Source organism: Glycine soja, chromosome 20 (assembly GCF_004193775.1).
Source record: "Glycine soja cultivar W05 chromosome 20, ASM419377v2, whole genome shotgun sequence".
Classification (NCBI taxonomy): domain Eukaryota; kingdom Viridiplantae; phylum Streptophyta; class Magnoliopsida; order Fabales; family Fabaceae; genus Glycine; species Glycine soja.
In genome coordinates, this window is record NC_041021.1 from 45,418,480 (window position 1) to 45,562,658 (window position 144,179).

General features: G+C 31.2%; 9 protein-coding genes, 1 non-coding gene and 1 pseudogene across 16 annotated transcripts; 4 read left to right on the forward strand and 7 right to left on the reverse strand.

The window, feature by feature from the left end:
* Window positions 1-1,578: 1,578 nt before the first annotated feature.
* LOC114401237 (protein IDA) lies at window positions 1,579-2,264 on the reverse strand. The gene has a single exon (XM_028363702.1). The coding sequence runs from the start codon at window positions 2,094-2,096 to the stop codon at window positions 1,812-1,814; it is 285 nt and encodes a 94-aa protein (XP_028219503.1). The 5' UTR covers window positions 2,097-2,264; the 3' UTR covers window positions 1,579-1,811.
* Window positions 2,265-23,044: 20,780 nt separating this feature from the next.
* On the reverse strand, window positions 23,045-25,852 carry LOC114402599 (piriformospora indica-insensitive protein 2-like). The gene is made up of 2 exons (XM_028365241.1): window positions 24,994-25,852; window positions 23,045-24,422 (listed from the first exon to the last, which is right to left on the reverse strand). The coding sequence occupies exons 1-2, from the start codon at window positions 25,204-25,206 to the stop codon at window positions 23,202-23,204; spliced, it is 1,434 nt and encodes a 477-aa protein (XP_028221042.1). The 5' UTR covers window positions 25,207-25,852; the 3' UTR covers window positions 23,045-23,201.
* Window positions 25,853-32,883: 7,031 nt separating this feature from the next.
* On the reverse strand, window positions 32,884-38,125 carry LOC114402728 (annotated as a pseudogene).
* Window positions 38,126-40,702: 2,577 nt separating this feature from the next.
* LOC114403193 (protein CHUP1, chloroplastic-like) lies at window positions 40,703-48,445 on the forward strand. Its single transcript, XM_028365988.1, has 9 exons — window positions 40,703-41,429; window positions 41,591-41,679; window positions 41,822-42,556; window positions 43,146-44,498; window positions 44,586-44,717; window positions 44,991-45,172; window positions 46,247-46,358; window positions 47,127-47,270; window positions 48,051-48,445. Exons 1-9 carry the CDS (start codon window positions 41,345-41,347, stop codon window positions 48,156-48,158), a joined length of 2,940 nt encoding a protein of 979 aa, XP_028221789.1. The 5' UTR covers window positions 40,703-41,344; the 3' UTR covers window positions 48,159-48,445.
* A 35,406-nt stretch (window positions 48,446-83,851) lies between these two features.
* Window positions 83,852-87,323, forward strand: LOC114402310 (transcription factor bHLH30-like). Of its 2 annotated transcripts, XM_028364825.1 has the most exons (3): window positions 83,852-84,263; window positions 84,801-85,415; window positions 86,522-87,323. In XM_028364825.1, the coding sequence occupies exons 2-3, from the start codon at window positions 84,840-84,842 to the stop codon at window positions 86,987-86,989; spliced, it is 1,044 nt and encodes a 347-aa protein (XP_028220626.1). In that variant the 5' UTR covers window positions 83,852-84,263; window positions 84,801-84,839; the 3' UTR covers window positions 86,990-87,323. The 2 variants fall into 2 exon arrangements, with proteins under 2 accessions (XP_028220626.1, XP_028220625.1); XM_028364824.1 differs by lacking the exon at window positions 83,852-84,263 and having other exon boundaries at window positions 84,613-85,415.
* A 12,207-nt stretch (window positions 87,324-99,530) lies between these two features.
* On the forward strand, window positions 99,531-106,945 carry LOC114401163. 2 transcript variants are annotated; one of them, XM_028363589.1, is made up of 14 exons: window positions 99,531-99,953; window positions 100,345-100,435; window positions 100,541-100,625; window positions 100,770-100,839; window positions 101,215-101,284; window positions 102,873-102,942; window positions 103,997-104,042; window positions 104,131-104,383; window positions 104,491-104,696; window positions 104,831-104,905; window positions 105,319-105,379; window positions 105,530-105,610; window positions 105,802-105,881; window positions 106,401-106,945. In XM_028363589.1, the coding sequence occupies exons 1-14, from the start codon at window positions 99,817-99,819 to the stop codon at window positions 106,477-106,479; spliced, it is 1,404 nt and encodes a 467-aa protein (XP_028219390.1). In that variant the 5' UTR covers window positions 99,531-99,816; the 3' UTR covers window positions 106,480-106,945. The 2 variants fall into 2 exon arrangements, with proteins under 2 accessions (XP_028219390.1, XP_028219391.1); XM_028363590.1 differs by having other exon boundaries at window positions 99,817-99,953; window positions 106,331-106,442.
* Window positions 106,946-108,977: 2,032 nt separating this feature from the next.
* LOC114402606 (leucoanthocyanidin reductase-like) lies at window positions 108,978-111,575 on the reverse strand. Of its 2 annotated transcripts, XM_028365253.1 has the most exons (6): window positions 111,246-111,575; window positions 110,951-111,091; window positions 110,231-110,468; window positions 109,911-110,114; window positions 109,639-109,684; window positions 109,361-109,496 (listed from the first exon to the last, which is right to left on the reverse strand). In XM_028365253.1, the coding sequence occupies exons 1-5, from the start codon at window positions 111,450-111,452 to the stop codon at window positions 109,641-109,643; spliced, it is 834 nt and encodes a 277-aa protein (XP_028221054.1). In that variant the 5' UTR covers window positions 111,453-111,575; the 3' UTR covers window positions 109,361-109,496; window positions 109,639-109,640. The 2 variants fall into 2 exon arrangements, with proteins under 2 accessions (XP_028221053.1, XP_028221054.1); XM_028365252.1 differs by lacking the exon at window positions 109,639-109,684 and having other exon boundaries at window positions 108,978-109,496; window positions 111,246-111,545.
* Window positions 111,576-118,706: 7,131 nt separating this feature from the next.
* LOC114402410 (SUPPRESSOR OF GAMMA RESPONSE 1-like) lies at window positions 118,707-123,643 on the forward strand. 4 transcript variants are annotated; one of them, XM_028364970.1, is made up of 6 exons: window positions 118,707-118,835; window positions 119,809-119,944; window positions 121,334-121,520; window positions 121,604-122,088; window positions 122,772-123,167; window positions 123,270-123,643. In XM_028364970.1, exons 1-6 carry the CDS (start codon window positions 118,768-118,770, stop codon window positions 123,324-123,326), a joined length of 1,329 nt encoding a protein of 442 aa, XP_028220771.1. In that variant the 5' UTR covers window positions 118,707-118,767; the 3' UTR covers window positions 123,327-123,643. The 4 variants fall into 4 exon arrangements, with proteins under 4 accessions (XP_028220771.1, XP_028220772.1, XP_028220773.1 ...); XM_028364971.1 differs by having other exon boundaries at window positions 122,781-123,167; XM_028364972.1 differs by having other exon boundaries at window positions 122,805-123,167.
* Window positions 123,644-130,440: 6,797 nt separating this feature from the next.
* On the reverse strand, window positions 130,441-131,012 carry LOC114402774. The gene has a single exon (XM_028365439.1). It carries the CDS (start codon window positions 130,861-130,863, stop codon window positions 130,723-130,725), a length of 141 nt encoding a protein of 46 aa, XP_028221240.1. The 5' UTR covers window positions 130,864-131,012; the 3' UTR covers window positions 130,441-130,722.
* A 6,800-nt stretch (window positions 131,013-137,812) lies between these two features.
* TRNAD-GUC lies at window positions 137,813-137,884 on the reverse strand. The gene has a single exon. It is a non-coding gene; the product is annotated as a tRNA-Asp (tRNA).
* A 1,915-nt stretch (window positions 137,885-139,799) lies between these two features.
* Window positions 139,800-141,123, reverse strand: LOC114402368 (30S ribosomal protein S16-1, chloroplastic-like). The gene is made up of 4 exons (XM_028364908.1): window positions 140,928-141,123; window positions 140,681-140,726; window positions 140,194-140,342; window positions 139,800-140,111 (listed from the first exon to the last, which is right to left on the reverse strand). The coding sequence occupies exons 1-4, from the start codon at window positions 141,058-141,060 to the stop codon at window positions 140,068-140,070; spliced, it is 372 nt and encodes a 123-aa protein (XP_028220709.1). The 5' UTR covers window positions 141,061-141,123; the 3' UTR covers window positions 139,800-140,067.
* Window positions 141,124-144,179: the final 3,056 nt, after the last annotated feature.

Genomic DNA, 144,179 nt, shown 5'->3' on the forward strand with positions numbered 1-144,179 from the left:
AACGTGCAACCTTTATTATATTCTCAAGCATTGACTAGTGATACATCTTTTGCAATGTACATGCTGCAAATGCACTTAAAGTCAGCGTAAACTTTGCAAACATATCTTCAAACTAAAGATTTGCTATACTACTATGCTACATCTAATTAAATCAGGACATAGTTACCTGACAACAGATATGTTTGGCAAAAGGATGAAAATAAATGAAGAAGCACCCCCAACATTTTTTTTTCATTAGTTCATCGTTTTATGAACCTCTATATATCTTGTTCCCATTACGGTTGGGTTAAGGAGAAGTTTTCATGTAAGACAGTGTTAAAAAATTGTCATATTTTATGGAAGAACACTATTTGGAATTCTAACTGTATTGAGAAGTTTTAGAGGCAGAATTCCAGGCACTATTTAATTCAATGAGTAATTGTATATAGACATTAGACACCTCCACATTACAAATATTCTATTAACAGTTATAATTTTTCTTATATGTTCTTTTATTTTTTTTCTTTACAATGACAGTGGCGAGGATCAAACCTAAAGTCTCATACATAATACTAAAGTCTCCACCAATAGATCGATCCTAATGGGTTATCTCTTCTTATATCAATATCATACCTATTTCTTTTCTCTGTAATATATCTTTTTTCTCTGAGTGTCAATTAGTATAATGGTGTTGATACATCACTTTCCTAATTCAATTTATCCTTGTTTAATAAATGAAGCTGAGGGTTCTAAATTCCCCTATGCATATGGTCAAGATGACAAACATCACATTAACAGACAAAATTGAAATTAAATTGGTAATAAGGAAAAACGGTTGCACGCATTAACTTAACACTGGCTTATGTGCAGCCGTCGAAATTATGAACTTTATTCTAATAATTCCCTTGCCTTGAGGGATTTAGAGTCATTGAAATTCATACACAATTCCAACCATAGTTGGCCACCACGAAAGAATACACAAGATAGAGCCCTTAAAGAAAGTGGACTTTACCTAATACGGACCCAACATCAAGATCTCATCCATAACCATAGCTTGTCCCATTGGACTAATTCAATGGGTGCCGAATGGCAATAGGTACAACGTGCCAAATTTCTTCAATAACACAGCAAAAAGGCGTAGGTTATTTAAAGAAAGCAAGAAACAGAGTTTGGAAGAAAACAAAGTTTTCATTGAGTGGAAGTTTCACAAGTGTGTGTGTGTGTGTGTGGGCCAAGAGTCACACTCCTTTAGGCCTGAGTTTTCCAAACGGCCACTTGGAAGACTTTGTAATTGAGCGTTCTATTATTGCCTTTTGTCCTACAGTTCTGAGAAAAGATCCAAAACCTTGCTTTTTTATTTATGAACATTCACCTCAAGTCAATGTTACACGTAGACACGGAACAAGTGGGTGCATGGGGTAATGTACTATGTACTAGTTGAATGAAAATCAGCTGCACATGTTTCTGAATTCTGATTTGCTACATGAAAATAAAATTCAATTCAAGAGAAATCAATTTGGTTTGATTATTCATCATGATCACAAAGCACAAATCAATAGGAGGGGGAAAATGAATATATAATAAGATAACAAAAGCCTCTCAAACTGAAAATGAGTAAATATATTATTACTATATGCCATATCCCATATGTACAGTAAAATTTAGAATTACATAACCAAAAAATTTCAGACCTTCTAAGGATCTAATATAATATCATTGTGCTTGATCTATATCTGATTGCAAACCTTTCATCTCTCTTATCAATTAAAAACCCAACAATTAAAGAAGAAAAAAAATGGAGAAACTCGTGCAAAATGGGCATCATGTTCATCTCAATTCTGAGGAGTGGAAGCCACCAATGAGTTATGCCTCTTTGAAGGACCTGAAGGTGGTATTGGCACCCCTTTGGGGAAGAAGTTGAAAACAAGACCTTTGTATGGAAATCGTGGTTTTTGCTGCTTTGGCCGGAGAAGTTCTGAGCCTTCATTCAGCCTCATGGTTGCTCCTGTCCTTGTTGCAGTGCAAGAACCAACAAGAAGCAAGAAAGCAAGGAGAATAGCCAGAGAAAAGGCTTTGCATGGAAGATGCAAGGTTTTAGAATAATGAGAATTAGCCATGAAAATGGAAGGAATAAGCTAAGGTTGTTTTGCTTCAGCAGGATTTTAGCTTGTTAAGAATATGGAAGAGGTTTAAGGAATATGTTGATGAATTTATTGTGAAGAATTTTTTTACTTTGAAGGAACTAAGGAAGTGGTTTTATATATATGTGGTGGTTTGCATGGGGAATGAAAAATGTGGGCTATTTGGGTTTGTGATGAAGGGTAGGTAGGAAATATGAACAAGAAAATTGAGATGCACGCAATAGAGACTATTGAATTTTGGATGTCAACGTTTGTGAAAAAATATTGAATATTTTGGTACAAGTATTTGGCGCCGGCTATGCTTGGACTTGGACTTGGGGCACCAAGTTTATTACTAATTTACAGGTCAATAAGAACGATTTCCATAGAAAACATTCCAAAGCGTGTGATTGTGAAAAAATTGAAAACTTGAGCAGATGTTTCAAACCCCAAAAATTCAAAAAGGATTAATGGTCACCGTCACTATTTGGAAGAGCTGTTTAATTTCATTTTTCTCTCAATTTTATGAAGTTTGGGCTGATTAATTGTACCTAAAATCAGAATTAGAACTATATAATAAGGCATTTAAATGCAGACAGGAAAACCCTTATTGTCTTTCTTCCATCTTTCTAATTGCCATAAGGAATCTTAGATCATGTTTCACGCGCAGGAAGTTTTGGATTTAATAGCACGTACGGCGGCAAGCATGGCATTGTAGAAAATTAACGGGGTGTGATTAAAGTTTTGTAACCACTTAATTAGATGTACTCTATGATTTAACTCATCGGCATGACACAATTACACGTTCTAATGCATAAAATAACAATAAAATATTTGTTATTTCTAGAATAAAAGTACTTTAGCTCTCCCAATTTTAATCGAAATATATATGCTCGTGGTCATAGAAAAACCAAAATTGTTGAAGCGCATCTAGCACAACACAATGGTTGCCAAGCATTCCATTTTTGGCAACAAGGAAGAGAGGCTTTTCGTGACTGAATACTGAATAGCATTAATTATTGGCATTTTTTGTTGAGAAGCCACTTCATAATTCTTGAGTGCTAGCTGTCCATGAGATGCTATTTTTTTATTGCACTTATAACATCATTAATTGGGGTGTTTATTTGGAAAATGAAAATATGCCTGGGGCTTGTTCTTTCCGTAGAAAAGAAAACCAATAATTCTTGTGGGTATCTTTTGCGTGCAATGGTTTTGTAAGAAAACAACACTTTCTTGGGGTCCACTTATGCTTGTTGTACATTCGACTTGTCGACACTAATACTCAAGACTCGAGCTAATTCACTTTCTTTCTTTTTTTTTTACTTATCTCGTAGCCAGATACCAATTCAAGCCATATCTTGCTAAAATGTTCAATGGTTCTTAATTAATAATATCTAAAAACCATACTTTAAACTGCTTAATTTTTCGATTTGTTTACTGATATAGCAAGAATACTTGCATAACGTTTCGATTTGGAAACAATTACATTTTTCACAGGTCATTTATTAAATCAAATATAATAAATTATTTAATATCTCTTTTAATAAATAAAAAATTGCTTGTGTCTTTGACAACCTTAAAGGATGATGTTAACAAAACTATAGATTTCATCGTCATTTGAATTATCATTATAGCATGACAATGTGATTTGAAACTTAATTAAATCTTTTACAATGAAACTTGATAACAAGGACAACACACGAACGTGTCAACGTACCTCCGCAGATAACAGATTTTAAAATACGCGTGGCTATAGTTCAGTGAGATGTTGTAAAATATACATATGACGTGTAATTATTTTTCTGAATTTACAAAATACTAGTAATAATTCTCAAAATATTTTATTTAGCATTAAAAATATATTCATATAGCAAAAGTCGTTTTAGCTTAGTTTATCTAATATCTTTGTAACACCCATTTTTTTAAATAAATTTTAAAAATAAATAGAGTTTTAGAAAAATAATAAGATTTTTGTAATTAAATAAATAATGATAAATAATTTTATTAGTTAAAATAATAGTTTTAAGGTAAATAAAATAAATATATGTGCTTAAAAATAAATAAAAAATATTTTATTTATTCATTTGATAAGGAATAAAATAGAATTCTTTTTATAAAAAAATAAAATAAAAAATAGAATAAATAATAGGCTAAGAGTACCATAGATATAAATAGAGACATATTATGTCAGTTTTTATACTTACGATACATCTCTACACTATGTTTTTCTCTCAAATTCATTTTCCCTTCTCCCTCTTCCAAAACCCTATCTTTTTCCGACATATACCCAAATCAATCCCAGTAAAATTACAATCTCAGACTCGTTAACAGTTGGACCATTGTGAAATCTGAATACCAGGTTCAAAACTTATTTTCTCACAACCCCACCATAAGGATTTACGAAGTAATGTATGTGGAGAGATAAATCTCTCTCACACGAAGACAATCAAATGAACGCTTCAATCCCTTCTCTTTCTCTTTAACATTTGAAAACCCTAACAGAGCAACCAGAGAAAAAGCTTGAGAAATCTTAGGAAACCATTAGAGATGATGTTATCGTTGTCGAACTACACACGTGAACCTGCTTAGAGGTAAGAAATGAATTTATCGCAATTCGGGTTAGAATGAACATGTGTAGGGATCTTTAGAAGATCAAATTGGGGTTTATTTTAGGATGTTTACTGTATTGTAATTCTTCCTTTACGATTATAATTATGAGATTGTTGTGTTTGACAGACCAATTGATGTCATGATGTAAATTGGTTGATAAAATTGAGTGTTCTTGGTGTTTTTTTTTTGCGTTTTTGAACCTACGTTTTTAATTCCTTTGATTTTGATATGATTATATGAAATTATTTGAGGGGTTTTACTCCCCATGTTGTGAGAAGTATTTTTGTATAATTCTTTTGAATTTTGGACAAGATTTACTAGATTAGTGTGATAAATTTTTGTATTAGAATCATGAAATTGTGACTGAGATTTTGTGTAAATGATAAATTGAATATGTATTGAATTGTAAGATACATGTGTATTGAGATGTTGTGTGCATTGAGTTGTAAGCTATGAACCGTACAATCACACAACTTTAAGACCCTTTAAGGGAGACGATTTAATGCACGACGAGTATTGTGATGAGATCGACTGTGGAAACCCCACGAGTTTAATCACTTTTAGGCAGGATAAGTTAAATTTATTTTGAAAATAATTGAAGAGTCGTGTGTTTTGTATAATTCATAGATAAAGTCTGGATGCCCAACGAAGTTTTTTACTGACATGATACCATATTGCATATATGATTGAGTCTTAGTATATTTGTTGCATAACGCTTGTGTATTGATCGATATTGATTGGTTGAGTGGTATTGTGTTTTGATCCTTAGGTACATGAATGATGTGAAAATGTGTGAGACATGTAGTGTTGAGATATGATGTTACGCGATAAGTGGTGGAATGACTTGATTTATGTTTTAGTAAGTTGTATTTCATTTATATGATATTTATATCTATGTTATCTTATTTTTCTTTATTAGTTAGGAATGTGATAACGTACTCCTTATGTGTTGTTTGTGTTTGGATCATGTGATGATCTCAAACTTTGTGTTCATGGGAGCAAATGGTTAGATGGATGGCTATGAAGAACTTCATGCTAGAGGATATTGGAACGCAATGCTCTGATAGGATGTGACATTAGAGCATGAATTTCTGTATTAATTGCATGATGTTCTAGACAAGTAGTTTTTGTCATCTTGTTTCACATGTTGAGTCTTTAGTTCATTTTTTTTTAGTTTTGGACGACCTTATTTTGAATTGAAGATGTTTTCATACCCTTAATTGTTAAGTTTTTAATTTGGTGACTAACGTAAATGTAAACTTTTTATCCACGTGGACTTACTTACGATTTTATTAAATAAAATTGATTTAATTAGATTTCATATTTTATATGTTTTTTTTTTCATTTATATACATGTTGGGATAGAGGGTATCACAATCTTGAATTCAAATTTTAAATGTACACAATTGCATTGAATATTCAACAAGAATTTTGATCCATATTACACAACTTTTGAGTATATATTATTTTTATTTATTTCTCAACTATTTTTAACTAATATATATACATGAATATTTAAAATTTGGCTAAATTTTAATTTTAGTTCTCCTTTAATTCTTGTTCCTTAATTTTGATTTTTTATTTTGTTTTCATAATTTTGATTTAATCCTCAAGTTTACATATATTCATTTATTTGTTTTATTTTTTACATTTTGATTACATCCAGGATTTGAAATTAACATTTAATAATTAATAAATAAGTTAATTACTTAAAATGTCCAAAATAGAAGAATTAAAAATAGAAAAAAATTAAAAATTGAGCTAAAATTGTATATTTTTAAAAAATAAGGAAATCAAATCACGGATAAATAATTAAAAGGAGATTAAAATTGTAAATTAACCTTAAAAATCATTATGAATATTGATATGTATTCAAATACTACCTCCAGTCCTTAAAAGAAATAAGATTTATTATAAAACTTGTTTCTTATAAAAAAAAATCTAAGAGAGTAATTTTATATTTACATAAATAAAAATATATAATTATATTAAATATTTTTTATCTTTAGGAGGCGAAGACAATAGAAATTTTTTTACAATAATTCATTTATTTTATTTAACTAATTAAATTATATCTCTTATCAATTTATATTATATTGAATATAAAAATAATAATCTATGAGATAATAAATAAATTATATTGAAAAACCATCATGTTGCTTTGACGGTAGTTTTTATTCTTTGATACTTTCCAATATTGAGTTTTGAATATATCTTCATTAATGATGGACTAATTACAAAACCCAAAAAAGCAAAGCAAAGGAAGCACAACATTACTTTGTTTAATTTTTGCTCCTCACAGTATATGGGTGGCTGGTGGCTGAATTAATACAAGATGGAATCACTTATGATCACCACACCCTACTTTTACTCTCCAAAATTAGTAGAACCTGTGCCAGTTGAACTAGGACCTTGTTGATCCATCTATATAATGCTTCCGTAATATGTGGATTAGACTTCATGGACATTTACCGATGTACTAATTAAAATATTAGAGATTTCAGCTTTGAGAAACTGATAAATTTAGTTGGTAAGAAACTAGATTAACTAGTTTGATTACGCATGTATTTTCGTCAATCACTTTCTTCCCTTCAAAAAAAAAAAAAAATCAATCAGTTTCTCATAGTTATTTTCCTAAAAATTCATATGCTGCACTTGTTGCTGATCTACTCATTCAGACCTTGGTCCATGTTTAAAGGATTAAACATTGATTTCCACACGTGGAAAGCGAAGGGACGAAAACTAAGAGATTAATGCTTTTCATCATAATTGATATTTTTTTTAGGATTGATTAAGTTTTAATCCTCAAATTATGAGATTTTGAATTTTTGATCCTTAAACTATTTTTTTTTAAATTTGATTTCTAGAAAATTTTTCATTATTAAAAATAGTCATTACGGTTAATATTCTCGGTTAAATAATGAAATATCATACAATAAAGTAGATTAAATGTTACATATATGTCATATGTTACATTGAAGTTCTGAATGCATTTGAAATTATTTTGAAAGTTATTAATATATTACATTTTGTTTTTGAATTAAGTAATTATTCTTTTTTGTTTGATTTTATTTGACAAGAATATACTGAATTAGTCATTATAAAATAAAAAATTAACAAGTCACTCTTGAGTTGAAAAATAAAAATCAACTACATGATCATTTAAATAGACAACTCGGTATTTAACAGAGATTACTAACGGTGGAAATTATTTATAATAATGAAAAAAAATTAGGGATCAATTTAAAAAAAAAACAATAATTTAAGGACGAAAAATTTAAAATCTTCGTAATTTAAAGACTAGAAACTTAATTAGTATTTTTTTTTTATAATTTGAATAAGCTTAAATATCAATATGATTTCCCCGACCCACCATGTACGTTATCATATCGGACATATTATAGCCCAATGGCGACCCAAAACCATTATATTCTGGTCTTGGAAAATTGTAAGGCAGCCCAATTGTAGCCCATTATGTGTGTGAAAATTTCTGATATAATTAGGGTCCGTGTGAAAATTTCTGATTTGCTAAAATTTACATTAGATAAATATTTGAAAAAAAGATTACGAAAGAACACAAATTAATAGATCAAGTATTTCGAATTTATATTATTTAGTAGCAACAAAAATTTTATTATGTCATTTATTTTGAATTCACATTATTTATTAGATACATCAATCTTATCTTATCATATATTTTGAATTCATATTATCTATTGGTTATAACAATCTTATTTTTATCATGCTATATATTTTGAATTTATATTATCAACCAATTAGCTTACTTGTATATATTTTATATTTTGAATTCTCATAAATATAATAATAATGTAAATTATATTAAGATAATTAATATTAAAAAAAAAGATATTTGAAAAAATTTTATATTATTTTACTTATGTTGTCAATTGTTAATCAAACAATGCAAATAAAAAAAAGATCCTATAGCTTAAGTATTTTTGTCGCAATATAGGTCATGACGGGACGACAAAATAAAATTAGATAAATTATTTTCCAAAAAAAGAGAAATTTTTTTATATTATTTTATATTTGAAGAAAACGTCTAGAAAACAAAAAAGAATAAGAAATGATATACGGTTTGAGAAAAAAGAAGGATTCGGGAGTCGTTTACGCACGGAGAAGATGTTATCACCTCACGCACCCGTCATGAAGACAACAACCTTTAATTGAAGGTGCTAAAAATAAATTGATTTTTTAATTATTTATTTTCTCTTGAGAACATGAATTATGTTTGTTATATTTTTTTGTTTATTTAGAAGAAGAAAGAAATATTTTTTTAAGAGAAAAGAAAAAAAATTAATGTTTTTAGTTTTTTTACTTTTTAAGGTCAACAAGGTATTTGCCCTTACTCCTATGTATTCTCAGGTGCAATAAAAAAATCAGGCTTACGTAATTCTTTGTAGAAAAAAAACTTGTGTGTTGGGTTGATTTTTTTTTTATTTTGAAAGATTTTAGTTTTGTAATAAACTTTGTGAAGTCCAGCAAGTTGGAGACCCAACATGATATTCACAAAATTTTCTCACACATTATTGAAAACACTATCAAGCAAGTCGGAGGTCTTGCATGGAGTGCGTGGAACGTGAAAAAGGGGAATTGAATAATCATTTGTTTGAGAATTTTACCCTTTTTTAGAAAAGACTTTAGTTTTGTGGTAAACTTTGTGAACTCAAACAAATTGGAGACCTAGCATGACATTCACAAAATTTTACTCACATGTTATTAAAACACCACCAAACGAGTTAGAGACCCAACATGAGATGCACAGAACATAAGCATGTACTAAAGAATACTAATGCCGATTTGCAAAAATAAATAAATAATTGACATATTGTTACGAAATCAAATAAATAAAATGATAATAGAAAGAGGTAGAATAAAAGTGGGGAGTACACTTAGTAATTAAGGATGCAGGATTAAAACATGAAAAAAATAAGATAATAATGAAATATTTACAATACATTATTAATTAAACTAACTAACTAGGAAATGATAAAAAGAAAATCACATCCAAGGATAAAATAAACAATTGAGATAATAAAAAAATAAAATAAAATAAAGAGCTATCCACTAATATTTATAATTATTTTACTTTTTTTTGTTTCTCTTTTATCTTTTTTTGTCAAAATCAAAAGGTTGACTTTGATTTAGTTAAGACTGACGGAGTGCTAGTATGATAGAGCTAGTCACCAACCTAAGTGTCAGGATACATATATAAAGGAGGGGTGTAACTATCCATATTTATTTTATTTCAAAAATGAAAAAATGTGCATGTGTTAAGAAAGGGTGCATCTCCCTCCCTTCTCTGATGGTGATGTCAAGTATTATCTTTTCGTTGGTCAATTCTCCATCCTCGAGATTTGTGTTGCTTCTCATTTTTTTGCTCATTCATTTTCTCTTCCTTTTGGGTGGGGGGGAGAGAGATTATTAGGGTGTGAGAACTATTCTCTTTATCCTCTATGATAATGTGTAGCAAACTTTAAATTTTCATTTTTGTTTAAAGTTGGTAAGGAGTTTTTTCATCTTTAATAATTCAGTACTAAAAAAGCACACGGAACAAAATAATTGAATGTCAAAAATAAATTATAAAAAGATTATTTTATTTTTAATTTCGAAAAAGCCGTAAAAACTTGCTTTTATTTATAATTAATTTCAAAGGATTACGGAAAAGATATTAAATCGCTTTTATTTATTCTTTCAAATGATCACAGAAAAGATATTTATTTAGATCAACATGCCCTTCAAGGCTGTATTTTTTTTCCAGTGAGTCTTGGGTGATATTTAATTTATTTGTTTTTTGGTTTTTTTCTCGTTAAAAGAAACTAGATCAAACATATTTTCCGAAACTCTTAAAATTAAGTAATTTAATTTTTATAAAAGAAAAGGAAACAAAAGTATTTTCTAAAAAAAATGAAGGAGCATTTAGAGAAAACAAAACTTAATTTTCTTATCTTCATCTCTCTCTTTTGAAACATCAAGTTGAAAAAAAAATCAAATAACTTCTATTTCTTATTTTGCCTTTTGAGCCAGAAAAAAATAGACCAAACACGCTCTTAAAATATTTTAAAAAATAAAAAATAAAAATAGTTAATCTATTAATTGTTAACAACCAAAGAAAAAGGAGTTAACCGATAATTTACTTAATTATTGTTGGTCATGATTCATGAATGTGTTTAAAACTGTCAATACTCAGCGTTAACCAAATGTTCACGTTTTAAACTTTTGCTTCTCTAAACTGCCAAGGGTAAACATAATACGGAACACTTGAATTATCTAATATAAGATTATTTTATCTTAAATAGTAGTTTTAAATTTTAATCCTAATTATTCAGTAGTTATATCCGACTTGAGCACATAGTTTTTAATATGCAATGCATTAATAAGAGTTAAAAAAATGTGATTTGAACAGAATTACTTCTAAATTGTAGTCTCATGGAAAGAGAAGGGAATTGAAAAAAATGTGCATTTCTAACCCATTCGAACTAGATTTTGTTTTTCTACTAAATTGTTTTTCCTTTACATGGATAGTTCCACAAGCTGCATGTACCATGCTACTGGGCTTTCTGTTTGGTGTTTTGATGAGAGAAAACAGTAGCTGTTCGTTACAGACTGACTTAGAAGATCAGGAACTCAGAGAATGGTAGTGCCAATTAATATGGGTGTGGCATGGCAAGGTGAATTGGTGACTATTCAATTTTGAGCATGACTTAACCTATGGACCCTGCACATGCCCTTTGATACCTAACATTGCTCAATACAGGACAAGAAATTCCCAAGGATTTCAAGATGAATACGACCCATTAGATTTATTATACAGGAAAAGTCAATCATTATTCCATTGATAAATGGTCATCATTATTTTTTTGAATTTTTTTTCTTACCCTTCATTATTTCTTGTGGATGCTCATGTGGTGACAGTTCAACCATTGTCCAAAATGTTTGTATTTATTTTTAAGTACCACTTAGCACTGTGCGATTTGAGCTATTAATACAAGACGTAGTTGCTTAGTTATTATTATTTTTTTATTAAAAAAACGCATATTTCTATCCTTAAGATTTTTAATCTGAGAAAAAAAAATTCCTATGTTAATTTTACTGTTAAAATTTGACACAATTATATGACTAATACATGACTGATTTATTTTTTAAATTATTCCAAAAATGGTAAATTAACACCTCTTAAAGTTTGAATCATGTGTGTGGCTGGGTTTTTGATCTTTTAAAAGTGGATATTTCAATCCTTGACATTTTGAAAACGTGTAAATCATCCATTAAGTTTTCTATTAAAATTTGCTTACAGTCTCGTACAAGGTTAGACATGACTCAAAAGTCTAAATGTTAATTTTCTTATTTGAGTGTATATAAAATGGTGTTTGCTTTTGGTGTTTATTTTATTGCATGGCAGGCGATTATTGATGTTACAGAGCCAGAAATTAAAGAAGAGAGAAGGCATGCAGAAACAGAAACTATGGAGAGAAAAAGAAGAGAAGAAGGAGGCATGGTGACATTGAAACACAAGTTTCCTTGTAGGGAACAGGATTCCAACAAGAAAGACGAGGAACATTCAATACAATTTTGCTCGGTTACTGACACATGTACATTGTCTAATGCCCCAAGAACAATTTAGAAAACCAAGTTTGAAGAGGGAGTTGCTACGTGCACCCAGCATTATTGCTGGGGCACCCAGCAAACAGTGAAGTGGCGAAACTGCCCTTCAGCAATTATTCTTCCGGAAGAAGGTTCTTCCGGAAACTTTCCGGAAATAATTTTTCCGGAAAGTTTCCGGAAGAACCTTCTTCCGGAAGAATAATTTGTGTCTTCCGGAAATACTCACAGACAATTTCCGGAAGAACGTCATCCGGAATGTTTCCGGAAGAAGCTTCTTCCGGAAGAATTCCATTGTCTTCCGGAAGAAGCTTCTTCCGGAAGTTATTTTTTTTTTAATGCGTATGTAATGACCATTTTGCCCTTGTGTAAATTTCTTTAAATTAACGTCTTCAGGCTGTGTTTTACTGCGCTTTCTTTGTTTCTTCTTCCGTTTGCTTTCTTTCTTCTTCCGTTTGCTTTCTTTCTTCTTCCGTTTGCTGTTGTTTCGGTGGTGGTCCCTTCAGCAGTCTGTTGGTGGTCCCGTGAAGTGAAGTATTTGAAGATTTGGTGGTCCCGTGTTCCGTATTTGAAGTTTTATTAGTGGCTGTTGTTCCTATTTTGTCGGAGGTACGCGTTTATTTCGTTTTCCGGTTAGCTTTTAGAGAAGAAAAACAGTAAAAATGTATCCGGAAGAAATTTTAGGCACAGAAGGAGGAAGGTCCGGAATGACCACTTCCGGATGAAGGTCTTCCGGAAGTTACGAAGGCCAATTCCGGAAGAAGTTCTTCCGGAAACTACTTCCGGAAGCACTTCTTCCAGAATTGGCCTTCGTAACTTCCGGAAGACCTTCATCCGGAAGTGGTGAAGGCCAATTGCGGAAGAAGTTCTTCCGGAAACTACTTCCGGAAGCACTTCTTCCGGAATTGGCCTTCGTAACTTCCGGAAGACCTTCTTCCGGAATGTTAAATTATTACTAATTTATTTTAATTTCTGTTTTATAATTTTTTTAATTTCTGTTTTATATATATTTCTGTTAGTTAATAATGAATTATTGGTTTAATTAGGTATAATGATATATATTGTGGATTATAATTTTTTTTGTTTTATAATGGTATATATATATATATATATATATATATATATATATATATTTTTGTTTTATAATTTTTTTTTATTTCTGGTTTATATATGTTGTGGATTATTGATTTAATTAGGTATAATGGTATAATATTAAATGATTTAGGTAACTTAAATGTATAATGGTACAAAAATGTTTTATTAGTTGTTTATTATAGTGATAAGTTTAGTTTAAGTAAATAATGTAGTTATAAATTTAGAATATAGTGATAATTTTAATATAGTCGTGTATGATGCATATGTCCTATTAATATGTTTGTTATTTAAGGTGTAGTAAATTTTTGGATGTGGTTATATGATAATTTGAATGTACTTGTGTATGATGCATATGTCCTTAAGATGGACGAAGATCAATGGAGGTATGACTTTGCGATGTCACAAGAAGTTCATATGGATTATGATTATGATAATCAAGAAGAATGTGGAGTGAATGAACGACATGTCGATTGTTCAAATGCTTTTAATACATCTCAGGTAATCATAGATAATTTGAGTCATTGGTTGAATTGATGGTTTGTACGAAAATTAATGTGTTAGGGTTGCGTTGTAGGTATTCGCTACTCGAGATGATGTTTTGCAATGGGCTCGAACAGTTGCCCATGAAAATGGATTTGTTGCAGTGATTATGAGATCTGACACAGAGACCGGTAGCAGAGGAAGAAGTTCATTTGTGTTAATTGGGTGTGAAAGGAGTGGTACGTACAAGTGTAGAAATAAAGAATTCGTTAGAAAAGACACCGGGAGTAGGAAATGTGGTTGTCCCTTCAGGCTTCGTGGGAAACCAGTGCGTGGAGGGGAAGGTTGGATGGTGAAGTTGATCTGTGGGATTCATAATCATGAATTGGCGAAGTCCTTAGTTGGACATCCATACGCCGGGCGATTGACTAAGGAAGAAAAGAAAATTATTGCTGATATGACAAAGTCGATGGTGAAACCGAAAAACATCTTGCTAACGTTGAAGGAACACAATGCCGACAGTTACACCACGATAAAGCAAATTTACAATGCAAGAAGTGCATATCGTTCTTCAATAAGAGGAGCTGATACCGAAATGCAGCATCTGATGAAGCTTCTCGAACGTGATCAATACATTCATTGGCATAGATTGAAGGATGAAGTTGTGGTGCGTGATCTGTTTTGGTGTCACCCAGATGCAGTAAAGTTATGCAATGCATGTCATCTCGTGTTTTTTATAGACAGTACCTACAAAACAAACAGGTACAGACTCCCACTACTTGACTTTGTTGGAGTGACACCAACGGCGATGACATTCTCTGCTGGGTTTGCATATCTGGAGGCTGAGCGTGTTAATAATATTGTATGGGCTTTGGAACGATTTCGAGGCCTATTTTTAAGACACGATCGCCTCCCTCTTGTTATTGTCACTGACAGAGACCTAGCACTGATGAATGCAGTGAAAACTGTGTTTCCCGAGTCTACTAATTTGTTGTGCAGGTTTCATATCGATAAGAATGTGAAGGCGAAGTGCAAATCTTTAATCGGGGAAAAAAATGCGTGGGACTATGTAATGGATAACTGGGGTACTTTGGTTGATTGTCCGTCCGAATACGAGTTCCATGAGTCATATCAGAAGTTTCAAGTTGCTTGTTCGCCTTGGCCGATGTTCGTTGACTATGTTAACGACACATGGATTATCCCCCACAAGGAAAAATTTATTACAGCATGGACGAATAAGGTCATGCACCTAGGCAACACAACAACAAACAGGTATTAACAACTGATTTTATTTGTTAGTAACGATTAATATTAAATGGTATTTAATTGTTGTATATTTTCATGTTTGTTGTGTATTTTAAATGTAGGGTTGAATCAGCTCATTGGGCTCTCAAAAGAGTACTACAAAATAGCGTTGGAGACCTATGTAGTGTTTGGGATGCCATGAACAACATGATCACGCTGCAACACGTCGAAATTAAAGCATCCTTTGAAACCAGTACGCATGTGGTTGGCCATGTATATAAAAAAACCTTAAAACCTTAAAAACCTTAGTTACAGTTTGAGCGTGACAACACATTGGTTGACTTCAGTACACATTTTGAAACTAGCAGTCGCTCAACAACACATTGGTTGACTTGACTACACATTAGCGACAACACATTGGCTGACTTGACTACACATTTACGCGTGTCTATTTTTTTGTAAACAAAGTTAAACAAAGGCTCGGTCACAACCATCTATATATATGGCAGACTAGGCTACTAAATCACACATTATCTTGCTTTCAAATAATCTCCCAACTGATACACAAACTATGGCATTTCTAGGAGAAACTAGCAGTCAGACGATTGTCAACTCAAGGTTGGCTTTCATTTATCCAAATGGATCGATTATTCACAATGATACTGGGGTTTACTTCCAAACTTCAACTCCGGTGCCCATTCGAGTACCAAATAGGTGTGATTTTGCAAGCCTAAAAACCAGAATACACAATACCCTTCAGCTATCCGACAAACAATTTTTGGATGAAATTCACTACCGGAAGCCATTCACCGATACAGGTAACCAAATTCGCTTTGAGTGTATCAAATTGATAAATGATGACGATGTCAACACAATGTTAATGTGTAATGATCAATTTTCTTGTGTTGGTCCGATTGAGTTATTATGCACCGTTGGAAGAACACCAGATGGAATAATAAACTTACTTGAACGCACTATGCCTCGTATTCATGACGCGATCCTGTATTACAACGGCAAATGGAACATGCCACCGCAGAACAAATTTGTTGGTTGCGCGTTCACAGGAAAAAATCCTAAGAAATTTCAAATTCCTTCAACATGTACCATCGATGAACTGAAGAATTTAATCAAGCAAGTTGCACCTAAAGGGATCCCCCCTCTTGGAATTCACGAATCACAAACGGTAAGACGATTGTTTTTCCGCCAACCAGCTCGGTTTGAGTATTCAGATACGGTTATAAAATATGAAATAAATGAGCTGATCACCAACGAAGAACTGCTGAAAGTGTTAGTACAATCTAACTACTGGAAAAAATATGGACCAATAGAAATTTTAGCTGTCTTTACTAAATATGTTGAAGACGAGGTCAGTGGGACGTCGCTAAACAACTGAATGTCATGTTTAATTTTTTGTTTTTTTGTTGATGTAACCTTTATATGTTTACGGCGTGTTTAATTCCCATAATAAAGTTGAATGCGTTGTTTCAGTGGTCCAAAAATTTAATTGTTAAAAGGGTTCATTTCGTAGTTTTTTGGATTTTGAGGCTTTGTTTTGACGTGTTAGTTGACGGAACTGGGGAACGAGACTATTTTTTTTGGATTCTTTGACGTCCAAACATGAGAAATGGCCGCCCTCCATTGTCTCAGGGCACAGGCACACCCACGCAAAAAAATCCCAAACATGGGTACTTGAACATGGAAAAAGGGTTCATTTCCTATTTTTTTCGATTTTGAGGCTTTGTTTTGACGTGTTAGTTGACGGAACTGGGGAACGGGACTATTTTTTTTGGATTCTTTGACGTCCAAACATGAGAAATGGCCGCCCTCCATTGTCTCAGGGCACAGGCACACCCACGCAAAAAAATCCCAAACATGGGTACTTGAACATGGAAAAAGGGTTCATTTCCTATTTTTTTCGATTTTGAGGCTTTGTTTTGACGTGTTAGTTGACGGAACTGGGGAACGGGACTATTTTTTTTGGATTCTTTGACGTCCAAACATGAGAAATGACCGCCCTCCATTGTCTCAGGGCACAGGCACACCCATGCAAAAAAATCCCAAACATGGGTACTTGAACATGGAAAAAGGGTTCACTTATGAATTATTAATCATTTTAAAAACTTTTATTTTTTATGTAATTCTTACAAACAAAACTCATGATTCTAGGTTCCCTTTTTTTAAAAATAAATTTAAAACAACCGTAAACTTCGCTTAAGGACCACAAACAATCGGAATAACAAACTATATTATAAAATAATAAACTGTGCAAAACACGCCAACTATATTAAACAAAAACTGTAATAATTACAAATATTCATGTCAACTACAACACAACAAAATAAATACAATGATCAATGGTCCGTGCGGCGTCTCTGACGAGCCCTGACCGTCCCATCAGCACTGGGTCCCCCTCTCGCGATCGTCAGGCAGTCCTGCATAATGTCATATAACTCTGTGCCTGCAGTGACTATCCTAAGGTTGAGCACACGCTCCAACCTCTGTGCAATCGCCTCATATCCCTCGTAATCATCCTGTCAAAGTCAGTAAAAACATTTATTATGAAATTCAAAATAAACAACAACTCATAAAACATTAAACGCGCAAATAATCTTACCACATATGGAGGGGGGTCAAATGCCACTGGAACCTGGGGGCTGGGCGGCTGTATGTAGTCCTCAGGGTCTGCAGCTGGTGCATCCCTCTGCTGGTCAGCTGCCTGGGTCGGTGTCATGAAAGGGTGAGATATGCGGAAAAACCACTCAATGTAATCCGCAGATACCTGCCCAGGCACTAAACAAGGCTGACCCGCAGGTAGTAAGTGATCCGCAAACTCCATCCACCTGTCATCTATCTGATCCTGTGACAATCGTGCACTAACAGGCGGCGGAGGGATGCTCTGGATGTAACCGAACTGGCGTACCACCCTCTCCGGTCGAACTGCGACGATCATAGGACCCCATCTGAGCTGACCCTGAAACGATGAAATCTCCTGAAACGCCCTAACACCCCGATGCTCCGTGTACGGCAACCAGGACACATCTGTGACGGTCAAACCATCACAACGTGCCTTGTAGGGTGCTCCTGTGATGCCCTTCATGTGCGCCTTCGACGTCAACCACCGGGAAGCACGTGGGGACGTCTCCTGGTATGTGTCGTCAGTCACGCACTGATGCACACTAGGGAAGTGCTCATAGATCCAGCACTACACAATAATTGAGGTTAACATAACATAAAAACATGTTTAAATCATAATCGAACCTAACATATTAATAAACACAAAATTTACCTGAAATAGCGTCAAGTACCCCGCAAGCTGTCGGGTGGTGGTCCTACAAGCCTCATCTAACTGGTCGTACATATGAACCAGCGCGGCAACCCCCCAAGCGTAACCACCACTATGAGCGAGGTCCCGGAAAGCGTCAAGGTGGACCACATGCACGTATGTTGCACTCTTATTAGCAAAAAGAGTGCAACCGACAAGGTGCAGCAAATAAGCGCGAGCTGCGACAATCCACCGCCGGGCCTGACATCTGGTCTCATAAATGTCACGAACCCATCCTAATCGTACATATGCTCCACGTGTGAGTGCTGTCTCGGCTCTGGCCTCCTCCGCAGACACTTCCAGCAACTCCGTGAGCAAGAATCTGGCCTCCTCCGTAGAAAGAGCGTGGAAACTGTGCAAGGCGCCAGTGATGGGCAAATGTAGAATGGACGACACATCATCCAATGTGATCGTCAGCTCTCCTACTGGAAGGTGGAAGGTGCTAGTCTCACTGTGCCACCTCTCCACAAATGCGGATATAAGTCCAGGATCGCCAGTAATAACTGAACAATCTATCAGTGGACTTAATCCTGTGGCAGCCACCAGGCCTTCAATCTCAGGCACTGGCCTCCCAATCAGTGTCAGCTTCCTCCCATGTGACACTAACTTCAAATCAGGACGTTCCTGATTTGAAGTACAAATTATACAATTATTAAAAAAAATTAATCATAAACAAATAAATAAACAATGACAAATAATTAACAAATTAAAATACCTGTCCACTCCACACGGCATGTGCAACATGCTCGGCAAATGATGTGAGCACTGACGGGTCACGTGGACCACCAGGGAATCCCTCTGCAGCATCATCACCATCTGACCCCTCACCACTATCAGCATCCTGTGCGTCCGCACGCATCTCAGGTGCCTCCGTAGGCTGCTCAGGGACATCATCAGTCATGTCAGCGACGTCCTCAGCCATATCACGTCCCTCCGTAGTCATCTGATGAACGCGTAGCCTACGGGCTGAGGCAGTAGGCCTACGCCTCTCGGGAACATCGCCAGCATCCTCGTCAGCAGCTCTATCTCTGCCTACAACTCTACCTATGGCACGACCTAAACCTCGTGTTCTGGCCATGATCTGTAAATCATGTCGAACACGTATTTTTTTCGGTCAAAATATACACAATTTTCTTTATAAAAAATCAACTTTATTTATAAACAAATAAGACTAACTTAAATCAAATTATTTTCACACATACATGACCTAATTTTTAAAAAAAAATTAAACAACTTCATTTATATAAAAAAAAAACAACTAATGTAAAATAAAATTATTAATAAACATGCACAACTTAATTTTTTTAAAAAAAAATTAAACAACTTCATTTATAAAAAAAAAAAACACAACTAATATAAAAATAATTCATTACTAAACATCCACAACTTAATTTTTAAAAAAAAATAAACAACTTCATTTATAAAAAAAAACACAACTAATGTAAAAAAAATTAATTAGTAAACATCCACAAGTTAATTTTTTTAAAAAAAATTAAACAACTAATGTAAAAAAAAATTATTTAGTAAACATCCACAATTTTTTTAGTAAATAAAATACTTCATTTATAATAAAATAAACTAATTAATTATAAAAAATTAGTATTTTTATAAAACTTCCAAAACACACAACTTTAATTATAAAAATAGACAACTTCATTTTTTAAAAAAAAACACTAATTTAAAAAAAAACAATAAACAAAAACAAACACAACTACTTTTATAAAAAAAAATTAATTTACAAATTAATATTTAGTAAAAATACACAATTTAAATTATAAAAAAAAATATGACATCAAAAACCCAAACTTCATTTTTCATAAAATCTAAAAAACAAAATAACCAAAATAAATAAAATAATTCATTTAAAAAAAAACAAAACAATTTCTGTTTAAAAAAAATTTAAAAAAAAAACACAAAAAAAAAACAAAAAAACCACTTCCGGAAGAAGTGGTTCTTCCGGAAACATTCCGGAAGAAGGGGTTCTTCCGGAAAGGTCTTCCGGAACTTTGAAACTTCTTCCGGAAGTGCGCGTCTTCCGGAATTCTTCCGGATGAACCACTTCTTCCGGAAAGTTCCCGGAAGACGTTTTCCGGAAGTCTTCCGGAAGAAGTGTTCTTCCGGAAGACGTTTGGTTACTTCCGGAAGAACACTTCTTCCGGAAACTTTCCGGAAAAGGTTCTTCCGGAACTTCCGGAAGAACCCCTAACGGGTCTTCCGGAAGTCTCCGCCGTCAGCCTCTTTTCCCCATTTTTTCCGGCGTCCTCTCCTCTCGTTTTCTACCCTAAAGTTACTATCCTAAGGTAACTATCCTAAGGTTCCACTGCTACAAGCTATAACAATGTTGTATCAAAGGGGAGTTAGGGAGACTAACCTCGTTCGCGGAGAAGAAGAAGACGACGTTCGCGCTTGCCTTGCCGGAGAAGAAGAAGCAGTTCGCGGAGAAGAAGAAGCAGTTCGCGGAAGGAATGAGCAGCAGCGAAAAGTTTCTTCCGGAGAGGGGGGGGCTTTTTATAATTTTTTATTAAAGGGCAAAATTGTCCATTCATAAAAGTTGCTGGGTGCACCAGCAATATTGCTGGGTGCACCTAGCATCTCCCGTTTGAAGAAGAGAGCTAGCCCATGATCTGCAAGGCCAGAGCCTCTGAAATGGACCCAACCCCATCCATTTTACTACACAAGGTCCATTAAAAGCAGTACTGTACGGTCCATTTTCCACCACCCCCAACCTACGTACCCATCATCTCAAGTACATTGTTACACACACACATGACACATCCCTATACTATTGCCTACACCCTACATGCCTATTAACCTAACCCTCCAAACCTCACTTTCAATGTATTAAAGTCCTAACTGTCCTGCATTGGAAATCAAAAAGTAGAAATGCCAAACCCTCATGCCAAATTCTCTGTTTGCCATAGCCAGCAATGCACGATCTCTATTTAATACTAAGACCATAAAACTATTATATTACAGTTTTCTGTATTTTTCTCATATCTTTAATGTTTGATGTTTGACAAGATGTATCTCTAGTCATGAATATGAGATCTCTAAAGAGGATGAGTTCTTGTGAGAGAATTTTGGAAGTACTGGTTTTAAAAAATGATTTTTTTGATGTTTCTTTCACTGACAATTTTAAGAGAAAAAAAGCAAATAAAAAAACGGAAAGAAAAAACGATCCATTGTGAAGTCTCACGAAAAGTATTTTGAGGAATCTATCATTAGTAATAAAAAAAATCTTGTGAAACCCACTAGAAGTAACTTAAAATCCAAAAATAAAATCATGCTTTAAAAATGCTCTTATTGACGATACTAATGAAGTGGTCATTTGATAATTTGTACAAGTTTAATTCTACAAATTTCAAGTTGAAAATGAGATCTTAAAAATTAGTTGAAAATAAGAATATCTCCTAAAAATACTTCCACTTAATTATGGAAATTTAAATTTTGAATATAGAAATAGATAAATTTGAAATTAAAATATAAATATATTTGAAAGGAATAAACAACTCAATAAAGTAAAATTAGATGTTGAATACATTAGATAGGATAAGTGATGTGGTTTATTGAAAGAGAGGATAACTATTAAAAAAATTATCACATGAAAGTGTATTAAATATTTCTAACCAAAAAAACAAAAAAAAAAACAATATCATGTTAAGAAAAAACATGAAGTAAAAAATTATATTTTTAATTAGTATAAAAAAATATTTTTCATATAATTTCTTTTTTTATTTCATTATGTGTTCTACTCATTCACACAAATGGAGATAAATTTCTTTGCTTCTTTTTTTTTTCTTCCTATTTTTATCTATCCAGACAACACATCTTTTTCACTTTATTTCTTTTCTATTTCTATCACTCTTTTAGGATTTAATTCTGTCGTTCTTGTTTCTTTTCTTATTATTTCTTACATCTCTACTACACTGCTGAAGCATAAAAATATAAGTGAAATCTATTTAATATTCGCATTTTCTGATGCTTCTTCCTTTTAATTGCAAAATAATAATACTCACAGAAATTTTTAAGTGTAAAATAGAACTACTATCCAGAAAAGGCCTTAAAAACCAGCAGGGGGAAAATTAAGTAATATTATGATTCTTCTTGTATAGGTGAAGTTGAAGCTAAACCTAAACCTGGCCATATGTGGTAGCAGGCGCCAATCCTCAGCTGAAAGCTACCCCATTTTTGGATCATTATTAATTTGTTATGCAACCAAATTGTTGTTTAGCGTGCACAAATTGATTCAAATCAGGAATAAAATCAAGGACAGGCAACAAAACACTCCATGGTCAAAGTGATTCCATACGTAGTACAAACTTATTCAACTTACTGTCCAGTCCCTATTATGTATAATTTTTTTCCACCGGTACAATTGTACAGAATTCTCTGTGAAAAAGTTGTATAACCATGGCAAAGTCAGTATTTGCCTCCCAAAAATTGAGAATCAAAAATCTAGTAACATCAAAATATTATTAAAACAAAACAAAACAAAAACTTTGCAGCCTCTCCTGATGCAAGGACAAAAGGAAACTAGAAAGTGCAAATAATAAGTAAGCTGATTATGTAAGCTGGTATCCATGTTGAAATAACTAACTTGTAGGGCATTGACAAAGACTATCATATTATGTTAGAACAAAATACAAAAAACATACAAGTTGTTGCTGTAACACCTAAAAGGTTAAACGAAGCCTAACTTGAACTCTTTCTAGACTAATAAAGAGTTATTAAATAAGACTTAGAAATAAACCCATCATCAATATTTTTTCAAGAAAAGTCCACCAGAAGCCATTAGTAGCACAGCTAGAAAATCCCTTAGAGGCTATGAAATGGAAAGTCTCATTCATATCCCCATTGATCAGCTCAGTTTTTGAATCAGATTCTAACAAATTGACCTCTTTCTGGCATGGCTTTACCCCATATGGAACATGGCTTGATGACATTAGTCCAATTTGGTAGCAAAGGTTTGGGTTGTTCCAAGCCCCAAAACGCCTTCCCATTTTTCCAAAAAAGTCTTTAGAGAAGCTAAGCTCTCCCGTGAGATTGTTTCCACTAAGGTAAAGTGCATTGAGACAAGGCAGAGTTTCCAGCTTTGGTGACGGGTTCCCTGTGAGGTTGTTGTCACTAAGTCCCAAAAATCTCAACCTCTTTAATTCTGATAAAGACTCAGGAATTTCCCCTGTCAATCCCATGTTAGATAGTTCCAAAATGGCCAAATTCTTGAGGTTTTCCCACTTTAGGAATCTGACGTCTCCACCCAATGGATTGTTGGACAAAACCAATTCCTCTAAGGAGGACATCTCTTGCAAAGACAAGGTCAACCCTCCAGTGAACCTATTATTCCTAAGGTCCATAAGGGTCAGATTCTTAAGATTAGCAAATTGATTTAGAAGATTCCCTTCAAGGTGGTTGTTGCTCACATCAAGCTTCAATGCTGAAGTTAAGCTCCCAAGTGTCAAAGGCAAAGAGCCAGATAATGAATTGCTACTTAAGTCAAAGATTAATAACTCATTTAGCCCATCAAAAACATCTGGAATCCTACCAGTAAGATAGTTTCCAGCAAGAACAAGCTTCTTCAACTTGATGAGATTGCCAATGCTTGATGGTATTTCACCTGTTACACTATTTTCTAATATTACTAGTGATTGGAGGTTCTTGAGGACACCAAAACTTGAGGGGATGTTTCCGATGAGACCCGGGTTTGATCTAAACTCCAGTGATTCTAAGCTGCCTGCCAGTTTCTGCCAGTTTCCAGTGGGGATGGTTGCTGGAAACATGTATTGTGATTGAGAGCAATTGAAGAAGGATAGAGATTTCAGGTGCTTGAGCTCAAATAAATGTTGTCTAAATTCCAAATCTTGAGCACAACTCAGAGAATTGTCATGGACCGGTCCAATGTTCAAGGCAGTTACATACCAAAATCCATCAAACAGATCACAAGAGACCCCCTACAGAAGAAAACAAACACAGAAAACACAATTAAACAAATAATTAATCACCATGTTCTAGTTAAGTTACAATTTCAGTATTGAATTGCAAAGAGTTCTGATTACATGGTTGAAGGGGCAATAAAATTTCTTGTTAGAAAAAAAATAAAAAAGAGGGAGGAGGACAGCTACTGAGAAACAATTGATACACAAGGGATGAATGATCAACTGTAGAACTAAGCCAAGGGATTATACTTTTACCTTTCTGGCATCCAGCAGAATTTAAAAAGCTTAGGTTCACCTCAGAGTTCATTTATGAAATTGAGTGCAAAGTCTTATTTATATGGTCCTATTAACAATTAGCCAAAATCTTCAAGAGTAAAACAATGTTGTGTGTTCAGAGTTTCACTGTTGATTGTGAAAAAGTTTGTGCAAGTCATTAACCAAACAGGAACTATAACCTTGTAGCTATACTATTCCTACTGACACTCATCAAGAAACCATAGCCTTACAAAAACAAATTTGAACTGTCCAAACCTTATCTCTAGTACAGTACAAAGTAGTTGCTTGGACAAGTTGCAGTAAAAGGTACCTGAATTGGAGTCCAACCACAAGGATCTGGATATAGATCTGAGCCATTCCAGGAATCACCAACAAAGCCTTGAATGGTGGAGTATAGAGCTTCCTGCTCTGCTTTCTCCATAGGAGCTAATATATCAAGGTCTTCTTGTCCACAGCATCTTGCACTCAGAGAGAATATGAACATCACAAATATGGCATGACTAATAGCTTTGATTCTCTTCATGATGCTAATGAGTCAAAACAGGACTATCAGGCAGAGGAGAAATTCAAGATGGACGAAGCAAAATTGATTCAAACAACCACCACAAGTACTAGGAGGTGCTTGGCTTGAAACCTTGAATTCAAGTGCATCTTATGGTTGATGTATCACATATGCGTTTCTCATTTTAGAAGAGGAAAGAAAAAAAGAGAGGAAGAAAATCTTCAAGTAAATTATAACAAAAGATGCAAGATAAAGAAGGGTGAAAGTTGAAACAGATGACTGAATATCCCTCAGCAATGAAGTGGGTAGTATCTAGACAAATACCCCAACATGGGCCCTTACAGAAAACTACAGTTGTTTTTGGAAGAGCACGGGTTGTAGGATCAAGAAAGAAAGAACAAGATCCTGAATTTATGCTCAAACTTAGAAGGATAGTGGGAATGGAGGAAACACAAAAGCCGAGCAAGAAACCTGACCTCTTCCTTCCTTGTTGTGTTTATGGAAAAACTAAGGAAGTATATATATTTATAAAATATATAAGAGACAACAAGACAATGTCTTAGCACAGCTCTCGAAGCTCAAAGTCATAATAACAATGGCATTAATATATGATCAGAGCAGAAGCAAAGCCACTCCGAGGCCTATAAAACGGAAGCAAAAAAAGTTAGAAACAGTTTTTCCTTTTTTATGCAGCTATGCTATGCAAATTGCACACCCGATGTGATTGTCTTATTGAATACCATTATTAGACTAGTAATGTCTATGGTGGAAATTATGTAGTATGAAGTCTTAATTAGTAACAACTATTAAAAGTGTTATAGGTAGTTGGAGGCAATAAAGGGGTTAGAGTTGGAGGGATTAGTTGAAGCCTTGAAGGAGCGTTGAGTTGAGTTTGCGTAATACTAGTTGGGGACCATTGTCCATGCAAAAGGAAGAGGTGCATGTAAAAGCATGCAAGACAAATAAGGTTTTTTATCCGTTATTGCCTCGTTGTCTAGTGTTTTTTTCTTCTTTTTTTTTTTTGCTGGTGAGTTTTTTGACAGCACCATTGAAACTAAAAGGACAAGAGAGAGCACAGTGGCTAGCTTTCAAGAGTGTGCACTTAATCACATTGCTACATAATACAGTTAGCCCCAGAGTTGGACCATACCGCGTACCACTCGTTGAGTCTATTTTTCTCCTCAAAATTTGTAGCCATGTATGACAAATTCTCTTTTCTAACATTTTCTTGTTAACATGTATATTAACTCTGTTAGTCTAAGTTTATTTTAAATGTAAGTAGGTAAATAAACTTTTCCCTTTATTTAAAAGTGGATCGGCTCGTTAAAACTTGCGAGTAAATATGTTTGCACTTGCTAGAGAAAATTAAGAGTGGACACAGTTTGAAATGCAAAAGCGAAAAAGACAATCTCTTTTGTGAAACTTCTTTCAATGAAACCATCAATTGCTTGCAATTTAAGAAGATAAAGTTTTAACGTAGATTGGTTTCGTGTATGTTGCCACGGAATTCATAGTTGGCACAATAATTATCATAAACTATCGACTCTTTAAAAAGATGCTAGATGCTTGATGCTAATAGATTTTCCTGACAAAAATTGCTCAATATTTTTTATCAGTAAAATTTGCTCAATATGACAGTATTTTTTCTTTCATTTCGATGGAAAAAATGTTTCTTCTTCCAAATTTTAATTCGTAATTTGAAGGGAAAAAAATGTTCACGTGAAAAATATACAATGTTATATTTTACAAATTTTATATACCTGTTTTTGTATTTTATGAATTGAATAAACATATATTAGTCAAAAAGATTTAATTTAGTTGATTGAGAAGTGCTGTGTGAATTGTTATAAATCTTTTTATACTGATTTTTATTCTTACGCATAATAAAAAAACAAAAATTTAAGAAAATCATAGGTATATCAGAGTTGCTAAGAAAAGTTGAAGATAAATTAATTATAAGCAAATTTGTTCCTTTTGACTGGTTTTATATTAACTAACAGCGGGTTTTTTTTTTTTGTGTGATTGGAACGTATAGAGAAAGCTGGCTATATATGTATGAGCCAAAGCTGAATTGTTAAATAAACTGCAAATAGCCTAATCCATTAACAGGCTTTAATTAAAAGTTCTCAATATATTCATGGGGCTGTCGTAGCACCAATTGTTGGTAAGTGTAATTCCATGATAAGACATGAGATTGTTATATCATACTAAACCTAAATTTCCTGTGTTGCTATGGAGAAAATCAACTCCAAATGTCTATGTTCTAACCTATGTGAGCAGACGAATATATATAAAATTTAACCGATTTCAAAGTTTTTTGTGCTCATAACATTGGAGCAATGGTCTGAGATTACAAATTAAATATCCAACCAATACAATTAAATTACAAAGTTGAGGTAACAAGTTTATTTGCACTAGCAATTTGATTTTTATTTTTTTTAACTTTCTTAAGATTTTTAATATCTACTTTTATTTATTGTATATGAACTACAATAACTTAATTTCTATATATTATAAGTATAAAAAGTTTTATAGAGTCAATTAATAAAAAATATTGACAAATATTATGATTAATGTAATTGTCATATAAATCACCAAATTTACTATACATATCAAATTGTAACTGAATAATAATATAGAAATTCTTTAAAATATTTGTGCATCTAAAGGGGTAGACCCGAAAAGTGATAGAGATAGGAAGATCGTTCCTCTCAGTCCTAATGACAGTGAGATTGAACACCCATTAATCTTCATGCCTAAAGGATGAGAATAAGTTTGAAAAGGTTAAAGAAGAAATGAAGAGACTGAAACTTGCCTTGTTATATCATGTTAATTAGTAATTTGTGCAATTTTGTACATGGATTTTTTAGCCCCTTAAATATTTTGGGTTTTCCCATTTAATGGCATGTAGTAATGTTTGTACGTAAATTGCACACGACTTGTAATTTGTATGGGTAGCATTTCAAGAAGTACTGATGATCCACACTCAAAATAACCATGGTTTTAAGACCAAATAAATGACCATGATAGTGCATTGATCCATCAAACTCACCTAATCATCATCACCCTACCCGTGTAAAGGAAATTTGATGAGAATGGGAGAAGAAGATCAGGGGAACCGAACCACTTGTAAGTACCACTTATTGAGAAAAAAGAAGAGAAGATTCAAAAGAAAAAAGACCCATATGGATACTTAGTAGTAAGGACCACCCTATACTAGGGGATGGGGAAGGATAATGAAGTCATAAAAGGTTAAGCATGTGTAGCCAAAGGCAGCACAACTTTGTCACCTTTCATCGAGGGACTAATATAGCTTGATAAGTCTTTTTCCTGTCCTACTCTCTTTCCTACAAATTTTGTGGCTGCCCTTTGAGATATAACACTGCAGTCTATAGTTAATAATTACCCCCGATAAAAATGACGAAAAAACAATTAATTTGTGTGTGTTTGAATGTAATTTTGTTAAATTTCTTTTTGTTTTCCAATAACCTGATTTGTAGATTGCATCAATGGTCAATAAAAAAGAAGAGGGAATTACCTTATTTAGCCTCAGGTTACTCCACCTATAAGAGTTGCTCATTTAATCGGCTAATTATTAGCATAAACGTGTTTCAATTCAACCTTTATTCAAACCATGCTGCCAAAGCAACATATATACATATTTATTTTGTAGTTGGCAAGTTTCTTGGTCCAAATCTGCTATAATCATTCAAATTAAACTAGCTTGAATGCTACACGCTCCTCTTTTTTTTCAAGTTAAAAGTGTACGTTTCTGGTCAACTACTTCATACGTTCCATTTCCATTATAACTATGATTATCGTGGAATAGAAAACAATTATCTCTAAATAATTATTATTTTAGCTTTTCAATTTATAACTATGTTTCTTCACTTATAAGAAATTCTATTGTCCTGAAATAAGTACTAATTATGTTACGTTTTTTTAACACACGCATTTAAATTTCTTCATTGTTATAAGAAATTCCTAAACTATAAAAAATGAACATAGCATTAAATGCATTTTGAAAAAAAAAAGGTGAATGTTGACACGTTTGAACTTTTTCGACATTGATAACATGTGTTCACATCTTTCTTGAGTGGGTTTACAAATGTACTCTATGTCTCTATCATGATCTGCGGGTAGAATGTGTGAGATACATCCAATTTTACTACAAAATAGGCACGGATGTTGACAAAGTTAGTGATAATTTTTAATTATTATTACGTTAAATTAATTATTTTAAAATTTAAAATATTGACCAAAAGACTAATGTTATTAACAAAAAATGAGAAAAAAGATCAAAATAAATATTAAAAAATATAAATGATCAAAATGAAACATTTAAATTTTAATATAAAAAAATAAAGGATCAAAAGTAATATTTATCTTAATATAAAAGAATGTACATCGGATGGTTAGGATATTGATTAACATTTGTGGGTAAATATTATGTAATTTAATTGACATTATTAGAGGCATTAATACATAATTGAATTTGAAATACAATGTAATAAAATTTCAATAAAATGTAATATCCGTTAAGAGTATTATTCCCATAGTTACAAAATATTTTCTATGGGTAAAGCTAGTGTAGGCGGGAGACATGGCCCCAGTGCTTAAAAAACACTCCTTTAAAAAAAAAATTAAAGAACTTTTCAAGTTTTTCATTTGGTTTTTCAAAAAAATTAAAATTAATATTTAGTTCCCAACATATATACCACTAATTAGGGTTATTTTTTTGCACATATCGAGGCTCGAGGGCAAAATCTAGTGGTGTATGGGTTCTGTCGTTTTGCTTGGACGCTATCTTCTTTTCTGTTGTTGATGATCACATTCACATTCACATGCAAAGCTGAAGCATATCACCTTCAAAATTGATAAAGGCGCCTATAACTATAATTGGTTTTCTACTACCTAGTTATTTTATTCCAATCCAGTCCCTCTTCTCTCTTGCTCTAGTGTTTGCCATAATTAACCTAATAATATCTATATTCTTTCTGAATTTTATTGTTATCATATTTTAATGCTCCTGACCGTATTGATCTCGGCTATTAAGGTCCCTGTCTACATACGTGGCACAGATATATTTGTCAATTGCGGGATAACTATTTATGAGAATGGAGTAATTTTATCAAATTCATTATTAATTATCTTTATACTAGTTTTTTTTATTATCATAATATATGGAGGTGGAATATCTATTAATTTTATTAACAATTAATCTATGTTTTTTCAACCACATCTTAAACACAAAACTTTATTAATAAAATCTATCCAATTTTATTTGAATCAATAACATATTAGTATCTTTGTTCTAAACTACTAATTTTTTAATTAATAGTCATCAATAATGTATTTCACAAATTAAATTACATTCAACACTTTAGCACATTTCGATCTTAAATTTGGTTAGAAAAATGTGTCGAGATATAAGGATGAACATATATATGAATGGTAATGTTCTCAAAGAGTGTGTTTGATTGACTAAAACATAAAGGACCGAACAATACAAAAATATTTATTCAACAACATTTGATTTAAAAAATAACTAAAGAGCAATACAAAATAAAGAATGATGGACTAGATAATTATCATAAATAAACTTATAATTTATTAAATCCTTGTACAACTTTTTGTTCAGTATCTGACAAAGATAAATTAAAAATATAATATTATTTCTATTTTTTGACTTTTTATTATCTCACACTATTTTTTCTTTTTCATATTGTACCTTGGTCGTTGCCCAAAGTTGTATGGATTGTTGCTATTTCCTTTTTGCTTATTATTTCTTTCTTTTCCTTGTTAATTTATTCAAATGTTCACATCGTCATCTTCCTTCTTCTCGCTATGTTTTTTTTCTTTTGACCAACTCTAGTGAGATCACGACGTGCTACCATGTCGTCGCCACCATCACCGTGACCCGATGGCGTTAAGGGCCGTACCTCCTCTACATAAGTGCCTCTCCTTTGTTGCGCCGTCAAGGTGCTGTTAATGCACCAAGGATTTTATAGTAAATTTACATTATTTTGTCCAGTATATATCAAATAAAAATACAACACAAAAATACTTGTATTGTGCATTATTACAAAAAGTTATCATTTGACTTAACTACTTGTTTAGCATTATTCTATCTATTCTGTCTTTTTAGCAAATCAAACGCATCCTAAGAGTATAATACAATTTCAAAAAAATAACATACATAAATGTCTTTTCAAATAACCAATCGCATTGCATTTTTTCAGCTTTTTGCATCCTGAGTTTAGTATGCCTTCCTACACAAAGTTTGTTATTTAAGAATTATAAGAGACAAAGAGGGAAGAGAGACATCATGGATTCATGAGCTCCAGAATAGTGTTTGGTTAAAGAAAAATGTAGAGGAGAGAAGATTAATATTTTTCTGTAAACCTTTTTATTTGATTTAATTTTTAGGAGAGAAGAGGAAATCGGAGAAGAGTAAAATTCCTTCTCACCCAATTTTAGCTTCTCCACTATTGAATAAAATATCACTTGTTTTCCAAGAATCATACTCTGCATTAGAAGAAGCTTATGACAGATAGGATTTAAAGAATTTTCTGAAGATAACGAGTATAAGACGGCTACTAGTCAATTACCCTTAAATAAGAAAAAAAAATCAGAATCCCTAGAATGGAAATTAATAATCGCATGACCATGAAACATAACGTTCTAGTGTAAGAGGAAAGTGGGTCAGAGAGGTAATCAGATGAGAAAAACTTCCAGAGTTAGACACTTTTGCAATTTATTTTAGCCAAACACACAATGCAGCGTTTTATTTATTTATTTTTTTAAAAATATTGTCGGAAACACAAGTTGCACCTCAAAATTCTAGTAGGAGTGACAAGCAAGACATTAAGTCTAGAAAGAGAAAGGAGTTGTGACATAATATGGCTGGAGTTGCTTTGGAGTTTGGACAGCACAGATTACGGGTGAGCATTCTTGAGAAAAATATTTACACTGTATGCAAATTTGAAAAAAACAATAAATTTACTGGACTATGGAATCGGAAGATGGTAAAATGACTTCACAAAATTATTAGACATTTAAGAGAGTTTCACACAATTTTTCAATGAACAATTTACCAATTGAATTGAAATAATTGTTTCAGAAATCATTGAATTATTCTTATAAATTGTTGAATGAGATAAAAGTAATTTATATTTCATTCTTTATCACTACAAGACACTTTTATACCGAGAATTTAGCTTAATTTAACATTATGTATACTTAAATGGTAGAAAAGTAGAAAACTTCAACTAAGATATATTTTGTCATATATATTTTAAAATAAACAATTTCATTATAAATATAATATCATATACAAAATATTAACTGTTAAATAAAAAATTTAAATATAAACTATCACTGTGTGTAAAGATATAAATTATCAATTTATCACTAAAGGACACTTTTATACTGAGACCATTTTTGAAAGTCATGGCCTCTGTCATCAGATTGCTCTGGACTATGAACTGCCACAGAATCTTCCTGTGCTTTAACATCGGCATCCTCCTTAGTTGTTGCAACCTCCTTCAAGATAAAACGATTTATGAAAATTTGCATGGCCAATTACGGAATAGAACATTAGAGTATCTTTAAGAGTTAAGTTTTCTGGAGAGGACAAATTCTTCTTCCCTAATATACTCTATTTTAATATATTTTTTAAAATAAACAAAAATAAAGTGATAGATTAACATAATCTTTTATTTATTTTTATAAGCATTATAAAACTATCTTAATTTAAAAATAAAAGATTTGCCCTCCATTCCATTTCCCTCCAAAACTTAACTTCCAAACATAGCCTAGACTTCATAAGGCTACCACCACCAGTGTGTGGACTAATTAAGGATATCCTCACTCAATAATTAAGAAGTGGAAACTGTGACAATTATAATTGCTTTTATCATTCCCTATGCTTCATAGACACAAAAGAAAACTTATGCCAAGCACGAATTGGTGCAACTGGTTTTCAATTCCATATCTATGTGTACAGCCCATAACCCACAATTGGTCCAGGGTGTTCTCCTGCGTAGTCAATTATGTTTGCTTCCTGAGCTCCAGTTTGTCAAGTTTATCATGTTTCTACACCTGTTTTTCTTCTTTTTGCATTTGAATTACTCCCTTGGAGGATTTCTGAACACTACAAAATTGATAATTGTTGCACAAGCTAAATTTACTTTTTCTTTAAAAAAGAAAAATAATCAAGGCAAGTTATCTTTCACCCTTGCAGCAACATACTATAAGTAACTTGGCCATCTGAGCTTTATAGCCAAAGATATCAGCATTGACCTAATGACTTCGGGTAGAAAAGGCTTTAAACCGCACAGAAACTTATTTAGGAAATGAAGGCCAGAACCAAGTAAAAATGTTAATTTTTGTAGATGGGCCTGCTATGTTCCTGATCCCCACAGGTAAAGGCAAACATCGTGAATTAAGAATATTTCTCTGATATATAAGCCACTGAAATAAAAAAAAAAAAAATATGAGCACCAAAAGAAGGGAGATATCAAAAGATAAACTGAACTGGCCAAAAGTGTATACATTAGTTCCAGCTGTTAGGTCCACAACCTCCTCTGCCATCATGAAATCTGAGGCATCTCCACTGGGGTCTTCTTCTGCCTTGGTGGAAGCTAGTTTTACTGGCTCAATCCACAAATCACCAGAGTGATCTACAAGAAAGGAGTATAGATTTGCTTTAGAATAACTTTTTTGCCACATCAAAGAGTAAATGAAGAGCAATGCACTTAACCATTTCAAATTTGCCATGATAAGTTAAAGAAGTCATAGAAGCAATCTTGAGGATCATTTCTGGACTGCTTAAACAATAAGCACATCAATCTGGCAGAGAACAGCACAAAACAGTAATTAAAGGGTAAAACCTTTTGCACGGTTATATACAGCATCGTCTAGCCGTGAACGATACTTTCCATCTTCGTTGTTGAACTTCAACTTAATTTGACGGGGTGTTTTACCAGGGAAAAGCGGTTCAAGCAGAGAAAAAGCTGTGCCCATCGTTCTAACAACTTATGTCAAAATAATAAAAAAGGAATTAGGTAATTTGCTGTAATGTACAGCTCTTTCTGCCATCCCCCTTCTCTCAACTCCAAGAAAAAACAAAGTTACCATGTTAATAGTTGCGTTAAAGAGAAATAATAATGTCAGACATCTTGTGAGAGTTAAGCAAATACCTCATAAAACCGTTGAGTGTCTTGTTTTGACCATGTTGCCCTAGGTGCCTTTTTCATTAAAGACTGGTGATTGAATAAATGGGAAGTTGATGTAATCCCTTCATTGGCTTGATCATCATATGGGTCTCTACCATCTTCTGAACATGAGAACTCCTCTTCATCATAAGCACCAGCCTAATGAAGAGAAACTCCACCACTGCAGATAAATATTATGCAAACTGAAATTTATTTACTAGTCCACATGGCAATCAAAAGAGACGGTAAAAAGTAACAACAGCCAGTGTAAATGTAAACTCTTACTAAAGCAGAGTACCTTTGATTGGTGGAAGACATATAAAGTCATCGCCTCTTTTTTCTACATAGGAAAACAAATGGAAAGGTTGGTGAAAATTTAAGCCATAGTGTCATACTATGAGACTAACAATTGTTAGACATTGCAACACAAGGATTAGAATAGAGTATACACACCGCCAGCCGCTCCCTATGTTCTTCAAGTAAAATAGTATCCTTAATAGGTATTTGTCGTAGATCAAGTTCATCCTCAGGAATTTCCAGCAGAGCCTTGTCCACTATGAAAAAGAAAATCTTTTGCATAAGTATATAACCAAAGCTGAAAAATTAAACACAAATTTCTTCAGGAATTTCCAGCAGAGCCTTGTCTAGTAAGTTCTACCGCACCTTTTTCTTCATCGAGTTGAATGAGAGAACTTTTTGGGAGGTTCCTCAGACTTTTCTAAATCATCATTAGCCTTCTTACGCTTTCGAGATGTTTTTCCACTTTTAGCCACAAGTTTCTTCTGTGAACTTGTTGATACTCTTTTTTTCTTGGATGGATTATCGACTTCATAGTCATCGTCAAGGTCATTATTATCTTCAACATCCTCATTGAATGAACTGTTTGCAGGTTTACGAGTTGCTTGTTTTCTCAGCTACCTTGAGGTTTTACCACCTTTATCCTCCTCACCGGCAATAGAAGATATTATGTTCTTCCTTAGAGAAAATGATGTTGAGCCATCCTTTTTTCTCTTATTAGAATCCTGACAAGCATGGTTAATGACATGAAAAGTTATATACAATCAGATTCACAAGTCAGAAAAATGAAAAGAGAAAAAAGGAAGAGGAAAAGTCATAGTAACTGATATTTACTTCTTTTTCCCTCGTAACATCTGCATGCAAAGAATCAGCCAATGTGGGACTATCTGCAGCATTTGTCAACTCTTCATGCACTGGAATTCCATAAGTTGGATCTTCGCCAGATTTCATGGATTGATAATGAAAGACATCATCACCTGGGCGGGCAGGATTCAAGTCCACAATTTCCTGATACCAATAATAATCATGATCAACATTATTTAGCACTTGTAGAAAATTATCGTATCTTTGAAATCATATAATCTTCACCTCTGTTTCCGACCTATTGCTAGTGTGAGTATCATCCTCATTGAGGACTGCAGCTTCATTGAAGGTTAATGAATCTTGGGGGGTATGATACTTGGGTGGTATCACATTCCCCAAAAGAGTTAATAGAACTAAAAGCAGGTGAGACAAAATTTTCCTATGCACCCTTCTCATTGAAAGAATGAAGGGCTGGTTTTCCTACCCACAAAATTTTTCCAATCACCACCGAAGAAACCCATGGTCTCACATACTTACAAATTACAGTTGGTTGGGAGCCAGTCAACCATAACAATGAGATTTAAAGGCAGCAGCACAATAAAGTGATGCTCTCGAAAGCAAAAATGAAGATTTGAAGAGAGTTGATGTAATTTGGGAAATCACAAGGAATATAGTAACTCACTTGTATCAGTGGCAGCTTGGGTGAGAAAATCATTAAGAGATTCCAGCCCAGAAAATATGTCTGCAGCCTGTAAAGTACAAAATCCATCAATGCTTAGCAAATTAATGAAATAGAAAAACAACCATTAATTTTTCAATTACCTCTCCGGATGATCCAAAGCTAGAAGGCCAATCTCTAGTTCCATTATGAACTGCATCCTCTGAATACATAGCATTGGAATCCAGTTGGGAAGGAATTGTTGCTGCCAAGCTCTTATTCTTCAGAGAATGGAATACTTGAGCTAGTATCATCAAACTTATTGGGTAAATCAGTTTTCCTAAGAATCTCTGATGTTGGCAAAGGAAAACTGGTTGATTGGTTTAGCCCACCACTGCCATCACCACATGACTGAAAAGATTGAAAGTTGTTTGTGCAAGAAGTAGGCAACTCAACAGACTTTTCCATCATAACATTAGATGAAGCAGAAGCAATTGCAAGCGTATTGCCTACTCTAGGTTGTGGCTTAATCTTGGGTTTAAATTTATGAGCTACAATAAAAACCAAATACAGATAACTCATATTTTCAGTGATACGTAGCATATTTAATTATTTACAAAACCATCAATATCGCTAACCACACTAACCATTCCTAGCACCAGGATCACGGAGGATGTTGCCGAAAGGATCCAATTCAAATTCTGCAGATACTGCCTGAAAAGTATTCCCACCTTGATCACACCCATCTGAACCAGTAGAATTTAATGGAAAAAAGATAATAAAAAAAAATTAAAAAAAAATCCACTTGTTCTTTTCCAAAGTTTGACTTTGAATCAACATTGCTCTGAATCATTGCAACCTTATTATCTGAAGAACTTTTGAAGCCCAAATCCGTGCCAACTTGCAATGAATTGTCAATAAGTTCCAAACATTGGCTGCTATCAAGAAATGAACTTACCCCATTTTTATGTGCTTCTTTCATCCTATCTATGGTTGAGCAAGTTGCAGATGGAGCAGCCACATAATTCAATTAATTTTCTACAGCATTAGCAGGGTGAACTGGTGGTGTTGTGCCTAAACCGTGTGATAGATACGAAATGAATCAGATAAAATTTAATTCAAGTGATAACTCACATTGTGACACGTACAAGTCCAAGATGAAGAAAAGTGGTTTCATACAGACAAGCAAGGTGAACGCATAACTTACCATTATTGAGGTTGGCCTCAGGAACGAAATTAGTGACTGAGCCCCCCCTCAAAATCTAAATCTGCCTAAAATTGAAAAACAATTTAAGGAAAAATAGGTTACAAATACAACATATTAACATTGAAATCAATATAACCATCAACAAAAAAAGGAATTTACCTCAAACACTGGTTTTAAGAAGTTTGTAGAATTCTGATCAGCATCAACTTCAGATGCTGTGATTGTTGAATCATCCACCAAGGCTGCACTATCTCCTTTGGCAGTAACTTGTTCAGCACTTACTACGTGCAGCAGGGCCAGTGGTAGAAGATCATCAAAAGGATCCATTGAGGCAACTAATTAGGTGGAGTACAGTGTACAGTTGTATGCCACAAGCCCAAATCTGGAAACAACAGAAGAATTGTCCCGTAAATGCAAACTTGGAATTTAGATTATGATAGCAATTTGACATTCATAGCAGAGGTAGTTAAACTTAGAAAACAGTTTATTAATCATCTAAATAAAAATATGAAGGTCTTCATCAACAATATATGTTGATAGTTTATATAACAAATTTGGTACGCAGAAAGAGTATGAAACAACAATTTGGTTTTAGAAGAAATATCCATTACGTTCATTGCATCACAATATATATATATATACCATCATGGAGATTATTCCATTACTTTTATTGACGCGTTTCCTCCGGCGCTTAGTTCCATTATTGCTGAGGAAGCTCGCAGTGTTTCGTTGCCGCGCTTTGTAGCTCTTAGTTGTTTTGTTTCTCGACTTCTGTATCTAAACAGAAATTGATGAATCCGGTATTATATTTTTTAAATCATATTATAAATAAATGATAAATAATAAATAATTATATAATGATTTTTTTTTTCTAGACTAAGATATCCCCCACATTCAAAAACCACGATAAATATGTAAACATGCTTAAACAACTTAAGTCATCCACTAAATGTATTGAGCAAATAATTAATTCTTGCAATTTTATTATACTATTTTTTAAAAATCAATCAAATAAATCATTAAATCTTACGTGAATTTTGATTTTACATATGGCAATCAATTTATTAAATTTTATGGATTTTTATATAATGGATGATATTTTTTTAATTTAAATATTCAAACTTTCCCTTTTAAAAAGTATTGGTAGTATAAATAATTTATTCAACGAATAGCAGTCCTTACGACGCCCATTTATTGCGAGTAGCAGTAAAAAAAATTGACACGGAAGTTTATATTATTAGATTTTTATATATTAGTAAATAATAAGATAATTAAACGTATATTTAAGAATTAATGAGATAATAAATATTTCTCAATAATGGGTCAGAAAAAATAACAAAATATTTAATTTGCCGAATTATTAAAAGGTTGTTTTTTGTTTGATTAAAAAAGTTTATATCTATATTTATTTAGGTTAAATTTTTAAAGAATATATATAATATTAAAATACCATCTTATTAAATTTGTAAAAATAAGTTATGAGAAAATGTAAACGAAATTAATTTCAATAGTTAATTAATTCTTTGTTACGACTAATAATATTCTTATTTATTTGTGCTAACCGTTGTTATCTTATGCTATTCAATATTTTAATGCCAAAATTTGTTATATTATGTGATAAAAACTTTATCCGTATTGTCTATGCAAATAATATTATAAAATATTAATTCAAAATGGAATTTTGAGATCATAATTACTGTAGAAATCATAGGAATATGGGTTAATACTATTTTAAAAGGTGTAATTATTATTATCATTAAATACATTTCAAATCTTATTAATTCTATATTTAGCTCTTTTATGAGAATGTTTCAATTAATCAATTTATTTTTTGAAGTGTATGATATTGTCAAGTGTAGGTTTTCTTTTTTAATTTCAATTCAATTTATTGCTTAGAATGTTTTAGAAAGTGAGAATATCACATGTAAAGATTTCTTTTGTGTATAATATAACTATAGATATAGAAGAGATAGAAAAATAATTAAAGTTATTCTAAGAGTAACTTTAAACTTTAAAATTTAACGAGTTTAGATTCTTTCTATTTTTTCTCTATTTCTTTTATTATTGAGCTTTTGAAAAAATAAATTTTATTCCTCATAAAATATGCATCATTTTTATTTTATTTATTTTCCTAAAAGCGTATAAAAATAGAAAAAATGGAGGAGAAAAAAAGGGATCCATTTCCAAAGTGAACACCTAATAAGATGAACAAGTTCCGTATTAAAGCCAAAAAGAAGACTAGCATGTGATGTGTAGGAAAATAAAGTACCTGTTTTGCAAGCATTGAATTTCAGGCTTTACTTAATGATGTTTATCATCTATATCAACTTTGGCATTATTTCGTTTTTGTGGCAATCCTAATAGAGCTTGCCGTTGAGTAGACCCACTTGCTCCGAAAACTTCTACCCCAACAAATCAGACAAATTTAAAGCCCTTGATCTAAATATATTGTAGGTCCCTACCAAGAAAAAGAATCATACATTTTTTTTTACAGGATCATACAATGTTCCTGTTTTTATATTATTCTTTTCAAATGGCTATTTTATTTTTAATCCCTGGAAGCTTTATAATGCACTAAGGAAAAAGGTTCATTATTTAATTTACTTGCAATTATTGACGTGTCTGTATGTGTGATTAAGACAAATTTTATGCTAAAAATTCAAATAAGAGTTCTATTCTATATTCGATATAAAATGATTCTCGTAATATTATTCTCGTAAAGTAAGTTCAGATTGTACGTAAACTATGGCCTCTAATATAGATTTTAGACTGTGGATATGCTATCTTTTATTTCATAATAATTAAATGCATCAGAAGGGTGGGAAAGTCTGTGGTATAAGTCGTAGTTAGGTGTCTTGCTTAGTTGTATTCTTGTTGGTAGTTGAAAAAATGTCAAATGAAATCAGATGCAGAATTGAATATTAAAACATTATAATATCAAATCTCTAAATACTTTAAAGAAAAAATCAAGTGAGATGATTAAAATTCATGAAATAAAAGAAGTATCATTAATTCTTAAAAAAAGTATCATTAAGATCAAGTATTACATTTATCACTTAAAATAGCTTTGTAAAGAAAGGATAGAAAGATAAAAGGTAAAATATGTTTCTTTTTCAGCAGATACGATATATTCATTAATATTAAGATAATCTTTTTTTGATTTTATTCTTTTGAATTATTTTTTATTATATTTATTTTTAATTATTATTATTTCTATTATTATCACCTAGTAATAATATAATATCCATCTAATCACATCAAGTTATATTTTACTTTAAATGTTAGAAACATAATAAAGCTTGAATGGAAATAATCAAAAGAATGATTCTTTGAAAACAATAAGAAGAAAAAGAAGAACAAGATTGGTAAAGGCAAATGTGAAATTAGGAGAGGGAAACTAGAATGGGCAACGGGCAGAAACGGCTACATCAAATGAAAGTGAATGGGGGCATAAACTACCATTCCAACAACATCATAGTATTAACGTTAAAACGAGGAAGGAACAAAAACCATCGGAGAAACATGTCTGTGTTCTAGTTTCACTGTGGCAAAGTCCTTTCCTTTTTCAATCAATTTTGTTACTCTGCTTGTGTTTAAGTGTAACTTCATAATATTCTTGCCACTAGATCTTGGTTACATATTAGACCCACCCACTTGTGAATTTTGCTAATAAACACTTCGGGCCAAGATTGGTCAATGTGTCTCTTGGAATCAAAGTAGTGCAAGGAATTCTACTTGTCAAGGTTAACTTTTGTTTCTGTGAAGGGTGAAAGTTTGGAAATTGCATGTTTCCAAATCTGGGTCTTGCTTAATTCTTGTGCCTGGGTTTCTATCTGCTAAGTATCTTCTGTTCTGCCCCAGTTGTGGATTTCGGGCCTTTGATTTCCACTTTCAAACCTCCAATGGTTTGAACTGACTGTGATGGAGGTTAGGGGAAATGAGCATGGTTAGGACATTTATGTGGCCTATAGCTTCATGATAGTCAGGTTAGGACTCATAGTAGCTGCTTCCATTGCAGCCCTCACAGTTAAGCAGCTGAATGTGAATGACACAAGATCAGGTACTTTTGCTTATTCAATATTCATCACTTATTGTTATTATTATTTTGATCATTTCACTTTTTAACATGCAAAATGTTTCCACTTGCTTCATGTTGATGGCTATTCCTGTAAAATAATGTTCATCCTATATGTTGAACTTAATTGTCGTTGTGGCTCTCAGAACGCGGTGAAGCAAGGATTAGAAACGATCAAGATGAGGCTACAGAAGAGGCGCAGGTCAATTGTTCTATTGATGGTCACACCGAGAAGGTATTCAGCTGAAGTTATTGATTTTTTTTATGAGGGTTATGAGGATTTCTTTTGCATAATTGTTTTGCCTTTTTGTCCTCATATGAATGAAAAAAATGGGAATTTTTATTTATGTTTGCGACATGATTTGACACTGGTGCAGAGGGAAGAGGAAGAGCAAGAGGAGGTTAAGCTAATCAACAGCATAATCAATCAAACTGATGATTTTGAAGATGATATTCTACCAGAATTTGAAAAACTTCTATCTGGGGAGATTGATTTTCTATCACTTGATGAGAAGACTGATGAGGAGAAGAAAGGGGGAGTTTATGAAACTGAAATGGCTAACAATACCAGTGAATTAGAACGGTTACAGAATCTAGTGAAGGAATTGGAGGATAGGGAAGTGAAACTTGAAGGTGAATTGCTTGAGTACTATGGTTTGAAGGAGCAGGAAGCAGACTTTGTGGAGTTACAAAGGCAGTTGAAAATTAAGACTGTAGAAATTGATATGCTTAAAATGACCATTAATTCCTTGCAGGAAGAGAGGGAGAAGCTTCAAGAAGAGCTTGCACATGGAGCTTCAGCCAAGAGAGAACTTGAGGCGGCCAAAGGCAAGATCAAGGAACTGCAAAGGCAGATACAGCTTGAGGCTAACCAGGCAAAAACCCAGTTGTTGTTGCTCAAACAAAAAGTTTCTGGTCTAGTGTCGAAAGAAGAGGAGGCCGCCAAGAAAGATGTTGAAATTGGAAAGAAATTGAAAGCTCTGAATGACTTGGAGGTTGAAGTTGTGGAGCTTAAGAGAGAAAACAAAGAACTTCAACACGAAAAGCAAGAATTAACAGTTAAACTCAATGCTGCTGAATCTAGAATTACAGAACTCTCCAATGTGACAGAGGTCAGAGTCACCATAGAGTAGAAATATTTTACTTCAGATGCATGAAACCAATATTTAAGAATTGCTCATATTTGAACCAGTGAATGCTAAGTTTTCAGCTACCTAAAATGATCCTTTTTAAACAACGAATTAGCATCACTGGGTTCTCCATGTTTACCTTGTCAGTCAACTGAATACTTATCACACAATTATGAAATAATAGTTGAAAATACTGAAAAACCTCAATGTGTATCAATAATGTGATGCCAAATTAAACATTATCTAAATGGTGTTTATATTATTATATAAATATAAAACAAACTGAATCTCAAGTTTTTTGTCAACACCCATATGTTCTTTCTGCTGTGCTTTGGACTATGTTGATCTATGGTATGTTTAGTGGTTAATGGGGATGTAACAATTAGAAGCAAAGTCTTTTGAAGATCTACATAAATATCAACTATTTTATTAATTGGAAAATTATTTGAGAAAAATTATTGAAAAAGGTCATATACTTCTTTCATGGTAGTGATAAATTAATTATTAGATTTATATCTTTTACATGTAATGAGTACAATTTAATTTTGAGATGCTTTGCCTTGAACTGCAGAATGAAATGGTTGCCAAGACCAAAGAGGAGGTCAGTAGCCTAAGGCATGTGAATGAAGACTTGCTTAAGCAAGTGGAAGGACTCCAGATGAATAGGTTCAGTGAAGTTGAAGAGCTTGTATATCTTCGTTGGGTCAATGCATGCTTAAGGTATGAGCTCAAGAATTACCTGGCACCTCCAGGAAAATTATCAACCCATGATCTAAATACCAGTCTCAGCCCCAAATCACAAGAGAAGGCTAAGCAGTTAATGTTAGAATATGCTGGATCAGAGCATGGACAAGGTGACACAGATCTTGATTGCTACTTCTCTCATTCCTCTTCACCAGGCAGTGAAGATTTTGAGAATGCTTCTTCCTTTGATAGCTCTATGCATAAACATAGTGGTGTTAGCAAGAAAACTAGTTTAATCCAAAAGTTGAAGAAATGGGGCAAAAGCAAAGATGATTCAAGTGCTCTTTCATCAGCAGCCAGATATCTTTCAGGTGTCTCTCCTAGCAGGATGAGTATGAGTAATAGACCAAGGGATTCCCTGGAATCCTTGATGCAAAGGAATGCTGGTGATTCTGTAACCATCACTACCTCTGGACAGAAGGATCAGGAACCTACTGATTCTCCTGAAACTCTAGCTCTTCCTAACATAAGAAGAGTTTCATCTAGCGACTCCTTAAATTCTGTTGCAGCTTCATTTCAATTGATGTCTAATACAGTTGTTGCATATCTGGATGAAAAATATCCTGCATATAAAGACCGCCACAAATTGGCCTTACAGAGGGAGAAACAAATTAAGGAAAAGGCTGAGAAAGCAAGAGCGGAGAAGTTTGGTGGCAATTCAAATTTGAATATGACCAAGGCTGAAAGAGAGAGGACAACATCTTTGCTACCAAAACTCACCCAATTAAAGGAAAAGGCATATGTTTCTGGTAGTCCAAATGATCATCCTGACAATGTTAAGAATGTTGATAATCAAACCATTAGCAAGATGAAGCTAGCCCACATTGAGAAAAGGCCACCTAGGGTGCCTCAGCCACCTCCTAAACCATCTGATGGTGCTCCTGTTAGTGCAAATTCAAACCCTTCAAATGGAGTATCATGTGCTCCACCTCAGCCTCCGCCTCCACCCCCACCAGAACCACCAGGTGGATCACTTCCCACTCCCCTGGGAAACCTATCAAGAGGAGAGTTAGCTGGTGATAAAGTTCACCATGCTCCAGAGCTAGTTGAATTTTATCAAACATTGATGAAACTGGAGGCAAAGAAGGATACTTCATTAATATCATCAACAACTTATCCATTTGATGCTAGGAGCAACATAATTGGGGAGATTGAGAATAGATCATCATTCCTCTTAGCTGTACATTAAAATTTCCCTCCAGTTTTGTTATTTTTTCACATTGGCATTCTATCATTACAAATTTTATAACCTTTTTAATGGATCTAGGTGAAAGCCGATGTGGAAACACAGGGTGACTTTGTCATCTCCTTGGCAACTGAAGTTAGAGCAGCCTCGTTCTCTAAGATTGAAGATCTGGTGGCTTTTGTGAACTGGCTAGATGAGGAACTTTCCTTCTTGGTAAGTGTTAGTGTCATTTCTCCTCCATCATTAACAAGCTTCTAAAAACAAATTCATATAGATTGTAGATCTTGGGAGAAGGCATGGAAGTGTATCCTTTGTGCTGTTTTTCCTCATAAATTGCATTCCTTTTTATTCAAAATTAGGTCATTCACTTTGACCTCACATTCTCAGCTTTCATGCATATGAAAAAAAGGGCTAATTTCCTCCTTTGCAACTTTACATCCAATGGCTTCTGCATTTTATTCATCTCATTTTATTCCTTTATATAAGGTCGATGAACGAGCTGTTCTCAAGCACTTTGATTGGCCTGAAGGGAAAACAGATGCAATGAGGGAGGCGGCTTTTGAATATCTGGATCTGATGAAATTAGAGAAGCAAGTCTCCACCTTCACTGATGATCCCAAACTCCCATGTCAAACTGCTTTGCAGAAAATGTACTCGTTGCTTGAAAAGTAAGCATCATTGTTTATGTTAGTTTTATGTATCATAAATATATATTTTTTTTTATCGGAAAAAATAATTATATATATATAATAGAATTGGAGTACCAGAGGTACTTTGTACAAAGATAGGATTCCATAAACATGGTTCCTCAGTGAAACTGATATAGTTTGATTAGGAACCATATTGTGGCTACATATCTAATATACAGCTGCTAAATACCAATCAAAAACTACCCTCTACTGATACAAAAAGCCTTGTCGAATATGGCTTGACCAGTGATTAAAGTGCAGTGTGAAATCTTTCTCCAAGTTTCTAAGCCAAGTCCAAATTAAAAACATTGCATCCTCAACCAGCTTGTTGCCATTGAAAATTGCATTAGAGAATATAATTCTGTTGCGCATCTGCCAAATGGACCATACCACAGCCAGCCACCAACATTGCCATCTCTTTACCCTTATACCATCCACCTGAACAGATGAGTGTTGGAGGAAATGACATTTTGGGTTTAATGGAAGAGCACTTGTAATATTCATCCAAGACATGGTTTCCCACCAAATGGGCAGGATTTTTATGCAATGAATGAATAAATGGGATGCCTCCTCCTCCACACTACCACAGAAAGGACATGTTAAATCCCTGATCGGCACTTGTCTCCTCTGCAGATTTATCATAAATATTAGATTAGGAAGTCAACCCTTGGTGGATATTTTCTTGAGAACTCAATCTAGAATGACTTTTATCGAAATAGAATATAAACTATTTTCTGATGTCTACTTAAATGCTGTAGATTCAGACATTTCAAGTCACAAATATAGAATGCAACATACACTTGTTTAGTTTGATGTTTCTTGGTGTATGTGTTCCTTGCTATTGGAAATGGAATATAACCTATTTTCTGATGTCTACTTAAATGGTGTAGATTCAGACATTTCATGTTTTAAATATAGAATGCAGCATATACTTGTTTAGTTTGATTTTTCTTGGTGTATGCGTTCCTTGCTATTCTCTATAGATATAGCATGAACTCATGAAGCTTATTTATCAATTCATCTATTTCCATCTTGCTCTATTTTTACTTCCAGAGTGGAGCAAAGCATATATGCACTCTTACGGACAAGAGATATGGCTATTTCAAGGTACAAAGAGTTTGGAATACCAGTAACTTGGCTATTAGATACAGGACTTGTGGGCAAGGTATGCTTCTAAACTTAAAGAATCCATTTGGGTTCTAGTTAACACAAAGGACTTGTTCATTGAAGAAGGTGTTTTCTTTTTATACCTGTTGGGCTTGAAAATTTTGTATTTGGTTACAACTTGTTGATACCCCAGCCCCCTATACCGCATAAGCTTTTTCCCTTTAAAAGGCATAAGCTTCATTATGAAATCTTGTAACTGTATGTTTTTTCCCTTTGTACTTTTTCTCTCCCCCTAAACTTTTGCAATTTTATTTAGAACATCTCAAAAAAGACCTTCTTGGAAAATCCAATTCTATCATGCCTTCAATAGTAGCCTGTTTGCCAATATTACACAATTGTTTACGTATTGTAACAGACATGCATACTCTGAAAGTATAGGGATTCGATGGATAGGTAGGGAGAAAAATAATAGAATTTACTTAACTGATAGGACTTTGAATTGTTGTTTTGTTTTGTTTTGATGATATAGAACATTGAATACTTCTAGTGATACTGATATTCCAAGTATAGTTACAAGTGTATTTCATATAGTACAAGTCAAACGACTCAAACCCACTAACGATTCCCTTCAAGCTAAAATCAGCTAGTTACTCGTCTAATAGTAAGAATATCACAAGTAAACAAAATAGACAAAAAAGTAAACTTAAAAATATAATAACAAGGGCATGCCTTTGCTGTTATGACCTTGCATTGATGTCTGCTTCTGTTTGAAGCTAACAAATGGTCACTTAATTAGTAGTTGCTACTGGTAACTCTACCATTGCAGATCAAGCTTTCTTCTGTGCAACTGGCAAACATGTATATGAAACGTGTTGCATCTGAACTTGAAATATTATCTGGACCCAAGAAGGAACCGACCAGAGAGTTTTTGATTCTGCAAGGAGTGCATTTTGCTTTTCGTGTTCATCAGGTAATTTTAAGGCTCTTTGGTTATGATATCACTCTTCTACATCCCTCATAAACTAAAAATGATTTTGCATAGAAAAACTAGGCTAGCTGAAGTGTAGCAAAGTTTACTAATTATGGCTGAAAGAGCTATTTCCTCTTTAAAACCTGAGAAAAGCTCTTGCTCTAAATCATTATTGTTTCTTATTTTAATTATGTTTTTACTTTTTAATACTATAGCTAAAATGATATACATTAATGGTACAGCCAAGAGATTTATCTTGCTACAGGTGTTAAGATTTGCAATGCAATATAGAGAGGAACCATAGAGAACAACAAATACAAAGCAAGAAAAGTAGAAAACTAAACTATCCTAGAGTAATAAGGAAATATAGAGCTGTCAAAATTAGCCTAGCCCAATGAGCCAGCAGGCCAGATTGAGCTCTTAAAGTCTTAAAGTAGAGGCCCAAAAAGAATTGGACCAATTTGGCCTAGCTCGGTGGGCCAGGCTGACCCCCTAAAATGCTGGCCCAAAAATTACCAAACCTATTTGGCCTGGTATATTTTTCCTTTTAAAATTCATGTAATCTTAGACCAAAAAAAACAAATGGGCCAATTTGGCCTACCCCGGCAAGCCAACAAGCCATAAGAAATTTGGCCTTGCCCAGCCAACCCACTTTCCACCCTCTGGCTTGTCAGGCCAACCTGACCCATTTGACAGTTCTAAATTGAAATATATGAAATCTATATTATCAAACATTGGGATACAAAAATAATGAGTTAATTAGAGTGGAACTCTTTTCAGTTTGCAGGAGGCTTTGATACGGAGAGCATGAAAGTTTTTGAAGAACTAAGGAGCCGCATCCATGCTCCTCCACCAGGTGAAGATAATAATAACCAGAAACGTAGTTGATCAACAAAAGATTTTTTTTTCCAATTTTTTTTCACACTAGTAGTTGCTTCTCTAATATGTGTTACCCTGTTAGCTGTATATGTCATTCTTCTGGCTCAATTTTCATTGAATATACTGAATGCTATACAATGATATAAAAAAAATCATACCGTAGTTGTAGCTTTGTAAGGTGAAAATGAAAATAATGATCACTGTATTTGTACGGTTACACCAATGTAATGAACGACACTCATTAGCATTTTCTTTCTAAAATGTGTAAAATAAAGCTACTAGTCTTTTTGGAACCTGCATGTGGTTTTGTCACGCCCAAACTTAATCCCCCTTTGTGATTTTCAGTTCCACTGTACTTTTCATCTCCCTTCCCTTATTGGGGAAAAAAAAAAAAACTTGTGACATCTCTCATTTCAATCATATTATTTTTAACCATAACGTGTCTTGATAAAAAAATCTGATTTCAATTTTACTAAGGCTATGTTATGTTCGGCAAGGAGCTTGTAGACTTTTTTATTACTTAAAAATTTGTTTGACTGTTCAGTAAATAATTTTCTTTTAGTAATTTTTAACATTTTGTGTAATACTACTTGAAGTAGATTTTTTTAAAAATATTAGTTTCCAACTTTTTATATTTTATTCCCTTTTTATCCTCAAAATATTTGTCAATTTTTTTATCACCCTTTTTAAATAAACCATTGATTTATTGTCTGTTTGTTTTTCTCACTCATTCCTCCTACACATTTTTTATATTATACTATTTATTTTGACTATTATACTATTTATAATATTTAATTTATTATTTAAGACCATATTTCGCCAAATTGACAAGATAAATTTTGGATTTGTTTTATTTTAATTTTTTTATTATTTTAACCATTGTACTATTACTTAGACAAATCATCCTAAGATTATTTGTTTCTTTTTATAAAACTTTTTTTTTCTAATTGTCTCTTGCATTAATTATTTTTTTTAAAGTGTTCTTCATTAATTAACAATTTTTTTAGCCAAAAAATAATAAATGTTAGAAATTAATGAGATAATCATTTTCTCTCTCTTGTTGGGATTGGAGAATATGAGTGATAGGTGAAAAATAATTAAATAAAAAGAGAGATGATTAATTTAAAAAATATTAAGGGTGATTTTGGAAGAATATTATAAATTATTTACAAATTTAATGTTATTAAATAAATTAATTATTTTTCTTAAAAAATATGAATTAATTAAAAGGATATTATATATAGGGATAAAGGGAGCATATACAATTTTATTTAAAATTGCCGAAGAGGAGGCTCATAATTTTTCTTACAAGGGAAGGGAAAGGGAAAGAAGTAAGAAGAAAATGGAAAAAGGATAAAGCACATTGTGAATAGTCACAGTTAATGTTCCCTAATTTAATCAATTAAATTTACTCAAGGGAATACGATTCTATTTTGCATTTAATACTGTAATTAATTCTGTCATAATCCTTTTATATTGTTTTTTAAGTTGCATAATTTCATATTTCACTTTTTTTTCTTCCAAAGAGTGGCTCATAATTCCAATGAGTTAGTCAAGTGGACGGACACAAAACTCCCATCTAACAAGTCATATTCATCTTGAGGTGAGATAATTGTAAGTATTAAATATTATCTCTGTCTTAAAATAAGTGTCACAATTAGAAAAGAATTTATCTTAAAATAAGGATCATATTTAATTTTTCAATTAAGTTCTTTTCCATCAATACTCATAATAAATGTTATTTTAGCTTTTAATTTAATATTAATATTATTCTCTTTTATTTATTTATTAATTTTTATATGTGTAAAATAACCTAAAAAAATATTTATTTTAGAATAGAAAGATTACCTCCTAATTGATATTTGAGTCTACAGGTTTTCCTTTGCTTTGAATTGGACATCATTCCTTCCCTTTATATTATATTTTAAATTAAATCGAAAGAAATAAGACTCATACATAATTCTTGTAAGAAGGAGAGAAGAAATAAGGGAATAAAAAAAAAAGATAAGCACACTGCATAGTCACAATTAATGTTCCGTAATTTAATCAATTTAATATGCTTAAGGGAATGCAGTTTTATTTTGTATTTAATATTGTAATTTATTGTGCCACAATTCATTCGTACCATTTATTTCTAAGTTGCACACTTATATATACAATTTTATATTCTTTTTCAAAAAGGAGGCTCATAATGTCTTGCAAAGGAAAGAATGGAGGGAATGAGAAAGAATAAGGAAATATAGCACCAAAAAACGGAATAAGTGAATATAAAAAGACAAAACACGTACTTACAATTTATGTTCTATAATTTAATCAACTAACTTGATTTAAAGGAATATAATTCAATACTTTTATTATGAAGGATCCTATAAGCTCAATGTATATTAAATGTAGACGTAGAAATAAACTTTCTCACGATAAATTTTAACATAATAAGGTCTTACTCAAATCTTATATTTATCATTATCTTAACCAAATATAATTCATGAAATAGAACTTTGTTACAATAATTTAGTTATAAAGGGTAGGAGTGGCAAAATAGATCAACTCAACTTTCTTTGAAGTTGCAAACAAAATAGGTTGTCTTGGGTTAGTTTGAAAACCTCAATCCAAAGTTAAGTTACAAATTGGGTTAAGTTGACCTGTCATAATTAAAAAAAAAAAAAGTTACAATAGAGTATCTCGTGGGTTAACCCACCTAATAAATGGAAAATATATAATTTATTAAACAAAATCATAATTATAATAATAAATAAAAGAAGGATAACAATCAAAACTAGAAACAATGATATCTATTTATTAATACCAATAATTCTACAACATCAAATAAGTCAATAACAATGAATAAAAGAAGGATTAAAATAAAAATAAAAATATTCTTTAGGGGCTAAACCAATCTAACACGTACCTAATGTTAAAAATCAAGTTAAGTTAGATTGAGTTTGTTTTAAGAGTGAATTTAAAGTCTTAACTTAACTCACTACGTTTAACTGTTAAATAGGTCATTCCAATAAATTGAACTTATCTTGATATGTCATGTAAGTTGGTTACAATAAGTAAAAGAAAAAAGAAAAAAAAAATAACTCAACAGGTTGACCCAATTTAACATGCCTTCACCCTGTCAAAAACACATATTGAGTAGTAAATTCAAAGTTTCCATGTAACTCAACTCATTTAACTAGTTAACAAGCCAATTTTGATATGCTAACTCAGTATATAATTGATTGTTTACAACAACTCACTTGGTGACAAATTATTTTGTTTTATTTATCTAAAACGCGAATTATAGTCCACTTGTGCTTGACAAATTAGTTAAACAAGTTAATTACATTTTAATTTCACCATTTTTTTGGGAAAAGGTTGGTGAATGAGAAAAGGTAAATCTTGGTGACTTTGGTGGCTTAGATAACTGATTTCCCTCGCTGTCATAAAAAATTGCTCTTTCCAGTGACCATTTCCAAAACAACAATTCCATAGCTATAGACGTCAACTTTGGACGTGATTCGTTGGTTAAAAACCCACTCAGGAGACATGTAACCTCTTGTTCCTCGTATCCTTGAAAAGGTAAAGTATGTACTAGTATCATTTCTGTTTCTCAGCTTGGACAACCCAAAATTCGCTACCATTGGCTGATAGTTAGAATTCAGAAGTATGTTTTGTGGCTTTACATGGAAGTGCAAAATCCACTCCAAACACTCCTCATGAATATAAGACCTCTTGTTGTACCTAAGGCTATGTCAAACCTTTTATTTTTTGTCCTCACCTGAGTTTGTATGAAATTAAGTTGATGGAGAGTGAAAGGAAGGTTAATAGGATAAGAAACAAGCATGCACATCATTTTCAAGAGGAATATGAAAGAAGGGATATAACCGCGTTCTACTTCTCCCATTTTCCAGACAATTATGAGGTGGTAGACTTACGGACAGTGTTTCAAAGGTGGGGATGTGTTTGGGAGGTATATGTAGCACACAGAAGAAATTATGCTGGATATAAGTATGGGTTTGTGAGATTTAAGGGAGTTAAGGAAATTAGGAGGTTGGAACGACATTTGGATTAGATTTTCATTGGTGATATGAAATTGTATGTAAATTTGCCAAAATATGAAAGGAATGTCACTTGGAAAAGGGAAGATACTAGGAAAGTAAACAACAAGATGGTGGAGAAGGGAACATCAACAAGTACACAAATAGAAGGAAAAGAAGCTTTAAGTGGAAAAAGGAAAGAGAGGAAATCATATGCACAAGCAACTGCAAGGAAAAATGGGTAGGGAAAATTCAGATAAGGCAATGTAGCATGTCTGAAGAGAAGTTTGGTGGCAATGTAGCAATGTAGCACAAAGGTTGTGTGATCCGGGGAAGTTATCAATGATCCATGAATCCTTTATTAGCTCTTTGCGGGTAAGATATTTAGGGGACAATTTGGTGCTATTGATCAGTGAAGAAGGAGAGGATCTGAACAGGTTATTTAAAGGTGCCGAAGAATGGTTGAGTGGATGGTTTGAATCACTTCAACCTTTGCATATCTGGAGTGTTGATTGTTTTACAAAGGTGCTTGCTACTTTGGCACAAGAATGTTTAAGAAGCTGGAATATGCAAGAGTATTGTTAAGAACGTCAACCTTGGAGCATATTAATAAGATTGTTAGGATTAAAATCAACGGTTTCATCTGTTGATGGAAGATACCACCAATCAAGAGCAGTACATCTGTTGTAGTGTTACAAAAAGAATGCTAGAAACAGATGATGAATCATCACTTATAGGCTTGCAAGAGAAGAAAAATTATTCAAATTTCCCACGTGATAAAGAAAATTGGGGCGGGGAAGCTGAGCTCTGAGGCAACCACTATCCGTTAACGGTGGTCGGAGATACGGTCCAGTCAAATTTGAATTCAAATTGTGATATATGGCAACAATACAACAAACAAAAAGGACGAAACATTAATTGTTGATTGGAGTGGAAACGTGGTTGTGAAGGCAGCTATGAAAGTAGGAAGTATGTATAAGGATAAATAATCATTTTCGTCTTAAATATGTAGAGGATCGATAAATTCATTTCCAAAAGATGAAAATTTTAATTTTAATTTCTGAAAGTGAAAAAAGTGCGACAAATCTATCTTAACTTTCGTCCATTATTGTTAATGAAAGGGCCTATATAGTGCATTTAAGGATGAATTTGTCAGCGCTCTACATATTCAACGACGAAAATGACTATTTATCTAAAATATAATTTAATCTTCATATTCTTCCATTTTTTTAATTATTGTAAGCATAACATTATCATAAACACTTAAAAAAAATAGAAAAGTAAACATAAGTTAGAACAAATATAATAATAAACATAATATTAATTAATAAGCATAATTTGTCTATTGGTGTGAAATCTCTAATGTAACAGTAACTCAAACAAAAATGGGCAATCATTAAATTAATCCTTACAAAAAAATTATACCCAACTTGATTTTGTCACTACTTAATATTGTCACAATAGAAATTTCATAACAACAAACATATTATACTTATTAATCAATATTATGCTTATTATTATGTTTGTTTTAACTTATGTTTGTTTTCCTATTTTTTAAGTGTTTATTGTAATGCTATGCTTGCAATGATTAAAAAATGGAAAAATGAATATTAAACTATATTTTGGATAAATAATCATTTTCGTCCTTGAATGTGTATAGTGTTGACAAATTTATCCATGAATGCGTCAATATAGGTTTTTTCATTAACGTTAAAAGATGAAAGTTAATGAATGGATGAATTTATCGTACTTTTTTTATTTTCGAAAATTAAAATTAAAATTTTTATCTTTTGAAAATAAATTTATTAATATTCTACATATTTAAGGATAAAAATAACTATTTACAATAAGATAATAAGGATGGTGCAAGGAAAGGAGAGAGTGGGAGGGATTTACAAGAAAAGGTGGGAGCATTGCAGGCTTGTGTGCAATATGGTGGGCCCGTTGATGTAGTCAATGAGAAGGAAAAGCACATAATGAAAAATGTGCATAAAGTAATACACTCAACAAGTAAATGTAAATATGATGACATTGAAACAATGAGGTTAAATGTGGAATTAAGAAGTGTGTATGTTGGGGATATAGAAAACTCTTAACTGATGGAGGTCCCAATTACCAAAGTGGGCCAATTGGGTGGTGCAGATGGGTCGAAGCATTTTGAGGTCCAGTTAGATTTTAACCGTGCTTTGGATAATGGCTCAAAAGGAAAGGGGTCATGTAAACCTAAATTTAAGAGTCTCAAAGAAATAATGAAAATAGAGGAGACATTGAATATGCTTTAATTTGGTATGTTGGTCTCAAGTTTGTGGTTGAATTGAAGGTGGACTATATTTTCGGATAGCATCAATGGTTAGTTCTCCATGTATAATGAATTGGTTGGCTCTTCGGATATAGGAACAAGATAGCAATTATATGCTCCAGGAGAATTTGCCATATGATGGAGAATAATCACAATGCTGGATGGGCGATCTTTAGTATAAATGTCCATTTGTAACTTTGTTATTTAAACTTTCATGGGTATAACGACATAGGGTATATTCATATAGGAGGGGAGGGTATTAATTTATCTTGTAGTCCTTTGTTCAACAACACTTTTCTGTTGTGGTCTGCAATGACTTATGCCATGGAACTGTAGTGTTATGTTATATATATATATATATATTCCTCCAAAGTCATGTCTACTTAAATTCCTCCAAGGTTTCATATACTCCTTATCAGATTGGATACACAATCCTATGATATGTATAGCTATTGCATCGAGAAATTGAATCGGGATATGTCCATTAGCTAAGGGAGCACACGTTGCATAATAGATTTCCTTCAGGATACTCGGTCCAAGTGTTGCGGCAGTTTCATTTTATTGTCATATTGAATATTGAATGTAACAGAAGCATGTTTGCATTGGGTATATCTGGTTTTAGGCTCTGCACAATTTTGTATTGCAGAGTATCTTTCTGCTATTTGTTTTGACTCGGGCTGTATATGGTACAACTTGTACCTTTGTTGTGGTCCTTAATTTGCTATAATAAATCGATCTTTTTGCTTGTTTTAAAAAAAAAAAAAACATTAAAGAAGACCTTTTATGTTGTTGCCATTAAATTTGTGTTAATTAATAAAGAGACTAATTTTATTTTTTAGTAGAAAATTTATCTTACTATTTAACTTTTCAAGCGATCATTTCTATATATGATATTAAATGCTTACTAACACAATGACTTAAATATTTTGCAATAAAAATGAATCGAAGGTATAAATCTGTCCATAATAAAACTAGCACTAGAAGATTGATTTCGTAATATATCAGAATCCCGCACGATTGGGACATGGTGGGACTTTTAAGTTTAAGTAACCCTTTTCATTAGGTGAGCTTGCATATTCTCTTTCTCTGTCTCTGGGTAGTTATTGTGTACGAATTGCAATGATACACATTGCTTTGCCTCCATCAATTGCAATAACTATATATATATATTTGGTTGAAAATGGCAGTGGATCCATTACAAGTGTTAATGTCTAAACTTCAAAATGCACAGTGGACAACGACATTACTAAATATAAGTAAATGAAACCATTATTCTCTATGCGAATTGGGACAGTCGGCAAACCCCTTTTTTTATTTGTAAAATTTTAAGACTTGAAGAAAAGAAAAAACACCACTCGTTTTCTTTTCCTTAAAGCCTTCCGATCGAAAGTAACTGGTGTTGGCCATGTACAATAATATAGAGACAATGAGAGAGGAGACAACAAATCAATGGAGTAACTCTTAATATATATTAATTTAATTATTAAATTCCATAAAAAGTTAATTATTCAATATTTTGATATTTACCAATTATTAAACAAATCAAAGTTTGAATAAATAAGACAATTTTAGTTATGTAATCTTATAATAAATCTCAGTATTGTGAGATATTAGTTTTTTACTCGCGACAGACAATATTCAGATTCACCAAAAAAATTCTTATAACTAATTATTATTATTATTTGTTTTCTTGTCAACAAGTAAGCAATATTCAGAATGGACAACATATATAGTTCTTGCGATGATTTTACACGTGAAAACCAGCATCGATGACCGCTGTTTTCTATTAACATGATGGCCATTCCACTATTTTACATATGTAAAGATATAATACCATTGATTTCATTTATGATGAAAATTGGATTTTTTTAATTTAATAAATATAACAATATCTTGTTATTAAAAAAAAAAAAAAAACGTTGAAAGTAATCATTATATAGACACCTGAAGGTAGCTAGTTTAGGTGGTTAAGGGAGGAGAAAATTTAAACAATGACACAAAGTTCAACCTCACGTAACATAAAAATGAAAAACTCATATTCATGATAATATAATATCTTCCATGACGCATTATTTAGCTTTTTATTCTATAGATATGAAGCCAATAAACAAGTTTTTTTATTTGCATGCCTATTATTTAACTAGCAAATATGAAGATGATTTTCTTTACAAAGGGGAATTGAAAATTTGGAACAGAATAACCATTTTAACGTGGTGTGTAAGCGAATGTGATATTTGACTAGTCCCACACGTATCATTAGCTAGCCTTGCTCTACTGGAATTCTACTCCGACCTCCCAATACTCTAACACTAACACCAAAACCATAGACCAATTTGTTGGATTATAATTAAGAATTATACATTGGATCTTATAATATTATAATATTTATTTAATAGCAGTAAATATGTCAATTTTTTGTTGCTCATACATTTTTTATTTTCATTCATTCAGTAGACAATAAAATTGGTCTAATGATTTTTGTGTTCGTATATTGAAGTATATATATAGGGTTGGGGTTCAAATCCACTTTCCAACACTATTAATTTATAAACTCATTTTTACATGCCACGTTAACATAATCACCAAATCGCAATACCTTAAAATAATCATTTTTTTCTGTTATATATTGTTTTAACCAAATTTTTTTTATAATAAGAATCCATCTCGTGATTTAGTCGAGTCTTTCCTTTATTCTATGCTTAATTAGTTAACGAGTCTGATTTCTTAGATAGGTAAATAAGAGAACAAACGTCAAACAAAAAATAAGAACCGTATATATATAATTTATCAAAAGCGTGACCCATACGTTTAGAATATGCTGCATTATGCCCATCAAGTATCACTGCCTTTTTCTCGCCACTCATCATATCAATGAATTACGCACATCAACATCCGAGAGCACTACTTTAAAAAGATCATGATAAGGAAATCTTCTCATCCTGCTAAATCTAATTCTAATTATGCCTATATATATACATATATTATATATTATATCAATTGGCAAATGTATTAATGTAATTCTCATACAATTACTAAATTGAATGTCATATTAAATATAAGAGTAATATACTCTCAAAGTGTAAAGAATTTTGATGCTATCATTTAATTGTAAATTGTAAATAACTGTATAAATAAATTTGTTAATTTTTATAATAATTATTTTAAAAGTTATATTAACAATATTTTAAATTAATTGATATTGTAAAATCTTATACCTACCAATACATTAAAAATTAAAGTCAATATATAAAGTATACCGCTCAGTCCCTCACTTTGAAAAACTCAAATTCTTAAAACAATGGAAAATGACAGCTTTTGTGTGTGTCTATATATATATATTTTGGGAAGACAAATTGATAGTTAAAAGTATAAACATATTAAATTTCGTTTTAATTGTTTGGTTTCTATATAAGTGTATGAGTAATAAGAACTAAAATGAGTAATTTTTAAGTGTTAGGACTAAATTAAACTTAAAGATTATACATGTGTTGGAAACAAATGCGTAGTTAATCTAAATTTTTTATCAAACAAATAAAAACAATTCTTTTTATTTATTTTTGAAATATTATTTTTAAAACAAATTAAGATTTTGATTCCATTTCTTTTAGTATTATTATTTGAATTTTAATTTTATCAAAATCTAAAAGTATTTATTGTGGGTGGATTTTTTTTTATTGTCCAAATCTTACAATATGGTTTGACCAATGCAGTTATTTGTTTAATTTTTGGGGTTTTGTGAAGTACATGTTCATGTATTTCTTTTTCTAAACCGAAGTATCATCTCTAGGCTTACGAGAGTTGCAGTGGGGACACCATCTTCATAAGAATTTTTTTATTTTTTATTCGTGTAAAAGATAATATTAGAGGATCTACAATTATAAGAAAAATTGTGCATGTTTAGTTTCACTTCTAAGCTTAAAACAATATTTAATCATATTTAAAAAAAAACTTAAAAAACGTTTCTAAACAAGTTTTTTTTCGGAAGCATTTTCTAGACATCTTAGACGCAATCTCCATATTCTTGAGTAACCGAAAATACGAGATGATGATGAACAAATATTGATATCATTATCCCTAATCCCGAGGATACTTTCTTTTTTGGCCCACAATATCTTCGTTCATCACTTCATCCACTTCACATCTTCAAAGAAACCAAAGAAGTTACTTGTCTCATTAACAAAAACACACATATAAAGTAATGTTAAATTTTAATTGAGGAACCATGACCGGCCTAACCCCATCATTGGTTATATGCAAGCTCCTTTTTTGTTTTTACAATTTAAACTTGGATAGTAACTCTTAAATATAAAAGGTTAAATATAAATCTTTGTTTCAGTACACCTTGTGCAGAAATTAAGGTATTAATAACACTGCTTTTATTTTTATTTATAAGAAATAAGTTATAATATAAATATTTGAATAAATTATAGAAGGTTTTTTTTAAAAAAAATAGTTATATAAGCATTTGAATAACAGGTAAAAATTAGTATCTTAATCTATGAATCATAAAAACAAGAGATTGTGTTAGTTAGATCCATTGTATGAAGCTTTATACGAATTTCTGCATGTGTGGATTTGCGCCCAATTTCTTAGAAAATCACGTCTATTTTATTTTGACGTAGAAACTCCAATAAATAGCTTCATATATTCACGTCAGTAACGCAAGTTTTTGCCACTCAAACATGCATCCAAACATGTGTTTTGACACTTCAAATGCCTTTTGTTGTTTCTTAACATTTTTTTTGTTCGTGTAGATAGCGAATAAAGATTTATTGGTATTTTTTTATTGCTTTTCTGATTATTATTTTTAAAAAAAAACTTAGGAGGTAATTGCACATGAATTATATAATAAATATTACAATATTGTGGTTTATTGTCAATGAGATCTAATTCGGGTAATTAACCAATGCGTGCAATTAGTTGTTATAAATCATCCAATACATCTTATGCACACAAAAATATTGTTGCTATATTACCCTTTTGTTATCAAATTCTTGTTGGTTGATTTATTGATTTTCTTTATCCAATTTGATTAGTAATTCAATAAATTTAAATTAAAACATGGTTAGAATGCACGTGACTTATATTTATTTGGCAACTAAAAATCCATAATTAGCGGAATAATATAAATATTAAAGTAAAATAACATAAAAAAATCAAAATAAAAATGTAGATTGTTTTTGGTATCCCATGTATATTTTTTTATATTTATAATTTTAATTACTCTATGACCAAAAACTGAGACAACAAAAAAAAAGAGGAGCAGAACATGACTATAGTTGGTTTTTATTTTATTTGCGGGTGTCTTCATAATGAGCAAAGCATACGGTGGCAAGTAACATGCATGCAAAAGGTACTACAATAAGTTAATAGAAAAAAAATCAATTAGCAATATCTTTTCTTTTTTAATTGACAATTTTTTTACGTTAAATTGTTTCTAGAGGAAGAGAAAGAAATATCAAGAAAAATGCGCATTATAAGATTTGAATCAAATGTTGGATCGATAGACCCTTTCACATTTTCAACCACCAGGGTTACGATCACTTGCAATGACAAAGTGTATTTATTAGTTAATCTTCACTCCCCAGAGAGAAATCATGCTTTGACGCTAATCAAACACATCATATTATTATATATCATTATTATGCTCCAACTAAGATCTTTTCAATATGTGCAGTGCCGTCTCAGCTACTCATGTTTCAAAATGAGTTTCCTTCTTTTTTTTTTATAACTTTCATGAATCTTTACGTTGACGAAATCAGCAAATCATGGTAATCACAAAAAACCATATGCACTGAAAACTCGAAAATCGATAGTGTATTCACTTTCGATCGGTAACTCAAAACAAATGAACTTAATATACAAGTACAATCTCAAGCCGGCAGTATGATCATATATATATATATATATATATATATATATATATATATATATATATATATATATATATATATATTATACACAATAAGTTGGTCAATTCTGAATTTTGGTTCCAATATAGACCACAAAGGAGAAAATGGGAGAAAAAGAAAGTTAATAAACAAAACAAAAAAATATTCAGGTTATGTTATTATCAAGCATTTCCTTACTAACCATTTATCAAGCTTGAACATGATTGCTTGCTTTCAGTGGAGCATATTTGTGATCTAGATAAAAAAAGAAAAACATTTTTGGTTCAACTGAGAATCAATCCATGATCAATGGTGTAATGGGTTTGGACCAGTTGGCACGCGACGCTTCTCAACGCCATAACGTGGATCAATCTGTGTGTCTGAAGGATCATGGTGCACTGCTCCACCCGGTTGGTGTTTACGATGATTATGATGAAGCTTGAAGAAAGGAGAGAAGTCAAATTTGGTTGCTAGAAATTTTCTGCTCATAAAATGGTGATGAGAGGGTAATGATGAGTGGCTAGTTTGTGTGATCTGCTTCTTGTTGATCTTGGACTTGAGATTGTAATACTCATGAAAAACTAGCAATATAAGGGACAACAACAAAAGAATGTGAACTGCTTGAGAAATTCTTAAGGCCATGATGATGGAAGAGGAGGAGATGACAAAGGGTGAGAAGTGGAAGCATATGGGAAGATATGGAGGAAAGTGTAGAGATAGAGAGAAGAATTTAGGAGATGGAGTTTTGAAAAGTTGGATTTGGTGGATCAGGGTTTAAGATGAGGAATATGGTAGGGGGAATGTTGAAATGTGTGTGAATAGGCCTTTTCATGAAAACCTCAAGAGTTTTGAGTACCTTTTTTTATGGTTTATTTCAATGAGAGGAGTGAGGAATATTGGAGGCAGAGGTAGACACTTTCCCCAATGAAAGTTCCTTAGAAATAAAGGGAGAAAAATAAATGAACTTTTAGGATCATAATGTCAATTGTCAAACCTGGAATTATGTATGATTATAGTACTTATTATTATTCCCTTGTATGTGTTAGATGCATTGGGAAAATGAGTATGATTAAGATTACTTTCTCTCTTTCTTTCTCTGATTAAGTATGAGAGGGAGAGAATGAAATAAAATAATAGAGATGATTGGGTGCAAGGAAAGATCCGTGCTGGTTTGGAGTGTATTGCAACTTAATAAAAGGGTGGGGAATGTGCAATCCATATTTTCTATCGGCAAAGCAATCTAAAAACTATTTGACAAAGGTAGGGAACAATACAATTTTAACTGTGGCATAAAAGTGAAGGACGAAGATGAAAGTATCTGAAAAAAAGTTATTTTCGAGAGAGGGTCTATAATAATTTTTTTACCTTTTAATTTCTCTTTTGTTCTTGTATTTATTATTCTATCCTTCGCTCTTCATTTTCTTTTTCTACATTGATCTGGATAATGGGGAGGTTTTCCTTCTTAAGGGAAGAAGGAATTAGGCACTCAAAACCAATCACTCTTATTTAAAAATAAACGTTTTAAATATATTTAGAACATTTTGAAGAACTTATTTGAATTTGTATAACTAATTCGTGAGAGTGGTTTGTATTCAAACTATATATCAAGAGTGTGTTTGATAGGAAAGAAATTTTCAATTTATCAACAATACTAATTTGAAAACTTCATTTTTAATGTTTGAAAAAATTATGATTCCTAATCATCAGTTTTTAACTCGTATTTCCACAAAAATATTCTCATGAAGGGGTGAGAATCATATTTTTTTAAGTTTAAATTTTTTACTATAATAAAAATATTATGTTATTCTTATTAAATTATAAGATAAATAATTAATTATGATTAAAAATATCACAACTCTTTCAATTTCTAAAAAATTTATTTAAATATTTTCGATGATTAATGAAATAAATTTGCTTCATTTTCAAAAAAAAAACATGATTTCCATAATACATGATTTTCAAACAAAAAGATTTCTTCATATCAAACGCTACCTAAATGTTATCCTAATGGCCGATGGGGTTATCCTTTTTAGTCGTGGGAAAGGTTTGTATTCAAAGTTTATATATTCGTCATTTCAAATGAGATTCAATTTTTTTTTTTTAGTACTCTTAAAGATTTACTTCTATGTTGGTTTGGTGTATTTACAAGATAATGAATTTCCGTAAGATCTAGCCTGAAATTTACACAACGAATTGAAGTTACTTTGTAAACCAAATATACAATAATTCAAACTCCCCTGCCGACTCAAGTGAGTATATAACGTGTCTCTGCGTAGGTTAAAGAAAATATTATTTTAATCATTGATTACATCTGTATACTAAATAAATAATCATTTTGAGATAATTTGATTCGCTTAAATTGTTTAAGAATATATTTGTTAATAATAAATTACAAAAAGAAAATAATAACAATAAAATTGATTTTTATAATTTATCTTCAAGAATAATCTGAGGTTTTTGAATGTTTTTATTTAAATTATAAAGTATTTTTTACTTGACATTTTAAAACTTTCTTAAAAGTATTTATAAAATATTCATAATTTTATAAGTTAACCTTATTTAGTTATTTGTGACAATACTTATGTTAACTGCTATACGTAAATTAATACTAGTACTTACCATTTAATTCTATTTGCTTATACAAGTCATTGTTCACCACATGAGTTTATCTCGGTTAATTGAACAATGATGAATTGTTATAATTTTCATGGTACCTAAATTCAAATTCTTCGAATAAAAAAACATTATCCATTATTCGGAAAAAAAAATATAATGTCATTAGTGAAGTATTAAATACAAAACCTTTTACTTTTTAGCTTAAACCTATAACTTCTAAAGAGATTTTTTAAAATAAAAAAGTAAAATCATAATATGAAATACGATTTTTTGTATTTTATTATTGAAAGCTAAAAATCTAAAGTAAAATTGTTGATTCTATCATTCTATGTACAAATTCATTTATTTTATTTTATTTATTGATGACTTTTAAAATATTTAAAAAGTAGATTTTGATTCAAAACTATGACTTAATCTTTAAAATCATGATTCATAAATTAAGTTATTGGACACAAATAATTAATATGTTGAAATTAAAGTTAAATTATTTGGATATCATTCTAATTTAATTTTTGACGAAAATAATTATTGATCAAAACGAATTCTCAATTAATCAATGTCTCTTTTTTTCTTATAAATCGCAGAATTAAGAAAAAAAAATTATAATCCATATTAGACTTGTCCCATTTTAATAGTTTATTCAAATTGTACACTAATATAATAGCAGAGTAGCTGGCCGTATTTGGACTGTTATTTCCTGCACCTCAAGTTGTTTCTTGCACTCCTTTTTCGGCTTTTGGAATGACAAATCCGGCATGTAAAATTACATTTTGGATTGATTACAGATTTTGGCTTTTAGAATTGTCAATCTGAAAGGTAAAAAAAAATATTTCGAAAAGGATACAGGAAGTAACTTGGTGGTGCAATAAACAACGGCCCCGTATTTGTCTTGAGATTTTTTTTTTTTTATGGGGACAACTCTTTTTAATTTTTTTTCAAAGGTGGAGACATAACTCTTTTGTCTTGCAAAATTAGTCATTTGATCCATTCCTGTTTTTAAAATGCAAATTAGACATTTGATCAATTGGAATGTTGTTGCTTGGTCAAGGTACTTTGGAGGTCAGGTAGTCACTACTCAGTAAGGATATGAGATTGTCTATGGTTTGACTGGGAAATTAATTTTGGAAGTGCTTTAGGAGGATGATAAATTATGGGTTCGTGTCATAAAGCATAATTTGTTTAGCACATGCAATTAGGTCTTTGAATTCTTGATAAGATTTTGAAGTATATTTACAAACTTCAATTTTTTTAGATTGGTTATAAAATTAATCTTTGATTTGAAACTTAATCATATTTAAAATTTTTCATCTCTATCTAAAGATACATTATGTAAAGAATGAACTCAAATTCTTTCCCTTAACTCAACTTATGTTGCCAATTGAGACAGGTCTTTAGGCAAAGCATAAATACATTGGACAAATATATAAGTTTCTTTTTTAATATAGCTTTGTACTCTGCATCTTTTCCTGAGAAATCAGTGTGTCGTGATGGACAATGGGCCTCGGCCCATAGAAAGTGGGTTTAAAAACTTACTATTAGTAGCCCAGTCCGTAGGGAAGATCGAGCTAAACCCCTCAAGGTGAAGCAAGCAACCAAGATTCTCTCCCCTTTTAATTTTCGTTCCAATCAAACAAAGTTATTGATGTCTATTTTGTTTGTTGAATAGTCATAAACTAGTTCAGGTGCATAATACGTAAAGGACAAATATGTTGATACGTAATATGAATTATGATTGATGACTATATTCTAATGATCCCTTATGATTGAATCGATCATGATTTATTTAATGTGTGCCAGAATGTGGTCTTACCCACAGGTGTGAAATTGGTTTGTCTACCTGAGTTTATGCTTTGAATTAGCTTGTGTGTATCTATACTTGTAAAACTAGTCTTCAATTACCCTCCTTTTCCCAATGTGGCTTAAATTGGATAGCTTAGGATGCAATGTTAATTTTTCTTTTAACTTCTAATTTCGTGTTATCTAATGACCCTGCTTTCAGGTTTGACTTTTGAGATGCCTTTTAATGTTTGGTGTGGAGGATTCAATTCTACTATTTCAAAGGGTGTCCGATTCAATACAGAGAAAAAACAAGTTGGGAGTTACTACTCCATATTGTAGACTGCAAAAGCATCTAATGTTTATGATGGCTACAGTGGCCAAGACTGTTGTATTATCTTTGGAGAAAAAAGCAGGAATAGAAGCACCTGCTTGCTCATACAAACTCTTTTACCATCATATATATAGAAATTAATTTTGATTAAATAACTGAAAGTTTTACGCTACAAATAACCTTATGGTGGCACATATTTTAATAAAATTTGATATAATATCTTATTTTCTGAGAGTATAAACAAATTCACCCCGACAATGGAGTGTATATGTCTTGTACCAATACCATATGATTTTCAAGTGTTGATGCACTACATTTTAGTTGGAGAAATATAAATAATACTGCTCAATCTATCTTCATTTGTTTATCACTAGTTAACAATTTTATTTGTGTTCCATCAGATATGAAGCTTTACCATGAAGTCTGCATGCTGTAAGCATGAGATTATCATCCAGACAGATCCAAGGAACTGTGAGTACGTGATCATCAGTGGTGCTCAAAGAAAAACAGAGGATTTTGATGTTGAGGATGCATAAACTTTTGAACTACCAGCTGACAAAGGTATGTGTTAGTATGCAGTCCTAACTTAGAGTGTGTTACATAGCTCATGAAATTTATTATTATGTTATATTTTCATCTTGGTTTAAGAAAGATTAATTCTTTTCCATTTTCTCAGTCAAAAGAAAAGAGTTGCTGCAGAAGAAATTGCTTCCAGCTTCAGAACATGATGCTGCCAGTGCAGTGAAAGTGAAGTTTTCAAGTGAGTTTGAGAAAAATAGGAACCACAAGCGAGCGTTGATCAATGCTGCTCCATCTTCCCAGGATTATCTCTGTCTCTTCCATGTCTGATAACAGAAGGCTGGAGCTGGAGTCTTGTATGATGGTTTCAAGTATTGCTAAATTATTCTCACGAATGTGACTTTGGGGATGTAACATTCCCAGATATGTTTGTTACAACTTACAGATTATAAAGAAAAATTCTTACGCATAACTCCCGAATCTATATTACACTAGTTTCTTTCTCTTCCTATTCTCATCTGAAATATCTTTCTACTTTTCTTTTATTCTGTCCCATTTATTTGTTTGTTCATTCATTATTTCTGCTTCTAAATTAAATAAAATTTAAAGGAATAATAAGTATTTGTCAAACATCTTTGATTAGAACAATATTTCCAATAATAGTATTTTGAGGAATATTATTCTCGAAAATATAATCAAATATGTGAAACCAACAAACGTCATGAAGAAGAAAAATTTCTGCAAGCAAAACATCAGCATGGTCACAAGGGTGCTGTTTCCTCAAGCAGGCAGATTCTTTTCACTTGCCAGTGATTTTGATTTCTTGCCCAACGAATTGACATTGGAGACTGTACATAAAAATTGCTAAATATAAGGTTCTTGTTCATGCAGTCGCTTGTTTAAGGAGCAAAATATGAAGCAGAGTTCTGTCACTTCTGTGATAAGTGTAAGCCATCTAGGACGTGTGATGGAACTAGTACATTTTCCGCATCCTTAAAATTGAAATTTTGGATATTCATTGTTTGTAAGAACGGTTGTACAAATTAAATATAACAGAAAAGCCCCTTCTGTGACTAGACAATGTGTCATCAAGTAATAGTTTATTACTCAAATAATCCTAATTATTCATACTTTATTTTTACTCTTATTTTTCATGCCTTTCTATTTATACACATAATACTTCTATTTATATACATTGCCTATCGTATTTTTCGATTTCTCTCACTTATTTTTCATCTCTCTTCTTCCATAGAATGAATACACTTATGAGTGTAAAAAAAAATATTTTCTACACTCAAATCTTCATAAATTCTTCTCAAATTCAGGTGCCACTGAGTAAACAATAACACCAGAATCCGAAGGAGATTTTGTTTTCGTTGGGAAGTGACAACTTATATTGATTAACGATATTGAGAGCAGCATGACAAGAATGATAGCAACATTATTAATGGGCAATACATTAGAAACTTATCAAAATAATTTTATTTAATATTTTCTTCTTAACAAGTACTTGAGATTACTCATTAGTACTTGTATATTTTTATTCACATCAGGATTATGTTCGGAATACCATGAAGTGGGAAGAGCGAGAGATTTCTAGAATAATAAAAAGGTTGGCTTTAATTTTGTTGATGACAAAAACATAAAAATATTAAATTATTAAAATGCAGTTAACTGGTGGAAGAATCGAATAGTTTACAAGACACATGTATAGATTTTCTATTGGCAAAAACTTGGACACAATAAGAATCAAAGAATAATAACATTAAAATAATTTAAGGTATCCATAGATTATCAAGGAAAAACTTCAATTCTAATTAGAGAATAACACTAAAACACCTATGAAATTGTATCTAAATTTTATTTTATTCTAAATAAAAAATAAATGCTATAAACGTCTTAAAAATATATAATACATTCAATAATTACCATATTAAAGATGTAAGAGAGGATGTTGCACAAGGTTAAAATTATTCATAATGAAATAGATCACAACAAATAACCTCTCACGTTACTATCACTTTCGAAAATTTTCATTATTTTTTTTGCTCAAGGTAAGTTATTCCCACATCGAGAGTCTTCGACTGATCCCTAGCTAAGAAAGTAAAATATATGTAATTAATGATTTGTTCTCACAAGTCAAACATTATATTTCAATAATTTACAATGTATTAGAATTTCCAACTTCAATTAATGTTATTTGAAACTTTGGATTGTTTTTCAACAATTTATATATATAAAAAAAATCAAGGATAAAATGTTATTGCTAAAAAGTGTGGATTAAAAAAAATAGTTACACTTTTTTAAAAAGATTTAAAGAAATGATTTAACTTTAATCTATTGTTGTTGTCATAATTATTACAAGGGTTGACTTTGATCAAGATAATAATCATAGTCAAACTCTTACTATTATATCCTAAATATAATTAGTACGGGGTAAAACTATTTTTTGAACCTTAACATTACACCATAATGGAATCCTTTAAGTTATTGGACATTAGGTCAGCACACGTGTTAAAGAAACTACGCAAGGATGAGGAAAGCTTATGCTAGAAAACAGACCAAAGGCAAGCTGTGCCAATATTCGGGTGTCTTTAAATTATTAAGAATATAATGTCAAACACTTTAAGCACTAATGCACATTTAGGGACTTTTCCCTTTAATTAGAGCTGACGTATGGACTGTCCAGTTCAATCTGGACCCGACGGATCAGAATGTGAAAACTGAGCTTGATTGGGTCAAACTTTTTTATAGATTACAATTACAATACATGTATTGCATATTGTTAATCCACTCACACTATTTTTTTTAGTATAATTATATTAATAATCAACACCAAAAAATCTGAACAAAAAATTCAATGAATTATTTGATTATAGTTAGTTTAACTTAAAAATATTATAATATTTTATTATTTAATTTAAAAGACATTTCTCTTTTTTCTTCCATTAACATTAAATTTCGAGACACTTTTCTCTTTTTCATAAACATTAAATATCTAATCATTTTGTCTCTTTCATAAATATTAAATTAGAATATATATTAATTTAAAAAATAATAAGTTTGATTGGTTCAATTTATTCAAAAAATAATGATAAGCGTTATATTTAAATGAATTTTAAAAATAATTATTTTCTAAAAATAATACTACGTTGATTTGATTGAAAAAAAATATAAAATAAAGCAATTTATATAAATCTGGATAATCTATATTTTTTTTAACCAAATCGACTAAATTGTTTCTCGCTGAGATATAATTTTCTTAAAAAAATAACCGTTTGTAATCTTAAAGTTATGCTTGTTTAATTTATATTAAAACAATTATTTTTTTAATTACTTTTTTTTAAAAAAGGTAATCATTTCTTTGTATTCAATTGTATTTTTTATTGTGTATTATATAGAAATGAACTTTTCATATTAATCCTGGAATTATAAAAAAATAGATTAAAATATATTTATTTTTATAATAAAAATTTCACAATACATTAATATTATGAGGATAGATGAGAAAGGAGAGAAAATAATGTATGAAAATTTAATGACAATGAAAAAGGAGAAAGAAATGACTTTTTAAATTTAATAGTAAATTATTATAATATTTTTAATTTAAACTTACTACAATAAAGAAATTTATTGGATTTTTTTTTCAAATTTTATGATGTCACTAAAAAAAATGATGTAAGTGCATTACCAATCCCCATATATATTATATATAAAAGCCCGTTGGTCATGTTTCAAGTCAACATTCCTCAACCTCAATCTTAATCATCGGACCCACAAGTTAAGCTAGAAAACAGATCCTCTTAGTGAATTAACAATCCCCATATATAATTTAACACCTAAATTATACACCTAATCACACTAGATTTTTTTATACAACCTACATTTATTCTATTTTTTTTTTCTATTTCTATTCATGTTTTTTAGCCTTTTTACATTCAACACAGGAGAAAAAATCAATTTCACTGGCACATTGTGCTTTGGAGTCTCACATTTTTTTTATGTCCATGGTATTCTTCACTCTTCGAGTGTCATTAATAAGATGGAGCAATGAGGCATTGTTACTAAATCCACTCCCACTTAGGCATACCAAAATTAAATAATCAGGCTACAATAACGTGATGCACCAAAATAAAGTGTGTCAAAATGAAAAATAAAGTGCTGTTAAAAATAGAAATAGAAAAAATAATAAATAAATAAAATAGAACAAATGTGACTGTGTATAATAAAAGATCTAGTGTAGTTAGGTGTATAATTTAGATGTTAAACTGATCAATCAATTAGTTACTGCACCAAACCAAATTCTGTTGAAGATACGCCATCGTTAAATTACTCTAATTTTTTCAGGTCTATAATCTTAGAACCCAACTTGGCTTTTTTAATGGGTTATTTGGATTCGGTCATTGTGTCCAACTCATTGTATCAACTTTTTTATTATTACACATTTTATCACCTTTAATTTGATATCTTGGTAATTTGGGTATATCAATTATAGACTTAAAGGTGCACAACTCAACCTCAATGTTAATTAATAGTTGTCACCGAATTATGCATAAATTATAATTCATAGAGGATCGAATTATTTTAAATGAAAGAGTTATATATTAATTTTTTTTTGGTCAAAATATATGACCTTCTTGTTAATATGTGTGGCCTTTTTTACTTTATAAAAATTAATAATTTTTTTTTATGGATATAGACTTACAGCAGCTAGCAAGTTTTCCCTTAATTAGCTGCCACATGTCGGGGTAGCACCAAATAGAAAGTATATATATATATATATATATATATATATATATATATATATATATATATATATATATATATATATATATATATATATATATATATATATATATATATATATATATATATATAAATAATAATCAAATAAAAATTATAAATAATAGACGATTAAGATTAAAATATCTATAAATTAAACTTAAAATATAATATAATCATCAAATATCTAAAAAAATTCAACAAACAAAAATTAAATCTATAAGTTATCCCATCAGTTATCATCCTCTAAAAGATCTCAATTAAACCGTCATCATTATCATTATAATTGTCGTTGTTACTGTCACTATCATCATCATTGACTACCGTCACCATTGATATCTTCATGGTTGTCTTATTGTTGTGATCCCATCACCATTGTTATTATGATTGTCGTCGTTGTCGTTGCGGCTACCACCACTGTTGTTGACCGCCACCACCATCACCGTTATTGATTGTCAGTACTTTTGTCGTTATGACCATCGTTGATGGCGATGGTGGCGACAGAAGCAACGATGACGACAATCACAAAAATAAAAGTAATGATAATGATACTTTAACAATAATTGAAATATTTTATAATATAATAATAAATATCTTTTATATATTTAATTTTTGTTTTGTGAATTTTTTAGAAAATTAATGGTTATATTAAATTTTAATTTGAATATGAATATTTTAATCTTAATTGTCTATTATTTTAAATTTTAATATGATAATTGTTATTAATTATTTTCGTGAGTAAAATACCTAATGAATTAAGAAAGTAAAATGAATGAATTGAAACTCCTTTCATTAACTTATGTACCTTACTTTATAGAGAAATTAAATGAAGAAACTTCTAAAAAATTTGAAATACATAAAACAGAAACTAATTTAATTTATGGAAATTTGATTTATTTACCTTTTTAATATATTTTTCACATAAATATTTGTTGAGATATTTATGCAAACTAGACCCTTCTCTAAGTCTTTTTTTATAGGCCAAAAGAAAATTTCATTGAAGATTTATGTTCAGCACAAGTTGTACGTACCAAAGAACAGCATGAAGATAAGGGTAGAGAATACAGCGAGTGTATAACAGGTCACTCACTCAGACCCTTCTCGAAGTATTTTAATCTTGATGATCTTAAACAAATGTGATTCATATATAGCTGTATCTAAAACGATAAACATATATTCAACTCAATCTTGCAGGATACGAGATGTTAATTTCCGAGGAAAAATATTCAATACACCTTGCTCTTTATAAATTAAATCTTAGATATGCCTTCCATTCATATTATGTACAAGCAACCTTGTGACAAAACTTAGTTGTCTCTGAAGATGAAATCATTGCGGCTACTGCGCGCAATATTATTCTCTTACACTGATAATCTTAACGAGTTGGCACTTAATTATTAAGCAGTGTAATAAGATACACTTACTGAGTCTAAGAAAGAGATGAAATTGAAATTGAAAACATGGTTTTCCTGTATTTTTTTATTCATTAATTAAGTGGCTTAATGGAAGCAAAGATATGCATGTATGAACGAACGGAAGCATCTTGCTTCGAGGCTATACTACACCTTACGTACGAACGTAAAAAAAGAATAAACGTTATATAGCACTAATATATACACACACAACTTTCAAGTGTTTATTTGATTGTATAAAAGCTTTTATGTCTTATGGCAGACACACACATACACACAAACACTAGGATGGACATCCATTGTTTTATTGGGACCACGTGCATCTTCAATGGAAATCCTCGATAGCTATATATATTGAAACTGGACAAAACTGAACATCCAATTATGTCTCTAATATTTTACTTTCTTGTTACGTGAAGAGCAATGTGGTCAAGATTATACCGATCATTTTGTAAACTACATGGAACATTTCAGGAATATAATAATGTCTAACTAGAGTTAGTTGGTTTAATAATTAACTAACTTCTGTGTGTTAGGATCAGAATTTTATTTTCACCAAGAGTTCATTAATTTAAGTTGTATTGCTTGTTCAAGGTTTTCCAAAAACAAACCTGAAAAATATATAATGCTACTTTAATTGCAAATCAATTTAAAATGAGTTCAAGCATACAGTTGAAAAAAGCAGTCATAGTCATTTGCTTTCTACAACTATGGCATATGACTCATATCACGTTCAATCTTAAGTGGAGTATAGAGGATTCATTATTGATCACAGTTGAAATAAATCATCATGAATACAGAAAATCTAAACTGAGAAAATTAATGAGAATGGTGCAAAGCCTGCTTACAGTTCCCGTCGATCTCTTATAAAAACAACATTATGTCTAGTAGTTGAGGGTTTCAGGGCAATGACAGAGTAGAATTGACCAGCACTAAGCTATGAGTGTAATTGTATAACTAGCAACACATTACTCTAGGCAAAACAAGCATGGCTTAGAAGCTCCGCTTTGGCAAATCATTACTATATATTTTACTTTAATTATTTCTTTTAACATCGATTATAATATAACAATTAGTTGTAGCTTTGTAGCTCACAAGCAAAGAAAGAAATGGACTAGAATCACTACTGCAATGGATTTTTTTCATATAAAATAAAATTAATTAATCACAGTTAATTATCCGATTTCGGTTGCATTCATCGTAGTCCTTGATTAAGAAACACATGCTTGATGTCAAGTTCGTTTCAGTAAGTCTCGATTTCAACTTGCCATTTTAATTACCAAATCTTTAAATATCCCTGTTTAAAAAATTAGAAGGGGAACACACGCATTAAGTCCCCTTTACCAATGTAAACGAGGGGTAGTATTTTTTTTTTCAGGCTAATAATACTGGCGCAAACATATTTATTTTGGCATGTTAATGCTTTGTCATAAATATATCAAGTGGTACCTTTTGTCTTCTTTTTCCTTTTGTGCGTGGTAGGTGGCAGATAATTTTAAAACTAGCGATTGAAGAGATTCCACCACAAACCAATACTGGCTTATAAGGCTACGTATCTATCCTTGATATGAAACGCATGAAGACACATAACCAACCCGATTTGATTTGAGAAATTGTATTTGTTTTGTTTTACAATAGAAAACAGATAGAATTGTGAAATGAGATAAAAAATTATTATAGAGTGATGAGATAAAAAAGAAAAAAATATAGTTTTATATATATAAAAAATTTATATAACTAATATAATTCTTTTAATTTATATATTATTATCACCCATGTCATGCATCGAGTCTAGCTATGTACTCTATGTTGATCCAAACGAAAAAAGAAGAAGAAGAAGAAGATATGTAATCTATATATAGAGCTCAATTGTGGTACGCAAGTACCAACTCATTTTCCATTGCAATTACCTTCTGAATCATCTAACACAACTAGTATTAGAATATCTAACATTTCAGTTTATAAGCACTATACAAAAATTGTATTATATTATGATAGTAGATGAAAAAAATGTTAGTCATCAAATTTATTTCCATCAATATAATATTTATTTAATAAAAATTAGTCTGCCATTATAGATATTATAAGTGTTCAATAATAATGTAATATTTATACTTATAATAGTATGATGTTTCAGTAATATATATATATATATATATATATATATATATATATATATATATATATATATATATATATATTCTGGTAATAGAATTATTTGTTAATGTGATATATTATATCGTAAATATAATATATACTTATATATTTATATATATAATTATGTTGTAACAATAGTTTATGGTAAATCGAAAAAATTACTACTTGAGTCGCGGACAATGTTGCTTTCTTTAAGACGTTTCGTGGCACTGCCAAAAAATTGTGCAAACAGACTATCAACCACGAAGTCCCCAGGATAAAACAGCCCAGATCACTCTATAAGATTCCCACTGCACTGAGGGAACCTTTCCTAGAATTACACCTCCTTGTATGACTTGAAAAGTCACTCTAAAGCCACCCGAAAATATGACTTGAAAAGTCACTCTAATAGTCAACCGAAAAATATGACTTAAAAAGTCACTATTATAGCCATATGAAAATATGACTTAAAAAGTCACTCTTATAGTCAACCGAAAATATGACTTTAAAAAGTCACTCTTATAGCCAACCGAAATTTTAGAGCGACAGTAAGAAAGAGGGAGAAGTTTGCCGGAAATGCATTGGCTGAAATATGGGAGGGAGAAAGAAAAGTTGAGGAAATGCTTTTCAACTAGGGCAAGGAAAAATAAAGAAATGAACTCTCTCTATATATGGAGTGAAATATTATTCAAGTGTTTATCCTGAACGATGTGGGACTTGAAGCCTTTTTTATTTTCTTTCTTTTTTTTCAAACTTTCATCCTTTGTTCTAACAAATTCAATTTTTATTGAACAAAAATTATGCCACTTAATTAGAGTAAGTCTAATGACTATTATTTTTATTTCTATTATTATATATGATATTTTTAAATAAAGAATTATAAGAAAACGGTAAATGAAATTTGATGTTTTGCTTCTATTAAAAACAATTGGTAGATATATAAGGTCATCCAACCACCTAGTTAAGATTTCTTCTGACATATCTATCATAAAAATAAGTGATCTCAATAATCAAGAGATCAAGATATAAAACAAAATTAAAATACAATCAAAATTAATAAAGATAAAATCAATTAGGATCAACACAATCATGCAGTAATATTCTCAATACAATTAGGATCAACACAATCATGCAGTAATATTCTCCATATTCTGCATTACCCCGCCCCCCCTTCAAGTGGGAGCATGAAGATTTCAAATGCCCAACTTGCCAAGCAAAAGATTAAATGGTCATGCTTAAGAAATTGCATTCTTAAACATGTAAATTCAGTTCCATTATCACTTTGAATTATTTTGATTTGTTTCTCATATTGTCTTTCTACTAAAGCAATGAAATTCAACAAGACTTGTGACACTAATATTAAATTGCAATTTAATCTGGCTACATATAACACATTGATAAGCTTCAGGCCTTCTTCAAGAGTTACAATTCCTTCCTTAGTTGCGACAGCTTGTTCTCCATTTGGTAGTCCCACAGGACATCCTTTCACAACCTTCAGCACATGAAGAAGTTTCAAATCTCTTGTCATATGATTAAAGGCTCTTGTATCAATAATTCACACTGTGTTTTTACCTGTCATTATTTCTATGGTGCTTCCCTTATGATTGTTCAGAAGATCCACCAGAGTTTGTCACTGCTCACTGCTCAAACCTGTTAGCTCGCCCTTGTCTGTATTTATCGCTGGCAGAATCGTTCCTCCATTAGAAGTCTGGGCAGCATTTGCACGCACACTTATGTCTCTCCCACGGCCTTGATAAACACCCTGTGTTTGGACTTGGGTGATCACACTTCCAGGATTATCATTCAAACTCAGATCATATGGAGACAGTGTTCTCTTTACCGTCTCTGATCCTTCATCATGCTTATTTGCCATTCTTCAACACTCGCCATTCTTCAACACTCGGTTTTTTTTTTCTTAATCAGAGTCTGGATCTAATATCATAAGAAAACAGTAAATGGTTGTTGTTCTGCCTCTATTAGAAACAATCGATAGATATATATACAAGGTCATCCAACCACCTAGCGAAGATTTCTCCTATAGCTTCTCTTGACATATCTCATACAACTATCTATCCTAAAAATAAGTGATCCCAATCATCAAGAAATCAAGATACAAAACAGAATTAAAATAATTAGGATCAACACAATCATATAGTAATATTCTCAATACAATTAAGATCAACACAATCATGCAACAATATTTTCAATATTCTACATTTAATTACAATTGAAATTAGTTATTAAAATAACTTTATTAAACTCAAATACAAACACTTATGGAATAGTAGCTAATTATGAGTGTAGGAATTATATAAATAACATTGCTCAAACTTGCCACATGGTCATGATCATACCAATATTTTTTGGCAAAGGAAGAAAAGAATAATAGTAAAGCTAGTTTTTAACATCATTACTTGTTTTGTGCTCAACGAAGGTACCTCACGCTGAATTAATTGATCTCGAGTGAGATTAAGAATGTACTTGATAAAAATAAATAAACATGATACGATCACATAGAACAAGCCATCATCATAAATACACGCTCAATGCTTGCTGATTTGGCCTACTTATGTTTCATGTTTTTTAAGCAATTTTAATTGCTATATATGCAAGCACCCATAATCATTTCCCAAAGTCCAACTAATTTTTTTTATTAAAAAAATAGTATATAAATCGCATATATATAGCCAGCCATCATCATATATATGTGCATGTCAAAATCTATACTTACTCACACTCGGATTTTGTTTTTTTTTTTTTAATCGTAATCGAATAACCCTAATCATCATTCGGTAAGATATAGATTTTCACGTAACGAGAAATCAAAGTAATCTCTATCCAATACTGCCTCTCAGAACGATACACACTGATTGAAACTTGAAAGTAGTGCTCTCATTGCTCGAGTACCAACTAAGTGTTATTTTATTTTGTAGGTAAAACATTATAAATATATGAACAATCAAATCACAACAGAATTAAATAACCGGATACTTTATTACATATGACAGTCTCATATATTATAATAGCCCCTAACTAATCAATAATAAGAAACCCCCCCCCCCACACACACACACGTATATATATATATATATATATATATATATATATATAATACATGCCACAACCCAACTGATAGATAGGTATTGCAAATAAAATTCAGAACTTCTTTTATTTTCTTTTTTTGCCGAGAAACTTCTTAGGAATTTCCCTTGGCTTTCATATGTTAACTCAAATGCATGAATCTTGTGTTGATAGTAAAGGCACAGAAGAATATTCAATGATCATACTCATTAATCAAAAGCCAAAGTCTCCTTGAGTTGGTTGTGAATGCTGGAGAGCAGAATAAGTAAAGAAGAGCATAGGCACTAAGATTGAAAGAGCACACGTCATGACAGGGTGGGACTGATGTCATCATAAACTCCACTCAAAGGGTTATGGAATTGGTAGTGGTGGTGCAGCTATCATCAAATGTTTGAATAGGGTTCTTCTTCCAAAATTAAATTCTTAAAACTATACACAGAAAAATATTCAAGAATAATAAAATGTGTACACATACAAAGGTATATTAATTATATTTAAAAAGATGGAACATAAAAAGTTAAGAAAAGAATGGGACCGAAGCAGACATGCGTGTGATGACCACAAAAGTGCCCTAGAAAACAAGTACCCTTTCTCTCTAAGCTTCCATGCCCTACAGCAAAAATATTATATAATTAAGTGAAACAAAAAAAAAACTTTAAAAAGGGGGGTTCCATGCTGAAGCATATTAATAGTAACGTTGCAGAAAGAAAAGAAAACAGTGCCTAGTGACTGACCTTATTTAGAAAAAGATAAGCCTCTTTCCCCAAAGAAATAGTGAAAGGATGCCAGCTGAGAGGAGACATACTAATGTGGTTATGTGTACTTGCAATTAAAATGTTATGTTTCATCTACCTTGCCTTACTTATGCAGTAATGTTGTTCTGAATCGAGGTTAATTATGCCAGGCAGGGAAAAAGTTGAGAAGGAAAAATATTGCTTTAATATTTGGCCGGCACTTTTTTTTTTCTTTCGAAAAATGAACAAAACCCAGCCTTTAAAGTAAGGATTTATATATGAAAATAAAAATTAATCAATATTTCAATTTTGATACAATTACAAAGTCTCAGCAGTTAATTTGTGCTTAAAGCAAAAACTAATTTCAAGAAATTGAAAATTTTAAATATGAAAAGTCATAATAGAGAATGGATAACGGATTGATGACTAAAAAAATCTGGGTTAGAAATATTACGTGGAGATAGAATTGATAAATAATTTTTTTAGTGTTTAAAATAAGTTCTCTTTACCTTTACCTTTGTAATTTTTTATTAAGAAAATAATGGTGTTTTTTCATTTATTTGCAATAAGATATATATCTCATATATCCAAATATTTTTTATTAAGGGAGAATTTAAAAGGTGAAATTTTCTTCCTTGAAGATATTTTTTGTTTTTTTTATATATTTATTTTGAGTGAAATGACACTCTTTTAATTTTAAGATAAAACAAATTATCACCCTCACAAGAATTTATGTTCAATGAAATATAAACTTATACATAATAAGTTTTTTTGTATAGAAAATTTATAACAAATTATATTGACTTCTATTGTACTTGGTTTCTTCAAAATTTACACAATATTCGTGTCATTTTAACATTACAGTTGTAACCCCCTTCCTAGGGCACACCTTTCATGAGGTGTCAATGTAATAAATTTTAAACAATTAAAGTAGATTACTATAGGGGGAAAACAAGGGATATCATGTAAATTTTGAAGAAACCATAGAAGGTATTAATGTAATTTGTTTTAAAATTTAATAATAAAATGAGATATTGAAAAATAACAAATTGAAAAAAAATGATATTCTTTTCATTTAAAATTTTGAAATATGTAAAATTAATTTGGTAATAATTAAAATATACATTATTTAAATTATATTTAATTGTGATAGTTTCTCTTATAAACGTAAATAGCATTTGTATCTCAATAATAGGTTGTGTCTTTATAAAATTTATTCGATAAGTTTTTCTAAAACTTTATTAAAGAAGGATACAATGAGTACTCTAACAAATATTCAATAAATTTGTTATTCTATTAGTCAACAATTAGATAGAGTTATATAAAGTTAACTAGGGAGTCAATCCTAACAACTATGGTAATTTAAAATCTAGAGAACTATATTCTACACAGAGATATAGGATTATTCACTGATACATGTAAAATTTCTCACCTTTAATAAGGGAGGGATTTAGTTCCTCTAAAGTGGGAAGGGTGCATTTTAGAAGATAAAGTGCAACTATAATCATTAATTAAAAAATCAATAAATAATATTCTAATTAACTTCAGATTTTTTTAGGGAATATATATATTTTTTAATTATATTTTATCACAGTTCTTAATAATTGATTTTTTTAATTAATAATTATGAGTGCACTTTATTCTCTAAATTATACCGTCTCGCATTCCTTTAAGAAGAATATTAATAAGTGTTTTTTATAACATTTATTAATGGGCCAGAAGAAAAAAAAATACTATATGATAAAGTATTATATATTTTCACTCGATTTTTTTATTTTATTCTTAAAGTAATTTTTAATATATAATATTAATTAATATATTTAATTAAGGCACTCTCACAATAATAAAATAAAGAACTAAATGTTAGTCATGTTTGATAAAACTAGTTGAAAGTTAAAAAATTAATTGACTTATAGTTAAAAGTTAAAAAAACTACTTTATTAAATTATAAGTGTTTGATAAAATTATCTATCAAAGTAGTTAAAAATATAAAATTATAGGATAAAAATAATAAAATTTAACCTTAAATAAAAAAGATTAAAAAGAAAATCTAATAAATATTTAAAGAAAAAAGAAATAAATATTAAAAGTTAAAAACTAAGATTTTAAAAAACATTACCTCAACTAATATTTTAAAAAACATTAAAATTTATTTAAAAAAATTAACTTCTCAAATAGTCAAACAAATTTTTTAGTTAATTAAAAAAAGTAAAAAATTAATTGAAATATTTTATGCACGTTGATAATATCATAAGTTTTTAAGTGTTATTTTTAACCGAAATTATAACTTTATATTAATTAGTAATCTACATAATAAAAATTGACATAAATTATCAAAATGAAAATTTAATTCCGAATATAAATAATACTAGAAACACCTATTATATGATGCTCAAATAATAATCAGAACCGTACTACTGTTTTCTTAAAACAAAATAGCCGGTGGGTTGCACGAGAGAAAAGCCACTAACCCATTTTCAGAAGGAAATGTCTTTGTTTTTCAAGAAAGTGACTAAAACGCCATAAAATAAGAAGAAAATAACAAATTGACATGAGATAGTATTCAGAATATATTTATTATATATCTACATTTTATATATAAAAAAATATTTTTAATTATTTTTATGATAGAATTAATCCATTTATGTACATAAAAATTATTGAAAATAACTTAGATATATACTATAAAAATATTATTAAGCTGTTATATAACAAAAAAAATTAAGGGATTTAAAAAAAAATGGGAGACCTACCTAAAAGTTGCTTATATACCTTTTGATTGACATAGAAAGAAGTTTCTGGATGGTTTATAGTTTTTCTAACTATATATATGCAAAGCAAATATAAATAATTTATTAAAGAAAAAAAGGTTGAACTACTCTTGAATCCAGAATTCACAATGTGTAAAAAGTAAAACAAAAATATTATAGAAATTTGGTGTGATTATCTCTGGACACTCAACAATATAATTATAATGTTGAATAGGGAAATGAAATGTGCATAGGCTTTAATGATATTAGTTTTACTTTTGATGGCCAAACTGCTTATGGAACCGTGTATTTTTATCTTAGCAGGCTTTGTCAGTGAAGATATATAAGACTTGCCTTTTAAGCCAGGGCTACTAAATTACCCTGCTTGTTTTTCACCATGCAGTTCGAGTCGAGTCATCAAAAGAGACAAACAAACAACCATATATATTTTCATCATCTTTTGGACCAACCACGGTCCTTGCTGCTGCAGCAACAAATGCCAAAAGACTCTCTCAGGGATGAGATTCATGGACGAAATTGCAGAAAAAGCAACAAAAAATGCTAGCTCAACTATTTTGATAGATCAACTAAATTTTTTTAACTTTTAGAAAATTATTGAAGATGCATAAAGTGATAGAATTAAATTAAAATGTTAATGTTTTTTGCAATTGATTTACTTTTTAAAGTCAACACAATGTTTTAAAAAAATTGTTTATTATGTGACTAATTTAATTTTTTAAGTTGGAAAAGAAAGAAAAAAAAAAAGCAGAGTAAAGATAGAGAGAGCTTGATAAACTGTGCCACTTGTCAAAAGTAAACGGAAACATCTATTATTCCTTGGTGTTGTGTGGCCTTTTCAAGTTCTAACATTCTGGGATAGACAATATCTTACCAACCCATTTCAAAGTGACATATTTTTATGCATTATTTTCATACACAAAAAATAGTTAATCTTTTTTTTTTTCTTTAGCTAACAAACAAAATAATTTTGTCCTATATTTTTCCACGTTATTGGCTGCCCTTTGCTGTCTCCTAACTCTGAGTCAATTACGTCAACGAGGTAGAAACTAGAAACAAAGTTAAATCAAAATACAAAGAGCTAGAAGAAGCAGTTACCAATTAAGATCATACTCCTGTTGTTATTGAATTACTACCATCGATCCATGGTTATGTTTTTTAATTTTTCTGAGAGAATATGCATTTTCAACAAGATTCATCAACTGATCGTACTTCTTTTTTTCACATTAAAGCAAATATATAAAGTATGCATGTAACTAATATTCTAATCTTTTTTTTCTTGCCTGAAGAAAAAATTATCAAATCCAAATGGTTTTTGCATATATTGTTCATTCAAATGGCCAAGAAAGAAAATTGAATTCATGTGATAATTAAAAGGAATGATTCAGTTGATTTGCAATATGATGAGTTGCTAATAATAATAGGCTAAAAGTGGCAATGATCTGAACTTTAGTTTAGATTAAACTTTAAGCTTCGGCTATCGTTGAAGTTAGAATATAGTAGCATGCCACGTTAAAAAAGAAGGCATTGTGCTGATCCACTACTCTATCTCTCTGTAATCATAGTACTACATTATTATTATTATTATTTCAATTGGCATTAGCTTTCTTATTCTCTTGTATTTCCTATTTGTTGTCCTTGATCCGTGGACCATGGTCCGGTTGCATTGATCAAGATCATCACATACTTGTGATGATATAGGTATATGCTTAAATCTTGATTAATTTTCGCATTAACAGGTTTCAAAATTAATCAAAAGGAGAGGGTAATGAGGCACGAGTATACTAGTAGTACTAGTAGCTTATAGCTGAAAGCAAGACACATGATATGAAGAGAGGAGTAGTAAGGAGGAAGGAGAGAGAAGATTGAAGATGCAATGGGGAGAGAGAGAGAAGTGGGGGTGGAGTGTGTTCCAAGACACAATGATTACATGGTCTTGGGGAAGCATAAAGGGTGGCGTGGACATAGCAAGAGTATAGAAGAACGTGGGGGGGGCTTGACCGAGGTACGAAGGAAAAGGAAACGCCTAAAGGCCAAAGTAAGGGCTAAAAATGCCCCAAAACAAAAGAACTAATAAAATATTTTAAAAATGAAGTATAGTAGTTTTTAAATTTTCATATTTTAATTAAGATAATAATACATTGAATTAATTAAAATAGTTTATTTTATTCTCCTCGAAATTTATCAACCAAAATAACAAATTTTACCCGAAATAAAAAATCTTAAAACTTTGTCCCTTGAAACTTGAAACTCTAATGTCACAATTTGTAAATCTTTCTATTTTTTTTAAAAAAAATTCACTAAATTTATAGTTTTAAAATTATTCCATATCACAAATTTATCATGAAATAACAAATATTTAGATGAAAAAAAGATTTTTTTGATTTTGGATAAAAGAAAATTACGTAAAAGCTATTTTGTTTTAAAAAATTAAATTAAGGGATCTACATAATAAACAATGAAAATATTATCATACATAATCTATATTAAAATGATTTTGAAACTATTGAAAATTATGGTGAAAACATACTGATGATTATATATATTAATTATTTCCTTTTTATTAAATTTTAAACTTTAATTAGATTTTTTTAAAAATAATTTATTAACCATTATCTTTAGTTTAATGTTACACAAAATTGATTTTTTATTTATAATCTCAATCTTATGATTTGGTAAGTGTTAATTTTTTTAATAAAAACACTAATTAAATTGGGTCTTTCAATTTATTAAATTTGCATTAAAACAAATAAATATTAATTTTAATTAATAATTATCTGTAACAAAATAGTAGTAGTAATTAGTATAACAACAATGATACTAATGGAAGCAAGAAATTAAGAAAATGGTTGGCTAAGAGCATTCATGATGAATACTATCAGTCTTTTTTGTCCTTGGTCGGTCGACAATCTGTGTTGTGTGCGTTCACTACGGTTTGGTTGTGTTTTCCGTCCCTATCTCTAGCTCTTTCTCACATACTCCAATATACCTTTTCTAAATTCTAAACTAAATAACTATATGGTATTTCTGTACGGTTATTTATGTAGATCATCTTATGCGTGCAAAACACATGTACTTAGATTTAAAGATGATTTGCTGTAATGTAGACTTTTTTATAGCGTCATTCACTAATACAGTTTGTCGATACATTATTGAAAAAGTTGAATTCATAATTTTTAGATAATTATTATAATTGTCCAACTTCTTTAATAATTTTACAATATAAGTTACGCAATATGACTCAAATTTTCAAAATTAAGACCATATGATATGGCATGAAAGTTACACATACATATATATACCTGTATTGGTATGATAGAGAGAATGCCGGAAGAAAAAAGGAAAGTGAAGTAGCAGCACTCAAACAGTCTTTGTATATGTTAGAGGGTGTTGGTGCGCAGAAGGCTACAAAGTATATTAGAGCGAAAAAAATAAAAAATAAAAAACAAAGAAATCAAAAAGAGACCATCAAAGCACGAAGGAAAAGGAAAGTTTTGTTGAATGTAGAAAGGATGGTTTATCTTGCCCCGCACAAAGGTTTGTGGCTGAAAAACACTACTAAGTAAAAGAGATTTGACATTGAGGCAGAGAGAGAAAGAGAAAGAGAAACCCAAAGCCTTTGGACTTTTCTTTCACCCCCACAACCACAAGAGAAAGAAAGAAAGAAACATGGAAAGTAACTGATTGATCCCAGCATGATAGAATTAGAAACTACAATTGTATCACACATCAAAGAGAATTAAGGTATGTCTCTTCTTTGTTTTTGTTTTTATCTTTTTGTATAAATATATGCTACTACTATTTTAATTTTTATATTCATTCATTATATTTTTCTTATTATATCATTCATTATGTTTATTATATACTACCACTACTAGTAGTATATATTTTCTTTCTTATTTCCTATTTCTGTCTTTTATGTCAAAGTAATATACTAATGATTGATACGGGTGTGAAAAAAAGACCCATTTTTTCAACACATGTTGTCCCTCTAAATACCCTTTTCATTTTTATTCCTTGTGCAAGTGTAAAGCAAACTTCTCCGAACTCTTTATTCTTCCAAACCTCCTTTATCTTACTCATACCAGACAAAACAAAAAACAACAGAGCATACAAAACCAAAAAACAAACCCCCACCTCAGCTATATTCTGACATTTGAATATCAAATTTCCTTTCTTTGATTATTATTATTATAATTTTTCTCTCCAGCAAAATATTCTTATAAATAGCCTTGGAGTTTGTATTATCCTTCAATAGAGTTAGTTTCATATATAAAACAGGAAGCAACAACTGCAACAGCAGCTATAGACCCTAGGGAAATGATACAGGAAGATCAAGGACAGTGTTCTTCTCAAGCGATCAATAACTACCACCAAGCCTATCAAGAGCAGCTTCTCCTTCAGCAACAGATGCAGCAGCAGCAGCAACAACAACAACAAAACAATGATATCTTTGGTGGAGGATTGAACATGTACCCTGGTGGTGAAGTTTCTCAAATCATGCATCATCATCATCATCAACCATGGTCTATGACTATGCCTCATCACCATCATCATCATCATCAGGTTCATGACCCTTTTCTTGTCCCTCCCCAAACTTCACCCTATGCAAGCTTGTTCAACAGAAGGGGTCCTTCTCTTCAGTTTGCATATGATCATGGTTCATCTTCTGACCATCTTAGGATCATATCTGAATCCTTTGTTGGACCGGTGGTTCAACCCGGTTCAGCACCCTTTGGCCTCCAAACCGAGTTGGCTAAGATGACTGCTCAAGAAATCATGGAGGCTAAGGCCCTTGCAGCTTCCAAGAGTCACAGTGAAGCTGAAAGGAGACGCAGGGAGAGAATCAATAACCATCTTGCTAAGCTGCGCAGCTTGTTGCCTAGCACAACCAAAGTAAGTCTAATTAATTAATTAATTTAACTAAAATTAAATAATAAATTCTTCCCATAAATTAACCACGTATTCAAATTATAAAATATGTATATTTTACTATTATGAATCATGAATTGGCTACTACTAGTTTGCATGTGTAATTAATCATCTCAACAAAAACTAAAGATTTCAATCCCGTGTATATTATTAGCACGCGCGCCTATAACATGATGCGTTTGTGTATAAACAATAGTGCAAGAGTGTGTTATGGGGTGTTTTTTCTTTATAGACTTTCAATTGCAAAGATCGATTTGTAAATCTTTGCTAGATTCTATTTGTTACTTTAATCTGGTATGATAAGTAAAATAACAAAAGGAGTATAAGTAACCTTTTAGAAAATGAGGTGAAAAGATTGTCTCATTGTTTTACCTGCTTTTCTAACCCACCTTTATGGCTTTGTTAATTCTTGTTTTTTATTACACATTGTTCTTTTTTTCTTTTGGTCTTATTAATTTCTTCACACTGATCACTTTAATTATGTAAATGTGTTTGGAGTGTATGTGTGTGGTAGTTCCGAGGAACACAGCTAGCTAGAAAAAAGTAGTAGTAGTAGTAGTAAAAGAGGATATGAGAGAAAAAAAAACGTATTAGCGTTAATGTCGCTTGGTTGGCATGATAAAGAGGAACCAAGTAGCAGTGGAAAAGCTTCGCATGGAAATTTCTTGCCGGACAAACTCAGTTTGATAATGAAAAGAAATAAAGCCAGAGACAAACTAGCATCCTTGTCAGTCACAAACACACACATTTAATTTCAAAATTTCATCTCATCCATAATATGCTGCATGACACTTCCACCATTCAAAGATACCCACTACAATTCCATTTCACAATGATCATGGCCATAAACTACCAACCTATCTGTGAACATCTAAGACAATGTTAATAAAATTTATAATAACTCACTCATCCAGGTCAACAAACTGAATATTCCCTTGATCCAACAGGATATATATAACAACATCTCCAAAGCCCCACCACAATATTTTGTATACAATTAATTAATTTCAGTGCTTTATTTAATTTTAGTATAATTACTTTATTGTTTTGGTTCTTTATTTTTTTTGTAGACAGATAAAGCATCATTGCTAGCAGAAGTGATCCAGCATGTGAAGGAGCTGAAGCGTCAAACCTCACTGATAGCAGAAACGAGTCCGGTTCCAACAGAAGCTGATGAGTTAACAGTAGTGGACGAAGCTGATGAAGATGGAAACTCAGTGATCAAAGCCTCTTTGTGCTGCGAAGATAGGTCAGATCTGTTCCCTGAACTCATCAAGACCTTGAAAGCGTTGAGGCTAAGAACGCTTAAGGCTGAGATAACAACGCTTGGTGGGCGCGTCAAGAACGTATTGTTCATCACTGGAGAAGAAACAGACTCATCAAGCAGTGAGGACCATAGCCAGCAACAACAACAGTGCTGCATTAGCTCAATACAAGAAGCGCTTAAGGCTGTGATGGAGAAGAGCGTTGGGGATCATCATGAGTCTGCTTCTGCGAATATTAAGAGGCAAAGGACCAATATAATATCAATGTCCTAGGAACGGATCGAGGTCTTTATGAATTTTATTTAATTAAAGGCCTATATATGCATGATCATTATTATTATTATTACTATCTACTAATTAATTAGTTGTTATATAAGCATATATATATATATTTTGATTTTGATTTGCATATTTTTTGGGGGGTGTGGTTTGGCTTTTACTTTTTTTTTCTTTTCTTGTTAATGGTGTGTGCTGGAAAATGTTGTTACTTTATATGTATTCTCCATCAACATCATCATCGTTATAAGAAATGAGGAAATGAGAGTTTGGTGGGGTTTTTTGTTACATGTGTACCTTGTTTGTTGCTTGACACAGTTTGATTTGAGTCTACAGTGGCGAGAACAAGAGAAGAGAAAAGATATAGGGCGGGAAGTGGAAGAAGAATCTATTTCGTTGCAAGAGAAATTCCTTTTATTAAATCCTAATATCAAAGTTTTGATTGTTGGGATTAACTTGATCTAAGAGTTACTTTTTTTCACTCTTTATATTTATTTTCTTGAGATCTAAATTAAATTTTAAAAAATAAATTATTATAAGAATAAGGAAATAACTCTAATAAGAGTTACAAAATATTAAAAGATGTTAAAATTATACTTAACTTGAATACGGAGTAACTGTGGCCAGGGGTCTTCTGTATTGATTTGAAGCATTTTTAATTTGTAGTCTCTCTTCTCTCTCTCCTTTAATTCTCCAGGTGCATTACATTATGATTATAGATGTCACCATAGAAAGGTGGTAAAGTAATAGACATGTGATGCGTCCCCGTATAAGATCATTGGTAACCATACCATTAATATTATTATACCAAATATGTCTATAATCACCTAGCTCAGTCAACAATGCTTAGTTTCCAAAGCACACACCATGCATTTTAGTACATAAAAAATTAATCTAAGATAATAGAAGAATTTTAATATATAATTAACCTTAATTTATTTTACCATTTCTTGAGTAAAACTTCTGGGGTGGAAAGTTCTAATTTTAACCATGAGAATTCGAATTAGAAGTGTTTAACACCTGTAAAGTTATGAGTGCATGTTAAAAATATAGTATTTCTTAAAAATTAAATTTACTCGTGATCGATGTTGATATGATTGCCTAGGAGTATATTATAGTAGAAGACTAGAAGGGCCATATATATTTTTAAAAAAAAACATGTCAAACAATTTCTTGAGTATACCTTTATGTCTGTTCACAAATCTAAATATCAAATATAGAGTATGTAGTTTAATTTTTTACATATAAGTATTGAACTTACGATTTTTTAAATATTTGTACAATTATTTTTCAATTTATGTAGAAAATAAAAAAATTATACGCTTAGAAAATCTCGTAATTTTAAAAATAAAAAAAATAATATCAAAGTAAAAATAGTTAACATTTGAGAACAAGAAATTTTTAAAAATAATTAAGTTAATATTTTAGAGTTTAAAATCTTAATATTGAAAAAAAGTTAAAAACAGTCAATAATTTGATAATTTAAAAATATAAGTTAAAATTAAATAATGGTAAAGCCACATGTGTAAGAAAAAAAATAATAAAGATATCTTCAAATTTAAAAATGACAATTTAAATTTATAATGAGTATTAACATATCTCATCCAAACATGCATTGATTAATTGCATCAGTGAAAATATTTAAATTTAATTATAAATAAAGTATTTTATATATTAGTTATGCAATTAAATTTAAGAACAATAATGTTTGTTAAAAAGTAATGCGATAAAAAAAAACTCAAGAAGACTAATTTCAATTTACACTTAAATAAATTGGCACTCCACTCACTATTATTGTGTTTAGAAAAGACCAGGGACTGGCAAGGGCAATTATGACTTCAACTTGGGTTATAGCTTGAGATCATGTATATCACCGTTAAATTTCAAATCATTCATACGATACACCACTTAAAAGTTGTAAAAAATTTCCTTGTAGTATAGGTTGAATCCTTGAAATTTACACAACAGTTATTTGAATATTCTAGTTATTTTTCGCACATTCATGTTTTATACTAATTTTATACTTTTTTATTTTTCTTTATTTATTTAACTTATTAAATATCATATCATAACTTACCAATACAACGTGTTTAAAAGGATATAAATAAATTAAAGTGAAGTGTAGAAACACTCATTTTGATCTAATTTTTTTATAATTATGTTGGATCCTGATTGTTTTACAATCATTTCCTTCAATGTATACTTACAGTTTATTGCATGGCAGCATATAGTATAAATTAAGCAATCTTGAATCCACCTTGTTCTATCTATAAATAGCCAAGATTTAAAAATAAAATAAAATAAAATCGTATGAGCTGTTGTAAGTAAAGAGTAATAGTACTAATATATATATGGAAAAAAAATTCCTGATGGTCAATAAATTTTATTAATAGAATATGAAAGATATTTTAAAGTAAATACAAAACTTCAGTTTACATAACAACCAATGGCAACAAAAAAAAAAGTTTGCAAAACGACAAGTTAAATTAATTATTTACACGACAATGGAGAATTGCACTAATATGAAAAGTGACATTTTCTTAGTTATGGTAACTAAAGTTAAATTATTGACAAAGCATATCGTAAATTACAATTGATCCGAACATATATATGTTAATCTTTTTTCTTCTTCTTTCACCAAATATTTGTAACAGGGAAAATGAGACTTGTCATCTCGTCCAAAGTCATCATTTCAAATTCCGACCAACTGACCAAGCATATATGTTGTCATCTTGACCTAAAAGAAAACCTGGCCAAACATCAACAGGGATCTTATTGCTATGCTTCTCAAGAAACTTTTTCTTAGTAGTTAACAGTTTTTTTTTTTTTTTGTGCAAGAATTTACTAAGCCAATTTAGTTAATTACGTGACATAATAGAGTGGTTAATTTTGATAGGAAATGCTTATTGTTACGAAAAGATAAACAAGGAATCATATATGTGCGAATTATAATTATCACTGTGATTTCTGTTTCACTTCTTTATTTTACATTTTGATCTATTATTTTTATCAAACCTAAACATGTGACTTTCGTACCTGTTCGTGTGAAAATTTTCATACCAATTAGCATTGCTCATTTTGATAATAAGCGAGAGGAACGAAAATTGCAACAATATTTGTTGATTCAAAACTTCAAATCGAAAGGAACAACATTTCAGAGTTGAGTCTAGATAAATTAATACAAGATGTATTGATTCCGGTTCAAAATCATTCAATTAGTTTCATTCGAAGACAAGTAAATTAAACTGTTCATACTTTTGCTTGAACATCTTGATTTTATGCTAATCACCAAATCTTTAATACAATTCCTCCTTGTATGAATGCTATCCTTATTTATAAAATAATATAAACTTATTTGAAACCTTAAAAAAAAACCTTTAAATCTATTCAATTACTGTACTGTTTAGATTTTCATATCTTTAGCTTTATCTCACTTAATCTATTTTTTGCCTCAACAAAATTGCATGAATCATAATTAGTGTGAAAACGATGCCAATTAGGTTTCATATTCATGCAATGAACGAATTTATAAAATATATAATATATTTTTTCTATATTATTAGTAGTAATTCATAATATTTTAATAATACTGTTAAATAATTTTTGTTTACATTAATGTAATATATTTTAAATAATAAATTATAATAAATTAATTAATAAAGAAAATATTATTTATTTTTTTAATTAAAAAAATTTGTTGATATCAGTTTTCTTATTAAATAATTTATGAATCAATTAAGTCATTCAAATTGCGTCAAAATATTCAAAGTTATTTAGAATATGAACTGTTTTTCTGTCTTTCAGAAGGACTAAATATCATAAATATTTTTAAAATATATTAATGTTAAGTAAATCTTTGAAAGAATAAATTATTGATATTTAAAAAGGTTAAATTATTAAGGTCTAATTTATAAAGCTTTTTTTATATAATTTATTTTTTCATATTAGGATAATCACCTTTTTTTTACGATGCAAATTATTCACTAGTTTTACTAATGATAAATCATCTTCATTAAAAAATTTGATTAATAATTTTTATTGGGTCTCCCCTCCCAATTATATTTTTCTTCCATAAACTTCAATTTAAGACCTTATATAAGAAAAGTGAGCTTAGTATCACTTAAATTAATCACTTGTTTGGTTAGCAAAAATAAATTAATATAATAAATTACATTGGCATATCTTAAAAAAGTGTTGGTTCATAATATGTACTCGGTCTAATTGATTCTTTTAGCACGAAATATAAAATCTAGTGAAAAACTTATAATTTAATTACCATTAAAATAAAATTGAAAGGGGTTTTAAGTCATAACTTATACAAATGTTTATTCATAAAATTGTGTCATTTAAAAGTAAAATAATAATTTAAAATCAATATTATAAATACTTGAAATAATAATATAGGCTTTATTGGACTAAAAAATATATCCATCAACAAATTGATTACTCAAATAATTATTATTAAAAATTATTAAATATAGAAATTTATTTCATTTATGATAATAAATTCGATTCAAACAAAATAAAATAAATTTATTTTACAATTCATTTAATTTATTTATACTTTTAAGCTCTCTATTACTTTAACAATCTTTTTTAAATTATGATGATTAGGCAGTACTAAATATGTTCCAATAAAGATAGCAATTCAATTAACTTCTAATACTTAAACTTTTCTATGTTTTTAGCTATTGCATTGTGATTTTTATTATTCCATTTAATAAAATGATTCATCCTGTGTTAAAAATTAAATAAAGATTTTTCCTCATATTATCGCTACTTAAATTTCTATGCGTTTTTTATAAGTTTTATTTTTTAAAACGATTAGTATATATAAACAAACTCAAATGCATTATTATTCATAAAACATACAAAAGATAAATCAGATGAATTTTCATATATTTTTGTTAAAAAAAATAAGAGTTTAGACATTTCCTGTACTAAAAATATAAATATAAATTAAAATTTTGAAGTAATAACAAATTGTATAATCTTATTATAATAATATTTTTTTAGGTCTTATAAAGGTATATTTACAACCAAGTAAGAAAATAACTCTAAATGGGTTTTGATAATAATATATATACTTTTCTCTATTTAAGTTATCTCTATATATAATATGAGATTTTTTTTTATTTCACTAATAAATATTGTATTCCTTGTTGCTGTTTGTGTGATTTTTTTTCTTTCAAAAATAACCAGACTTCAAAGGATAAAAATGCAAAAGGTCAGGAAATATATGTATAATTTATAAAAACAAATTAAGAGATTTTAAAAATAAAATGTCATGTACCATTTTAATAGAAGAAATTTAATATTATTCTATATAGATAGATGCTCCCTTGTAAAGGTAGTGTAAGTTTTCACTTTTTTCTATAATATTTTGTAAATTTTCATCTTTTTTTTTATAACATTTGTAAGTTCCCCCCAAGTCTTTGGGATTCACTGAGGCGGCTTGTATTTGTTACACGGACTACTTCAAATATATTATCGACTTTTTCTATATTTACTCCCACTTTTTTAAGCACAATCCCATTTTATTTTTTTCATTTTTCATACTCATATCATTGTTACAAAATTAGTATTTTGAAATGTATTTTCAGTAACAATTTTTTTATGTTAACCTTTCATAAATTACTTTTCAAAGCACAAATTTTATTTTTATATTCTAAAAAGTACTTTCTAGAATATTATTTTGTGATCTAGAAAGTACATTTTGAATGTTAAGAAATAAAAGGTGTTCTATAAAGAATTTTTAGAATAATTTATTTTTCTTAACATGCTAAAAAGTGTTTTTCAAAATAATATTTTGTGTTCCACAAAGTTAAAAGAAAAACATCATCCTCTATCAAAAGATAGTTTTTCTCTCCACCCCACAAATCTTAGCTGGATAACCAACTAGTATGTCTACATACCCACTCAGAGGAGAGGTCTTTTCGCAATGAACGACCCTCCAAACCAACAATTTGTCGATCTACGGCGTAGATTCGGATGATTGATGGAAGAAACACCAAATATATCCCAAACAAAAAATTTAAGCAAAACAGTAGGACTATTAAAAATAAAAAATGTACAATAGTGAAGTAATTAAAGTGGAGAAAATAAATACTTCATTCGTCTTTTTATAATTATCGTCTTAGATTATTTTACACAAAAAAATTAATGAATAAATAAAAAAGAATAATAATTTTATAAAATTAATCTTATCATCATTAATTTAGTTTTTTTTTGTTTTTTAGCCCATAATCATTAATATTATTATAAGGGGTATAAGGGAAAAAAATAATTAATATTATATTAAAAAATTAAAATGATAATTATTTTAAAACACTTTTTTTCTTCTTTCATGATGATTATTATGAGATGATGGGAGTAATTGATATTGGTCATTCAATCTAGATAACTTTAAGAGATATTTTTGGTTGGAACAACTTAAAGTATGAAGGATGAAAAAACACTAACACTAAAGCAAGAGATTGAGCAAATAATAACAAAGATAGACCAGAACAAGAGATTGAAGGGGTGAATGGAGTGAAAAGAATGAAGGGGTGTGATGAAAGAGAAAATAATGTTGTTGCTATAAAAAAAAAAAAAAAGGGAGTGTATTGATGCACTGAAAAAGGAGTACGAGAGGGAGAGAAGAAGGCTTCAAGGAAAAATGTTCTTTAAGTAATTTGATTTTTGAAAAAAGAAAAGGAGTGTACAGCAAAAGCGAGAGTGAATATAGCAATAGCCTATATCACCTTGGCATTGATAAAGCCCAAATTTGAAGTACATATTTGAAGTTGTGATAGGCCATTTAATCCATATTTTAGCAATGTCAAATAATTTTCTGTCCTTTCTTTCATAACTACACCCCCTTTTTACTACTTTTTTTTTCTTTGCACATTTTGAAATATCTAAACTAACCACACACCTTTATTCTCATTTCCTTCTCTCTAAGGCCACCAGGAACACTATTTTTTGTACTTTCTGCATATCCAACAGATATTAATTTCTGTAATGGATTCCAACATTAGAAAACTAGTTTAACATGACTACATTTTGAAAACTAGTTTTTGCAGTGTTGTGTTGGATCATAACTTTCAAAAATAAACTTAAAAAACATTTTTTTTTGGAAGAGTACTTTTATTAAAAAAAAATAAAAAAGGGGGAGGAATGCAAAGAGGGGAAAAGGATACAAATAGAAACTCCCTTATTTTTTTGGTCAACAAAATAGAAATAGAAAGGGCCCAAATAAAATGTAGATAATATGAGCCCAAAACTCAAAAAGTAGCCCAATACACTAGCGGCGTCAAGAATTTCTTAAGGGTGATTACTTTTTAGACCTTTTTAAATGTCTTTGCATTTTTTTCTTCTATTTTTGAGAAATTAGTTTTTATTTCTTTTTTCTATCCTAAACATGAATTTTGAAGTTTACAAATAAAAAAGGTGTAAAGAGAAAAAAATTGCAAAAGAAACTTCATTTCTTAAGATACTAGACCAACAAGCAAGCAAAGCATGCCATGAAATGGAATTCTATTTGCACCTCTTTTTTCCTCTTCACACCATTCTTTCATATTTCCAAAATACCCTTCCCTCCATATTTTAGAAATTATATTTTAGAATACAAATTAATTTAATAAACAAAATAATTAATATTATTATTCATTTATTGTTAAGAAAATTTGATTATTTTCATTAATAAATCATATTTTTATTTAATAAATGAACGTAAGTTTCATTCAATATTACTAACATATCTCTCTCTATACAATTACAATTGATAAACTTTCTCCTTTTATGTACAATTGTAAACTATATATCGTGGATTCTGACCTTACTTGCTTAACCTTTTTAAATGGCGAGGAACCTTCCTTTTGCATCGTACTCTTTCCACCAATGAAACTACCCATGATCTTTGACATGTTCTTAAATCAACCGAACTTGGTTATCACACAATAACTTAACTTGTCAAATGTATAGTTTCCATTAAAAAAAAAAGTTTGTACGTTCTTGAAAAATTAAAAATATCAAGGTCATTCACAATGAACAATGTAATTTAAGTGAAAAGAAATTAACTAAAATCCTAATGAAATAAATTTATCAATGATGTTAAAGCTCAATCTTTGTTAAAATTAAAGATAATTTGTATGAAAAAACAATCTCCATGTCTTACAAGATTAAAATTTATCAAAATCAATGTTATGTTAATGATAATATTAGTAATAATGATTTTGACGAATAATTAAAATGCGAATTTTGAGAATGTATATGAAGTTTGAAATTTAATTGCAACCGAGAAATAATTTATTTTTTTGAACTATGACTTTTTTTTTAACAGAAAAAACATTATTAGTGATAAAGAGAAGTATAACAGATGTAACCAGGAGTGTACCATCCACTATGCATGAGTGATACAAAGTATTAAGCTACAGGTATCAAACCATGACTGTTCTGATTAATTAAGTAAATTTAAGAAAAAATTCTAGAGTAGCTGAAATTTACCAATAAATTGTTGAGATTTTATTTTCTTAAACAAAATCTTGAGTTAAATTTTCATGAATGGTAAAAACATGATTGAGAAAAAGAAATTCCATTGAAATTGACAACCAATGAACATTAATCAATGGACATTAAATTGAAAAAACAGTGTGGGAGTCATCTTTTTTAAAACTTTGACTCACTTATAAGCCTCAATTAATCAGATCAACCCACAAGTTACTAGTCATTTTAACAGTTCGGATAAGTCTGTATTATTTGACTATATGTGGAATAAACCGCGTCTTTGCACACTAGAGTGGGTTTATTTTAATTTTTAAATGATTTGGGTGGAGACGTTACTCGAGTGGACTTTTACCTTTCATTCCAAAAAAAATGGAAAAACTACTGGAGTGGACTGTTATTCACGTAGTAAAGACTCGAGATAATGAAGTTTTAATTATAATTATGATTCTAATATAAACACAGTGCCAAATAAAAATTTGCTTTTAAGTGGAAAGAATAGTAGGTCACGGATATTTCTATTAGTTAAATTCGGTCATTCAAATAAATATAGAATATAGTTTACTAATTAAACATCCAGTGAACTATCCCATGAGGCTAATTAGAAGTGTGAAACTTGGCAAATTTCGTTTTGGGGTCCAGACCTTTATAAAACAATCCTGACGTGATGCACGTTTCTTCTTCTGTGGCCATTATTAGCAATAATCTCAACAAAAATCCCCCATATATTAAATTGGATATGGACTCTGGATTATATTTTTCATTGGATTACAATAACTTTCTAACTTATACAACAAGAAATGTTTCTAAAATTTAAAAGAAAATTTTCTACTTAAACCTTGGTAATAAAAGAAGGGGTGGGGAGATTTAGAAAAATACCAGAAAATGAGACAAGGACATGGTTTATCTTGATAAATTCGATCCTCTCAACCAATCGTGTATACTTTTCATAATAATAATTTCCAATTCGGCCGTACTACAATTTTATAGTAACGTGTATTTTTTATTCATTTATAGTAACGTGTATGTATGGCTAAGATGTTGAACAATTTCCTTTAAAAAAAAATTGAACAATAACTGCGCGAATAAATAAGGCACCTCTCTTAGGTTATTCTTCGTACCAACTCCTACAAATCCATTTCACAAAATAATATGATATTACATGGATGACTTTGAAGCAATAGAAAGCCAATAGAATAAAAGTTGAATAGAGAAATGAAATAAAATATTAACGTGGAATCAAATTTCACTGGTTGACACCCAAAACAAAAAAAAATCAAATTTCAATAGTGAATAAGTGGACAAGACATTGATAGGAGGAAGGATACAACAAAAACAATAGAAACCCAAGATAACAAGCCCCAAGAGAAGCACAAACCATCATACCTTGAGGATTAAGCATGACTTTCGTGAATGTTGGACAACAACATAACTTTTTGTTTAACAAAATACCAAAGTTTGTTAGTAGTTATTAGTGACATAGTTTGTTAGTGGTGGAACGTGAATTCTGTTAGTAATGGAATGTGATTCTGATAACACAAAAGCATATATAAGCATGAAATAAAAAGCAAGGAATACAAAAGATAATTTTAGAAATTACCTTTAGTGTAGTAAGGAGGTCTCTTGTTCTCGAATTCAAGGTTTCTTCCCATTATCTTCCCCTTTGCTACTATCAATTGGTCGGACCTACCGCCCTCCAATGGCAGATGCCGAACCTTCTTTCGCTAGCTTGGACCGCCTTGAGGCTGCCATGGCTAAACTCGCTGCAGATCAACTTCACTTTGCTGAGACCATGCTTCCATGGAATCCAAATTGGATGTCATTCTCCTGAAACTTAATACCATGGTACCCAACCAACCTTCTCCATCTTCTTCCTCTGCGAAGTCACCAGCACCAGTTGAAATCATGCCGCCTCCCCTTCCCATGTCACCTCCCTAACCAACCCTTTACATCCTCCTCTGACCCCCGCCCTGCAAAGTCCCCATCAACAAATAGCTCTATGGACTTCGCAACGATAACAACATCGATGATGCAACACAACCCAAAAGCCATACCGTTGATATCTCCAGAGAAGCAGTTGACGACAACCCTCACTCCAATGCCATCGCGACCAGTATCGGAGCCAAAGTTCTCGTCAACGGTGCCCCCTCTTGTGACAAAAAAGTTGTAGCACAAGAGGTTTTGTCGGAGGTATTTTGACACCGTCGTATCCGACTCGATAAGCTATCACCATTTCTATGTTGTGCTCTCTGACCCCGTCTTCAACGTCGTCGTTGGCCTTCAAATCGTCGAGGTAGTCAGAGTCATCCAAGAATCGATGGTTGGGACACACTCGAGTGCTTAGTTCCTTGCACGAGTGTTCACGAAGAGAAAGAACAGAATCATCGATTTTGTTGGCATGAAGATTACGAAGGGAAGCCATGAAAATTATGAAGGGTATTATTTCTGCCCCATGTTTGTTGTTGGTATTAACGAGTGTGGGTGCAAGCCATAACTGAACATTATTTCCTATGTCAATCTTCCAATCTCAAATCCTCCACTCATTATTTGACACGTCAATTCTAATCCCACTTACATGTTTTTTTTCCCAACGTAACACACATTCTTCAATGTGCATCAACTTTCCAAAGTCCCATCTACATCACTTCATACCCACTTTAATTTGATAACACGTTAGTGCATGTCCTTTCATTTCTCCTGCACCTTTTCTGGAAAAAAGGATAACTTTTTCATGTCATGTAGTACACCTAAAATGTCTACTATGTCAATCCAGTCCTTTGGTTGGAGCCCAAACAACAATCAACCTTATCAAGCAATGTCAGCTACACGAACCTTGGTGCTATTGCACTATGTCAAAAAAAAAAAGTCATTCCAAGTCTCACATACCTTTACAATAACTCCCAAATCCAATTCTCAAACTTCATTTTAATTTTTGGCAATCCAATTACTTTTGGTATATTTTTTGTTATAAGTTCATAACCTATTTTGAAGTCTCTTGAAGTCATGGTTTGAAGTCTCAATACCTTGAGGACAATGTATTTTTGATGGGACAATGAATGATAGAAGGAAGGATACAACAGAAGCCCAAGATAGTAGGCCCCAAAAAAACACAAACCAACATACCTTGAGGATTATGCGTGACTTTCGTGAATGTTGGACAACAACATAGCTTTCTATTTAACAAAATGTCAATGTTAATAGTTATTAGTGACATAATTTGTTAGTAGTGGTATGTTGATTCTGTTAGTAGTAGAATGTGATTCTGATTAACACAAAAACCTATATAAGCATGAAATAAAAAATAAAGAATACAAAATATCACAAATTACTATTAGTGTAATAAGGATGTCTCTTGTCCTCGAATTCAAAGTTTCTCTCTCTATCAACTTATCCCCACTCTCCATTTCACGAGTCAATGTTTCATCTCAATTGGTTAAACAAATTGAACTCCATGTTTGTGCTGCTCCAATATTGAATAGCTTTAACAGTTCAATTGCTCAAACTAGAATTGGCCGAAACAATAGAATCAAGTCATTTTTGAAGGAAAAAAAACCACTCTTGCGGAAGTAAATTTGCATTTAATTGAGTCAAATTTTGACCGAGTTGTCATAATAGTCTTATTTTTTGGTAGAGAGTTGTCATAATAGTCTGGTCAAAAGAAAAAAGAACCGAAATTATTAAAAAAGGAAAATCAAATATTCCTAATTATGTTTACCGTTTTATCTTATTGTTTCTAGACAAGATTAAAACATTTTTGCTGTATAAAAAACTCTAGATTGAAACACTTTTCTTTATAAAAAAAAAGTCGTTGGTTTAATTTAAGTCTCTTCCTTTTCCTTCACAAGCAATTTATTATTTAAAAATATAAATACAATTTATAACTATTTAGTGGAATTCATCTTTGTATAAGATTCCTGGTTGAGTCTCCTACTTTTCTTTTCGAACTCTGAAGTTGATTCCATTTGATATAAAAATGGGTATTTTCGTCCATTCACTGTCGCACTCAACATAAAGATATAAAGATATCAAAGATATCTCAATAAATGAATAGTCGATAGAAACGTTTCTTTAGCGTAGAAGAGACGGGGGGAGAGAGTAGGAAATGTTTTAAAAAAAGGCAAAGATTTATGTAACGCAAGAAGCTGAGGCTGTTCCCAAGTCTCTCTCTTTGCAACCTCCGAGGAATTTTGGTAGTATCCTCTGCAATATTTTGTCATCAGTTTCAGTTTTGTGATAAAAGTGAGTGAGAGAGAGAGAGAAGTGAGTTGTTTCGGTTTCTGTTTGTGTGTGTCAGTAAGTGCTTCTCTTTTGCCCATTTTTTTTTCTGTGGGAAGAAGAAAATGCTGGTTCGGAGGAGGGTGATGAGTTGGAGAAGGGTGGCGAAGGCCCTTCAGGCTCTGGTAGCTCATGTCTTACTTTTCTCCTTCACTATTTCCCTTGCTCTCAAGCTTGACCATGTCATTCGTCACTCATGGTGGTTAGTTTTCTCTTTCTCTTTCTCTTCACTGATCATTCACGCACTTTCTTTTTGGTTGCCCAATTTAGAAACAGTGGAAATGAATCAAAGGGTCACTGCAAAATTCTAGCTTTCTATGATTTTTGTTTCCAATTACCATATCTAGCGCCCCGGCTCGGTGCTAATTTGTTTCCCCCCTTTTGATTTTCAATGCATGCAGATGTTTCCTTTTTGTTGTTGTTGTTGTTGTTGTAATTTTGGAAAAAAAATGGGCATTCATTAAGGGGAATATGAGTTGATGTAAATCATGCGCAAGTCCTTCATGATAATCATGTCTTAAAATATCATTGCAAAGAAGATAGAGCATATTCTTCCCTATTATAGCTATATTGTAACATGTCTTTTTTGGCAGGAAGGTATTTTTTCCTCTATGGGTTTTTCATGCTGTGGTAGCACGAGGCAGGTTTTCCTTGCCCGCTCCTTCGATGCCTCATGATCGCCGAGTGAGATATGCTTCTTGGAAAATCTTCCCTGTTTTGTGGAAAATTAGAAATTTATCTTGTAGTAGGTTTTTGTGACTGAACTAAAAATAAATTGTTTATGGGCAGTGGGCTCCTTTTCATTCACTCGTAGCAACTCCTCTACTTGTTGCATTTGAGCTACTTCTTTGTATGCATCTCGGGAGCAGTTATGGTAGGCAACATTTTCTTGTGGTGCAGCCATATGGATTTTATTGAGCACTGTATCTTCACACCAAGATAAACTGTGATACTTCTTTTATAAGTTATCAATTGTAAGATGATATCAAATTAAATAGTATTTATTGTAATGTTGCAGTGATGAATTTAAGAATTGTCTTCATGCCCCTGATATTTCTTGAAATGGCGATTTTGTTTGATAATGTCAGGTAATTGTCTTGTTCCATTTATAAGCTTACCAAAATTTGTGTTCAAGTAGTTCATAAGGAGTTTGCAGATATATTATAACCCATTCATAGTCCTCCATCTTCTTTAATATTAGCTGGAACTGTCTGAAATAAAATAAAACTTGGCAACAGAATCACCACAAACATTAAACTTTATCCACTGATTTATAAAGTAACCTGCATTTTGGGGTATGATTTGAACAAATCATTTTGATTGTTGAGAAGTTTCACAACTTAAAAGCTTTTAATAACTGAACTGTATGGCTAGGCATGCTTCTGCTCAATAAATTATACAAGCTGCAATACATTCTCTTATAACAAATGGATGCTTTATTGACAACAATGCCTATTTCATAGGATGTGTAGGGCTTTGATGCCTGGAGATGATGAAAATTTGACCGACGAAGCAGTATGGGAAACTCTTCCGGTAGGATATTATTCATTAGTTGATTAATTAATTTAATCAGTGATATGATTTGTAATAGACTAAAATAAGGTCCCTCAATGAAACAAATGAAATTGGCATCTCTACTGGAATTTACTTGGCAATTTAAAATTCCCAGATTTTATGATTTTTAAGTAATATTTATTCAAATCCTTGGTGAATTTCCGAGTGTTATTATTATAGTCTATTGAGGAATGAGGAATGCTAAACAGCTACAAGATTGTGATTATCCACAATTTAAAATGCATTGATGTATATGGTACTATGGTTGTAGATCATACTCCCTTCGTCCCTAAATATAAGACTCTTTCAATTAATTCATGCTCCTTAAGAAAAGTAGTTAATTTAGTTAATCACATTAAATTTGTCAATTAATTGTACTATCATTCCAAAATTACCCTTTTTCTTATCTCTATCCACTTAATTGCTTCTCATTAATGTTTGGAGAGAGAATAATTAAGGGGATGTAGGGAAAAAAATAATTAATGCATCTTTATATTAAAAAAAGTTCTTATAAAAAGGGACAAATAAATTTTTAAAAAGAGTCTTATAATTAGGGATGGAGGGAGCACTTGATTTTTGTTGAAATGCATTAGTACTCAAAATTCAAGTCTCTTTTTTTGCTTTATGGAAAGTAAAAAAAAAAAAAGAACCTTCAAGCACTATACAATATAAAAAAAAATTGCAACTCCCCTTTTCTTTTTATTCTGTCCTTGTTTTGCACTGAATTGAAAATTATCCTTTTATGTATCAAGTGTGACTTACTGACTCCCATTTTAATGACTCATTTATTTGTTGGCAGTTGACTACCTTTTTGGCATTCACTTTGATGTCTGATGACCAACACTCAAGTTGAATAATATTTCACATTTCATTCTTATAATTTGCCGTATGTGGCATGCTTTAGGAACATGGTATGCCCTGTGTTTGTGTGTGCGTTATATGCAAAGCCACTGGCCAGGGTTTTGAGGGGTGTTTTATAATTTTTGTTATGTAAGAGTGCTATCTGGTTGAAATGGATAGCCACTGCATTATGGCTTATTGGCACTTGTACAATGCACATGCACATTCTACATTATGGCTTATGTGCATTGTAGAATGTGCACATTCTACATGCACATTCTACAATGCACATGCACATTTCTACAATGTCAATGGTTGTTTCCAGGCACTGGGAGCCTTACAACTACCAGTTGCACATCTCATCCTGGGCATCAACAGTTGTTATATTTAACCTTTTTATACATCATATAAGCTGATAACTCTAATTTATCTGTAATGTGTATGATGTTGATAATTTCCTTTCATTGAGGTGATCTTCTAATATTCATGTGACTTCTCTGCATTTCATTTCTCCTTCCTACATTACAAGTAATCATGTGCAGGGAGGAAAGGGAGGATTTATTATGAATATCTTTTGTTCTCATTTTAATAATTGATAATACCTTATTCAAGACTTGTCTACTACAAAGAGAACATTTTAAGTATTTTACTCAGTTGATTATGTAATCTTTCATTTGTTTGTATTTTCCAAAAGTTCTATACTAAATTGTGTAATTCTCTTTTCTAGCACTTCTGGGTTTCAATATCCATGGTCTTCTTTATTGCTGCCACAGTGTTCACCCTTCTAAAGATATGTGGTAAGTTTTAAATGTCTCTTGAAAACAATTGTTGATCATATAATGAGCTTCTATTCTGTATAATTTCATGGTTAACTTGGAGCTGCTTCTTACTATTGAAATATGACTTTATCATTCCCCATTTTTTTTATCTCTTTATATCTATTGTGTTTGTGATGTTGGCCACAAGGTTGTCAAACTCTCGAGTTAACTAGTAAACTCTTACATTTTTACGGTGGAGGAAACGAGTTAACTCGCTGTCATACTTTTTTATGGATGAACCCGGGTAAACTCTTTTAACTCATGTAAACTCGGGCAAACTCTTTAAACTCATGTAAATAGATTCTTGAGTTTGACAACCTTGGTTGATTAATTTTCCACAACATCTCACTATGATTTATGAAACTGACTCTTTTAAATATACAGACATTAGCTGCCTGCAATATTCTCGGGAGGTGTTCTTACATTTAAACTCAATAGTGGTTGAGCATTAAGAAATCAATCTTCCATATTCTGAAAGTCAATTATATAGTTGTGATATAAGTTGTACTCATATTTGTTAGATTTCAACTTAAAACCAATTGGCTCTAAGTGAAGTTGCCTAACAGATATATAGGCTACACCCCAAGAATTGAGATAGGCGATGTGGGACTTCCTAACCCCTCAAGTATCTAGAGTAGGTTGTGTTCTGTGAAATACTTCGATAAAATACAGATACTAATAAATACAACATCCTGGAGTCAGTGCATATATTAGAACAGTTTTTATTTACAGAACTGAAAAGAATAAATAGTCATTTACCATGTGTTTCTATCACATCTGCATGCATCTATGAAGGTGAGCTGTATTTTCTTTTTTGGTCTATTCCTCCAATAATGAGGATTGATCAAGATGGCTTAGGAAAACAAGTCGTTAAATATGTGTAACCGGATATATACTATCTTTGCCTGATTTGCTCACAGTATGGTTTTGTGCTGTTTTGTGTTACTTTGATCGCATTCCTTACAAATTTCACTGTTTGACGGTGATTGATACTCAAACTTTTTGTTACTAACTTTATTTCAATTACCTCCAGGTGATGTTGCAGCTCTAGGGTGGTGGGACTTGTTTATTAACTTCGGGTATGATCAATATCTTATGGTAGATTGTTTAGTATTTGGCCTTAATCTTGTGCCTTTTCCTTCATAGAATCCTTGTATTCTTTTGCAGCATTGCACAGTGCTTTGCGTTTCTTGTTTGTACAAAGTGGCACAATCCAACTATTCATGGAGGCTGTCATATTACAGAACCGTGTTCATCATCAAATACCATAAGATACCTAGACTTGAGGACAGGAGGCTTAGTTGTTTACACAGATGAAGATAGACAGCAAAATGGGTTCTGCAATCTGCAGGATATCGGCAGCCATATTATGAAAATTCCATTCATTGGTTTCCAAATACTTCTTTTTATGCATTTAGAGGTAGGATAATTGCTAACAAAAATGCTGTCATTATGTTCTCAGAGTTTGTAGGTTTCCTCAATTTTTTTTAATTTTCTTTCCTCTATTTTTTTTCATTTAAATTTTAGGGAACACCATCCAGTGCAAAAAATCTGCCACACTGGGTCATTATTTCCCCACTATTTTTGTTGCAAGGAGCTGGGGTTTTATTTGCAGCTTATAGATTAATAGAGAAGATAGTTCTTTTACTCTACATTGGAGATATTCCTGAAAGATACTCAGCTATAGCATCAAAATCCCGTGATTGCTTTGGGTTCTTTCGATGTGGGTCAAGGTATCAGTTTAGATGTGATTGGCTAGAAAAAGGAATTTGTCTTCAGTAGATTCTCTACTGAACTTAGAAAAACTTCTCAAGTTTCTGAACTGACATGGACTGTTTGTCATTGCCTGCACTTTCCCTCTTAACAGGTTGCTTGGTTGGTGGTCAATAGATGAAGGAAGTAGAGAGGAAGAAGCTAGACTTTTTTGTGCTGGGAGTCCTGGGTCAGTACTCCACCCTACATTATGGCTCTTTATATTGCATATCTTTAATGTCATTAGCCATTTTCCCCCATGCTTGAGAGCTTTTTAAATCCTGGAACCTGGTTATCACTTTCGTATCCTTCTCTTGGAATTCCCAAGTTGTGTAGTGCAATGATTATTTTTCTTCTTCTAAATTTAGCAAAGTTTTCTATGTCTGTTTTGAAAATAGAATTGTGGAGATCTTGTTCAATTCTGATTTTTCAGTGATGGTTGTTACTATGTCATGTTAACAATTGGAGTGTGCTTGCAATAAGACGAGCTTTGTTCTTTCTCTTTATGCTCTCAAGTGGCTCTTACAACATTAAGTATTTTCCCCTTATGTAAATGCTAATCAAACTTTTCTCTAATTATATGTGATTTGATTTACTATTTAGGTATAATACTTTCACCCCTGAGACGGTGAAGAAAATGCCTAGAACAGATCTGGTTGAGGAGGTAAAGATGTTTCCTTATATCAAAATATGTAGCTACTACATGATTTAATACGATATGGTTTCCTTATTTAAGATTACCTTAGTTAAACCAATTACTCGAGCAGGTTTAACCTTTTAAATACATTTCAATAATCACCCTTGTAACTCACAGATTTGGAGACTACAAGCTGCACTGGGTGAGCAGACACACGTTACAAAATTTAGCCAGGAGGAGTATGAAAGACTTCAAAATGTAGCATTCTCAACTTTGATTGGATTATTTTTGGCATTTTGCAACCCTTTTACTATTAAAACTAGTTTACATAATCTTGTACAAACATTCTTGTTATTAGTTTGTAGGTTATTTTGGTTCATTGTTTGTGCTTGAATGCCTGTCAAGTGTATCAGAATCTAACACTTCAAATTGAACGGTAAATCTATCAGGAGAAGATCTTATGCAGAATTTGCTTTGAGGAGCAGATCAACGTGGTCCTACTTCCCTGCAGGCATCACATTCTTTGTAGGTAAGAGCCCTTGCTTTGCTCCAGTCTGATACTTTTCTGTCATTATCCCAATTAACTTTTCTAAACTCGAGCCCCAAAGAGGGAACTCTAAGGGGCAGTTTGGTTTGAGAGAATATTTTCTTCTTTTATTTTTAATAATCACTTTATTTTCTGTTTTAAAAAGTTTGTATAACAAACAATGAAGACCGAAAATAAAAAAAATATTTTCACTGTTTCCTCTACAAGCTTTTGAATACGGGAAACAAAATAAAAATAAGGTGACATTTTTACAATTAAAGGTAATCAAGTAAGAACTGAAAACGTTTTCTGAAACCAAATGGTCCCATGTGCTATGTTTGAAGCAGGAAAATAGTGGCAGTATCACCTTTTGTTTTAGTGAGGAAATTTCCAGCACTATGCTGCTTTTGTAAAGAATCTATTCATTCAATTGCTTGCAAATATGTTATCAGGGACTTGTGTTTAAAGAAATTGGTTGTTTCTTTTTTTCCCTTTTCTTCGGACTTGCAATGTGGATATTAGCACTTGCTGCGAAAAATGTAAAAGGTGCCCTGTCTGCCGTGGATCCATTGAAGAAAGGATGCCTGTATATGATGTATAGACCGAGTTCAATGAAGATGTATAGGTATCTTACTGATCATCCAGCTTGTGATTTTAGATGAGGCAAGCACTGAGAATTATCAATTTCTCTTCTCATAGATATGATGAACATCAGAAGTTGTATAGAATTTTAAACGTGTTACTCCCCCTCCCTCCTAATTTTTCTTCCAAAGTGCATTCTTGCAATTCTGAAGGGATTGCCAATAGTTGCATTGTCTTGAATTTTGGTATCGTAAGGATTTATCTACACCAAAAACGAAAGATGGCATATTTGAGGTATGGTTTTATCTTTAATATTGTCTATTTTGACGTTGGTCTAAGCCTTATGGTTTTATCTTTAATATGGTGTTTCCATAGGTTAAGAAGAGATGTTTATAAATTAAATTTTGTCTCGACTCCTAAGGATGTTGTACCGGAACAATATCCATTCACCATTGTTGGATTTAAACGTCTATTATTTGTTTGAACCACCTATGCACAACATAAGCTACTTTTGGTTACCTACAATTGTTACTAATAAATTTTTATTCACGCACATCTATTATACTTGTAGAATGTAGACTATAATGTAGTCTGAAAGAAAAAAAAGAATAAGGTGATCGTATTTTACGGACTAAACTTAAACAAAACTCGGATAAGTATGGTTGTAGGTAGGGACATGCGCCCCTTTGGATGACCTGCCATTGGAAACATTTCTTTACACACGGAGCAAAGGAAAAAATGATACGTAAATACTAAAATAAATACGTGATAGTCAAACAGGACCTCTTGAATGTTTGTTGGGGGTTGCGTCAATCATTTCTTAGTCTAACAAAGCGTCCTTTTCTGCTAAATTTGCCCTTGTCATTGGCTTTCACTTAGAATTGTAAGGATCTGGGCCATGAATTATGACTTGCTTCTAGAACTGGACCATATGAAGATATTAGATGAAGCATTTAATTCTTTGAAGGCTGAATGTAGGTTGAGGTACAGGTAGATTATCCTTGTCTTTTTTAGTCACTATTGATGTTTATGTTTTGTTATCATATTATAAGAGTAAAATATTTATTAATTTGTTGATGATTAAATTTTATAGAAGAACTTGACTAATTGACTAATTATTTTTAGTAGGATTTGTCCTTCTAACAATATTTTTTTATCCGTTCAATTTTACTCAAATCATTGTAATGTTGGTTTACTATTGATGTATTAAGTCTATAACCTTAAGTGCTAGGTGAGAGGGGGTTAGTTCAAAGTCAAATAAGAAATCTTGTATACTTATTACACTAAAGTGACTTGAGTCAAGGACAAATAAATATACAGGGACTAGCAGGGACTTCACCCCCTCTCCCTATGCCTTTTTATCAATTGTTATTGTTATTAATTAGGCTAATTATTCTTTGTATATTATTATAAGTCGTATTTACCTATTTATATATCTAATTATTAGGATTATATTATAAACATATTTATATATAATTGTTAAAAATTTGATGACATTGGGTAAAATATATTTTTAGTTTCTATATTTTCATTCAATCTTTTTAATTCCTAAACTTTCATATCAAACAATTTAGTCCCTAAATTTTATAAAAAGTGTGTTTTTAGTCTCCCTCAAAACTTAAGTTAAAAAAGTGTAAAAATTGAGAAGCCCTAAGACTAAAATAATTTTTTTTTATAACTGTCAGTGACTAAATTGTAAGATATAAAAATTCACAGAATTAAAAATAAGATTCTAATGAAAGTATAAGAGACTAAAAACATGTTTTACCTTAATTATTATTTGTTTGATTACTATTGTCCTTATGAGACCAAAAAATATTTAAAAACTTTAAAAAAATTAGTATGAATTATTTTCTTCCTGTATCATTCGAAATAAAAATCAATTTTAGTTTTACATGTAAAATTAATAAATTAAATAATTTAATAAAAATTATTGTTTATTAAATATTTATTCGCTAGAAAATTAAAATGCAAAAAAAAAAAAATCAGTCTCTCCTTGGTTGACTACTGACTTGAGTGTAGAGTGACTTTATAGCTACCCATTTTTTTTATTTCACAATATCTAGGATTCCCTTGGAGCATTCAGAGTCACATCAACCAGAACTTAGTCCTAGACTTATGATCAATGGTTAAATTCCAACATGTCAGCCTAGTCCATGTCGGATTGAGTTATAAACTCACTCTAAACTAATTTATCGTTTTCTAATTCTACTACTTGACTGACGGATAGCAAGCAGGTCAAATCTGTTATTGTTCTTCTTATAGCTGCAACGGATGCTTCAACTGAACAGTGTCCATCACAATATTTTACTTTTTTTATCCATACACTGCTCAAATCACAGTACTCGTGGGGGCGTTACTTAGATTCTTTATAATCTTTGTATATTTTCTGCGACTATAAAGTAGATTACTCTTTTTGCTTAAACTTTTGTTTTATTACAAAATAATTTATCTACTTTTATCTTTGTCAGAGAGAAAATAGGAGTAAGTTTTTCAAGAACATCTATAGACTATGTATTCCAGGTTCAGTGCTTCAAGACGGTGAATAGTAAATCTTAAAATATTACCCAATTACACGAAGATTTGACACCAAAACAGAGTGACAACTAACAGAATTTGTTGCACCTAAGATCATACTCTAGGAATACAATAAAACATTTTAGATGAAACAGCCTTCAAAATAACATCAACATCTAATGACTCAGATACATTTCCTCCTCACCAAAGCCTAGTAATTGGTAACAACAAATTTGGAACATTTTTTAGGAGGTGGCTCTTCTCCACAGGAAGCTTTGAATGGCACTGCTTCCACTACAGACTCTGTGCCGGCAATTTTATTTTCCCCTTTATGAATCTTGTCATCGATCATAATAGCAAAGGCGTCGAAGCAATCCTCCAAGCTTCTGAATGCTTCTTCAGGATAGAGAGTGCTAATCTCAACATCACCAAGTCCATCTATGTTGAAGTTAACTTGACAACCTTTGATGAATATGTCATGAGTGAAAGATGCCACAATGCTTCGTGGTATGCAATTTTCTGCACATGAACAGATCAAAAGTAATACTCGTGCACGTTTGTTTAAACTTTTCCAAGGGACTTTGCATCATCCCAAGGTATAAGACGCAAAAGACACCATCGAAAAGAGTGAAAATTGGTTGCAACGTGTAAACAAACATACCCTCATGCAGTGTGAGTGAGGAATGCTTTTAATGAGTACACATATCCTGCATTAGTACTTGAGATTATAATTGTAGATCATTTTAAGTCTTGACTTTACAAATTAATCTTTTAGTTAATGATATTTTGTAAAATCAAACTTTTGTAAAGTTGGAGACTAAAGTAATTAATAGGGACTAAAATAGGGGTATGTTCCCTCTTTATAAACATAAATCATTAAATATGGACAAAGTTTTGAGACACAAAAAAGGAGGAATTGGTGAATGATTGAACCTGCAGCTACTGCTAGAAGATCATCTTCTGAAATGGTCACTCTGGGGATTGTACGACCAATTTTCTTTTCCCACAAAGAAGCAAGCTCGTTGACGCTGTAACAATTGTTAGATGGTCGAAAATGAACATTTTTGTTCACTGTCCTTACATCATCAATAACTTTCATTGTGAACTTTCCAATATCAATGCCATCAACAAAGTAAGCTGCACACATGAAAAAAAAATTGTCACGGTTTATTGTTTAGTGATAGTTGATTTCATGAATAGGTCAATTTGTTCAATACATGTATGGAATAGTGGTTGTTTTTGTTTACTTATACCTTTGACATTGCCATGACCATATATCTGCAATTGATCCAAAGGTGGAGGAAGCTGTGAGGGGTGGCAATTGTCATGGTAAGGCCAAGAAGCAATGGAATTGCAACATATATTGGTGAATGGAACCCCAGATTCCTCAACCACACGCCTAACCAATCGCTTCTCCTTGTACATTGTTAGGCCTGGCTCCACAGGATCTGCTTTGTCCACATCGTGCCCAAACTCTGAAGGCAAAAACCTCTGCAACATTACATTATAACACGTAAGAAATTCTACACTTAACATTGAATATCATTTGATGAATAGTAATGATTTATTAGTGAAGTGACTTTGTTCTGTTTGGATGCCGTTGAACATAATATTTGGTAGGGTCTCTCCATTTGAAAACCACCGTTCATCAATACCACTATTCACTACGCCAATTTGTACTCTTCAGTGGGATAAACCACACAGTAAATGGACTTTTTTTTTAAATATAAAGTTTATATACATAACTCTTGCATCATAAAAAAATGTACGCAATTCTTGCTACATGAACGGTTTTTGTCATTCATTTGTTTCGATAGTTACAATATAATAAAGAAAAAACATTCACGTACAAAATGAAACGTATATTTGTGTCAGTGCACGAACTAACTGTTTTTATTTTTTTAAAATGTAAAAAAAAGAAGAGGAATTTGCCATTTAATAAATTAGTAAATTAGAAAAGAGTAAAATAATACCTTAATAGTCTTAACAGATTTCATGGCCTCCACCAGTATAAGCTGATCCAGCAAGCTCTTAGCCCCAATAGCAGAAATGACAATGTCTATTTCATACTCTTTCAAAATCTTTTCCACGAAATCCTTGTTATTTATCACACCCTGCCACAAAATACAACACAACAGATTAGTATCTATGAAAAGAAATGAAACTTACCTCATTCTTCTAAACATATTATTATTTCTAACAAAGTTACCAAACTAATATTTACCGATAAAAAAATATATATATTATATAATATGGATGATCACTCACGTGAATGACAATGGCACCTTTGTCTTGGAAGGTTTTAACAATGGCATCCTTGGAAGGGACAAGAGGTCCTGGCCGAACAAGCAAACAAGTGGGGTGTTCTGAGGTGAGGCTTGCCTCAGCCACAAACTTGCCTATGAAACCTGTTGCTCCGATGATGAGAACACGATCCTTGGTGGTGGTGGGAATGGCTGGTGGTGAAGTTACCATGCTTTTTGGATGGGAATATTGAAAGAGTTATGTTATGATGATGACAATTTGGGCATGCAATACCAAAAGGGTGCTTGGTGGTTTATATAGGACAAATGGACGTTACTAGAGCTAGAAAAAGCAATAGTTACGTTACGTGTAGTGTAATGTAGTAGTGCTCTAAATGTTTTTCATCTACTCTTCAACACACATGACCCTTTAACTTCATACTGAAAATTTATGTGGCAGTTCCGCATAAGGTTGTCATATCAAATTTTACAAGTGCCCGGGTTTTACTTTTATATCACTACTACTTATATTAAAGGTTTATATAAATATATACCCAAAGATATGAACTTAATAGTGAGACTTCGACTCGCCCTTACTATATGCCTTCTTTGACTGATAGATAGTTGCATCATTCGTCCACAAATGATGTGGAAACTACACAAAATATAGAAGGAGAAAATAATGAATTATTTTATCAAAATCATTGCACGGCTGCTTGAATTTAAGGTCCATTTATCTATGTCCTTTTTATTATATAAAATTGTCATTTTAAACAAATATATGTTTTAAAAATTTATGACAGTGTCTAACTTTTTAAAACTTTAAATTAAAATTATCAATATTTCTTATAAGTTGAAAACAATAAATTATATCATAAAATATTTTTTTTCTGGAAATTCTTATTACACAAACGAAGCCCAATAGCTTCTGACACGTAATTTTGTAAATTTACAATAGATTAGTTTTAAAATAATAAATAAATTTGGATTCGAATTATGATGCTCTATAATTAGTGGATGCTTACAAACCATGTATATATCTGATAAAAATTGGATACAAAATCAATATAATTAGCGAATTGAAGTGTTAGTATGGAAAATATTTTTTTTTCTAATTTTTAAAGACCTTATAAAATAATAAATTAAATTTATATGTATTATCAGTATATTTTTTAACACAAATAACTAATAGAAATTGATCATTTTGTTATGTCGTTCTATTTATTATATATTGGTGATACAAATTAGTGCATGTTTATTTAAAAATATTTTAATAGTACATATAAATTAAATTTTGAAAAATATTTTTTATAATTAAACTAAATACATATTATTTGATCAATATAATGTTGGTTCGAGAGTATATTCTGCACTAATCTCACGACGATCCTAAAAAAATACTCTATTTTTAAAAAATTAAATATTCATTTAAAATGCATATCTGTTCTTAACTATGATTTCTTATGTTATCTGCTTGGAAACCACTCTCAATTGATTAAGACTCCTTGTTACAAACATCAAAATCCAAATCCTAAAGCGTTTTTATGTAAACAAGAATAAGAGAATTAATGATATGAAGAGATCATCCATTTTGTTGAGACCTTCCGTTATCGACCAAAGATGGTGGGGTAAGCACACACGAGAGTTAAATTTGTGTCCGTCTGATCAAACATAAAGTGGCATTTAGCATTCTGGAGGTATGCGCCACAAAAAAGTAAGACAAAGACTTACGCCATGTTTGTGTTACCGTTTCAATTGTGAGCAACACGTTGGTGTGTGTTTCAGACACATCTCGGTCTTCTTTTCTTTCTTGAAAGAATTCACCTTATCAATATGTATCTCTTTTCATCTAAATTATACTAATTTTTATAAATTTAAAGATTGAATTAAGAAAATTTGATCTTATAAAATAGTATTAGGCAAAGTAAGTTAGAGTAAATTAATTTTTGGTTTTAGACAAGTCTGTCTTTTCATGGGAGAGGAGAGGTGCATAACACAATCCATTGCAAAACACTAAGCTCACGATTGCTTCCTCTCATCTCATCGTCACCTATCATTCTGTCATAACAAGTACATTTGTTTTTTCAATATTTGAACAACCTCGATCTTCAAATGGGTAATATTCACAAGAAACATAATTTATTTTGTACAAGTGAAAAGCTAGCCTTGGTATTTGTCAAAGACAGAAGAACACACACACCAAGTGATCAGATGCCATTACAAACAACTCTCACATGCATGCCTTGTCAATTGTAATTCAATCATTGAGCATACAGTACTCCATTACTTGTTACATTAATTTGAGGTATTTGGTTGTATGCAGTTATGGTAGCTAGGCAGCATTTTTTATAGGAAGAGGACGATAGTCCAACAACCCCACAGTGATAGGCCCAAAAGGAAAATCCCAACCACCAAGGCACCTAAAAGATTACGTGTGAGAAGATCCTGCAATCAGTTATGGAAGGAATAGCTGGCAGCCTCTAGCCTCTTGTTTGTTAGAATCATTTCGTTAGTGTTGAGTGGTATCGAGAAGGACCAACCTCAGAAGAAGTTCGTCCAGTTTGGACAGCCATGAGGTTGAGTTGATTGGAGGTGAGTTCGACAATGACCTCTCCATAGTGGAGTTGGTCATTCATGCTCAATGAAAATACCAAAATGTTATGAATGCAGAGATAAACCCCTTAAAATGTTATGAATCCAAGAAGAAGAATGAAGAAAAAAAGTCTGATAGTTATTCTCTTGCTGCCTTCATACAAGGCAAAGGCCCGATATATAGCTAACATAGGTACTAAACGACACCACTCACTGTGGGGTTGTTGGACTATCGTCCTCTTCCTATCAATTTTCTAGTGGTGTAGCCATATGGATTTTGCTCACCATATGTCATTCAGTCACAGAAACACATTACTTGTTACATTAATTTTGGAATGTTGCAACTTCTCTTAAACGTTTATATATGCATCTGAAATAATATAATGGCAAGTCATGTGCGTTGAGTTAGCTTATTTATGCAACTTGCAACTTCTCACTCTAAACTAATTTCTTGTTTCTAATCCTACTATTTGACTAACAGATGGCAAGCATCTAAGGTGGCAAAATTTGTTATACTCTAGTTCTTTGTGGCTGCAAAGGCAGGATGCTTCTTCTAGCTTCTACTGAACAGTGCCCATCACAGTAAATTACATTATTATATATCCATAAACAGCACAAATCACAGTACTTGTGGGGGCCAACTACATAGATTCTTTGTAATCTTTGCATATTTTGTACAGCTATTACTTCCCATACAATATAGCCTGGAGTTCCCCTACCCCCCTAAATTTAAACAAATTACTCTCATTTTGCTTAAATCATGGTTTTATTACATGAATTTGTTGCACCTCAGAACGTACTCTAGGAATATAATAAAATATTTTAGGCAAAACAGTCATCGAAATAACATCAACATAAAAGGTTCATATCTGACACATGCATTAATTTCCACCTGATCACCCAAGTCTAGTAATTGTTAATGACGAATTTAGAACATTTTCTAGGTGACTCTTCTCCACAGGATTTCCACCTGCATGATTCATCAAGATAAAGGGTTCTAATCTCAGCATCATTGAATCCATCTATGTTATAGTTAACTTCACAACCTTAATTTGATGAATATATCATGGGTGAAAGATGCCACAATACTTTCTGATACACGATTCTCTGCACTTGCACACATCCAAAGTGATAGCCATGCAGTGGAATGAGTAAATAGACCCCACTTTAGAACGTGAGATTAATTGCAGGTCATGTTACTTTTTGCTTTACAAAACTTTTCGTACTTCAGTCGCTTACTTTATAAACATCATTCACTTTAATCTCTTAATTTTGTAAAATCAAAGTTTGTTAAAATTAGAGAGTAGAGACTAAAGGAATCATTACTTACATTTGCAAGGACCAAAGTGGTGGTCCGGCTCTCTCTTTAAATTAACATGAATCATAAAATATGGTCAAAAGATCTTGAGAAATAATAAAAAAAAAAAGGAGGAGGAATTGATGAATGATTGAACCTACGGCTGCTGCTCATTGATCCTGTAACAGATGGTCGAAAATGAACACTTTTGTTGACTGTTCTGACATCATCAACAACCTTCATTGTGAACTTTACAATATCAAAGCCATCAACAGAGGTGCTTACATGAAAAAATTTGTCAGAGTTTATTGTATAGTGATAGTTGATTCCAGGAATAGGACATGTAAGGAAGAGTAGTTGTTAATACTTATACCTTTGGCATTGCCACGCCTAATCAATCTCTTCTTTTTGTACATTGTTAGACCTGGCTCCCAATAGTAGAAATGACGAATTCTATTTCATACTCTTTCAAAATCTTTTCCATTAACTAAGTCCTTGTTATTTATCACACCTTGCCATGAATCCAATTTAATTGACTGGGCACTGCTACGCGCACCAGCTGATCTTCAATCCGAAAGTTTTTTTTTTAAATATTTGTAATGAATTAATTTAAAATTAATGGCCCAAACAAGAATTAAACGTGTGACTTTTAGATTATTAGCACAACACTGTAATCAATTGAGCTAAAAAACCAATTACATTATAAAATAAATAATATTGTTATACATAACATTAAAATTTTTAATGTAATTTAAATAATAAATTTTGTGATAATTAATTTTGATATAACTCATATAAATTATTTAATTCGTATATTTTTTATAAATAAAAAATATTTACTATTATAAAATTTAATATATTAAATTTTTTAATAAATTAATTTATTAATATATTAAATTTTTTAATAATAAATATTTTTTATTTATAAAAAATATGGATTAAATAATTAATATGAGTTATATCAAAATTAATTGTCACAAAATTTATTATTTAAATTTACACGCATATTAAATATATATTAAAAATTTTAATGTTATGTATAATAACATTATTTATTTTATAATGTAATTGGTTCATTAGGTTAGCTTGTTAGAGTGTTGTGTTAATAACCTGAAAATTTTTTGTTTGAAAAAAAAATAAAAAATAAAACTTTTGAATTGGGCTTATATGAATTAGCTGACCCGTAAACCTTTGATCCGTATGTGCTGATCCATAAGCCGTGGGCCTCATACAGATCAACTTCATATGGATAAGCTGATCCATCCATTTACAAAAGGGTAAAATGAGAAAAATGTGAAATTTCTGAGTGTATCAGCAATTTCGCTGGGTGCGCATAGCAGTGCTTTGTTCGACTTTGTATTCGGCCCGATATTTAAATACGTATCAATTATCTAAATGGACCTACAAAATTCAGGCCCAAAAACTGGCAAGCTTATTCTATCCGAGGCATTTTGAATCCTGCACCTCTCAATTTTAAAATATTCCCAAACCATCCTTTCTAAAGTCCTTCACCTCAACTTCAAGTAGCATGCGATCTAAATACCTTCCATTGCCGCGAGGACTGGGATCCTTAAAGTTAATAACCTAAAGGAAAAATTTCACGTTACAGAGGCATGTAGCTGCAATGGAGAGAATCAAATACGAATGAGAGGAAACAAATTCAAAAATGGTAGTACCTTGAGTGGAGAAGCGTTTGTTTCTTTCGACGTCAAGTGATGTCTATTTTGAAAATGGTCATTTTGGAAGTGGATAACTATTTTCGAAATGATTTATTTTCCTATTATATAATATCTATTATGGAATTGTATATGTATAATAGAATTTTTCTATCATGGAATAATTATTTTGAAAAAGATTTTTCTATTCTAAAAGTAATATATTCATTCTGAATAGTTATTCTAAAATAAGATTTTTTTTTCTATTGTAGAGAAATTATTTTGGGAAAAAAATTATATTTCGAAATAGTTATTCTAGAAATGTATGTGTTTAGAAATAACTATTTTAAAATAGGATTTTTTCTATTAGGAAATAACTATTTAAAAAAAAAATGGTACTATAGAATAGTTATTTCAAAAGACATAATTTCTGGAATACCTATCTCGAAACGTGGGGTGAAGGAGGGCTTCGCAAGGCTGCAGTCGTGCTTTCGGGGTTTGGGAATAATAAGATGGGTGAAGAATCCAATATCATATTTTCAGAAAAACTTAAATTTTTTCTTATACAAAACGCCACCTAAGGGATGATAATTATTCTTTTTGGACTAACATATAAGCAAAATAATATAACTTTAAAAAAGTTGACTAATGTCATTTAATTCTACTAAATATATTCTAATTTTTCTCCTAAAGTATCATTTATTCGTTAGAATTTGATATCAAAAATAAAAAAATAGAAATAGGATCAAAATTAATTTAAAGGTGTTTTTAGGATAGTTTTATTAAATAGGATAAAATAGTTACATTTTGTTTATATTTAAGTTTGTTTTTTTGTTTATAATTCAGTCAAAAGAGAGTAATTAGGTAGAGAAAAAAAATAAAATTATTACAAATTATCATTGTTTTGATGCATCCGAAATATAAGAAGAAGAAGAAAAACCGTTTATGAGGATATAAGATCCTATTGCATCAGAAAACAGATGAAATGTAAGCTCAGGTGGACAAGCATTCTACACCAAATTAAAAGACAATTGTCATTCATGGCTCCAATACTCTTACAAGTTATTATTCTAATTTGGGTTACAAAATGATTTGTGTGTCATAAATTATCCATAAATTGATTTGTGTGTCATGGCAAAAATGGAAAGAAGCATAATGATGTTGTCAAGTAGAAACAAATTCTGATAGATGTTGAGGTTTGAGATTATTCTAACTTGTATAGAGTATAAGACAAAATTTCATCTACATATTATATTGTATATATTCATTTAATTTTATTTTTTAATATTTATTTCTTTTAAATATACTTCTTAATTTTAATTTCAAATTTTATTTAATTTAATTATTAGTCTAAAACATTTATATATCGATTATTCCAAACCACTTTTCCTTATCTTTATACTTTTTTTTAACTATTTATTCATCTCTTTCAATTTACTATTTTCATCTTTATTTTTAAAAGAAATTTCAATAAAAAATGGCATTTATTTTTATCATAAATTAAAAATATAGTTTACATATTAAAAAATTAATTCATAATAAATTTTATTTATATAAAAATATTTATTTATCCTATAATATATATATATATATATATATATGTATATATATATATATATATATATAAAGGATACAATAGATAATATATATTTTAAAACTATTTTAAAAGTTTAAAGAAATGAAGTCAAAATCTCTTAATAAATTACTTTTTACCCATTTTAAAAATATTATTTTTAGTATAACCAAGAAGATTAATTTATTTGTGGAATACAGTTATCACTTTATGTTTAAACTGAAGATCGAATTCAATACTGATCAAGAGATTAAGTATTAAATTATTTGTATTAATAACTTTTAATTTTTATTTTTTTTAAAACATCGAAAAACGTCATTTATAAATAACAAAGATTTTGATAAGAAATAATAATACAAAATTGCATTTAAAAACAAAAAAATTAGAAGGAGAAAAATAAAATAATAAAAATCAAAGAGAGGGAAAGAGAATGCTAAAGACGATTTTGAATCTCTCACACTTGATTGCATCATTCTCCGACCTCTTTCCTATGGCAGGGTATGTATTTTCCTTCTCTGCTTCACTTTCAAACATCATCAAACAAGAACACTGTTGCCTTGTGCTTCTTTTTCTATATTGCAAATGGGGTTTGCTACTTTCATGTAAAGATCACACCTTTTTGGGGATTTCTGTTGAGTTTTTCTGAGTTGGCTTTTTTTCCGGCTCTGTTCATTGTTCTATTAGCGAGAACTAAATAGAAGATCACCCTAAGCGATTGAAAGTTTAGATTTTTGTTTCCTCTATTCTTCACACTTTTTCTGATGATGCGTTTAGTAGTGGAATGCCCCTTCTTTAGTTTAGTGTTACCTGAGTTTGGATTATGCTAGTGGTTTGGCTTTGCTTAATTTTTACAGTAAAATAGCTTTTCAGGATAATTTTCTGTGATCAATCATGTTGATCATAAGCAAGGTTTTAAAAAATGGTCCACGACCACAATTTTGGCTGCAATGTCAAGGTTTTTCGGAGTATCTGCAAGTGCGATTGTGGTCACATCGGTCGCATTTGTCTGCAATTTCCTGCAATATCAAGGATTGTGATGAAACCACGACCGCAAGGCTGCAATTTAAAACCTTGATCATAAGTTTATCTGAAAGTTAGTCAAAACTTGTTAAAAATTTCAAAGTTTACTTGGTTGACCTAGGTAGTTCCAGTCAAATAATAAAGAATTTATTCTGATGTGCCTCTTAGATTGTATGTCTTTCTGAGTTTCTAAGCCATCTTTGTTCTAAGTTTAGAGGGTCAAGTGTTTTTCCTTTGTTTGAATTAGTCTTTTATTAATTCCATCACTTGCATTTGTAACTTCATCTTTTTATTTGTTCTTTCTTGATATGCATTATCCTTTGGAAGCTCAAGCTACAGGACTCTTGTTATTTTGATCTTAGTTTTTGGACCATTTGTTTATTATGATTTATCTTCTGAAGTGATGCATGGTCTCAGACTGTTAAAATTGTGTTTCTACTTGTATATGCAGACCATCGTGGTTGGTGGACAAAAGTAGAATTGCAACCAAAATAAAGAGTGCCTCTGGAACATGTGGTAAAGTTATATGGAAAAGCAATCCTTCCAGAGCTTGCCCAAGCTGTCACCATGTTATTGACAACAGTGATGTATGTGTATCTTTTTAATCTAGCTTTTTTGTTTCAGAGTATATTTCATAGGAACATTTTTTCTTCATAAATATAGATATTGCAATTGTGCATTTAAGGTTTATTTCATGTAAAATGTTTGTCCTCAGCCTCCTTCACCTCTAGTTTTGTACTTGTGTGTTTGTTTACTTTTCAATTCATTATTACATTTTATCATAATTATGCTAGTCTTGATAGTATTTTTGGTTCTTTGCAGAGTTTTGACAGTGATCTTCTATGAGAGTGATTGTATATGAAAAAGAAAATGTTTTTCAGTTATGCCTTAGTTAGAGCTACTATAAACTTAAAGGGAAAAAAATGAGGGAAATAATTTATCCTAACTGGATCAAATGTAAAGTAATAATGAGAAAACATTTAAATATTTACATTTAGGAAATAACTTGTTACTTTTCTTTATGTTTGTCTCTACACTATAGGAGATAGTCTCATCATTTTGTACTTGGATGCTAGTTTGTAATCATATGGCAAAGTCAGTTTAACCTTAGGTTAAGGCTAGCTATGACTTTTTTTGGCTTAACTACCACTTATGAATTGACAAGAGATGAATGACTTACTCTTTACTTTTGAATATATAAGTTATGTAGTTGCTGCTATTCTCAACTACATATAGTATGTGTTTGGATTCATGTTGGATCTTCTAAAATCACATTGAAATACTAGCTAACCAGATTGTAAATAAATGTTCATATGTTTGGTCTTGTGTTGAGGAATTGATTTGAAGCAACTACAAGTAGCTTTTGCTTTGGATAAAAAAATTAATCAGGTTTTACTACTAACTTGCTTTTAGGATAAAAACATATAAACATAAATCATTTCACTTCAAAATCAATTTTGCAAACACTTGCTCAACACACGCACAAATATATTTTTCTTTGAAGTATAATTGCTTTATAAGATATTGAAAATATTCAGTTTCAGATTATGTAGCACCAAGTAGTTCATTCCTAATATTCATATCATGTGTACATGAATTTTCAACTACACTGGAGAAGTAACAGGGTCTTGTGTCTTAGTAATATGTTATTAAACTTCTGGAGAAGGAAACCATCAGTTTCTTACTGGGTCTCCCGATCTTTATCCACAAAATTTGACACCAACTAGAGGGCTACAGGCATTGTCCAAGTACCATTTTCATGATCTCAAATGTTTGTTACTTGAGTGTGTGCTTTTCTTATTTTTTAACTGTGCTACTTGCCATACTTCTGGAGTCACAGAAATGTGTCCTAAAAGTTTATTGGCATTATTGAGTTCGTTTAAACATATACAAGTTCAAAACTTCATTCTTTTGTCCCCAAGTATTACATTTATAGTTGTAGGTGTTCTCTTACATTTGAAACTTCATGCTGTTAGGTAGCACAAGAATGGCCTGGACTACCTATAGGTGTTAAATTTGATCCATCTGATCAAGAGATAATTTGGCACTTGCTTGCAAAAGTTGGTGCTGGAAATTCAAAACCCCACCCTTTCATTGATGAATTTATTACTACTCTTGAAGTGGATGATGGGATTTGTTATACTCATCCTCAACATTTACCAGGTGGATAGCATGAGTTTTATTCAAATCTTAATACTGGATTATTTTTCAATCAATGTAAATAGTTATATGATTATAAAATTTAGGTGTCAAGCAAGATGGAAGTTCTTCTCACTTTTTCCATCGAGTAATCAAGGCGTATAATACTGGCAGTCGAAAGCGTCGAAAAATATGTGGTCAGGATTTTGGTGATGTCCGCTGGCACAAGACTGGAAGGACTAAACCTGTCATCTTGAATGGGATCCAGAAAGGCTGTAAAAAGATTATGGTCCTGTATATAAGCCCAGTGAGAGGAGGAAAATCTGAGAAAACTAATTGGGTTATGCATCAATATCATTTAGGAACAGAAGAGGATGAAAAGGATGGAGAGTATGCCATCTCTAAAGTGTTTTACCAGCAGCAGCAAGTCAAATTTGGTGAAAAAGATGACCAGGATATTCCTGAAATCACTGAAGCAACTACAGTTAAAGTGGATCCAGCCACTCCCAAATCTGTGACTCCTGAACCTCCTCGTATTGAAAAGCGATGTTCAAATCTAGACCTAGGACAAGAATCACATCACATTCCTCAGGTAAAACCTCAATCTTCATTTTCTTAGCAAATGTAATTATTTTTTTTTATCGTATGCCACAGACATTTTCTTCTTGTGTGTTTTACATTGTTTTAGGAAGAGAATGTATCACATAATGAGAATGTAACTGGTCCTTTGCAATCATATGTTGGACCCCTTTTTTCTTCACACAAAATCATTTTAAGCATTGAATCTGGATTTAATCTTTGGCATGTCTTTTGCTAAGATGTCAAAATCAAAATGAAAGTTGCTATTAATCTAATGTAAAAGGTCTATTTGTGGTTTTATTTCTATGCCACCAAATATCTAATTTGCTCCGGTAATAGTGAATTAGGCTAATATGATTAAAGGATGTGCTATGATCTGGCTTTTTTTAGAGTAGATATTTATTTCATGTGGTTTTGTTCCCAATAAATGCATGCTTACTTGTTGCCCCTTCTCCAAAATAATTTCATACACTTATAATCGTTCTTGGTTATTAATAGTTTAATACTGAAATCAGCTGACCACTTTGCTAAGATTCTTGATGTCATTTCTTTAAGACCTTAATGACAGTGATATGAAAATTTTGTGAGACTAATTTTGATAGCTGTCACTTGTGGGAAATGTGAAAAATAGTACCTACAGAAGTTGATAATTCTTGTTCTTCTGTTTTGGTCTTCTGCACTATAATTATTCCAAAGCATCCTCAGACAGATTATTTAGATGACCTTCAGGCTGTTTGTGAAGATCTTGCAAAAGATGATCTATTGATAGTAGAAACTCAAAATAATGAAGCGATAGATAATATAGAAAACAATGCTGAGGAAGACTCAAAATGGTGGGATAGTGAGTCACAGAATCTGTTGAGCTCACAACAACTTGTCGAAGCATTGTTCTTGTGTGATGATCTCCTTCAAAGTCAATCTCCCAAGAGGGATGAGGAAAATGAACACAAGAAACGACCCAGTCTTTCTGTTTATGCTGATCTAGGACCAGAGCATCTGAAGAAAGATATCGAAGAGTGTCAAAATCTTGTCCTTGACCCTGCAAATGTAGTGCCTGAGACACCACCTTCAGAATTTCGACTAAGTCAGCTGGTATATTCATGTTGTCAATGATTTAGCATTACATTGAATTCATTTTAGTTGTCACTACTACCTAATTTTCTTCATTGGTAATACATTTTTTTGTTTCTGTAGGATTTCAGTTCACAGGATAGCTTTGTTTCCTGGTGTGCCAACAAAGCAATCGACTAATATGGTTCTTCACCTCAGATGAGAAGTAAAGTTTTTTGTAATATTTTTTTTTTAGAACTTCTCAGTTTAGGATCAGGACTTAATTGAATTGTTGCTTTGCTTGATTAACTGGGATGTAATAGAAAACAGTGAACTTGTGTTTTGATACTTTGACTAACCATGCTGAACCATCCTTGCTTTTTGTTGTGGTGAAATTATAGTATGTCCCTTCCAGGTTCTCAGATCTAGGATGTGGACCTGACTTGCCCACATGTACACAGACACATGTTTCTCGCTCTGAAAGTGAAAGATACACTTGTTTATTACTGCTTTTAAAACCTTTGAAGTATAATGTCCCTATAGTCAAATGCATTGTCTACCATTAAACACTTTAAAAAAAATGTGTAGTGGTGCCAGATTCATGAACATTAAGAGTGTTACAGTTTATTCCAGGTTGTGTTGGCTTGTAACTTGTGAGAGCTACCCGCAAGCATGCTTTCATTTTCAGGGTTAGCATTAATGCCTTTTGGGATGGAGAGTGCCCCGCAAGAGCAGAGACCAAACCCTTTTTAATCATTCTTTAAAAATTGGCCAAGGCTTGTTATAAAGTGATAATAAAATTACTAAGGTTTAATGCTGGCTTTGCTGTTGTGAAAAAATAAACAGTAACCTAAACATCCTGGCTAATCTTCCCATTTGTATTTTTTTTTTTTTACTTTGACCCAAGAAAAATTAAAAGAAATGGAATAATGTGTATTTAATAAGAACATGGTGTATGGCATGCTATTCAAGTTTGTTTCTACTCTCTATTGACATCATGTTACTAGTTTTGGAGAAGTAAGAACAGCTGTATTTTCATGATGTATAATAATATATCATGCAATTATGAGTTAATTACCTTATCTTCTTGCCTTGCCTTTGTCTTGATTTATCTCCAATGCAATTGTAAATCTAGAAACATTTGAAAACCCTTCCCCCCAGCTTTGGATTCCTTCATCTTAATGTGTCATTCTACAAGAGAGACAGACACTATAAATGATTCCTTTGCGGTCGTTGTATAAGAAAATTGTGGGTCATCTAACATGAGACAATCCAAATCATAATGAAACTATGTCTCTCATTCTAGTGCAATCTTTCACGAGGCAACATAAACCGGCCATGGTCAGTTCATAGTGTTCAAAATATCTGGCTATTGGACCAAAGACAATGCTAGCTGTGATGTTATTCACAGACAAATGATCTAGCTTAGACAACGACCAGCTACAAAATTAAACTTGTTTTTGGTTCAGTTCATTGGGGAAGATAAGTCAATCCAATCATATTACTTTCTTTGGAATTTATGGTGCAAAAATACTTTTTCTTCCCATATTGCACAACAGCTCTAACGTCCGAATACGCTTGTTGGACAAAAGGAACAGCAATGCGTTAGTGTTTTTTTTTTTTTTTTTATAATGGCTTTGTCACCAATTGCAAACATTGCATCATATATCTTGGCTATGACCTATGGACTTATAAATCTTGGTCTTAATGTGAACATTAAGGTGGATTTTGCTATCGATCCCGAACATTTGGAAGAAAATATCTACAAGATCAATATTTTATATCAACTTCTAAAGCAATGTCTCAAGATTCTAATAAACTTCCTTTATCTAATCACATACTATTCATGATTCTTGGGTATTTTATTGTTATTGTGTCAGGCAATAGTTGCAGGGAATGTCATTCCGTTAGGGGTCAGACTCATCAACACCATGCAAAATTGTTGGTGTCTTCTTTAACAGCATCTAATCTAATTTATGTTGACGAATTAACCGAGAACACGTATATTCTAAACTGGTAAGACACCACACTTTTTGTTACACATTTTTTCTCTCCCTCCCTGCTTTCAGGGGAAACAATGAATTGAATGAAGCACGGGTTTTTAATCTAAAGACACTTTTATTTGGGTACTTTAAGATGCATATTTGAAAATCATGTGCAAAAATATGTTTAAGATCAAAGTATTTTTTTATAAAAGAATCAAGATTCTTGTTTTTGTTTTTATTTTATTTTTATTCATTAGATTGCATTAGAATGTGTCGCAATAATTTTAATTGTAAACCAAGCATACACGTAGTCATTAATATATTAGTTTATATATTGACAAAATGAGTGCAACATTCATTCACTTGTGGAATGATGCTAATAGTTGTTATAAAAGGGGTAAGAGAGAAATGTAAAATGAGTAGAGGGGGATGTATCAAAAATGGAAACGAAACGAGAGGGGACCAAGACAAGGTATGACTGGAAAAGAATCAAAAGGACGTGGTGGGGCTTTAGGATAAGGGAGGCGCACGTGGGTGCCCTAAGCCTGCAATTTGGCCACACCATTCTCTCTCCCCGGTCTATGTCATCCACAGACACAACACAACACTTTGACTCATCATATTTGTTAGTTTTCATTGTTTCTCATTGTGTTCTTCAAGTTAATATAAACAATATATTTTTTGTATTCATAATGTAAGTTTTTTATACTCATGTTTTTATAGTCGAATATTAATATTTGGATTGAGATAAAATAGGAGACAGAAAAGGAGTAGATTTTTAAGCTGTTTAAGTTAAAAGTAAGAATTGAGCTCTCTCTTTACTTATTTGATCGGCTAAAAAGGAAAGCATAAATAGAATAATATAATTAGGGTGTGTTTGAGTAAAGAACTTAATTAAGTGTATCAAATACATGCTTGTTCTATAAATACTTAGTTGTTTTTATAAATGAATATGAAATAGGGTTAATTGTTTTTGTAAAAACTATAACATGTTTTCATAAGTTATGTTTACTGATATTCAAAACAATTTATGATCATATCACATGCTATTTTTATTTATTATAAGTGTTTTTACCTCGAGTTCATTGTATCATTAGGCTCGTCATATTTGAGACATTGTCTATTTTGACTTGCATGAGTCTTTATAATTTTGTCTTTAAAAGGTATTTTGATGGGTTAATTAAGAGATGAGGAGGTTTATAATTTACCATTGACTTTGATTCCTAAGCTATGTGAGACATTTTTTATGTACTAGTGCAGTAGTCTCTATCAAAGCTAAGGGATTAGAAGGCCTTTATGTCTCGTGTGTGTGGCTTGGGCCTTCTACCCGATGTCTGATGTTCTAATCTCAAGTTTATTGCATTGATAGACACATAATCTTTGAAATATTAAGTGTCTTTTTAAGGAAAAAATTTGTGATGATCGCACAAATGTCAAAATGGACAATATCTTTGATATGATAACCTTAATAATGCAACAAATTTAAGGTCGGAATATTAATGTCAGAAAAAAGAACTAGGTCACACACCTAAGCTACAACGTCCTTTATCCACTTGGCCTCAACAAGGAAAATTATTTCAGTATATAAAAAGTCTTACGCCGCTTAAGAATCAAAACTAAAGGTTATTTTAAAATATTATTCTCTCTTAACCTCCAGAGTATTTTCTAAGGACAAAACCATAAGATCCATGGGAGCTAAGGTGAACAAATCTTTAAATGCAAAGAGTCTAACAATGCAACAAATTCAAGATCGAAACAATAAGAAAATTATCTTTCATTTTCACTCTCAACGACTACATTCAATCTATTACAATTTAATTTTTTATATTGTAGTTTGAACCTACAATATTGGATTAAGTTCATTTCTTTGGATCAAAACCCTTTGTCCTAAATTAATATTCCTAATTTCTTTAATAATATCTAATTTAATTAAACAATAAGACTAAATAATTGCTTAAAATTTTCACTACTAAATTCACCTAGTAGATTTTTTTTAAAAATGAATCGTATCCTGATAAAGCAAATTAAATTGAATTAAATTTTTCCAGAAATATAATGTATTCACAATTATTTTTTATTTCAATCTTTAAAAGCTATAGATGTCATATATTTTTAAACCTTAATAGGAAAAACTAAAAATTTCTGTTTTTTTTTATCAAATATAGTGATTAAAAATAACTAAGAGTTAAAATAAAACATATAATATTTTATAAACTAAATATATATCATAATAGTAAAAAGCAATTAAAATCAATTCTTCAAGTGTCACGTGTGCATTCATTCATGTCTGGATCTAATAAAACCCACCGACAAAAGCCTGCATCCCTATCATTATTTTGTTTAAGTAATAAATCGACAATTTAGTTTTTAAATCATTTTTCATTATTAGTTTAATATTTAAATTTAATCACTGTATAAGTCAGTCCGTACATTAGTGAATTGTATCTAACTCAATCTTTTTTACATTTCAATTTTAAAAAATGACATAGTTGATATTTTTTTTTTTTGTAGAGTGACATAATTGATGTAAGTTCTATATATTCAACAACTATTTTTTTTACAAAATTAAATTAATAAAGCTATATCACAAGGGAAAAATAATTTTGCAAATTAAATTTCTAATTCAATTACCGGTACACTTGGAGCCAATTTATTTACATAGACTTTAATTTTGTGGAACGTTTTTTTTAACACAATCATCTGAATATACAGTGAAAAATTTATACAAGAATATAAAAGTCCTTTCACTTTCGGGCTGTCTCTATTTATTTGGGTCCTATTGTTTTTAGAACTATATTAACCCTTATTTCTTTATAACATAATTTTTAGATACTAATACTTTTATATAGCTTCAATAGTTCACATCATACACATTTATTGATATGTATTCATTCATTTATCTTTTGTGTTGATAAATCTTTGTTTTTTCTTTTGGTCAGTATTGATCATCCTTAAGCTGACAAAAGAATTAGGGGCATTAGTTACAGATGTAGGCCCCTTCATCTGGATACGTGGCACACGTGAAAGTGGGCTGGAAGCCAATAATTCAGTAAGGCCCACTACACTTAAAGATTTGACCATAAACTCAAGCTTTTTGGTGCTTGGTTTAGCTAAAACTGCGGTGTCTAGTAGTGTTTTAAACACTTTTTTTCTGACAAAAAAAAAAAAGAAAATAAGAACACTTCTTTTTCTTTTTTACCTTCTTCCTTCTGGACAAAAAGAAAACACTTCTTTTCCTTTGAGACAGAAAAAAAAAACACTTATTTTTCTTATATTTACAAGTAGACTAAGCCGAATGAATTGAAAACTAATAAATTTCCATTAAAAGACTTAATATAATGTTGTTACGTTGAAGACAAGAGAATAATTACACTTCCAATTTCATCAAAATGGGAGAACAAGACGATTCATGTCAACCTTCCTTCTTGTTAGTGCACACCAACCAAAGGTCTTTGTCTTAACTATTAGTTGAACTCAATTCATGTTTCCCAATAGTATCTAACCATCATAAGTCGGTTGCTTTATTTGCTTTTAGAAAGATGCTAAATCATTAAATACATTAATTAAATAACATGCACTTTTCAAGTTAACAAAAAATATTATTAGTAAACAATTTTTTTTTGTGATGGTTAAAAAAAACATATTTAAATCTTAAAGATTTAAACATGAAATTCAAACTATTTGATAAACAATTATGTGTCAATTAATTCATGAGTTAGTTGACAACATGCATATTAATATTAATATGCTAGTTAAATTTGAAATTTTATGCTAGTTAAATTTGAAATTTTAAAATAAGTTAGGTATACTTTAAAAGCTTGTAATTAAGTCTCTAAACTTATAAAACACTTTTAACTAATCTTTGAATTAAAATTCTTTTCGATTAGACAAAACATTTCTTATCTTCATTAAGATACCGACACCTATTTAAAAAGTCTTAAACAACAGTTGAAGGATCAAATCACTTGTTTGATTATCCATTAAATTTCTGATTTTTTTTTAAAAACAAGTTCTTATATACCCAATTAAAAATAATTTATAAATTTAAGAATTAAATTAAAAAATTTAATATATAAAAAACTTATTTTCAAATTCTCAAATAATTCAAGAACTAACATATCAATTTAACTTTAAAAAAGAACTCTGTCACTCTGAGTTTAAGCTGCAAACACTTTATAGATGCCGTTCTTTTGGGTAGAAGATAAAAAAGGTAGATTCCAAAAGCCATTCATATAAAATGTAACAACTATGCTAACAGTTTCAATTTTAGAATCGTCAACACAATCTCCACTTCAAATGATTAACGGGCCTACATCAAGCGCCTAATTATTGATGCCCCTTGCTGTTAACTTAATCTTACACATAAAACATCTTTTTTGTTTCTTAAGCTCTTTTTTTCGTTAATATTTAATTTTGATCCACTAATTATTGTTCTCCAGGTAATCTTAATCAATACCTTTGTCGTAATTTTATATCAAAAAGTCTATATGTCGGGTCTACTTTGTTTTATCTTTTACGTACATTACTATTTTCTGTTAAATCATTCAGTTGAAAGGCAATTCATTCATAAGCCAAAACTTGTGTAGTTGAGTCTAGACTAGTTTTAAGTTTAACAAATTAGATCTTAGCCTTGACACAACTTTTGAAAAATAAAAAATTAATTTATCATTTGTACAACTACTGCAGTTCAGTGAAATTGTAGAAAGAAGCATTCAAAGAATTCAAATATATAATCAAGATTGTAATTAACTCTTATTTCTCTTGAATATTCCCAGCAATCTAAGAAAACACACCATGTTAGAAGATTCTTTCCCGGTTTCCATATCTGTGGGAAGGTATGTGCTTGAAATTAAGCAACATAAGAACATGGCAAAATAAAGCCTCTTGTCATGAAATTTTTAAGAAAAATCCTGAAGACCACCTGAAATTCAGTTAAGAAAGGGATTTTTGGGGACTAAAACTCCTTAACTAGAACCACTCTTCAAATTTACCATCACTGATGAGTATGCTCATAAAAGATCAAAATACCGCATCTATGCTTAAGATACAAATTTTGTTCTAGATTCTGAATATGCACAAGCTGTTAACGAAGTAACTTATTTATATACTTTATTTTTTAAAAATATATTTCCCCATGAATCTAACCGGTGTTGAGAGAGGGAGGGAACAGGAGAGATGAAAAACAAAATAAGAAGCAAGCAATCAATTACCTTGGAGGACATGAGCATGATCCAAATCAACCAGTAACAGCAAAGAAAGAAAAGAAAGGATAAATCAAAGGAAAGCTAAAGAATAAATTAAATAGAATTAATAGGGAAATAGACTTTGAATATATGATAAAAATTGGAATTGTTATAAATAATTCACTGTTATTTCTGATGTACATAAAGCCAAGCCATATATGTATTTATAAGGCCAGCAATCCATACAAAAAATTGTTGCATCTCTCCCACAATAAACCAGCCGTCAGCTATATACACTCCACCATATGAATCAAAGGAAGGAAGAAGAAAAGAATAAAACAAAGGAAGAGAAGATAACCAAATCTTGTTCCATAGTCATGGAAGCAAGCTTTGGATTTCAACTTTGAAGGCCTCAACTAGTACTACTAGCTAGTCATGCCAGCAGAGGAGCATGACCACACACCTTCTTATTATGTAAAGCCTTGCCCTTTGCTCCCTAAGGGCTCCTCCAAGCCCTCTGCTTGAAAGCCTTCTCTTTGAGCCTCCCATGCTAGGACTACCCATCTTCATTTTTCAAGAGTTAGTAATTATTGGGTTTTCTTATCTTCTTTTTTTAAGCTTTGTTGGGCTTAAGCTTGAAGCTTTGAATTGAAGTTGTGTTGTGAGTGAGTTTGTTTACTGAGGTATTGGGGGGTTCTTATAGAAGTTGAAGAGTTGTGGTCCTATCTCACATTGGTCTAGTAAAGAGGCACCGATGGGGGCATGTAAGGGCGTGCAGTGCCTCCAAACCCACCAGACAAACAGAAATTGGGCCCCACCCCTCACCATTTGGGAATCCTTACCCTAATAACCGGGAATTGATTAAGAAAAAAAGAAAGAAAAAGAAGCCACAAACAATTCGGCTAGGCCTCTCTTTCTTGCATTGCTATGTCACACTCTATAATCCTATGTGTAGGCACCACCCACCAACATAATGGGGTCTCCCACTTCAAAACTATGTGGTAGCATTTTATCTTAGTTTATAAGCTGCCCTTAATATGTGCATGACGGAAGAGTTTATGGTTGCCCATCAGGACAAAACTCAAAAAGCCTTCTTCATAACAACAACCATTAGAAAAGTTTTAGATTAGATCATAATGGACTATCTTATTACTACCTTGACTTGATCTAAAAAAGGTGCACATAATTAGGGCCCCAGCTATCGTTTTCAACATCAAATTTTACATTTCCACGGGTAAAAAAGTGCTTATCATGCTTATCCAATGGCGCAGAATTTAGAAATAATTGAACCTCTTGGGTGATCACTCAAGAAACAGAAACTGGTGAACCTAACCTCATCCTAACGAATGGCATAATTAGTTTGGGTTTTTATGAATTCTGAGTTTGGGTCAAATTCAAATCTATAAAATCAGCTTGTATTGTGAGACCTTATAGTCACTGTCAAATTTTCACCATCTTCCGTTACATCAAAGATCGGACATCTCAAGCATGTTTGTCAAAATCAATTTAAATTTTTTTACATTGAAGGCAAAGCAGTACAAAAGTACTTCTAATTTTTCCTAGTCTGACCGTGATTTTAGATTCCTTACCACCAATTGAAACACACTAGAAAACTTCAATTTCACTGGTTTGAAGTAAATATTTATTAATAAATTATAATAACACAGATGAAGACATGCTCGATAGATGGTTTGGAACCAAAATAAAAATCAGTTAGTTAGAAGATTTAAAAATTTGGCCTCTCTTTTAATCACATACGCTAATTTAATTATTTGGCCTCTCTTAGGAATTATTAGATAGGAGATTTTGTTGAGCTTAGTTTAAAATGTGTAGGCAAAAGCTGCATGATGGATATCCAATCCAACTGAATATCAGAATATGTTACAGGGCTCTGACAGCTTTAGAGGAGACAGCAAGAATATAGAAGCAGTAATGAGATATTTGCATGAGCAATGGATTTGAATCACAAGATTCGTACACATGATGATAGGCCAGAAATTTTCTGCCCCTTCTCACTGTATTTTTTGTTTCTCCTTACATGAAATCCAAAATAAATACCAGTTGGTATCTCTTGCCGATTTGCCCCGGAAAAGGATATTTATAAGTTAAAGTAGCTTTTGCATAGGCATGAAATTTTTTTAATGTAATGAATCAAAAGGAAGAAAAGTTATTTCTTCCAATGCAGCATCATAGAGGCCAAAGAAAAGTAGCCAAGGACGTGAGTTTCAAACTTTTGACTAAGATTCCATATGAGGGGACACGAGATTTTATTTAAGTGTGATTAAAAACCAGTTAAGTGAATGACTAAATTATTAAACTATGATAATCCACTTGCTCTACCTCGTGCTCTCCCCAAACCACTTAAGATGCCAACCTTTTTCCAATTCTCTGTTATTTTTTTTATTCTTTCTTTTCTTCAGTTTTCATGCAATTTTAAGCACTTGATATTGAATTATTCGCTTGTCAGGAATTTGTTGCTTCCACCAGCTTCTTCTGTCCTGAGTACTCAACCCGTTTCATCGAGCAAGCGTGGGTTTAGATTATTTTGTCCAGTTTCATACCTTTTTATCTAGATAAACTTTATATTTATCTAAGGTATTAATAAATTTAATTGTATTATAACTTAGTCATTGGAAAAAGGTTAATAAATTTAAACGTGAACTTTAAATTTTGGGTAATAAATTTTTATTGTATTATAACTTATCTTTACTTATTTAACATTTATGCCTAGCATTTTTTAAAAGTTATAGGATGTATTGATTTTGAAATTAGAACTAATGGTTATATTATTTAGTTTAAAATATTTATCGTGTAAAACGGGGCGTGGAAAGTTCATGTTTTATGTTTTTCTTGCACAAGTGCACGACCTACTTATGAAAAAGTTTGGTTTAATTGCGTTTACTTCTATTTATTCAAATTTTCAAAATTTTGTCTACCATCTTCTTTGCAAATTTGATCCTGTTACTTTAATTGTCTAATTTTGGTCTATCGATTGATTTACTACCCAAAATTTAAAGAAAGTGCTGATGTGATAACGCAATAGATGTGTTGACACGAGTGCTATGTTAATATTTCATTAAACATCTGATGTTAAGTTAACATATGAATCAAAATTATATACTTAAAATAGAGAGGGATTAAATTTTAGGAAATAATAGGAAATAAAATTCACAAAATTAAAAAAGTAGGAAACTAAAAGTGCACCAAAAAAATTTGTTTAAAGAGAGTCAGAATCCATTCTGCTAATCTTTTGGTTTAATAGCACTTTGTATCCTCCTAGGATAGTCAATTTACAATTTTAATCCTCGTGATTTGATTTTAGTTCATTTGTTACCTTGTCATCTAATACTTAAATGAGTTAAATGAGATGTCAAGGAGTTGAAACACTAACATGACCAATACACATGAGTTCTAATTGTACCATCTTACAAACACACAAGCACGTTAGTACATAGCCTCCACAATAACATTTTTGTTAAGTATTAGATGACAAATTATCATGTGAACTAAAATCATGCAATTTTAGAAATATGGGATCAAGAAAAGAAATTGAAAATAAGAGGATAAAAATTATAAATTGATCATGTTAGGAAAACTAAAGTGTAATTAAGTCTAATCTTTATTTATTAAAAAAATCTTTAATTAACACAAAAAAAGTCACTTGGTCATAATAGTTTGACTCCTCTGACATAAGAAATGATAAAATAGATACGACTATCAATAATCAATTTCTAAACATATCCATAATTTATTAATGTACTCATAATAATATTAGCGATTGATTTTCTTACTAACAACTGTGATTACTTATTTTAGTACTTTATAAAATAAATTTCTCACTTTAGAAGAAGTGGATCCCGATACATCTAATTGCCAAGTTTATTTAATTATAATATTGAGTAGCTCTTTAATTTCCTTTTCTTTTTAGTCCCTATTTACAGAAAACAGAAATGAATGCCCTATATATTGTGACAACTCATTGTATAGAAATGATTTATCAAACTTTTTATGAGAAAGTAGGTATATGTATGATCTGATCATGTTTCTTTCTTCCTCTCGCGTTTTGATCAACAACTACAGAGTTTACTTATCACTTGTTCCACCTAATAAACTACTATTTTATTCCCGCATTAATTTTGCTTCATATTTCAATTTAGTCTTTAAATTTTAGAATAATTTGTTCTTTCTTTTCTCAGTCATGTTGCTTTGATACAGAATTCCTCTTAATCTTGAAGTTTCGCACAAATCTCCGTTAACACCGTACAGAAAGTTTATCTGATCCTATCTCAGAGACTTGTAAATCTTCATGTCATATCACAAATTTCGTATGTTCATCGGCACAAGTTTAAGTAGAAATAAAATATATAATTTTAGCAAACTACAATTGACAGAGGGGCTCATAATCCTCCTAATTTTATTTGCATCAATTCAATTCTTGTATTTCACCACCAGGTATAAGGTCTTCACTTTCATCAAGAGTTAACACAGCAAACTTTTTTGTCTAATTTTTTCCTCTGACATATAATAAACTTAAGCAACTTTCACTGCACAAAATTGTTGAGACTCAATGGGCATCACTTTGCTTAAATGTCATAAGGAATCCAAACCAAATTGTGTTAGTTTAATTTAATTGGAACTGAGACCATTGAAGTAACCTTACTTGCATATTGAATAGTGACCCTTTCTAGGTAACTTCAGCTTTTAAGAAAAATGATTATTTGTAAACATTTAAATGTGCTTATTGGACCCTCATAATGGAAATATAAAACTTTGAAATCCAATTTATTATATTCATTTGAGCCATCGGTGCACTATTTGTTAATTGAAAGCGTGAGACAAAGTGAAACTGTGGGAACTTAACAGCATTAGAGACAAAGTGAAACTGTGGGAACTTAACAGCATTAGAGACAGAGGTGGTAACATTAATGTCTGAAATGCTCTGTGATCAAAGTGGTCCAACCACAGTATATATTGAAACTTAAAAAAAAAAAATTGGTCGGTTGTACTGAACAAAGGAGGTCAGAGTTACACGTGAAGTTCTCGTGATTCACAATACCATTGCCTGCGGTATAATCAACATATATAGTAATTTAATAGTCACATGTACTTTCAGAGCCTTTAAGCCTCAACCCCATTTCCATTCCTCTTCTTTCATGCTTGTTTCGTACGGCACAAACTCACCACATGTTTCTTCAGTACAACAATAGTGAAGGATTTTCGTTTTGATCAATTTTGATTTGGTTAGGGAGTTTCTGCTGTCGCCTCTTATCAGCATATCACAAATGGGAATGTAATTTTCTTTACACAAAGCTTCTTTTAGAGTAATGATAAATGATAAATCTACACCCCAAAATGAGGTGGACTGGGGTGGAAAGAAGAGAAAGATAAGAATAAAGTAAAAAAAAAATAATAGATGTGATAAGTAGTCACTGATACTATAGAAAAGGTAAAGATAAGAAGAAAATGGGATGAGAATAAAATAGAAGAAAAAATAAGTACTATTATATTAAGTATTTTTCCATCTTTTATGATGACATCAGACATTGTGGTTTACTAGTTGAGTAATATCAGTACAGCTTCATTTGTGTACGGACACAATACTATAGCACCTTAAGTGTCTGTTGCCAACTGCTAATTTACTATGTGCACAGCAAGGTTCATAGCTGGTTATGTAACAATGACAGATCTATTGACTCTGTTACCGAGATGTATATGCAACTTTAGAATTCAAGCCACAGCTAATTCATGAGGATTCTTACACACATATTGAGATTGACAATTTGTGAGTTTTACTTTAGTTACACATATAATTTAGTTTATCTATTTGCTTTAGCAAAGTTTTATTTTGGCCATTTATAAATAACTGTTGTCTCAGATCTAGTGATAGGTGTGTTACCTCAACTATTCAGAAAATTTTGAATACAATTATGTAATGCAATTATTATCCCGTAATTTGAGGAGAAAGAGTACGAGGAGGGACTAAATTATGCAACAATTCATGATTATTAAAGTGCTCAACTTTTGAAAATCCAGAGTTGGATCATATCTTTAAGTAAAATGGTCATCCATTGAAAAAACTCTAGTAGAAGTTGCCATAATTCACTCAGTCAAGTACAAATGAAATAACTCAAACAAGAAATATAAAAGAGAGGAGAAATTGCAAGGTCTTTTCGTGCCCTCTAAAGTCTAAAGGCTACAATGAGTTTTTATTCATGATGGGATAACAGCTGGCCAAAAGGAACGTAAAAAAAGTGTCATTCAAAGATAATGTCATGTTTTTTATCACGATTTCCATCATCCAACACCTTCTCAACAAAATATATTATAAAAAGAAGGTTTACACGTGCGGTCAAAAGATTCTCCCCTTACATCTCTATCATACTTGGTTTGTTTTTTCTTTTCAAATTAAAAGCCGTTCTATCTCATCAGCATAATTAACTTTGATATCCAAAATATAGACAAAGTTCTCACGTGTACAATAATTATTTAGTATTTACAATGCATTCCTCCGTGGGGATCCATCTGCTCCACAAAAGCTTTTTTCTGCATTGGTTGAGGTGCATATCCATGGATAGTCTCATTCAAGGTTCTTATATAATTTCTCTCTGAAGTCTAAAAATGTCAGTTGGGGAGCTCAGAAGCAATTTTACTCAAAACAACTAGTTCTTCTTTTTCTACATTTTGTGTCTCGGAATCCAGGAATTAACGTGCATTAAAATTCTCAAGAACAGGTTTCCAACTTTTGTCCAAACATAGCCTAATAACTGAATAGAGCATTTTTCTCTGCAATATCATTCTTGTTCTTGGCTCAATTTTCTACAAAATAAAAAGAAAAGAACTTATCACCTAGGTGATAAATGTGCTGAAAAATATAAGTGATTTCAGAACAAAGAACTTTTGTCTGTGCTTAATCCAGGGAATGCCTACAATTAAGAAAATAACATAGTAATTCACGAACTCTTTGAAACCCCAGCTTGATCAATCATAGAATATACAGGATTGATAAATCACTAGTCCAGAAATGCAGCAAAATTAAAAGTATTCTAGGGCAACCCTGAATTAATCTACCAAAGTGTAAATACTATTGCCTATATAAGAATGTTGGAGAAGACTAAGTAACTATGGTCTCTAGTTTAGTTTCTATTTGTTAGTTACCCAGACTTAAGTATCTGTATAGAATTCATTGGAAGTTAGCATGATTACAGGTAGCAGTTAAGACGTGTATAAGCTAGGGATAGCTTTCATTCCAATTTTTAAGGGTAAAACTTTTACATGCAGTCTTCTTGTTGAGATGGCCTATTTTACATTATTACTTCATACTTCATTATACCCTAAAAAAAAAGTCTATTCAGAAAAAATGAAAACGCAGTTTGCCCGGGATCGAACGCAGGACAACCACGTGATAAGCGGGAATGTTTAGCACTATATTACAACAACCTTAATAAAAACATAACTCATTAGTTAATTCAACTATAAAAATAGTACTGAAAACCCTATTCTGAAAAACAAAAAAGTAAAACGCCGTTGCCGGGGATCGAACCCGGGTCACCCGCGTGACAGGCGGGAATACTCACCACTATACTACAACGACTTTTTTATTAAAATGATTCATCATGTCATTAACATCAAATAAAATTAATGTAAAAGTTAATAAAAATGAAAATCATGTGATGGTAACAAGTAACCTTGTTTAATTGAAAAAAACATCACAAAAACGGATAGAAAAACAAAGCTTAGTATTAATAAAATATTGTTTTTAATGTATTTTTTTATTTATTTATTAGAATTTATGTTAATCTCACTTTTTATTTGATGGATTTCATATATTTCAATTAACTAATTAAAATAGTTTAGTAGGAAATATATTTTCAATATTTCCAGTTGAAAAAAAATAATAGACATAATACCATACGGTATTTTGGATTTATAAAGTCCCGTTTTATGTCATCCAGATTTAACAAATGTTAATTCTTAGTAATAACCAAGAACTATAATAAACTGTTATACTATTTGATAGATATCGTAAAAAAAAATTTGACATGTCATCATTCCACTTACCTAAATACAATTCTATCATTTCAACGGATACAGAAAATTGAGTAATGGTGACAAAATAAATCTCTTATATTACATGAAAAAATGTTTATTAATATTTATAAATATTATTTTAAAGGTCATATTTAACATAATTTTGAATTGATTGATAATGTAAAAATATTTAATGTATGAAAATTAAACTCAAATAAAAAAATGAAGCTTACTCAAAACTTAATACTTTAATAATGTTAAAAAAATAAATTAAACAAGATCCATGTACTCTCTCATATAGGTTCGTCCATACTGAAATAATATTTTTATCAAATAGCCAAGAAGATCACATACTTCACTAGGAATAGTAAATTTTCATCGCCAATGCACTCACTAGTCGCAATTGAACTTGGGTTCTGCTTAAAAGCCATGCACATATTAACATCTTGAGTGTTAGTGTGTTACCCTTTACCATTATAGGTGTTATGCACTCAGACAAATGCCTATAGCTTTATTCTGCAAGGCTTTAGCAGAAGTTTCCCTCTTTAAAGTGTAAGAGGAAGAGCTCTTGGCATTGATTTAGATGTTCAACATTGGAAACCATACTTGTTAGGGAGAAAATTTTCACGAAGATCTGTCTCAGCTATCAAGAGTGGCAAGATGTCTCTGCTATCCTCTTTATAGTAAGCATATAGTTGCGGAAATTTTTCATTGACTGTTTTTAATCAACAGATATTTTTACAGACACTGTTTGGGTAAGTTTCTCTAGAAGTAGAGAAGCTTACCCAAACGGGCCCTATAACATGGACACTGCACAAACAAATCCTAGACTCATACAGGAAAGAACAAATTATAGAATCCTGTTAGTTTTACTCGAAACATAGGCTCATTTCATTTGTGGTTTTAAGACAGGAGATGCCTAATTTCTATGACACTTGGACTGGATTAATGTGTAAACCACTATTCTGAAGATCCAGTGATTCCATATTTTTAGATGAAGCATGGCAACTGCACGGCTTCAGGACATGATAAACGCTCCTTACATCAAACCCTCTACTCTAGCAAACTGAACAAGAACTCCAATGGAAAATAAAGGATGACCTGAACAAGTACTCATCAAAGTTATAAGAATCAACAAACAATGCAATATATGTAACAATATTACTAATTCTGAAGAAAAACCAAAGTGACATCCGATGCATAGTCCATACAAAGTCAAAACAAACAATAGAAAAAAGTGCAGAAAAAATTGCTCAATATGAACCTCGAAGCATCATTCCTTGTCAAAACTCAAAACTTAAAGGGCAGAAGCTAAGTCTCCAGTGTGTGGGTGGGCAGTGGCTGAAACTCGAATTTTGAACAAGGTGCTATTCATTTATAATTATAAAATATTTACATGCTTATCAAAAATCTTCTGAGACAATTATTTTCGTCATTTCTTTTTATAACAAACACACACATAAGCAAACAGGAAAATATTTCAAAATAAATTGTCAGAATCAAGAAAAATTGCATAAGCATAAAAACCAACTGGTGTGTTGACAACAATGTCAGAAATGCATACATAAGCCAAAATCAAATGAAGCTACTTTTGCTACTGTGATAACATCTTCCCAGGAAACAAATCTAACCAGTTTCTAGACAGCAAGATAACCTATCAATTTGTTTCTAGGTGGTATTGAACAGGGTGCAAAAAATTGATCACAACACCACCCACCTTCTCCAAATGTATGGTAGCTATTCTCTTCAAACTTGTAGGCCAATAGAAAATATAGCTTCTGGAGATACACCTAGAATAAAGGGTAAAAGAAATAAGAGAAAGAAATCCAAGAATAACACAGAAATAGTTTTAAGGAGGAGAGTCCAGTTCACCATTGTGATCAGCATTGGTTGGTTGGTCTTGGTTGAGGAAATGTCCATTTAGAGCAGCAACAGGGAATTGATGAGATTGTCCTAAACCTGCTCGAAACAGAAGATGCTCAACAGGCTCTGAAGGCTTAGCTCCGACAGAAAGCCAATACCTAAAGAACACAAGGAGAATCAATTGCTATAAAAAAAAAAAAAAGAAAAAAAAAGGAGATGTCTGTCCTAGTTTCCTATTAAATTCATCAATGCAACCAGAAACATTTGACATAGGTAATTTAATCCCAATCTTTGAATTAAAGAAATATATGAAAACTTGTAGCTAAACATTTGGAGCTACAGTTACTTTGGTGGGGGCAATAAGATCTATGCTTGTTGTATTTTAGTATTTCACATTTGTTTCATGAACTCTACAAGAATTAAGACATGTTAACAATCACGGCAAGGGCAAAGTAACAATTTTTTTCCCCTCTTGGTATACGAGGAAATTACTTACTTGACTCTTTCCAGTTTGAGACTCATTCTTTTCTCATCATCCTTGCCTGTTGCAGAAAAAATAATTAGTACCAACCCGAACCATCTTTCTCATTCCTAACTGCTAACAAATACACACTACATTTGCAGCCGCTTTTCCTATTGCATGACTGTATTAAAAGCAATGGTTTAATTGTTATTTAGAATCATAAGATTTTGTAAATGTTTCCTTTGAACAACAAGTTAAGGAGGATAAGACAATACATAACCTGCGACGGGATTGTAGAAACCTAAAACTTCAAGTTGCTTGCCATCTCTTGTTGTTTTGCTATCAGTAACAACCACGCGATAGAATGGGTGGTTCCTGCACCCGAGCCTTGCCAATCGAATCTTCACCACCATTTTTTATACCTTCTGCACTCAAACATTCACAACAATACAAAGAGTTTGGGGTGAAAAAGAAGGAACAAAAATGAGATAAGAGTGAGTGGAGGGAAGGATCAGGATGTTAACGGGATTGCTATTGGCACTCCAAAATTGCTATTGGCACTATCCATGTGGGTGTCTTTTTGTGATATTTCCAAATAGTCACTTGGCATGAAACAAAACAAAAATATGTTTCTATTGTGCAAATGGGGATGAAAAAATTAACAACGGAATCGTGATTCCAAAGTTATACAAGTGTATTGTGACACCCTCTACTCCACATGTAAATGTACAAATGATAAAAGGAATATAAATGTGAATTAATTATAAGTTTTAAAACACATTTAAATATAAACATTTTAAAAATGGTAAAGGTTCACATTTGCTTGTCAAACATCATAATAGAATTTGTCCAAATAAATAATAAAATCATCTCGACTTAAAACAAGGTTGTCTAAATAAATGAAAAACATAAAACAACTATATCGTTCATGGAACTAGTGAAATAAAAATCTCATGCCCCAATGTCACATCTATCAAAGCATTTTCCTGAGAAAGGATAGGTCTCTCCATCTCCAACATGGAACTCCTCATATGTTGGCTCACTTGAAACAAAATGACATTCAGCCCAAACACAAACATATACCGGGAATGAGTTATCATATTCATATATAATAAAACACTAGAGCATGTAAAACATATAAATATATAGAGTTGAATGTACACAAACACCACCACTTCACAAAATCACACACAAGTATTCACACTCATTCAAGTTCACACGCTCTAGAAAACAATATCGAATTCTCAATCGTTAACTCAATGAAAGTCAAACACAAGTGTTATGCAACAAATATACTAGACTCAAACCTACATGCAATGTGGTACCATTTTCGGTAGAAAATCTCGTCGGACACTTAGGAGTACATGACAAGAAAGGCCTCACAATGGGTCAACCAGATCATTCTCATTAAGTGAAATCATAAGGAGACTAGTTAGGGTTACTATGTTTTACGAGAATGTTCCAACCATGTGAGATTGGCACATGCTTAAAGGAACACTCAAACCGAGTGTATTTACTCCCAAGACTTAGAGAAGCCAATCAAAGCCTCTCCCTCTTGATTCAGGTTCAACCCAAAAAATATTTTAATACACAGACTCTACCTAGGAACTATAAATACACATAATTAATCAGTTGTTTTCAAAATCTCAATTAATCATTTTAACTTTTCGTGCCTCAAATGATTAAACTTGTCAGGTTCCCACAGTAGAGCACATCACAAAACTTGTCGCGCATTAACTCATCACCCTTAAAGGATTTTACAATTATGCGATTGTACGATTCATAACTCACAACTCAATACATACAACATCTCAATACACATATATCTCACAATTCACCACATACTTAATTTATCATTTACACACAATCTCAATCACAATTTGATGATCTCAATATAACAATTTATCACGTCTCATGAATCATATACATATCACACAATAGTATATTTACATCGCACAAAACATGCATATATTAAATCGAACCATATTATTCTCAATTAAAAATGGTCTCTACAACAATTAAATTGAAGTGTAGCAAAAGTAATTATTATTGAGAAATAATTTTATAAATTTATTTAATTTATTATTATTATTATTTTTATTTACTTCATAAACATGCACATACAAATCAACAAATCAAATTAGGGACAGATCAAAATACAAGACAAGTAATTCTTAATTGAACAAAACCACGAAGCACATGACTTACAAATTTATCAAGAATAATAGTAAAGTTCATAATGGTTGTAGCACTCGGCATGATATATTATGCAAACAAATCCAGTCAATTAGAAATTATACAATTTCTTTAATTGAATTTTTAATTAACATAAAAAGGAAAATAAATAATTACTTATAACAAGAATTAATAGAGCAACAAACAACCTACTTCTTCCTTATGATGAGCCCCTCCTTGAATTTTATCAATTCATGCTAATTAAAAAGAAAATCAATTTCTATGGTTCACACTCAACACAAGAATATATCAATTTCACATTGGGACATCAATTGATCCGTCAAACACAATTAATTCGCAATTAAAAGCATAAGAACATAATTAAATTTCATAAAACAACCCAAAATAATCCAAAATTGATCTTGTAGGGATCTTTATACATATTCATTCTAATCCCCAAGTATAAATAATTCATTTCTTATCTCAATGTAGTCGCTTAAGCATCCTCCGTTAACAATGATGACATTTTTGGTGCTCAACTCCACCTCCAGTTACTTTGTTAGGATTATTGGGCGTTACCGAAAAAGAACATCAAAGCATGATAAAACAGAAACTACCTTTTAAATTGTGGGATTAGGAACATAGTCAGATGATAAAAGAGTTGCAAAACGTGGATCATCATATGCAATTTTCCCCTCAATAGCGTACTCCGTCTCCTTACCCTAGCCTTTTTTAAACTTTAGAGGGCAACATTGACATTTGCTCATTTAAGTTCATACCTGACTTAATTATTTAACGAGCTCACTTAATTTGATCATATAAAATATAACTCACTAATAATAATTAACTAGTATAATTATTTTATAATATTAGTACACGTTAATTATTGAAATAGAAAATTGCAGTACATATCACTAGTTTGAGTACTGCATTTCCTTTGCATAGGACTTGAAATAATTTTATAAGGACGAACACTATTTGGAAATAACTAAATAGAAAAATTTGGAAATAACTAAATAGAAAAAGAAAGAAAACGTGAAAATTCCAAAGTTTGAAGTTCACACTTGACACTACATAACATTTTTGCCAAAAGAGGAAAGAAATTTATCAACAAGTTGTCATGTTAGTAAGTTAGGAGAAAGCATGGTGATCTGATCGTCATTAAATTTCCTTTTCCAGGTCTTTGCACAAAAAAGCTCATTACTAGTAGGACGAACTTTGCTCTGGTGAAATTAATGCTGGAGAATAGAAAGACGGGCTCATAGTTTGCAGGAACCTAAGCAGAGAGATAGGAGTCAATAATTATATATGTGGCAAGTTGCAGAAATATATAGATAATTAACATATAGAAATGTTA

Coding starts and splice junctions, on each gene's coding strand:
- LOC114402310 (XM_028364825.1), top strand. CDS start 84,840: ATGATACAGGAAGATCAAGGACAGTGTTCTTCTCAAGCGATCAATAAC. Junction 85,416..86,521: donor TGTTGCCTAGCACAACCAAA/GTAAGTCTAATT, acceptor TTTTTTTTGTAG/ACAGATAAAGCATCATTGCT.
- LOC114402599 (XM_028365241.1), bottom strand. CDS start 25,206: ATGAAGAGAATCAAAGCTATTAGTCATGCCATATTTGTGATGTTCATA. Junction 24,423..24,993: donor GTGGTTGGACTCCAATTCAG/GTACCTTTTACT, acceptor TTTCTTCTGTAG/GGGGTCTCTTGTGATCTGTT.
- LOC114402774 (XM_028365439.1), bottom strand. CDS start 130,863: ATGAAGATGGGTAGTCCTAGCATGGGAGGCTCAAAGAGAAGGCTTTCA.
- LOC114401237 (XM_028363702.1), bottom strand. CDS start 2,096: ATGGCTAATTCTCATTATTCTAAAACCTTGCATCTTCCATGCAAAGCC.
- LOC114402368 (XM_028364908.1), bottom strand. CDS start 141,060: ATGGTGGTGAAGATTCGATTGGCAAGGCTCGGGTGCAGGAACCACCCA. Junction 140,343..140,680: donor CTCAAACTGGAAAGAGTCAA/GTAAGTAATTTC, acceptor TGTGTTCTTTAG/GTATTGGCTTTCTGTCGGAG. Junction 140,112..140,193: donor AACCAATGCTGATCACAATG/GTGAACTGGACT, acceptor CCTTTATTCTAG/GTGTATCTCCAGAAGCTATA.
- LOC114402410 (XM_028364970.1), top strand. CDS start 118,768: ATGCTAAAGACGATTTTGAATCTCTCACACTTGATTGCATCATTCTCC. Junction 118,836..119,808: donor GACCTCTTTCCTATGGCAGG/GTATGTATTTTC, acceptor TTGTATATGCAG/ACCATCGTGGTTGGTGGACA. Junction 123,168..123,269: donor AATTTCGACTAAGTCAGCTG/GTATATTCATGT, acceptor TTGTTTCTGTAG/GATTTCAGTTCACAGGATAG.
- LOC114403193 (XM_028365988.1), top strand. CDS start 41,345: ATGATAGTCAGGTTAGGACTCATAGTAGCTGCTTCCATTGCAGCCCTC. Junction 41,430..41,590: donor TGTGAATGACACAAGATCAG/GTACTTTTGCTT, acceptor TGTGGCTCTCAG/AACGCGGTGAAGCAAGGATT. Junction 42,557..43,145: donor AACTCTCCAATGTGACAGAG/GTCAGAGTCACC, acceptor CTTGAACTGCAG/AATGAAATGGTTGCCAAGAC.
- LOC114401163 (XM_028363589.1), top strand. CDS start 99,817: ATGCTGGTTCGGAGGAGGGTGATGAGTTGGAGAAGGGTGGCGAAGGCC. Junction 100,626..100,769: donor GCATCTCGGGAGCAGTTATG/GTAGGCAACATT, acceptor GTAATGTTGCAG/TGATGAATTTAAGAATTGTC. Junction 102,943..103,996: donor CACCCTTCTAAAGATATGTG/GTAAGTTTTAAA, acceptor AATTACCTCCAG/GTGATGTTGCAGCTCTAGGG.
- LOC114402606 (XM_028365252.1), bottom strand. CDS start 111,452: ATGGTAACTTCACCACCAGCCATTCCCACCACCACCAAGGATCGTGTT. Junction 110,469..110,950: donor AATCTGTTAAGACTATTAAG/GTATTATTTTAC, acceptor GTAATGTTGCAG/AGGTTTTTGCCTTCAGAGTT. Junction 109,497..109,910: donor TCTTCTAGCAGTAGCTGCAG/GTTCAATCATTC, acceptor GTTCATGTGCAG/AAAATTGCATACCACGAAGC.